Source organism: Amblyomma maculatum, chromosome 11, assembly GCF_055883805.1.
Source record: "Amblyomma maculatum isolate TAMU_Amacu chromosome 11, ASM5588380v1, whole genome shotgun sequence".
Taxonomy (NCBI): Eukaryota; Metazoa; Arthropoda; class Arachnida; order Ixodida; family Ixodidae; genus Amblyomma; species Amblyomma maculatum.
Genome location: NC_139354.1, coordinates 53,081,800 through 53,225,978, shown reverse-complemented (window position 1 = coordinate 53,225,978; position 144,179 = coordinate 53,081,800). Strand labels below are relative to the sequence as shown.

Here is a 144,179-nt window from a genome sequence, read left to right as displayed (position 1 = left end):
TGCAGCGCGAGCACGTCGGGGCCATCCGCCCTAACTAATGGCGAATTCCAATCGCAGAACTGGAGCAGCGCGCACGCTCCATCACAGAACGCCTCAATCCGGCGGAGAGCACGCTCCCAGACTCTGCGTTTCGAATACTCTTGCTCTGGCCGGAGCAAGTAGGTGGCGCTCGCGAGCAAACGGAGACGGAGAAAGTACCCATCATTCCTTGCACTTGCCCGCGCTTTTCGTGCGCTCGCGTCGTCTGCGTTGCAAGCCTGCAGCCTTTTTTCCCTTTGATATGGAGGTTACACCAGCCGTTTACGCAATTATATCCTCCTTGCTCGAAGAGCCGAGCGTGGACACACACGGTAAGACTCCTTCAGCACTTTAATATGGAAGAAAACTTCGGTTCACGTACCGAATGTTTGCAGTCTTCCAAAGCCGAGCTGTAACGTGCGCGGCTTTGAGTTTACACGGACGATGGACATATAAATAGTTGATTCTTGATTCTTCCACAGATGAGTCGGAACTGCTGCACTCCGACTCGCTGTCCTCAAGCAAAGCGAGCGCAAGAGCGCGACGCGAATCACCATCCATGGCGGCGGCAAATACTGATCGTCTGCTATGGAGCGGCGCGTTGTCTCTGAAACCAACGCGGCGAGCCACCGGAAATGGAGGCGCTAGCTAGCGCATGCGCAAGCGTCGCTCGGAAAGGCACGTCACGCAAACTTCCGGTCGGTTCCCCCGATTTCGGCGGAGCAGTTTTGACTGCTCCGCGGAGCGACCCTTGCTCGGCAATTGCTCCCGTTCTGCGTTTGGAAGACGCGATCCGTGTTCCGGATCTGCGTTTGGAAGACAATTGCTCCGAAAGGAGCAGAAAAAGTTGCTCTGGAAGCGCTCCTGCTCTGCGATTGGAATTCACCATAAGAACTGGTGAACTAGACCTCGTAATTGGAGCCAAGTCTCAAACAATTCCATTTCCAGATGGCGAGGCTGATGATGTACTCTCCATCGCTGGGGGTATCGTTTGCCGTGGAGGGGTCAAGGGGGTATGCAACTTGCCCTTTTTCTTTTGAAGCGAAAAGCTTCACTACGAGGGTCGTAGCCGAGGTTCGCGTATGCTGTGTACCGTGACATCACAGCTAAGGCCATCTGCGCAGCCCCCTCGTCAAGCTCGTCGGCGCTGCCTACCGTGAGGATGATAGCGGAGTTCCACGTGTGACAGCTACTGCGATTGGCGCGCAATTTGAAAGTACCAAAGACTAAAATAGATGGGAACCACTCCCAGAAAGCAATTGGATCCATTAATACGCGTAATGCTCTCATAGCTGAAGAGGCTGCGATAGCGAAAATATGTACAGGCACTAAAGCCAAAACTATCCCTTCAGATAATACGGCGGCTGTTAGGAACTTCGGCAAAGGCCTGATTTCCAAGCAGGCGGCCAGTCTACTGAGAAAGCACCCGCTAAACCGGGAGGTTTCAGTCATCTGGGTTCCAGTTCACGAGGGTCTACCAGGCAATGAGGCTGCCCATCGCCTCGCTCGAGATGTATACACTCGAGCGGCCATAGAGACTACCGCTACCCGGAGGCAAAGACCCCCTCATCACCTACAAGGAGCTCTCTGAGACTCCCAGACTAAATAGAAGGATCTATCCACCACCAGATAGGTCCCTAATACCCCCAGAATGCAGGGCCTGGCGAAAAATTCAGACCAATCGTTTCTTTCCTTATGTTACTCTGCATAGTGAGTTGACAGGGGACCCAGAGGCTTGCAATCGCTGCTACGTATCTCTGAGTCAAAATCATCTAATCTGGCAATGCCCCGATTCTCCGAGAGCTAAGGAAACTGATCAACTTGATCAAATTACCTGGGAGTCCTACATCCGCAGCCCAAATGCGGATGAACAAAAGATCGTCCTACACCTGGCGGAGGAGCCTTACTCCAAGACCTTCTCCACAGCCACGGCGCAGAAGAGCTGGAATGGAGACCCTCCCCCTGGCTAAGTCCCTGCTCCGAGGTCCAGGTCGGTGCAAATAGTCTTCTCACTCACTCACAAGTCACTCAATTAGGCTGACGTCAAGAATGTCATGTCACGCATCTGCCGCCAGCTATGAGGACCAAGCGGGAACGAGTACGCTTCAACGCCGCCGGGCGGCGCTTCTTGCCTTCCGCGAGTTACAGATGCTGCGTCCTTCCTTTCCTGTACACGGTTTATAGAGCGCCGTGGAAGCCAAGGAGAATTCAGCTGCTGGCGAACGGCGTAGAAGACTGGAGAAATTAACTTCTGATCCCGAGTTGGTCACTGCTTTTCGCTACGTATATCCAGACACAGAAGAGCTAAGCCATCTTTGATTTTTTGACCGCGCGGTAGCACCAGCTGTCACTTGGCGGGCCTCTTGCGCTTTAAATCGCTCATCAATATAGCGAGCGAATTCGTCGAAACGAATAGGGTTGATTTCTGGCCTCTACGAATTGTTCAAACCTTGGAAGTAGGGCTGGGGTTCCTTCGGGCGAGGTTGGTGAAGTCGGGGAGATAATGGGAGTTTGAGGCAGGTAGGGACCGATAATATTAACTAGTGGTAGTTAGATGATGAGAAAAATGACTGTGACAGGAGGTCATCAGCTGGTGACGTCATGACCGTTTGTGATGTCATCATGACTCGTTAAAACTAATGCCTGGGCAAATTGGCATGCCATTTTGAAGAACAGCGCGAATTAGACAAGGACGGAAGGAAGACACGCGGACAGGCGCTATGGCATCACGTCCTGCCATGTCTAATAATCGGAACTGTCGTCATGATGCCATCAAATCTGATATGACGTCACGGCTGTTCATGACATCACGAGACGATTTATTATACGATGCTGACCTTGCCGAACCTCCGATCCAAGCGTGCTTTTCATTTTCCGCTTCCTCGAACGCCGCACCACACAGCATTCAGAAGCAGAGACAGTACAGCAGGCATAAGCGGCCACTAAACTTAGTTTATAGGAAAGAAAAGGCGTGGCATCTGTCACAGTTTTCCGCGGACAACTTAACCGAGCCGTAAGGAAAACGGGGAAGGTGGGAGTGAAAAAAGAGGGAAAGAGGTGCCTCAGTTGAGAGCTTCGGACCACCGCGCAACCACGGACTACGGACCATCGCACATTGGTGGTGCAAAGATCCCGCTAGAATTTTTTGTGACCTGCATGGGCACTTTATTCCGCCGTCCCCTGTGTCACCCTTGCTATGCTTATACGCATTGGCAACAGGCTCCGCTTTGTCACCGGAAAAAGTTCTTTGCAAAGCATGGTCTTCACCGCGGAAGGGCAGGATATACCAACTGAAGAATATGTACCCACGGACTGCACCTACGTAGCTCACTGCTACCAATTGGGCTGCATCGCTTTTTTGTCTTCGAAACGCCATCCCAATCCGCCGCTAGTACTGTAGCTTGCCTTGTCCGAACAGCGTAAAGCGTCTCAACATCTGTCCCCTCCAAGTTACGAAAGCTTCCTTGCAGAATTCCGCCGCTGCCAGGTCTTGTAGACTTTAGTCATCATTAGCCTACATGCGCGCTGCCGAAAAAAAAACATTAGCACACCGCACTACCGCGCGAGTTGGCTTCTTTGTACAACCAGATCATAGGGGAAACGTACAGTCTTTGTCAAAAATATACAGCCCAATGGTTTGGCTTCTAAATCTCATAACGGGGCTTGTACACATCTGCACCGACCGAAATCACGTAGACGACAAATCTAGTCACCATTCTTCTCTATGTTCTCCTATATATTATAGCCTTGCTTCCAGGGGCTAATTAGAGTGCTTAGAAGCGCACCCCTTGGGACGTATATTTTTGACAGAGGCTCCACTCGGTATATCAGGTGTAGGGGTGTGCGAATAGTACTTTTTCCAAACCGAATCGAATACGAATAGTGCACTCTTACTATCGAATCGAATACGAATAATGTAGCTAAAAAGCGAATCGAATAAGAATCGAATAGTGAAAGCAGCAAATCGAATACGCAAGAGGCGTCGGAGCAGCGGCGTCAGTCGGCGCGCAGAAAGCAGCAGGGAGAAACAGACCAACAGTATAGTTCCGTTTTACTTGTGGCGTGCGCGCAGGAGCAGCGGAGCGGTAGTGGTGGTAGCGGCGGCGCTGCGGTAGAGCGCTATAACTCGTGGAGTAATAGATCTGACGGGAAAACGCTGATCTCCTCTAGGGGGCGACTATTAATCTCTACGCACATTGTCAGTTGCTGGCTGTTTTTATCTACAACAATTACGTTTCAACGAGTTTATTTAGTGAACTAGATTGCATGATACAATATATCAGAGATTACGAATGGCTGAGCGACGCTTTCGTCCGACTTGCGTCCGCGTAACCCGAGGCCATAGAGTTGCGCTTCCCCTGCTGTTGGCTCTTCGAACTAGTTATCGCCGAGCGCGCGATCTCCTCATCGTCCTCGTCTTTTCAATGACTTTCGTTGCTTTCGTTCTTTCTCAATTAGCTCGCGTGCTCCCCTCTAGCTGGCGCTAGGCGATTACAACTGGCGCTAGCCGACCTGAGATATATAGTGGAGAGATGTATGAGCATGAGCTGAAAACATTCATGCAACTCTCATGTCATGCGCCACTCGCATAATAAACTTAACCTCAACTATTGATGATGAAAGTGAATGAAATTTTCAGGGAATAAACATGTTACTTCTCGGCAGATTAGAGACGTGTGAACTATGACACGACTACGAGAAGTTGCCTCCGCGATTCGTGATATGTCCAATCTTTAAGAATGTTTCCGTGCGAATGGACCGGCCATGCTGAAGCATGTAGGCTCCCTAAAACGGTGATCTCTGCTTCTCGCGTAGGTTTATTGCGGCAGCAAGCTGTGCCTGCTCGGAGCTGACGCTGCCTTCGCGAGAATGATCGGAGGTAACAGAGACGTTAATTCGTGCCAGTTATTCGAAAAGTATTCGAAAATTATTCGAAAATTTGCGAAGATATTCGAACAGTTTCGAATAATTTTCAATTTCCACTATTTGATTCGTTTAACGAATCGAATATTACGATATTCGATTCGATATTCGAAAATTTCGAATATTCGCACACGTGTTCAGTCAGGATCGTATATGAAATCCCCCTGACAGGTGGAAAAGTACATATAGGTCAAACGAGACGTTATATAAATGGATGGCTTGGGGAGCATCAGCTTTCAATGAATAACAGGAAAGGGTTCATTTTGCCGTTACAATGTGGCGCATGCTCTTCTGTCTGCACCGCCTGATAAACCATACCGGCCTTTGGTGGTCAGAACCAAAATCTTGAAACGCATGCGTCGTCTTACACCCCGTGATTTGGTGCAAGCTTTTTTTATTAAAAGTTCTGGTCATAAATGCGTAAGTGATGCCTCTATCGCATAGTATAAAAATGAAAGTTGCTGCCACGTGCGCTGTAGATAATGACATGAAACTGTGTATGTGCGTTTCTATCTCAATAAAGTTAGTCGCGAGTATGCGCCGTCCTTGTGCTCTTCGCGTGCATATCTCTATTTGAGCATTCTTATTGTTTAAGCATGTACGATTGACTTGCACAACCACGCGCACTTTTAAACCTCATTCTTACACCTCTCCTAAGAGCATACACCCACTGTGTCATATCGCTCCCCGCAAGGAGAGGTCATAGTACCTGTCCAGAAAATATTTCACACACCAGGCAGCGCTCTATGTCGACGCAGCTGAATAATCTGACCACGATACATTTTCGCTCGGGGTAGTAAACCATTATGGACGGCCGTTGGTTTCATGCTCCATCTCCGTCAGATCATCTAAAGAGGCAAAGGAGGCAGCCATAGCCTTGGCAGTAGCCTTCCCCTCTGCAGAAACCATATTCAGTGATTGCAAATGTGCAATTCGTAACTTTACCAAAGGCCGGGTCTCCCCTGTCATGCTATCCCTCCTCCATTCCACTGATCGCCAACTCGCCAGATCGAGGAGATCTGCGTGCCAGCGCACTCATCCCATCTAGGGATCGAGGCGGCCCACAAATGCGCCGGAGGATTCATCGACCGGGCTGTGGCGTCACCGGACGGCGAGAGATCGTATGGTTACGTTTCTGGACATTATGCACTGTCATTTAGGTCGACTTCTCTACCCTCTGCCCAGATTTCCCTTATGAAACCCCAAGACGTGGTCTACAGGCAGCTCCAAATGAGCACGTTTCCGAACGCCGCGACATGTGCTGGCAGATCTACTCCTCATCCTGTATACAATGTGGCCGAAACGCCAATCTCTGACTCATACTCTGAGTTTACCTTCGGGAGCCCCCTTCAACAGGTTGGTAGCTTTCGAATCTATACCAGTGGGAGGCCACGTTGCTCACCTCCGACTCGGACATAAATCTGGGTTGTGACAAGGGCGTTAGAAGTCGCCGAACGCCATGAGCGCATGCCCCCTTGATGGGCCTATTCCCCTAAAATATTTTATTACTTTCTCTTGACGGAAGTAAACTTTCTCCTCCTCCTCCACAAATTATCCAACTGCTTGAAGGTACCCTTGGGACCACCCTGGTGTGGCGCCTAAACCAATTATGACATTGACCCTGGGTGACCAGACTTCTGAAACTCGGAAGACGAGACTTTTAGAAGGAAACTTGGGAGAAAGTGGAAGGGATGGAGCAAGTGAATAATCACATGGGTGCTGTCACTCGCGCCATCGTGCGATGAAAAATCATGTATGTTTAGTCAATGGGTATCAGAACGAGCCGAAACCGCTCATCGACTCAAAGCCAGCCGTGGACACCAGTGTCTATATGAGGCTGTGCTTAGCACGTCTTACCGACGCCAGTTAAATCGGGATACGAAAGAGTTCTACCAAGCGTAACCATAATGTGAAGCTTTCGCTGACTACCATGTTTAACTATAGTGAGCCTCTACTATTTTGTTTTAGCTGTTTTGTTTTCTATCGCATTACTCTTTTCAGAATTTTCTGACGCTGCGTTCGCAAAAATAGTGATGCAATGGAACTAGGTAACATGAGCTAGGAGAATGATTGTAAGATATATCGGTGCAGCGGTAAATTGTTTTCGCGACGGCAGGTTGATGTCATGGCGACTTTGAGATGGTCATGTGACTGAATGCGCTGTATATATTAGGCCCGAACTTGCTAATAAATCGTTGGGAATCTCGCCTCTCTTCTGTCTGCTCTTTCGTTTTCGTGTGTGGCTTTTTGGTCATTCTATCTTTTTGTTGAACTCCACCTATGAGCCCAACAACTGTTTTACTCAATAATCTTCGAAATACAACAGAAACTGGCCAAGCAGCTCCCTCCGCCAGCAGCCATGCCAACAAAGCCACTTCATGTCACCATGGTGACTTCAGGAGCTAGTTGTATAAAAAATGTTATCTACGTGTAGTCATGAGTGTTGGTTGGCCAGATTTTAGCGCTACAAATTTCTGCTCGGAGATTATCATTTTATCATGTCTGCGAGCTACGACTGATCACTTAACTCATAAACGCTGTTCTAGACAGATTTAAGCACAGTTAATCGCGCTAAGGTAATTATAGTCATGGGTAGTAATGACATGCCATGCTCGTCATCACCATGGACATGTATCTTGACTTCATATCCCATGGCACAATCGATATGAACACACCGCTGTACAGATCACCATGGCTTCCATGCAAATTAGTAACCACAAATTCATTATTACGCCTAACAGCAGCATGGCATTACACTATCGTGAATTACGTGTCATTAGCAATTAGACAGCTTACCATATTCGCACGTACCACACCTTCCACACAGCACACAAACCCTCAACCTATTGTGCCACATGCCTGCAGCGCCAGCAACCCTTCAACGGGTTACATTATATCTCGTATATCTTACGACGAAAAATCGGATATAGAGTTGAGTACTCACTAAAATGCTGAAATATCCAATCATGAGTACTAGACCGAGCATCCTTATTTTCGTACCCAAAACAAACATCTCCATCCAGGACTTGTTGTTCTGAAAGATAATTCAGAAAAAACGCAGCCACAATTTACCGTTGCTACTCATTCAATAGAAACGCGAACGAATATAACAGATAGCATTTTAGGTACCTAAAATGATGTTTATTCAAGTTTCCTGGAATCATGGTAACACGCAAATCTTTCGCTATGGCTGTTTTTTTTTTTTTCAGTGTGACTTTAGAAAGGTAATTGTGCTCGTTATCTGAGAGAGCGCTTTGGCCACAACATATGCTCAAAGACGCGACACTCTTCTCCGATGGAGCCACTGAGGCAGAGAGCTTGCATGCGTACAACACATTGCAAGATAGTCACTAAAATTTTAGAAGGCACCGCTTCTGTCGCTTTTTGGGAGCGGAGCGCCAGCGTTAAATGAACGTGCCTCGCCTAAAAAGGCAGTATTCATACAATGGCACCGCGGAATTTTTGCAGGTGCGATGAATATCTAGTCACCTATGGCTACGCTTCTGTTGATCTCGTAATATATGCTCACTTCCTTAACTAAGGCCGCTTTACCATAGCACAATCTTTGCTGTTTTCTTTACCCAACTTTGTTAAAAACATCCCAGAAAAGTAAAAAAAAAAAAAAAAGAAACAGCAAGCATGGTGCCAGCAAACAGTAAGCGATTCGGCGGCTGCGATAGCAATAGTGCTCGGCGGTCATCGAACAAACAATGCCTGTTTCACTCGTCACCGCTCAATTTAAAAGTGGCGTAGAAAAATCTAGGTAGAACCACGGGCAGTGACTAGCATAACCGGGAAAATTACAGAAATACAAGGGCAGGGATCCTCCGAGACACATATCGAATCGTCTGCCGCAACAAAGATATGATAAAGCCGCGTCTCGCGACAACTACCACGAAGAAACAAAAAATACAGAAGTGATTCGCATGCTAGATTCACAATGATCAGGCAGCATGGAAGCAATTTCATTTATTAAAAGCAGTTTTTCTGTTTGCATTTGGACAGCGCCTAATTCAGCGAATCAGAATGAGGTGCACACTAATAATTTCAAGAATAAATACGTTCATTGACAACGTGCTCACTTACAAAAATTTCGAGGGACGGAAAAAAGTTGCACTGACCTTCGAAACTGCAGCCAGCAAGAAGATAGCTAATACCATGGACACCCCATAAAAGGCAAAATTCGCCACAGACGCTCCGGTCAAAGCATCTGTAGGGAAATTAAGACACGGATGTATTTGGACTATCATAAATATCATAGGGCTAATCATGGAGGAAGGAAATAACTTAGGGGAGGCCCTGACGTCACCTTTTTGAAGCTGGCGCGGCCGCGCCGCGACCGGACGCTGCAATGTCTCTCCTCCTCCTCTCCTTTACCCTCCGCATTTTCTTTCTCCGCGATGCTCACGTACTTCGGGCCCTTAGCAACGCTGTTGCTAGTGGCCCGAGTTTTCATAGCAACAACGATCCGTTGCTAATGGCCCGACTTCGCTAACCCTAAATTTTGACGTCACTTCCGCCACACTTTCTCCAATGCATTGGGAATGAATGGCAAGGGCCTCTCCTACATTGTTTCCTTCCTCCATGGGGCTAATTCTTAGCGCTCAAAAGCAGCGTGTTCGCGGAAGGCGCATGACTATGGCGTTGTTCAGGTTCACATTTTCGAAAATACTTACTAGAAATGCTTTCTAAAGTTTGATCACTCCAAGACTATTTTGCGTAGGGATCTCATCTTTCAAAGCAGCTCTCGATTCGTTATTGAACGAGAAGCCTAACTTTGCTTTCGAATATCGCTGATAGATTTATGACACTTATACACTAGAAAATTATTACGTCACCCTCTATAAAGTACTTCAGGTACGCTATATGCGTATTGTATATTGGTATGCGTGTATGACATTATCCCTGCGATGAAAGTGTTCAACTAGGACTACATATAGTAGGGCAGCTGCTAATGTAAACAAATGAATGTGGCGCTAGTCTATAGCTATCTGAAGTATAAATTTCTGTCTAAAAAAAATGATGGATTTAGGTAACGTTTTCAATGTGTTGATATCGCAAATTTCTGCTAAATTTATTACCGCATTGACTGCTGCGGTCTAGCTGTTCTGCATGCATCAGATCGTATGTCTGAAAATCCCTTGATTGTGCACAGGTTGCTTCCGCGACGGCTCAGTGTTGCTGCTTTCCTTGGCAGCTGGGTTATTCTACAGGCACATCGACATCGGTGATGGCGATTACTATACGATCGGGGCTTGAACCCAACGGAACTGTATGAAACACCAAATACAATACTGCACCTTGTCTACAATAAACAGAAATAATTTACATATCTAACTACAAAAGCTGACTTAAATGTGAAAACCGCTCTACATGCTAACACGTTATGCAACTCGACTCACAGCTCTACTACACTGCTTCCCCGGGGCCTTCTTGGTTCCGCCTTACAACCCTGGATAGAGCGGCCGAATATAATGTGAATTGTCTGTTGCCCCGTCGCGCTTCTCTTCGTTGTGCACCAACAGAAGCTTCGGTAACGTCTGCCTTCCTAACGCACCAAGAGCGGGTTCGAGTGGAGAACAGAACTGTAGATACTAATGAAAAATTTCCGCCCTTTCCCGAAACACCCGATGCCGATGACGTCGCAAGAGGGGGAAAGCGGTTGCAACACATGTGAAGCTGCGGGGCTCCCCATTGGAGCTTTTCAAACGTTCGAGTTGTTTATATCTTCATCTTCTGACAGATGGTCTGACCCTGGGTTGACGGTTGTGCGGAGGCATTACACTGCCGGTGAAAGTGCGCATTCGGTCGCTCTGCCTACGTAAGGACTGTCAAAATTGATTCCTGTGCCATTCTTTCGAAGGGCTTGCTGAACCGATTCTAAAATGTCCACCGCGGTACGACAGCCTTCTACAAATAAGATTCGCATGCTCACTGCTGGACATTCTGGCAGCCCAGAGCAAGAAGTTCAGCCCATCAAACACCTGCAAAGGAAAACAAAAAAACGACAGTGAGCTTTTGCGAAGTTTCTTCGGAATAATTTCTCGCTCTTAGACAGAAATCAATAACTCTACAAAGTAGCCTAATTCTTAAAGTTCTTTTCCAAGTACAACAGATCCTCAATATCTACAGATGAAGTCCCAGTGTAATGAGTGCTCGGTAGGGCGCTGGTTTAAGCAGAAATTTTATGCAATGTCAGCCTTTTTCCGGCGATCGCAGAAACGGCTGTGCCTACGTGTAGGATATACCTAAGAATTACCTAGAATGACATTTAACGCAGACAGAGAACAATACCTGTCAGCAGATTTTTTTCTTGCTCGAAGTCACCTTCGCTTGCGAATATTTAGCGAATTCTGGCGGCCTAACGAAAAGAAGTTTCGTTATTTGAGCTTCACCAAACACAGTCGTCATCATATGGAGTATAATTCTACGTTGGTGTATTGTGGTAAATTTATTTGCTTTTTGTTGCTTGTTGACGTTTCGTCTTAATGTTGTTGACCCTGCCTGCTTCTTTCCTGAGATGACTCTCTCAATTTGGCCAAAACAAATTAGAAGACTTATTTAATTAAATACTCGATTAGAGCAAATAAGCAGTATAATGCTATCAAAATGAAGACAGCAGATGAGAAGCATTTCGTTGGGACTCGTTCACCATCTTAGGAGTCCCTCATCCAGCCAGCGTACGGGAAGATATCCGTGTCCTCCTTTCATCTGACCACACCTCCTTAGGCGCAATGTCTCTTCTTCGAAACCATTCCTGGAACAGCACTCCCACCGTTTGCACGATTTCGCGGAATGCATACTATAGCGGGCCGAGTTCAGCGAAGTGTCTCAACCTCGGCCGTTCCGCTACTTTGACAAGCAACTCTCGCGAATGGGCACGAGATTTACGACATCAGGCTCCACAGTCCGTTACACACAGATAAAACAAGCTGTGCGTGCTCTAGCGGATCCGCAGACGTCATATGCAGCTCCGCGCACTAAATACGCAAACACTGTCTGTAAAGCGGCCGAACCTCTTGCAATGCCTATATAAGACAAGCAATCACCAAAAGGTAACTAATCCAGATGACAAATACATGCAGCAACACTTTACACCAAAGCGGTATAACCCTCGAAACAACACTATAGTCAAGCAGCCGACGAGACAAAAAACCGCCACGTCTGCGGAAACTATCTTGAGTGATAAACCTGTAGCCAGACGTGTCGGCAATGAGGAATCGTTGATTCTCTCATGCATCTTACGAAGAAAACGCCAGAAAGCATTTAGTGATCACTATTTCGGTGGTTTACGAAGAAACTGTCGGGGGGTATACCAGCAGAACGTGAAACAAGAAACCAACAAGAAACCGACAATAAAAGAAGGGACCAGCGGTACTGTGCGTTTCATGCTGGAGTTCCGGGCACGTGCCAATAAACGTAGCTCAAATTCAACCAGTGTTTAGGCAGTTGCAGCTTGCCGGTATCGCTCAAGAGGAAAGTATACAACAGTTGCATCTTGCCTGTACTCACCTATGGGGCTGAAACGTGGAGGCTAACCAAGAGGGTTCTACTTAAGTTGAGGACAACACAGAGGGCTATGGAACTAAAAATGGTAGGGGTAACGTTAAGAGATAGGAAGCCTGCAGAGTGGGTCAGAGAAATAACTCAAGTTACCGACATTCTAGTGGAAATTAAGAAGAAGAAATGGGCATGGGCAGGACATGTAGTGCGAAGAGAGGATAACCGATGGTCGCTTAGGGTAACAAACTGGATTCCAAGAGAAGGAAAGCGTAGCAGGGGGCGGCAGAAAGTTAGGTGGGCGGATGAGGTTAAGAAGTTCGTGAGGGTCAAGTGGATGCAGCTAGCACAGAACCGGGTTAAATGGAGAAATATGGGAGACGCCTTCGCCCTGCAGTAGGTATAGTCAGGCTGATGATGATGATGGTGATGATGATGATGATGTTAAGGCAGTTTCAGTGACCACCCATCCAATAGCCTTAGTTATGCAGCAAGGTGAGAGCGAAAAGGCTTCTTTGCAGAATGCAGTGCAAATGAAAATTTCGACGAAAGGCAATAATTAAATGCTGCTTTGGTGGCGGCACATACCACAAACACCTCCGACATCCCATGGAAGCTGCTCACGGGGTGTCTCAACATGTTAGGTTTGAGTTGTCCCACAAGACAATTTTATCGTGCATATTAGCACTGGCGGAATATTTAGAAGGCCTGTGGACGAGTCCGCAAGGCTGTTATAAGTGTATAAGAGGGGTTTTAGGGAATCTCTTCGCAGAATCACGTGCATAAATGACGCATGGCGCAGATGCAGAAAGGTGTGGCGCATAGAGATAGAAAAAAGGACAAGATTTTGTTACTAAATGCAGCCCTGTAGATCTTACCAACACGGTGAGGTACAAGTAACACTATCGCAATAGCAAGGAAATGTACAGAATGCTGTAGGCGGCGCCGATGACAAGTTTGGATACCAAGAACAAATGATCCCTTTCCTGACCATGACCAGTGCTTAGACGAAGGCGCTGACCACATATTGCGAAGTGCCATCCGGAAACCGTGCCGATCGTGCCTGTGGGTGATGCGGTCAAAAATCATGATAACCATCCAACTGCGATAAGATGAAGGGAGGGTGCCTACGTGTCGGCAATCGCAGCAGAATGCCATAACAAGTAAATAACTTGACAGGCCTCAATACCTGGACTGTCTGTGCCGTTCTCGCTCTTCGTTCAAGCTCAGCCAAGTTCACACCCTTTGAAATGGCATCGTAGCTACACGACTGATAGTCCATATGCCTCCATATTACGACGTAAGTGGGTGCTCCAAAGACACTGTTCAGTTTCGATATATTGAGAGTCACATCATCCCTCTCTCACGCTCAGGATCAGCCTTAATTGTTTTGCATCCAGAGCATATAAAAATAGGTTTAATACATAAAGATGTGATAAAATCGAAAAGTATCTTTCTAAAATCAATGTTACCAGAAACATGTTGAATAGAAATTAAACAGAACATGGCAATGGTCGCGCGTCATAGAGACCTATTGAATAAGTGCACAATATTTGTAATATTACGCGAAGAAGGTTGTAAAAGGTTACTGCACCACACAGGATATGGTATGCCCAGCCGCATATGTATCAAACAACTGTGTGATAAATCGCTGTCATCTATGTAATACTAGGTTATGTGTGATAAATCATTCGTTACACACACCTACAAACATTCTAACCATATATTATCACTAAGGCATGAAAAATTTCAAGGTAAGCAATATATTGCATATCCATATGATAAATCTAGGTGATATGCGACTATCACGCACAGCTGGCTATACCTTACCAGACCGCTGCAAAAGATACCATCATCACTGCCTTCAGGAAGTATGCGATAGGTGTGTATTATATGCACTAATCTATGACTCATACTTCCTGTAAAATTTTGTCAAAAATATTTATTCTTACTTTCACAACGGGGCGCGAAGAACACATTTGATATGCTTGTTGTAGCTATTATAGATGGTAGTTCAGGTCAATGTGCTTTCTGAATGCAGCAGCAAAATGCAATAAATTAGCCAAATGACTAACCAACACACTTCCACAACCTATGCATTTTCTTATAGCCCTGGAAAACTGGCTGTGTTGGTTCTTGCGTGAAGATTAGTAACTTCCGTGAGCCGGTCATACAAAATCCTCTCCGAAAAGATAATTCAGAACACCAATTTTTTTAAACTGTTATTTTTGTAAGAAATCAAAACAGTGAGCATCATTTATACTACAATGGAAAACTGCTCAGCTACAACACTACAATGTGCATGCGGCAACAAGGAAGTCAGTTTATTTCTTCAGGCATATGCTGCTAAAGTTGAAAATAAGAGCTAATAATATAGGTTACCGTATGTAGGATATCACGTCCTCAAGAAGACTCAGGTTGACACTGTGGCCTAAATCGCTGATGGGTGCCTTTTTCGTTTCGCCTACACTGAAATGAAATGCGGCCGCCCCATGAGAGCTAATGAGTAGCTGAAAGCAGAGACCAAAATTTATACTTCCGGTTCCTCCTCAATACTGAGGCATTGGACATGACATATGTAATTACCACATGAAATTCACCAATGACCACTACTCAAATGGAGCTGATATGTATATATTGTCACGCTAATGACGACGATGAAGGATGGTGATGGTGGGACAGAAGAGGAAGACGAAGCGTTGGTGCCTGGGGCTAGTAGGCTTCACCTTATCCCAATGCCATATCACTGTAAATAAACACCCCTTTGCTATTTCATCGTAACAACTTGGTGGAAGGTGCTCCGTTCGATCCCCAAGTACGGCGCAGCAAGAACAACTGGAGTTTCGACGTAGTCGCCGCCTTGCTGGACTGCCACCGCTTCCAAACATCATGGACCACACCGATTCTAACCGTGCCGGCCGCGACGCTGCAAGCCAGGCTGGTGACAGGCCTGCCCCCTCCAGCTCTATTCCCTGCCAGCCTTACCGGGAACCACGACCGTTTGCAGGAGAGGAAGGTGAGGACGTTGAGAAGTGGCTACTTCATTATGAACGAGTTAGTCGGTACAACCGGTGGGACCCTATCACCATGCTCACAAATGCCGTCTTCTTTCTAACTCACACGGCGATGACATGGTTCGAGAATAACGAGGACAATTTGACAACTTGGGAACGGTTTGCCACCGAGATCAAACAGCGTTTTGGTGACTCTGTACCGAGCAAAAAGCGGGCTGAGCAGACCCTTGCCCAAAGAGCTCAATTGCCGGATGAAACTTGTACCGCTTATACAGAAGAGATCCTCAGATTGTGCAGATGTGTCAATTCCCACATGCCCGAAGAAGACAGAGTCGGCCAAATTTCGAAGGGTATCGCGGCTGACGTGTACAACTTTTTAATCGCCAAAGACAGCCTTGAAACCGTCTCCGATGTCATTAAACCCATCCGCGCTTTTCAAGCTCTGAAAACGCGTCGTATTGTGCCAAAATTTGGGCGGCTGGCCAACGTGCCTACCGTGGCCAGCCTTGATGACCACGCCCAACTAGATATTCCGTCGACGATCCGGCAAATCGTGCGGGAAGAACTCCTGCGGCTCAACCCACTTCCCCTGCACGAATCTGCTGAGGTCTCTGTCCAGAGGGTATCTAGACGGCCGGCTTCACCACCACAAGCGATTACCGTTCAGCCTTTCCCACAAGCTTCTGAAGTTGCAGCTTCCATTGACTATCCTCCTATGCATTTCGCCAACCGGAATGCGTCAGTGCCTGACGCCCCAAGGTATGACGTCGCCTCAAGTGCACATAGATCTTCCATTCGATCTACCAGGATTCCTGAGCAGTATGAGCATTCAGCCAGACCTACGACGCACCCAGCTGTTCCCTGCTCTTATTCGCAACAGCATTTTCTACCTTCCCCGCAAATATGCTACCGCTGCGGCGTCGAAGGTCACATCGCCAGATACTGCCGCAGTAGGTTCCCACCTCGCTATAACCGTCCGGCGCTTCCAACAGTACCCAACAATCGGCAATACAATCCCGTTTTTCAACAATCAAATACTCAGCGTGGGTATTACCGCAACATCCATAACCAGAATATCCGCGACCACTCCCCTGCATCTGATAGAAGTGTTACTCCACCACCCGCCTTCCGTGCGCGTCGTTCTCCATCACCACGACGGCGCCCCATGTCGCCTCAGCATCCTCAGCAGGAAAACTAACCAGCGCGACCAATGGGGGTGAGGCCGCTGGAAATGTGCTGTGTGCCAACATCTCTCCAACTATAATGCTCAAAAACAAAATTCGTGTGTTTATTGATGGTGTGTATACATTAGCTTTGGTGGATACGGGTGCGACTGTGTCTGTGATGAGTAATCAGTTTAGGCGCTTGTTAGGACGCAAAGTGATGTTTGAATATGACCGTGCTTCAACGTTTTGTGGTGTGAGTGGAGAGGCTTTGCGGCCACTGGGTGTGTGTAGTGCGCAAGTGTCTGTGGGTGGTGCAATTTTTCAAGCCGAATTCGTAGTCTTACCCCACTCTACGTATGACATCATTTTAGGAATGGACTTCTTGAAGTTTTGTGGCGCTACCGTGGACTGCCGAAGTCAAGAGGTTCATTTTGATGGCTCGCATCTGCCGACACTTTTTGAAAGTGGCCGTGATGAAGAAACAGTTTTTAGTATTACCGAAGACACAGTAGTTCCACCCTTGGCTGCCATGTTCGTCCCCGTGTCCGTTCCACTTCTTGAGAAGGTTTCATTCCAGGCCATGGTGCACCCAGTTCACTCAGCATGCCTGAAGAAAAATGTAATTATCCCTCACTGTATGATATCCGTGCATCATGGTAGTGCCTCGTTATGGACCATCAACCCATCGTCCGAGCCCGCAGTTTTACCAACGGGATTGAAGATTGCCTCCTGTGGACCCGATGCGCCCCACGTCGTTGCTTTGGTCACAGATGCTACGAGTGCCACCGTACCTTTGCCTGCTGATGAAACTTCGATCTTCCGCATGATCAGCGCCGATCTCAGCTCACCTCAACGCCGTACTCTTGTGGATATTCTTCTACCTTTTTCGCCTATGTTTGACTTTTCTGAAACAGATGGACCAACCTCTCGCCCTGCACATCGGACCCATCATAGCATCGACACTGGTTCGGCTCGTCCTATTCGTCAAAAGCCATATCGCGTGTCCCCATCTGAGCGCGAAGTCATTCATGAGCAAGTGGAGGACATGCTACAGAAAAAGGTGATACAGGAGTCATCTAGCCCCTGGGCTGCCCCTGTTATTCTTGTACGCAAGAAAGACGGTTCGTGGCGATTCTGCGTCGATTATCGGCGTTTAAATTCTGTTACGAAAAAGGACGTCTATCCTCTTCCTCCCATAGACGATGCCCTCGACTACCTCTCTGGTGCGTCCTATTTTTCTTGTCTTGATCTCAGATCTGGCTACTGGCAAATTCCAATGGACCCTGCGGATAAGAAAAAAACAGCCTTCGTAACGCCAGATGGCCTTTATGAGTTTAATGTTATGCCATTCGGGCTGTGTAATGCGCCAGCTACATTTGAACGCTTTATGGACACAGTTTTGCGCGGCTTAAAATGGGACATTTGTCTTTGCTATCTGGACGATGTCGTCATATTTGGGAAATCCTTCCAAGAACACAATGACCGTCTAGTACGTGTCTTGAATTGCCTGCACAACGCCGCCCTAATTCTGAACCCCAAAAAGTGCCGCTTTGGAGAGCGCCAAGCGCTGGTGCTAGGACACCTTGTCAATGGTGATGGTGTAATGCCGGATCCCCAGAAAACTGCCGCTGTTGAGTCTTTTAAACCGCCGCAGACAGTGAAGGAGTTGCGCAGTTTTCTAGGGTTGTGCTCGTATTTTATACGCTTTATACATCGCTTTGCTAACGTTGCTTACCCATTGACGTGCCTTCTCCACAAAAACTCTACTTTTAACTGGACACCAGACTGCGACGTGTCATTCCGTCAACTGAAGTTTCTTTTAATATCGAAACCCATCTTACGTCACTTCGATCCTACTGCAATGACAGAAGTACACACGGACGCTAGTGGAATCGGTCTTGGTGCAGTCCTTGTCCAACGGCACAATGAACGAGAGCATGTTATCGCGTACGCAAGTCGTACCCTGAGCAAGCCGGAGCGAAACTACGCAGTCACCGAACAGGAATTCCTAGCTGTAGTTTTCGCTGTGCAGCGTTTCCGTTCATAATTGTACGGATGTTCGTTCACTATCGTAACTGACCATCATTCACTCTGTTGGTTGCGGAACCTTCGATACCCATGTGGTCGCCTCGCACGCTGGGCCCTCCGGTTACAGGAATATGACTTTGCCGTCTTACAAAAGCGGGAGGCGTCATGCAGACGCAGATTGTCTTTCTAGGATGCCAATGGCCACGACTGGATCTGAAAGCGACGATTTCGACAATTATATATCGACCCTCGAGCCAGCGTTCCCCGACACGAATGTTTTCAAAACGGAACAGCAAAATGATACCAGTCTGCAGCCTCTCTTTGCCTAAGCCAACGTACCTACAAGCCGTTTTTGTGTGCATGATGGCCTCCTATGGAAAAAGAGTTATTCGCCTGTCGGCCAGCGATACCTACTCGTAGTTCCCAAGACGTTGTGCACGGACGTATTGCGTGTTATGCATGATGATCCAACTTCTGGGCATTTGGGATCGGTTCGAACACTCCACCGTGCTCAAGAAAGATTTTACTGGCCCAGAATGCGCTCGACAGTTGAACAATACGTTGCCAGTTGCAAGCAATGTCAACGCCACAAACGTCCAACTGCAACTCCGTCTGGCTTGCTGCACCCTGTGAAGACCCCGACAGCACCGTTTGATCAAGTAGGCATTGACCTCGTAGGTTCGTTTCCGAAGTCCGTGGGTGGAAATCGCTGGATTGTAATCTGCGTGGACTATCTCACACGTTACTGTGAAACCGCCGCTCTTCCATCTGCTATGGTGCATCAGGTGTCGCTTTTCTTGCTGCACTCAGTCATCTTACGACACGGGCCGCCACGAATTGTCATCACTGACCGGGGCCGACAATTCACTGCTGATGTTGTTGAAGAGCTCATGCGTTTATGCGCCGTAACTTTCCGACACTCGACGCCATACCATCCCCAGACAAATGGCTTGACTGAGCGCGTCAACAGAACGCTTATCAACATGCTAGCCATGTATGTGGACGCAGGGCATAAGAACTGGGACACCATACTGCCCTTCATCACGTATGCGTTTAATACCGCCACGCATTAGACGACTGGGTACAGTCCATTTTTTCTGCTTTATGCCAGACCGCCACGCTACTCTCTGGATACTATCCTGCCCTTCACAAGCCGTGAAGACCCCTGCCTGGCTGAGACCCTCTGTCTCGCCGAAGAAGCTCGGAGAATCGCCCGATTACGGTCTGGCGCTTCACAAGAACGTTCTAAAGTGCGATACGATGCCAGTCACCGGCGGGTCACGTACTCTGTAGGTGATTTAGTTTGGCTATGACGTCCAATTCGGCGCCGTGGCCTACATCAAAAACTCTTGGCCCATTATGACGGCCCATATGTGGTTATCAAACGCCTTAGTGATTCAACTTATGGAATAGCCCGCCTGGCAGCATCGGGTCGCCGGTCTGCCAAAACCGAACTGTGTCATGTTGCCCGCTTGAAGCCGTGTCAGCCTCGCACGACTAACGAACACGCCCAGAGGGCTTCGTCTGAGTAGGGGGGAAATGTCACGCTAATGACGACGATGAAGGATGGTGATGGTGGGACAGAAGAGGAAGAGGAAGCGTTGGTGCCTGGGGCTAGTAGGCTTCACCTTATCCCACTGTCCCACTGCCATATCACTGTAAATAAACACCCCTTTGCTATTTCATCGTAACAATATATATATATATATATATATATATATATATATATATATATATATATATATATATATATATATATATATATATTGTGTGTGTGTGTGTGTGTGTGTGTGTGTGTGTGTGTGTGTGTGTGTGTGTGTGTGTGTGTGTGTGTGTGTGTGTGTGTGTGTGTGTGTGTGTGTGTGTGTGTGTGTGTGTGTGTGTGTGTGTGTGTGTGTGTGTGTGTGTGTGTGTGTGTGTGTGTGTGTGTGTGTGTGTGTGTGTGTGTGTGTGTGTGTGTGTGTGTGTGTGTGTGTGTGAAGGAACGAAGCCAACAGTCGGCGAGGCCAAAGAAAGCATTGGGGATTATGTTTTATGTCTTTTTTTATTTTTGCTTGGATAATCACAGAAATGAATAATGTCATATGCTTAGGGGAAAGATAATTAAACACAAAGTAGAAGAAAAAACAGCGTGCCGATGGTGGGGACCGAACCCACGACCTCCGAATATCGCGTCCGGTGCTCTTCCAACTGAGCTACATCGGCCGCTGTCCCCCCTGCTACTTTCTCGGGTATTAATGTTGTCTGTATACGAACCTTGAGAGTGTTCACCAGCGCCAACCTCAACCATAGCGGCGGACGTGGAACGTCCTGTGATACCGCCAGCGTCACGTAAAACGTGATCAAGAGCGAGGGTGAAAGCTGTGCTAGAACCCTCTTACGCTACCGATGGCTTCAAGACTGCCAGAACCGAGACCCCCGTAAGCTACAAGCAGATAAATGAAGGGGAAATGAGGGTGCTCGTTATAATGCATGAAGGAACGAAGCCAACAGTCGGCGAGGCCAAAGAAAGCATTGGGGATTATGTTTTATGTCTTTCTTTATTTTTGCTTGGATAATCACAGAAATGAGTAATGTAATCTGCTTAGGGGAAAGATTATTAAACACAAAGTAGAAGAAAAAACAACGTGCCGATGGTGGGGACCGAATCTCCACGACCTCCGAATATCGCGTCCGGTGCTCTTCCAACTGAGCTACATCGGCCGCTGTCCCCCTGCTACTTTCTCGGGTATTAATGTTGTCTGTATACGAACCTTGAGAATATATATATATATATATATATATATATATATATATATATATATATATATATATATATATATATATATATATATATATTCATTTCGTATCTTCAAATAGGGTGTTTTAGGATATGCAATGTTTTTCTAAGACTCGTGTCGTACCTAAAGCCAAATATACTGTCAAAACAATTATCAATTATTTGTAGCCGAAACAACATCACTAAAAGAAATCAGTCGGAAACTGTAGTTATGAGATTGACAAAATTTTTCCCAGAATATCTTGCTGAAAAAAGCGCACTAACAAACCTCCCTTTTTTCAATGCACTGAACTGCAAAGTAATCGCCAGTACAAGTCTCAAACATGGTGAAAATTTATCCACGGCATTCTACAGAAATTTATTTCCCTCTCTTTCACCTATCACTGCCTTTATTCTGCTGGTACCATGATTCTAGAATTTAATGGCAGTGAAAAAGATATTGCGCAGTTTTGATTTCCTGTATACACTGGTAATAGAAAATTTCAATTGTCCGCTTAATTTCGCGAGGAGAGGTGCATTCCGACCATGAAACGCTTTCTTTTGTATTTTCTGTGCACTTCTTTTGAGAGAAAGCCTCGAGAACAGGCTCCTGAAAAGGGTTCGTGCTAGGTTTCGATGCACATGAGGCCACGACGGTCACTATACGGATTTGTAACAGTTTAACTGCACGCTCGCAAGGGCGCTACTGAGGCGCCTACTACCTCTTTCTCTTAACGCGACTAAGCATGTAGGTTGCCCTTGGCGTAAAGCGTGTTCGCTTTGGTGGCTAGAGTAGCTATGCCGCATCCTCGACCAGCAAGATAAATTTCGCTCGCACATGCACCTCGAACAAGGCTTCGCCCTGCACAAAATTCGGTGCCACGATTTACCGAACAAATATTTGCCTAGTCAACGCGAAGAAAGCAACCAAGAAATGATATCTGAGAGTGGTCAACGAAAGAGGCGAGGATAGGGACCATCTCTGCTGGCCAGAATCAAGTTCGCCAGCGCACTGCATGCCTTGGAACCGTAAGCTAAGCAGTGTGGCTATGACGTCAAGCAGGAAATAGAACACAGCTAAACTATATAATGAATCATTTTGTGTTATAAAGTTCCTTGCTGATAGAGATGGTTGATTGGTTTATGGTGTTTAATGTTTTAATGATTCAAATCGTCATGCCGTCGCAGCAGATCCATTAGCATGATCAGAAAGTAACCTAAATTGCACATTTCTAGAGCGAGCATGGTACTGATATTTTTTTCCTACCATCGAAAAGGCCTCTCTTATCTAAACGTTCGCTCATCTGAAACCTGCAGCCGTGACGAGTGAAATGTTGCATTTGGCCTAGCCAACCGTTCATCGTTTAAGGAAATGCCAAAATGCGCCGAAGTGTGGAGACGTGCTTCGCAAAGTATGGACCAACTACAAGCTAAGATGTACAAAAAAGGCACCTATCTGCGTTTCTGTATCGCTTACCGTGCAGAACAGGGCCAGCACTGTGACCTCTGTGGAAGAATCGCACATGAACATGCTTTCAGCTCCTGGTAGCGAACTCCCGGCGTTCTACAAGAGGGCGCTGTGACATGAAATGCAGAAATTCTCTGGTCATATTTTGAAGTTCGCTCACTTGAGATAAATTTTACAATATTCTTCATATCTCGACAATTAAAGTGTAAGGGCTTCTTGTGGAAAAGCATTCAAGCTCCACTGGCAAATTTACTACAGTAATGAATACTGGGTTTCTAGCCTCGTTCAGCTAGAGTCCTCTTTCTGATGACAAACTCCCAAATCAGAAGAGTCTACAGTGTCACAGAAGTTTAATTTTACAGGCTCCATCCGTTTTTTCATCACTGGAGGCGATCTAATCACTCTGCATTGACTAAAACGACATCTTGGAAACGTCTACACACAGAGCTGCCGGGCAAGCAGGATGAATTCGTCCTTGTTGGAAGAGCCGCCACCCCACAAGTAAGGTTTCTCTGCGCTGCACACCTTTATTTCGTTCCGATTAAGAGTGACAAGGGATCAGCATGTAAAAGTAAGAAAGCATTTGTTATATTTAGACCAAGATAGAGGAAGTACCTCCGCAAAAGAATAAAAATAAACCATACATAATAAACGTTCGAAGCGAGTTATCTCGAGCTTCACACTTCAAATTTGCACTCGCTGTATGTAAGAAAGTGGATCTAAAGAAACCCACCGGAATATATTGTGTTCATTAGGGAAGCACGAGGTGCATCTCAATAATGAATTTTCCTCTCTGCTCACTTTCAGTTTAGTCGTTCAGTCGTGTCCGACTCTTCGTGACCCTATGGACCATGTCACGCCACGCTTTCCGGTCTCTCACTATCTTCCTAACATCACATAACTTCATCTGCAGTGCCTCGAGGATGCCATCTAACCAACGCGTTCGCTGCCTACCCCTTCTCCGGCGACCCTCAACCTTTCCCAACATCAAATCTTTCTCCAGCGACTCCTCTCTTCTCATCAGATGACCAAAGTAGCTGAGCTTTAACTTTAAAATTTGACCCTCCAATGAGCAGTCAGGGTTTATGGTCGACAATATCGACTGATTTGATCTTCTGGCAGTCCAAGGAACTCTCAAGAGTCTTCGCCAGCACCACAATTCAAACGCGTCAATTCTTCGGCGGTCAGCCTTTTTCACAGTCCAACTCTCGCATCCATACATCACAACTGGAAAGACCATAGCACGAGTTATACGGATCTTGGTTGGCAGACTAATGTCTCTGCTCTTTACTAGGCGGTATTCAGCTGGAGTGAAGATTGCTGGAAAATGTATCAACAACCTTAGATATGCGGATGATACCACTTTAATGGCAGAAAGTGAAGTGGAACTCAAGAGACTTCTGATGCGCGTACAAGAAGAGAGTGAGAAGTTTGGGCTTAAACTGAACATTAAAAAGACAAAGATCATGGCGTCTTGCCCTATCAAGTCCTGGAGCATCAATGGACAAGAAGTGGAAGCTGCTCACTACTCGCCTGTAAATAAGCCGGATTAGTAAAGGTTCGCAACCGAGGATCTAACACATTCGGAGCAAAACTTTCGTGATCAAACACCTTTTGCAAGAGGTTTAACAATTGGATACGTCGATAATCGTAATTACCTGCATACGTGTCGCGAAATTCAGGGGAAAAGAAAAACTAATCAACTGATGTTTCATGAAAAGCATTTCGTTTTCTTACTTTTCATAAGTGATGATATTTGCGTTGCAAGACGCGAAGAACGTGTATTTTGAGCTATATGGGGCTAACTATCTACACAATGCATTCACTGTTTTCAGCCCAAAGCAACAACATTTCCTCTCTATGTTGTACCATTTGAGTATACATCCACATCCAAAGTACAAGCAATGCGAAGTGATGGCTAGATTAAATATTGACAGAAAGGCACGTATTCAATACAATGAGTCATGCAATAAAACGAATTCAAGCAGGGTTTTCATTCCTATATAATGGTCACGTTAGTTACTTTCTGTCATCAAATCACTCAGGTGACAGGAGATTATAGATCATGCTGTCTGAAATCCACGAATATGGTCAGTTTTCGATTCAGTAAAAGGTCACAGAAGGTCATGTCAAGTGGCAAATTTCTCCTCTTTCGCCGATTTCAAGCAGTGCGTCTATACACCGTATTCTCGCAAATCTAAGAATCCTTGATTTTGAAACCCTCATTCTGCCAAACATTTAGAAAAACGTTTCCACGTGGGTCCAACCACTCCTGATTTTGCTAGAAGCGCGTAGATAAGTTTTCCAGGGGACTTGCTTTCTCGGTCGTCACGTCGGTGCCGTGAGAGTCCCACGGTGACGCGTCTTCCCCGGTGCTATCTCTGGCTTCTTGCATCAGGATGTGTTCCAGCACTAGACGCCAGCTGCTGAACCAGAATGCCAAAATCTGGCCGAAAGCGACACTGATAAGCCTGTCAGCGTGCTGTCATTTGGACCTGAATTCGGCTGCCTTTCGAGGCAGCTTGGCAAATTTTGCAGGCGCATCGTGGGCCGACATCGCTTTCTTTGGTGTCAAGTGTTTGACATCTCTAAGGAATAGTGGCGTTGAAACTTTATTACGCAACAGACACAATATGAGCGTCAACTTATTCGCCTAGACGACAGCCTGGAATCCTTGGACCCGGGAGGCGTGAACAGCGATTCGGGCTACATCTACGTGAGTTTTCAACGGAGTCAAAATTTGTGTTACGACTGCCCCGGCTTGAAGTTCAAGGAACTGTAATTTTCTTTTCCAATCTGTTTGCCAAGTAAAATGTGTAGAAGTTCAAACGGGTCTTAGGATCTGCTCTCAGAACCGAAAGCCACCCCGCTAGCTCTAATATAGCAGTGGCCGTGATGAACGAACGCCGAAGTGCAGCCAGCGGGACAAGCTATTTATTGGAAGTTTGCTATGCTCTTTCTCGGTTCTAGCAGCAGCAGGCTCCGACGTCGCTTCGTCGTCTCTCTCAGCTGCCGAAGCACTCCGTCAAGATGAGAGGGGAGGGGCATTCCGGCATGTTAGCCAGTTCCTCACACCGCTGCTCTCTCCGAAAAAGCTCTGAGGGACGGAGGCCAGGAGGGGAGTGATGGGAGCTTCCTCGAAAGAGATGGATAGCTTGCTCGCTGCGCCGTCCGGGCGAGGGAAATGACTAACCTCCGCACCCTTTTTCCCACAATCATGGTGGTGTTTTCATTTTTGAGCAGCACTGCTGGGGCATAAGCATGTCCATGCCGCAAGAAAAGTCGGCACCCCGGTTGGTAGGATTTCCCTCTGTGGCTGTGGGAAAAGGGACCACGGCCACATCAATGTCGGGCCCCAGCCCCGCGTGCAGATCGCACATTCTTGTGCTGTTAAAATGCCCGCCTATGCTGGCACAGGGATTATGCGGGGCGAAGTCCGCTGGCCCGGCACTTGGTCACAGGCCGCCGAACGCCCGCAGTGCGTTGCTCTCCTATTGCTGCGCCGACTCCGGGCAGGCCGTATATTTCAGGGCAGCAGGCCCCGTCCCTTTATGCTTGAAGCATCTTGCAGAGCTCCGTATAGAGGAGCCACGCCTGCCGATGTATCAATACAAGCCTGGTTGTTTGGCACGATACCTTTCGCACCATTCGCATTGGCAGTTGGCAACTTGCGAGTCTGACACTTTCCGTTGACAGCTAGAACTCCAAGCTGTATAGACACACGACGCTGCCAGCAATTCTTTGTGCGTGATTTCATGCTTGGAGCAATCCCCCTTCAAGTCATGCAGTTGACTGAGGTTGTTATGATGTTCATGGAGCAGCCGTGCACGTATGTCACATGCGCGGCATTTGCGATTCTTCAGCGATGTAGCTGGCAGTGGGTGCCACAGAGCCGCTGTTTGCATGATTTTAAGTGCGTGGAATTTTCGCTTTGTCACAGCGAGTTCGTTGGCTGTGGATCTTGGAGAGGTGCCAGTAAAGGCCTTCCTGAATTTCGCTGGCTTCTGCGCTATTCAGCGTGTGTAGTTTTCGCAACAGCGTTCCCTTGAAAGTACGTACGGATCGAAAGGGTCCGGCTATCAGCCCGACCTTGAGTCTTTAGGCTGCAGCCGCCAAAATATTTCAGGAACCTCTAGTGGTCTAGTCCATCTTAGCGCGGGACCCGTCGCCATCTCACAGTGACATAGATGAGGGTGTAGCTGCGCTTTCAGAACGTGTCACGTCTCAATGACGACACTTTTGAGCGCGCAGTCATAGCTAGATATCAACTTTGCAGTTTTCTTATCGCGGCTGTGGCTCGCTTTCCCAAAGGCATTTGCCATGTTCTCGAGCAATCACTTCACCTAGTCTTCGATACTTTTGTCCTAGCGGAGAGGAAAGAAAATGGCATGTCAGTGCACATATCGGCAGTTATGCGATCTCGCATATGTATTTTGTAGCAATTTTATAATTCGATCTCAGTACTCGATCCTTTGCGCAGCATACCTGTTTTGCGGCACTAACCTGAGGCGTCATTGACAAGCACATATTGTAGAAAAGATTAATTATAGACAAGAAGACAGTCTCCAACTCACTCGAAGCGATACCAACTACACACTAGAGTTAACTAAAGCCAGTCACACAAGTGGCTTCACAGAGCAGACCTGACCTTTATTGTCGCAGGGTTCAGTCTCTTCAACTAATAACAACCGCTGGTCCTCCAAGACCGAGCTCAAAGGGGCTGCCTCCCGCGTTTCCCAGATTTTCTACTTTATAGTGATTAAGATACTGTAACACTGGCAGGTCCATATCATAATGACACGAACCATTCAAACCTTTGTTGATTTTAATTCTGTTTGCTCATACTCGTTGTCACGTGACGCGGCTTCATCATTTCCTTTGTTGCAGAAGCTGCTTCGTGGTGTATCTCGGAAGATTTCAGACATGTGCGTGTGAAGCTTCTACAATGTTCCACGGCATGCCAGTCACCGTTAGCGGTTTTATGTTAGTCTTCCTTCTCCGCCTTTAAATTGGGCGCTGCCGAGTGAAGCAGGCATTCTTACGTCGAGGACCGACGACAGCGCTACTTGATGCCGACGCCGAATTGCTTAGTTTTTCTTGCGGGTGGAAAGTAGTTCATTCAGTTTAACGCCACTCTTTTTTTTTTTTTTTTTGGTGGCTTTGGCATCGACATAAACACGTGACAGCTTGTGGAGGTGCTGCCTTTCATGTTCCGGGCGCCTCCGTCAAGCCGAGACAATTACCCGGTTCGTGTCGGCCGGAGATGCCTGTCCACAGTCGACCGAGACAGCCACCGACTCCAAGGAATACCGCCTGACCACAGGTTACTGCCCGATCCCACTCGGCCCCTCCTCAACACCTACAATTCTAGCAGCCCTGATAGCTGCCAATTTTCAGTAAAGCACAGCGAGAATACTCTAGGATGGCTGGTTCAATAAGACCGGGTTGCTGAATTTACCGAGACGACGCCTTGAAGCTTCGAAACCTGTTTTTCGCTCTAGATGGGGCCGCTCGAATATAGTGTGAAAACCACGAGTCTTTAACGACGTGGGAATAATTCAAGAAAGAGCGTTTCTAGGTATTTGCCAGCTTTGTGAGGAACAAGAGAAATGAACTACTCCTTTGGTCTAGAGACCAGCTCCCTAATGAGTCAGTGTTAGCCTACGCAGAAGAAATTAAATGTTTTATTCGCGCGGACCCTCATATGCTCGAAGATAGATGCAGCTTCTGATGCGAGGTGTCGAAGAGACATATTTGCAAGCATTGTACGGAACCCTTCAAAACCAACTGCCCAGTTCCTTCAGGAAGCATCCACTATGGAGAGAAACCTTGACTCCCAAGCCATGCTGCACAATCATAATTGTAGGCATTGTAAGGAATCCTCCAAAACCAACTGCCCAGTTCCTTCAGGAAGCATCCACTATGGAGAGAACCCTTGACTCCCAAGCCATGCTGCGCAATCTACCAGTTCACGACTAACCTATCCGCGCTGATGAAACGTCTCTGGGCGAAGCTGCCGGATATGAACCCAGAGGTCGTTCGAGAAGAACGTCGGTGTTTGCAGCCAAAACCTGAACTGTTCCAATAAGTAGTGACACATACGGACATCGTCCGCCTAGATGTGCAGCAGGCGCTTGATACAACTCCAACCCAGACGACTGCTTCCGAGCAGCCACCAGCCGCTATAGCTACACTGACGCGTTACGTAGCTCTTCTCCACGAAGTGAGACACCAGACCCTCGCCGCTAACATAATATTTCTGAAAGCCGCCCCTTGGCCACAGCCCACCAAGCGTACGAGTGACCTTGAAGCCTCAGGAAATGCGATGCCTGAAGGACTTCCAACAACCAATCACTCTGCTTCCATTGTGAACACATCCTCCGTCACTGTCCGTACAGGCGTATCGGCCTTCGTGGTTTCGCCATCTGACGCCCCATGACATCGTCCTGGCGAGAGGCAGTAGAAAATCGGTGCCTTTTTGCACACGCCTCCAAACCGTCTGTCGTGCTACCCATGGCCGCTTTGCGTCAACGGGCCGAAGCTAAGTGCAAGGAAGATCCCTTAGCCATCGTAGGTGAACTTGAAGACAGCACCCTTTGGAGGTGGGCTTGCTTAACGGCGAAAAAACAAAAGTCCCCTGGCGAACGACGACGCAGACATTGCATAGCCGCTCCACATGATGACGTCGACGCCAATGGAGCGGAGTTGAATCCGATGCCACCGCCCAAGGAAGTGACAGCGGTGTGCCCTAGCCGCTACCACAGTGCACGATGGAGTCCAGAGTGAACACCGAGGCAATAACGTAATGCAAGGACACGAACAAGTGACCTTGATGTGACTGTCGACGGTCGCACGGAGACGACACCGGAGCTGACTACTCTGTTGTCAGTGGACCATTCGCCGCATAAATGCTAAAGAAAGGGACGACATTGTCGTAAGAAATATTCTTCTCTCTTGTTCAAAAACATGGCCAGAAATATATATATGGAACAGCAACGATACGGTAACCACATTTGTGTACGCTGACAATTAACATTCTCACATTTTGTCCATTTCGGTGCATTAAACGACAGTTGTCAGAGACCATATGTAGTTACATGTGCAACCGCATGCACCCTGGAGTTCTCCGATCTCTATGTTTCGCCCACATAAGCTTAAGCATTCTGTTAGCAAAATTGCTATAAGCGCTCATATCAGATAGCCAGCAGCTACATTCGCCTGGCTATTTTATGGTCGCCGCGATGTAATAATTGTTAAACTAGCGTAACCACAGAGAAAACTCGGTAGCCTTTGAGAAACACTTAGAGGTGAACAAGTGCAAAGGAAGACGCACGAAGATAATTCTGTGAGTCAGTTCCAAAGAGCTGCTCGGACTGTAGCCGGTAGAGTAAGTGCGGGAAAATCTGCCACGCGAGGCAGCTTTGCGAGGGTTTCCGCTGCACAGGACACCGTCATTTGAAGTTTTAAAGCGTCTCAGATTTATTCTTGTCATGGCTAGCAAGCATCCACTCTCCAAAGGCTTTACTAACCACAGTACGCCTGCTTCGTTAAATCAAATTACCACCGATTTTCTCTCGTATTCGTGCAGGTGATCCAACATCCCAGTATTTCCTGCAACACATTGACTGTGTAGAGAAAGCTCTATTGGACGCTCAGCAAGACTTCCGCCATTCGCCATCCTTTTCGTTGTTGGAGCGGACAAATAAATGACTTCGATTCACATCACGAAGGTGCAGCACTGTTCTTCCTGTTTGCAATGTGTGTATCGGTGCTGACATAAGTAAACAGAGCACGCTACTTTCTTGTGAATTGTTTTACTGATTGCATTATTTAAACTGCCTGTCGTAGTATGCGCGAACGGGTAGTAGACGCCCGTTCCCTTTCACTTGAGCAAATATTGGTTTCTTATCTCCATTGCAGAAGGCGTGAGTTTAATTTGAACAGAGAAGTGCGCTCCGTTTACTCATGCCATTACTTGTACGTGTAAACCCGTCAACGTCCAAGAGACAAGACGAAGGTCTCGAGCTCGCAGACAAAAATTTTCCATCTATCACTGGTATCTCTCGAATCTCATTGTGCAGTCACTTTGTACAAACGGTTAATTTGTACGAAATTCACATCTTATGCGAGAGTAAACCACACAATTTATTTCCTGCTGCCGACGTCTGCCCCGAGGACGAACGAGATTATGATTTAGGCTGCAGAGCACAAATATACGCAACATGCTAACTCGATAGCAATGAGTTCCTGGAGCATGACTGCACCACTAAAGCTCCGCCAGTGGTGACCACGTTTCACTAGAACTATTTGCAAAATCGACAATGGCCCGCCATTGGAATCCAACGCAATTAAAACAGCGCATCCAAGTATACCTGCATTTTCGTCTCATAGAATGACAGCTGCTAAGCATAAATTGCGGGTGGCTCGCTCGAAAACAGTTCTCCTTGCCTTTAAATAGATGTTGCGTCGTGTATTAAGTTGCGAATTACGCTATTTTTATTTATTTGTCTATTTTATACTGCAGACCGTGCTCAGGTCCAAGCAGAGTGGTCAAATACAACAATATTACAAGTAAACAATGCATTAATCAATGGTAACAGGAAACAGCGAGTCATTCCAATCTGCTATAGTATGAAATTATGAAATACATGAAGTTAAAGCTGTGATCGGAGTCGTTATGACTGTAACAGTGATGTCCACCGAGTGCAAGAAAAGCAGGTTAATGAGAAATTCTGATCGTAAGAGCCATATTCGTGCGAGTGGTCATTTCCATCTTTCGTCACGTTCTGCATGACCGCATTTTGGCTTTGGCCTGGCTTCTTGTGCTCCGTACATTTTGACCTCTTAAAGGCTGCTTGGGTCATCGGCTCAGACATGTTGTTCTATGTACGTCGATCAGCGATAGACGTCGGTATATTCCAGCAAACCGGCTACGGCGATGCGAAAAATGCGAACTCACAGCTTGCGGTGCGCCCAGTGTCTTCGTCGTCTTTGGGCTGTTTTTGCAAGCTTCTGCTTCTCTTTCACTTCATCGGGTACTGAAGCCTGTATATTTGCGTATTAGAGGACTCGCCAATTGCAGAGTGACCGAAGACACCTTGAAAACAAGAACGAGGAAATGCTCTTCCTTGTGAAGGACCCCACCAAAGAGGGTGAGCCGATTATGCACACGACATAACGTTGATTAAGCTAATTGGAACCGCGGAATGTTTTTTATTTGAAGTGATCTCCACAACTAGAAAAAAAAAACAACTGATGATGTCTAATCCTAAGCAAGATCACAACTAAGATTTTTAGTGGTCGAGATGTTGGCTTTATGCAGAAAAAGGCTCAAGGCCTCCTGCACCTTTTGGTAACGAGGCATTCAAAAACTAAACACTCCAGGAGAAATTTAAGAGGACTTTAGACATCAGTCGCTGTTCTTCAAGAGCTGAAACCTGTAGGCATTTCATCCATCGTACACTCTTTTACTGCCTATTTTTTTTTGCAATCAGCTTGATTCATTCGGAAGTGTGCGTGAAGCTCTGATGGACACATGAAAAGAGAAAACACAGCACAATAATTGATCAAATGAATGCGGTCGACATCGCAGCTACCAACCACATTTATGTCAGTGAAAATGGACTTCAGATCTCTTCGATACAGCAGACAGCAAAATCCCTTAAGACAATTTAAGTATAACAGGAAACGAAGCCAAGCTATAGTTGTGTTGACTAACCCAGAGAAATTTAAATTGTTATATGTAAATCCCACTCATTGTCAGCTAAATGATAAATGACGACACAGAGAGGTAAGGACAGTACCTGGCACGAGGCCGCCTTGATGTTAGAAACAAGTGGCACTCTGAGGGGGCAAAGTAAAGTGTAAATAAATATAGTTGTAAGGGTCTAAGGGAAAGCGAAGCAAAGGCAGAAGTAAAGTTAATGCACAAGTGACCAATTTTTCAGATGAACCTTACAAACTCAATGTTGTCACAGGAGGAGATCAAAGAAGATTAAAAGCACATATCATTCAGACAAAGATGTCTGATGGCTCCTGCAAATAAAGGCTTAATAAAAACGATGGCGTTTAATATAAAGGGAAATGTAGCAAGGGTGGTTCATTGAGGTTCCTAAACTTCATTAACAATTACGCAAAAACCAACCTGTTACAGACAAGCAATAACTGATATAAAATATATCTAATTCACGAACGTGTTCATTATGCAGGATTCTGTTAATCGTATCAGAATATCCGACATGGAGCGCACGTAATCAGGGAGGTAATTCTTAGTCGGTATGGAGGTAACAATTAGTCCGTATCAATTTTAGAAGGCTTAGCTAACTGGATCCAGTTCGTATGGTGTATGCACCTAATCTCCACGCTGAGATAGAGGTGGCGAAAGCAGCTCGTCGGTTGCCTGCCGCAGGTTGGCATTTAGTCCATCCTACGAAGAAAGTCCTCACGACTCTGTATATGAGGAACGCGAGGATTGCACCTAACGTACTTCAATTCGATTTAAATTCAATTAGATTTTGCCGGCCTGCTTTTGAACCCTCGAGTCGACGATCGGGCGCGGCGCCGAAAAGTTGGAAAATCCTAACAAATTCTCGAACTGAATCTTGTTTCACCCCGCCGGGGTGGTGCAGTGGTATAGTGCCTAGAATATATTCTAGGCACTATAGCAGTGGTTAGACGCCCGACTACTGTGCCGGAGTACCCGGGTTCGAACCCGACCTCGGCGGCTGCGTTTCGATGGAGGCGAAACGAAGAGGCGTCGTGTGCTGTGCGATGTCAGCGCAGGTTAAAGATCCCCAGGTGGTCGAAATTACTTCGCAGCCCTCCACTACGGCTCCTTTTTCTCTCTATCCACTTTCACTCCCATCTTCCTCCCTTCCCTTACGGCGCGGTTGCGGTGTCCACAGAAAACAAGTGAGACAGTTACCTCACCTTTCCTTTCCTATAAATAAATCAGCTATCCAGCGGAGGTGGCTCAGCTACAGAGCCAGTAGCACGAAACGAAGTGGCGTCGTGTGCTGTGCGATGTCAGCGCACGTTAAAGATCCCCAGGTGGTCGAAATTACTCCGTAGCCCTCCACTACGGCTCCTCTTTCTCTCTTTCCACTTTCATTCCCACCCTCCTCCCTTCCCTTACGGCGCGGTTCGGGTGTCCACAGAGCAAGTGTGACAGTTACTGCGCCTTTCCCTTCCTGTGAACCAATTTAACTTAATTTAACCGCGCATTTTCTTTTCCTTCTTCCTACAGCCACAACAACAACACTCATATCGCACAGCACACGGACGCCACTTCGTTTCGCCTCCATCGAAACGCTGCCGCCGTGGTCATCTCTAACACATCTGAACATTGAAACGGATAGCACGATTTTGTATTTTTTCTAAGCTTAAAGAGAGGTTAGACTGGTGAGGATCCCATATTGCAGAAGCATATTCTAGTTTAGGACTGACAAAAGTTAAGTATGATAATTATTTGATAGATGGGGTGGCAAAACGTAGATTGCGCCGTATGAAACCAAGGCTACGATTAGCCTAGTTAGCGATGTTCATGATACGAGACGACCATGTTAGGCTTTGCGATGGTATAAAGACAAAACGTTCTGTCTGCAAAAAGTGTCCGCAGTAAGTGTTCGCATAAAGTGTGTACACAAAGTGCCTATCCCCACCCCCCAATGTTGGCCCTCTGGAACCCCGAAATTTTATTTGACCACATTTCTTGTCGCCCCGCCCCGGTGGTTGCAGTGGTTAAGTTGCTCGACTACTGTATACCCTGATTCGATCCGGAGTACCCCGATTCGATCCCGACCGCCGGCGGCTGCGTTTCGATGGAGACGAAACGAAGAAGCTCGCGTGTGGTGTGCGATGTCAGCACACGTTAAATGTCCTCAGGTGACCGACATTACCCCGAAGTCCTCCATTACGGCTCCTCTTTCCACTTGCACTCCCGCCTTCTTCTCTCCCCCTATGGCACGGTTCAAGGGAGACACCCCCTGAGCCCCGCCGGGGTGGTGCAGTGGTAGACGCCCGACTACTGTGCCGGAGTACCCGGGTTCGAACCCGACCTCGGCGGCTGCGTTTCGATGGAGGCGAAACGAAGAGGTGTCGTGTGCTGTGCGATGTCAGCGCACGTTAAAGATCCCCAGGTGGTCGAAATTACGCCGTAGCCCTCCACTACGGCTCCTTTTTCTCTCTTTCTACTTTCACTCCCACCTTCCTTCCTTCCCTTACGGCGCGGTTGAGGTGTCCACAGAAAAAGAAGTGAGACAGTTACCGCGCCTTTCCCTTCCTATAAATAAATCAGTTTTTTTTAAATCAGAGACACCCCCTGAAGGGGCTAGGACAGGTAGGTCACCGCCGCTTGCGGCGGGGGCTAGCCTGCCACCCAATTTTTCTGTTGTAGGCCGTCATTGCACCCGCCACCGCTTCGGTGTTGGACGACGGCTGTTGTTGCAGCGCGCGCCTTTCTCTCCCTCTTCCTTTTTTTCTTTTCTATTTCCTCTTCTGTCTACACGAGGCAGCGGAAGTGGCTCAGCTGTTGTTCTCTAATTTGGTGGCACATACCCACACAAGGGGATCGGCCAGTTTGGGTGCAGAGATATTAGATTTTGAGATGTATCGCAAAAAAATAAATATAAATAATTGCTAGGGAATAGAGAAGGAAATGTAAATATGAAAAACCAAAATAAAAAGGGTAATTACTAATGCACGCAGGAGGCGAATACTAAGATTTATATGTACAAATTAAAAATTCAAAGCACATTAGCAAGGCAGACGTTTTGTTTCTATTAAGAAGTTTTGAATGGCGTTAAAAACAGACCTGTGGCTGTACCCAAGCATGGTGGCACCGAACGATAATAAAATCTGGCTGCTCAAATTAAGACCCAGCTGTTGTAACGGCTTCTCCAAATACCGTTTTCTCATCATGGTGTAACGGCCGCAGCTACAGAGCCAGTAGCAGGCCCGTGCATTTTCTTTTCTTTCTTCCTACAGCCACAGCAACAAACGAAGAGGCTTGCGTGTGGTGTGAGATGTCATCGCACTTTAAAGATACCCAGGTAGTACAAATTACTCCGGAGCCCTTCCTTTGCAACGCCTCTTTCTGTCTTTTCACTTTCAATCCCACCTTCCTCTCTTCCATTAGGCGCGGTCAGATGTTCCACATTCACTCCCACTTTCCTACCTACCCTTACGGCGCGGTTGAGGTGTCCACAGAAAGCAAAGGAGACAGTTACTGCGCCTTTTCCTTGTTTATAAATCAAGCATTATCCACGGAACAAGCATTACAGCCTCGCCGGATGATGATGATAAACTCTTTATTTACTCCCAAAGAAAGGGAACCAGCCGAAAGACTGGTTGCACTGCTTAGAGAAGGTCAGCAGGGATCCCTTGGGACTCTGCGGCCTCCAATGCGCGCAAAATGAGCTGGCGCTGTTGGGCGAGCTCGGTGGTACGCAGGAGGGACTCCCACGCATCCCTTGTAGCTGTATTGTCTGCGTTGTGTCGTATACATGTCCACACCATGTGAATGAATGTGGCCGGTTGTGAGCAGTGTTTGCAGCTAGGTGCAATAAGATTTGGGAAAATTTTACTATATAGCCATGGGTTGGGAAAGGTTCCTATTTGTATTTTGCGCCAATGGACGGCCTCGCGCCGGGATAGTTCCCGGTGTGCAGGGGGTATAGATACCGTTCGAGCCGATAATGCTGGAGGATGTCCGTGTATGTAACAAGGCGTGAATAAGTGCCTTGGGGAGTGTCAGAGGAAGCGGCAGGCTGAGGAGGGTGCTCCGCCCGGTAGCTGAGTTCTCGGGCTAGAGCATGCGCCTGTGCGTTCCCGCTGAGCGTCTCATGAGCTGGGGTCCATATGAGAAGACGAGGTGTAGACGGTAAGGGGAGAGATCGGAGGATAGTGTGTGCCTGTCGGGATATGCGACCTGCATCGAAGTTACGAATTGCCTGTTGGGAATCGCTAACGACTACTTTGGTGGAGGGGTCGGTCAGAGCTAACGCTACGGCAGCCTCTTCTGCGGTGGTAACAGTTGCGGCGTTGAGGACGCTGCAGGCGTTGTGCCAATTTCGGTGCGGTGCCAATGCAACCGCAACCATAGCGGGGCGACGGGGGTGGTGGGAGGCATCTGTGTACGTAACGTCGGGGCGACCGGCAAAACGTTTGGGGAGCTGCCGGGCTCGGTCGGCTCAGCGCTCTGTATGATACTCTGGATGCATACGTTTGGGAAGCGGAGGTATACGAAGACTGAGTCTCTGCTCAGGCGTGAGGTCCATATACGTAGAAGTCGCCCTCAGAGGAGTGATTCATACCTGGCTCAGTACAGCACGGCCCGCATGTGTCAGCGAGAGGCGCTCATATTGAGAAGTTAGAGTCGCTTCAATCAGCTCGTCGACTGTGTTGGAGATCCCGAGGGTCATCAGTTTGGTGGTGGAAGTGGACATGGGTAGACCCAATGCTGTCTTGTATGCCTTGCGCAGTGATGCATCCAGTCGTTCCCGATCTGTTCGCGTGAGGCGAAGGTAAGGGGCAACATAGGCAATGCGCGTACAAACGAAGGCTTGTACGAGGCGCAAAAGGTTGGATTCGCGCATGCCCTTATGCTTGTTGGCGACTCTCTTGAGCAGGCGGCTGATCTGGATTACAGATTGATCTATTCGCTGAAGAGTAGTGGCGTTTCCTCCATTATCTTATAAATGAATGCCCAGGATACGGATTCGGTCGGTACAAGGTATGGGAGTGCCCTGTACTTGCAGATTGAAGGTTGCCGGAGGCGATCTGGGGCGTCTTCCCTGAGTTGGGACAATGATGTATTCAGACTTGGTGGCCGAGCAGGATAGGCCGACTGTGGCCAGGTAGGTACCAACGCAATCGATGGCTGTCTGCAGAGTCTCCTCGATCTGGCCGTCACTGCCGTGTGTATTCCACTGAGTGAGGTCGTCGGCGTATAGGCTGTGGTGCAAGTGGGGAATATCTGCCAAAAGATTGGGCAGGCCAAGCAGTGCAATATTGAACAGGCGTGGAGTGGTGCAGTGATATTGTAATGCTTGTTTCGTGTGTGTGTGTGTGATGTTCTATGTGTAAAATCTGATAATAAATTAGGCAATAAAAAAGGTGGTGGAGTGGTAAGACGCCCGATTACTGTGCCGGAGCACCCGGGTTCGAACCCGACCTCGGCGGCTGCATTTCGATGGAGGCGAAACGAAGAGGCGTCCGTGTGCTGTGCGATGTCAGTGCACGTTAAAGATCCCCAGGTGGTCGAAATTACTCCGTAGCCCTCCACTACGGCTTCTCCGTCTCTCTTTCCACTTTCACTCTCACCTTCCTCCCTTCCCTTACGGCGCGGTTGAGGTGTCCGCAAAAAACAAGGGAGACAGTTACCGCGCCTTTCTCTTCCTATAAATCAATCAGAACAAGCATTACATATGCTGCGCCTTTCTTTTTCTGCGAACCAATTATTAATAATTTGAGCATTGCTATCGAAATTATATGTTGCGCGATCATAAAACATTTAGCCTAATGCGCACAAAATCTGATTCTTAAAAATCTGAACAAAATTGTTGCCTAACCTAAATATAGTAAGGCCAACTCAGTGACCTCCAAATTTTTATTTCCCACCCCCATAATTTGGACTTCTTAGTGTTCCCGGAGACTGTGATGGGGTCAGATTGATTAGATTGGGCGAGACACTGATGAAGCGAGCCTGTTAGTTAAGCCGCCATGTTTTATTCCATAGTGGCCAACAGAGTGGTAACATTCAGCTAGATGCCGATTACAAACACTACACTGCCCTCCTTGGGGAAAGTTAAATGGATGTGCACACACTGTCACAGACCACTGTAGAAAGGTCTCTCACTGGCAAACAGTCAAAAAGTCAGGTCTCAAAGTCTGACAGATGGCGTGGAGGTTTTCTGTTTCTCTGTGGATAGCGCCGTGTTGGAGGACTCTGGTGCAATGCAGGTGGTGTAGGCGGGTGCAATATAGGAGGTGCAGGCTGGTTTACTACAGGCGGTGAATATATGATGTCATCGCGGTCGAGTGGTGTTGTGGCTGATGCTTGTTTGAGGCCAGAGACATCCTTGAAAAAACTTGAGTTGCGCGTTATTACTCTTTTTTCTCTTGAAGCATTGATTTGTGATCCATGAATGCTTACAATGATATAAGGGTCTGGATCATAGTATGGAGTGAACTTGCCGCGTGTCTTTTGCTTGCACAGGACTCGTTGACCGATAGAGAAGCGATGTGGTTGGTATGTCTTCGTGCGTCAGCATGATGTTTGTTGTATGCCTTTTTCTCGAGCGCGGTTGTTTTCAACCTTGTTAAGCCTTCATTGTGCGAAGGAGCTTCAGGGTAGCATGGCAGAAGATTCCTCATTGGTCTGCCAAACAGCAGTTCATATGGTGATCTTCCTGTTGTAAGGTGTTTGGAAGATCTGTATGACATCAGGAAAGTGTCAAGCTCTACTTTCCAATCTGTGCTCTCAAGCTGACTTGTGTGAACATGCTTTTTCAATGTTCTCATGAACCGTTCAGCTTCACCATTAGCTTGAGGCCACAAAGGTGTGATCCGATGGTGTCAAAATCCAAACTCTTTCGAGAGTGCAGCAAACTCTCTGCCTTGAAATGGTGGTCCATTGTCAGTTTTTACCTGTGCAGGCATTCCGAACTGGCAAAACACTCGTCGCAGCAAGTGAAGCACATTGTTCGCACTCGTGGAATGTGTGACTTGTACTACTGGGTATCGCCAGAAGTCATTTATCACCGCCATAGCGTACTTTCCATCTGGGAACGGACCACAAAAGTCAACCGAAACTTCCTTCCAGGGACCATTGGGTGATTCAGTGATGGCAAGTGGTTCTTGCTTTGCTTGGGGAACGACTGCTTGACATTTTAGGCAGCTTTTAATCAAAGTGTGTACTAGTTTGTCCATGCCTGGAAACCAAACTTTTTCTCTCAGCATTTGTTTTGTTTCGATAATTCCTTGATGACCGTTGCGGGCGAGCAGCACTGCTTGCTTCTGCAGGCTAGTGGGAAGAACTAGGCGCATTCCTCGAAGGACGATATGCCCTCAGGTGTTGTTAGTTCAGTCTCTATGAAGGCAAATGGTTTCAGTTCAACTGAGACCCAGCTGCTAGGTGTGGGGTGTTGTATAGCACTGACAAGTAATTGTAGCTGCTGGTCTGCTTCAGTTTGTTCACCAACTTCTTGAACTGAGAAGGCATTTGGGATGCTGTGGCACTAGATGAAGTTAACATACTCATTGGGTACTTTGTCGATGCGGGCATGTATTTTCATCTCAGGAACTGGATGCCTAGAAAGGTAATCGGAAGGGTTGCTACTTCCTGCGGTGTGCTGTACATCAAACTTGTACTGTTGATTGCGCAGAGCGAGGCGCTCAATGCGGGCAGATGGTGATGATCTTGGGTTTCCCAGTATGCTCCCTAAAGACTTGTGATCAGTCAGCAAAGGAAAGTGAATTCTACAAAGGTAAAGGCGACATTTCACGTTCTATTTGGGAATAGCGGCTTTCAACAGGTGTGAGCGCTCTACTTGCATAGGCTATCACTGCAATGTGTTCACTGACACGTGATGGGTCAAAGTAAGCAAGGGTGGATACATCAGACATGGCTTGCTTTAAGCTCTCAAAAGCATTCTGCTGTCGTTCTGTCCACTCCCATGCAACGTTCTTCAATGTCAGTTCACGTAATGGCTGCGTGAGGTCGGCTAGATTTCTCAGGAATCTGCCTGAACAGTTGATCATGCCTAGCAGGCTCTTTACTTCTTGCGGTGACTCTGGTGTTTTGATTTCTAGGGAGAGAGAGAGAAAACTTTATTTCAAAAAGAAAAAGAAAAAAGAGAAAAAGGGAAGGGCAGTGAGCGGAGTCTTCATTTCAAGACCCCAGTGGCCTGGGCTGCCGCTCTTACCTGAGTTACCAGCCTACGCTGGGTCTCTAGATCATAGCATAGCAGAGTGGCCTCCCACTGCGCCTCCGAATGATGCATGTTTATGTGTGGAGGTTTGTGGCCTGTGCACCTCCATGTGGCGTGGTAGGCGGTGGCCGCTTCTGTGATAGTACAGTGCGGGATGGACATGCTGGAGACTTCTGTGTACGAAGAGCCCACCACCACGGCTGCTGCTGCGTTCGATGTATGCTCGTATAGAGCGGCATCCACATAGGCAGTTTTCGGACTGCGTTCCACTGCATGCTTAAGATAATTCACTCGGGCGTGTCTTCCACCTTCGTTGTGCACTGGAGACATGTTCTTTGGGAGCGGGGCCACATATACTCTTGCCCGGTACGGAATAGGAATGTTAGTCGTTGACTGGATAGCTTGTACGTCCGAAGGATAGCCAACGCGCTCGAGAATGAGCCGGCCTGTCTCAGTTTACAGAAGGCGTTCCCTTTGGGACAGGAGGACAGCCTCTTGAATCTCTTCAAATGTGTTGTGCAGTCCAAGAGCTTCCAATTTGACGTTAGAGGTGTATGGTGGGATGCCTAACGCGTTCCTGTATCATTGCATTTACTTTGTTGAAATCTCTTCAGAGCAGGGTGATGTAAAGTAGTCCATAGGAGAGGCGACTGATGACCAGCGCCTGCACCAGACGGACCAGCCGTGTTCCTGCATGGCGGCGACGGTGTTCTCCGGGAGAGGTTATCTGCTGTACGTACGTGCCACATGGGTCTGCTCTGCGCATGCCTGGTCGTTGCCTAGCAACGGAGACGCCGGCATGATTGCTGGACTCGACGGCGGCGGCGATAGGCGCGGGGCGGCACCGCGCGGTGGAGGTGTAGTTCTAGAATGAAGGGAGACGAGAGCGGCTGCGTCTCCTCAAAGTAGCGCCTGCAGATGCTCGGGTACGGCTCCAATTCACCCAAGACGCGTTCTGCGTGAGCACGCAAAACAACTCGAGCAAAATAAAAAAAATTAAGACAGCACCAGCAGCCGCGCTGATCACTTTATCAACACTGGCAGACCTAAGGCAAATTGGCCTGTTTCATTACCAAATCAACTGGCCCTTCGGCTGTTTAGTGCTTTAGTTCTTTATAGTAGTATAACGAGTGTGCAATGGAATGAGGGCAGGTTACTGACCATTGAGTATAAGGATTCAGAGTATATGTAATTTTATGTCTTGCTAACATATTACTGCGCACAGAAGGTCTCATATTCGAGGACGTGGTGAATTCTGCGGGGCAGCGGCGAGAACGCGCTGCTTATTTGTATAGTCGCAGTTTTACGTTTACTGTTGTGTGCTTGATTTTACCGGGTGCGCGGCATTAAATAGTAATTACATAATCACGCAACTGCCACTAATAGGTAATTATTAATTCATTGGACATCAGTTAGTAAATAGTAATTAATTAGTCAATGATTATCAAACAGTAAATTGATTTATGAATGACTTATTAGTCATTATTTAGTAACTGATCATTGATTGGCATATGGCCATGTAAGGCATGTATTCGCGCATACTGTAGTGATGCTCTGTAATTGGTTGAGACCTCCATGACGTCATCCCGTCTCGACGAATCAGAGCCGCCGCAAAACCGTGACACTTTTGCTGACGACAACGATGAGGCAATAAAGGCTTTCGCCTTAATAAACCACGTGCGGGTTGCACGTCGGCAATGAACGAACATACCTTTTGGCTTGACGGAGTGCTCTGTCTGGAAGCACACATTGATTGCGGCGAGGTCCCTTAACAGCTCTTCACATCCCTCTCTGGAGTCTGCATAGCCGGTCCAGGTGTTTCGACACTTATTCTAGTCCTGCAGGTGCCTCTTTAAGGCTCCTTTTTCAGGGGCCGTCGGCACGAAAATCTCCATGGTGCTCAGTGCCACAGGGAAAGTGGCGCGAAACAACTCGCTGCGGCTCAGACAGCCACACGCCTGTTCCCGCACTCCGTTGCTAGGCAACGGCCAGGCATGCGCAAAGCAGACCCATGTGGCACGTACTGCAGAGAATCTCCCCCGTGTTCTCCGGCTGCCGAAGCGAGCGCTGGCCCGGCATCAGCGGATCACGGTGCGTGCATCCCAAGCCAAAACGCAGAACCACGTTTACGTGACTCCCTAGCGGCATCAGTAGCATTATTCAGTCGTTGCTATCTCTTCAAAAATGGTAGGGGTAACATTAAGAGATAGAAAGCGTGCAGAGTGGGTCAGAGAAATAACTCAAGTTACCGACATTCTAGTGGAAATTAAGAAGAAGAAATGAACATGGGCAGGACATGTAGTGCGAAGAGAGGATAACCGATGCTCGCTGAGGGTAACAAACTGGATTCCAAGGGAAGGAAAGCGTAGCAGGGGGCGGCAGAAAGTTAGGTGGGCGGATGAGATAAAGAAGTTCGCAGGGGTCAAGTGGATGCAGCTAGCACAGAACCGGGTTAAGTGGAGAAATATGGGAGAGGCCATCGCCCTGCAGTGGGTATAATCAGGCTGATGATGATGATGATCTCTTCACCGCGCAACTTTCCTATGGGCCCACGCGCTGCCTCCTGCGACCTCCCGATAATTTATTTGCTCTCTTTGCTCCTCCTCCAATGCCACCCATGTGCAGCGGCAATCAGAGCGCCGGATCGGTGGCGGCGGATCTCGATGTGTACTGTGTGTACCATCTGAGCCGAAACGCATATCCGCCGCCGAACAGCTGAAGAGCTGTATGGCTGCGCTGAAATTTCGCAGTAGGAAGTAACGTAATCGTCGGCAATTTTTTTTAAATTGCTTTGCTCGATATGCCATGTAGCTGCGCTTTTGGATGCAGCACACGTGAGCAAGTTGGCAAACGGTTGTTTAGAATACCGTCCGCGAATCGAGACGCGGCGCGGAGAAAGATTCGCTGCGCCGAATCGGTCGGGCAGACCAACTCAACACCATGGTCGTGACTGTGAGTTAGCAATTGCTCATCTCTAACCTAATATATGCCGCCACACACTGTGTACGGATTCGTTTATTTTATCGCCCTGCCAATTGTGGCATATGCGCGTGCACCATATTTTTAGTTTTCGCGTTAGATCTCGATTAGGTAAATAAAGTTCTTGCTTTTTAATGACTCAGCCATGCTTTCTGGCGTTCTTTGCCGTGAATACTGCATGTTCTGAGTGTGTCGCCGCATATAACGAAGTGGTTGGTCTATAGGTGGCCGGATAAAGCCACACCTTTCGTGCTTTGCTTTCGTGTGTGTGCTAGTTCCCGATTTTGCAAGCGTCCCGGCAGCCTCTGCTTGCAGCTTTCCTTTCGTTCTTCTTTTTTTCTTTGGCTTGGTATAAAAACCCAAGCCACACAATAAACCCGGTTCTTTCTGCCCCAGCCATCAGTCTCGTTGGGCTCTAACGCGTTCGCCGCCGCCGACCCGTTGGCAGGCGAACGCCGGCCGCTGGCGTTTGCAACAGAAACGGGGTGGTAGCAGTAGCTATCTTGCTCATTTTTCTCCCTATATCCTAATTATTTATTTAGAATGGTTAACTAAACCATCATTCTATTTATTAAATTTTTGTTCCTACATTACTAACATTATGTCACTTCTCTGCTTTTAAGCCACCAATCTTCCAGTCGTTTTTTGCTAGTTTCCACCGCCGGTTTATTTACCCGGCCACTGTTATCTCTAAACCCTAGAGCTTCAGGAACAGTGATTGCGCCTGCACCAACTTCCGGATGGATACCATTACATTCAAGTATAATATGGTCAATTGTTTCACTGGAGTTTCCACATACAGCACCATGCGTCATCTCCATTGTTAAATTTCTTTTTGTAGCTGCGTGTTCTAAGGCACCCTGATCTAGCTTCAAAAAGTAGGGCACTGCCTCTTGAGTTATTAAAGAAATCTTCCTTCCTGATCTGCATTTTCCACTTTTGGTATATTTCCACACTCTGTTTCTTTTCCATTGAACTTATCCAATTTTTACCTTCTGTGTTTTTCACCTGTTGCTTAATGCTCTTTATTTCTCCGTCCTTGTGACTAGCATACTTACTAGTTAGTTTCCTAGTTCATTTCCTCCATTGTGAGTCCACGCTGTTTAAGTACAGGTATTTAAATACTTTAGCTGCCCATCTGTTACTGTCCAATTTCGTCAGGCATTCCTCATATAATATTTTACTCTGAGCTTCCCGTACTTCGAAAGATGCCCAGCCCATATCTCCCTGTATCGCGTCATTTGTAGTTTTGCCGTGGGTACCTAGTGCTAATCGTCCAACGGATCTCTGATTTATTTCTAATGTCGACTGTACCTCTGATTTTAGGCACAAAACCGCATTTCCGAAAGTAAGTCCGGGCACCCTAAATTCCTTTCCAAATACCCCTCAAAACATACCTATTGTATCTCCACAATTACGACAAACAAGACCACTCGGCTTCGTCGCAAAGAAAAGCTGACATCTCGACCTCTGGTTGATGCACTTAAGCAGGTACCTGTATTGCATATACGGACGCATCAATTATAGAAAATGGCGGTAGAACAGCAGCTACTAGTCCAACACACAGCGAACTAAAGGTACATAAAGAATATGTTTCAGAATACCCGGACCCGCTTGTGATGGAACTCTATGCAATCCGCGATGCTATGGAGGCCATAAATAAAACAGATTCGATAACAGAAGCCCACATCTATACAGACTCTTTAGCCACCATAAAACAACTGAAGAAAGTGACGAAGACGCTATGTGTTACCCAGGAAATTCACGCACTCAATAAAAAAACAAGGATAAGCATCCAGATACATTGGACACAAGAAAATGTTGAGAACGCTGAGCAGAGAAAAGTTGACCACCTCACACACGAAGTTCTAAACATTAATGCGCCCCCCACCAGGCTCTCTTTTGATGCCCGCTCCGCTGTTCCCATCTTAGCATCCTCTTTAAGGAAAAGTACACGTGCCCTCATTCCCCCGTGTACATTCCCACTCCCTCGTAACTTAACGAGATTGGAGGAGGTTTCCCTTAGAAGGATAAGAGCTGGGGCGGCCCTTACCCCGTCGGTAAAATGCTGATGGGAATCGCAAGCAGACATCGGACCAACGACACGCCCGAAGTGTTCCACACCAGCTGCAGAGGTGGCTGTTCGCCACCTGCTATGGACTTGTGCAGGGACAAGGGCATCAAGGACACAGGTTCTGCGTGAAGTGGGACTAACCACAACAAGGGAAGAGGACTTTTCTAAATGGCTCACCGACAACGCTAAGAGCGAGAGCCTGCTCCGGTTCCTCACAGAAAACCATTTACATGAGTTTATATAATATGCCTTATGGCAAGCTTGCGTACAAAAAAAAAAATCCCCACAATGCCTTATGCTTTATTATCCCGGCATTCCTTCGCCCTTTGGCCTTAAGTGATTGCTCATGCTTTCCAATGTATGCCAATCCTTCGTTTACGTATACCCCCAGATATTTATATTCTGCTACTCTAGGTATTTCATGGCCTTGTATTTTAGGACCCTGATCAGTTGAGCCGTTGAAAATCATCAGACCCGACTTAACTGTGCTGAAACAGAAGCCTACAGCGTCCCCTTCCTCTCCGCAATACTTAACTAGAGTTTGCAATTCTTCCAGACTTTCAGCTAGCAGCACAATATCGTCTGCATACATCAAACCGGGGAGGCGCTGCTCTACCGCCTTTCCACCTAATCTATATGACAGGCTAAAACCTAGGTTACTGTCTTGTATCCTCCATTCCAGGTTTATCATATAAAGCATGAACAGCACCGGTGATAGAGGACAGCCTTGTCTTAGTCCTTTGCATACTTTGGCATTCCCCGTACTTCTTATCCCTTCCCACGTAATTTCTACTTTGTTATCCCGGTATATTTCCTGTAGGAACTCTATTATCTCATAACCGATACCTTCTTCTTTTAATATGTTCCACAGGAGTTCCCTGCTTACGTTGTCGTACACCCCGTTTATGTCCGGGAAGGCCAAATACAAAGGTCTATTTTCCACTCTAGATATTTCGATGCATTGGGTAAGCACGAACAGGCTATCATCTAAGTGCCTACCATTTCTAAAGCCGTTCTGAAGTTCTCAGAGTATCTTGTTACTTTCTACCCATGCTTACACCTTTAATTTCACCGCCTGCATGGCTAACCTGTACATAACAGATGTTATGGTAATCGGCCTGTAGGATTTTATGTGCATCCTGTCTCCTTTCCCTTTATAAATCAAATTCATTTTACTCTGCCGCCAGCTGTCCGGAATTTGCTTATTCGTTATGACTGTTTCCAGAGATTTTAGCAACGTTTCCTTACTTTTTGGACCGAGTTCATTAATCAGCTTGATCGGAATTCCATCTATTCCTGTAGATGTGTTTTTAGGAATATTTTTTCTGCCTTTTTACAGTTTAGATTGATCAGTTCTAAGCTTCTTTGTATTCTTCTACCTTGTGTTGCTTCCCGATTTGCGGAGATTACCCTATCGTCGCTCTTAAGTGACTCGGCTATAACTGATGTAATGTAGTTCACTGCGTTGTCTCCCTTTAAACAATTTCCCTCGTTATTATCAATCCGATCCTGCTTTCTTTGATTCTTCTTCCCTAGCCAGCTTATATGGTTCCAGAATTTTCTTGCTCCGCCTCTAGAGGCATCGTGTATGTCAGCCATCCAGCGATCGGTGGACTGCTTTATTTTACTTTGGACGAGGGCCTGCACCTGAAGTTTCTTTTGCCGATATGATTCCCATTTTTGGTCGATTTCCTCTTGAGATACCTGTGCTTTCTTTGCCACTCGGTATTCCCTTGAAGCAGCCCGTTGTTGTTCAATAGCTTCCCTGATTTCCTTATTCCACCATCTCGTGGCTTCCTCTTTCCATTCCAGCGGTTCGCTACTTTAACCTCCTGAATTTTCCTCCTTATGAGTAGTTCTACCTGTTCATAATCCCAGTCTTCCATCCTCTCCTAGCGAGCGCCCTCACGTGGCAGGCCAAGCTGGCTGTCACGTGGTAGCCGCCGCGCCGAGCGAAGGAACGACTGTGGCCGAAGAGACGAGTTGGGGCCCCTGCTCTCCTCTAGTCGTGATGTCACGCTGTTATGTGGTCGCGTCACGAAGCGAAGGGACGACCTCCACCGACGGCAGAAAAGTGCTAGCAGTATTGCTTTCGCAATAAAAACAGGACACTATATGAAGAAACAAATACGACAACACGGGCGCAGACTTCCAACTGTTTATTGGTGAACGAAAGCTGAGGCGCGCAACCACTGCTTTCACACAAGAGTGATAAACGGTAAGAATTAGGGTACACATTTATCGTTATTTTCTTTCACACCATGATAAACGTATTTCAGAATGCCAGATAAAAGGTCGAGCACTCAAACGTCATGTCCCAAAAAAGCATTACATGAAAAGACTGAGTACAAAAAGTGCTAAAGCAGATGAAGCGAAAAAGGGTTGGGTAAGGCTATAAAACAATGTGTAGGTGTATGAAAAAACAATGTTGGCGTAAAAGAATTGACAGAAATGAAAAGAAAAAGTGAAAATTAAAGGAGGAAAAGCCTTTTGCAATAAGAGAACAGGGTTAAATGGAAAGAAGGCGCAATTATGGAGGTGAACATTAGAACCAGCGAAAAGAATCAGGTGAAAATGATGTGATGGAAATAACAAGAAACCGTTGTAAAGGTGAACCTAAAACCATTAAAACCAGCTAAAAGAATCACACGAAAAAAAAATGACAGGAAGAAAATAACAAGGAATAGCTGTAAAGGTGAACCTAAAACCATTAAAAAAATTAATGGAAGCACTTTGTTTTTACTCAGACTTATGATTTTTCATGTGATGCTTTTTTGGGACATGACATTTGAGTGTTGGACCTTTTATCTGACATTCTGCAATATGTTTACTCATAGTGTGAAAGAAAATTACGATAAAATTTTACCTTCCTTACCGTTTATCACGTCTTGTGTGAAAGATAGCAGTGGTTGCACTCCTCAGTTCCTTCATGTATATAGCATGTGCTTTCGTTAACTAATCCACAGTTGGAAGTCTGCACCCGTGTTGTTTTTATTCATTCGTCTAGTGTCCTGGTTTTTGTTTTCTTTCGCACAGTTTATATTTTTATCTGTAGATGGAGCCACGGTCGAAATGCGAGAGGAGCCAATGTCAGCGCTGGGGGAGATGGCGCTACTTTTAATTAATTGAGGGGTATTAATCGATTCAGCGCACAAGCGTCACGTACGTAGAGCGTGACATAACGGGGAGGGCGACAGCTGTGATTTGTTGCCTTATGCTACCTACGATGTCAAAGTCACGAGATTCGAAGTCTCCGTTAAGCTAATCAGCAAACAAATGCATGGAAGATGAGAGGCTTGGATAGTTGTGAGATACATAGGAAAGGAGGTAACAATGTGGCACGTTTCCAGTGGCGTTACTGGAAGGGGTTATTATTCTTACCAGACCATGGCGAAGATGGCAAGGTGCATGCCAGGCAGGAGACGGTGGTGCGTCTGCCGCCCTTTCCCCTTACTTATCTGTAGTCAAGCTGTGGCAGGGAGCACTTGCAATATATATATATATATATATATATATATTTATGTGTGTGTGTGTGTGTTTGTGTGTGTGTGCAGCTGAACTGGATATGGCTTGGTGACTAGAGCACAGCACGTGCTGTAATTATCGGTCCGGGCATGGTTGCCTTTTCTATTACCTGCTCGCGCTGACCTGGCGAGGCAGAGTAAGACACAAAACATGAGCTGAAAGCGTCACATCAATGTAGATGTTTTTTACTTCAAACTTCAGTGAAAGAGGCCCGTGTTTTTAAAAGAACAGTAGACTGAAATTCGTAACTTCTTTTCTACGTAGTTGCATTCGTTTTCACTCTATTTTTCACTTCAGATTGTTAAATCGTACGTCAAGCAACTTGTGACAGCAAAATGGTTTCTACATGCTGCACACTCGTTTTCAGAAATGAATGTAAAAAAAGTCGGGCATCCTCACAAGTACTCGGTGAAGAGTGCCGGAGGAGGAATGGGGCGTGCCATGCGGAAAGAGCTCCACATGGTGTGGAGAAAAATTTGTTTTCTCATCCAAGCACAGTGGATGTCCTGCGGGCGTCGCCGATGACATACCGATAAACTTCGAATCAATAGGCCAAAGTGATGCAAGCGCCAGCAAGACGCAGGGATGCTGCATGAGATGCAGAGGCGACACACTGCAAACGTGATGACGATTAACTGACATGAGAAAGAGAATAAACTTCAATTGGTTGATGGAATTGCGGGGCGGTTTTCCTTACTCCAAGGTGCTAATAAATTAGGCTACTCCTGGGCCCTGGTGAGCAGCTTGCGAGAAGCAGCAGTAAAGCTTTCCCATTATCGCACCTAAGCAGTCTTATATGTCGCTACCAAACATTTTCAACTCTCACGCAGATGTAATACAGGTAGACTTACTCATGCGCTCATCTCAACCTGAGAGAGCTAGTAACCATTGATCTGGCATTGTCTTCACCTCTTAACCACCTAAACCTTAGCAGTGGCCATTGTGTATAGCCATTCATTCACAAGTAACAACTCGGCCCATTTTTCCACGTCTGAGCTCAGCCCAGGCATATAGTCTGAAGCTTGTGTCGATGCCCATCGCGGAAGCACTACACCCAGACCGACACCTTCTTTCTATGTAAAGGCCGTTTTTAATCTCCACTATCTTTGGTGCTACATATGCTAGATAGAAAACATTTTGCAACAGGCTGACATGCAATTCATTATCATTCGCTTTTCCAAGCAGTGCTTGGCAGAAGGTTGGCCCATCCTCTCTTGCCGACCAAAAAGTGACCGAAAAGAGTGGTCAACTGATATGTGGCCGGTGTCGCGGATTTACAATAGCCAAACGCCAGCCAAATTTTGGCAAAACACCTCACCTGGACCTTTTGGCATACCAACTCCTAGTGTGTGTGAATAGCTGGCCTGTCTGCCCAAGCTCTCTATCTGATGTATATAACGTACAGACAATACCTGGGTCGACTGCTTTCTGAAGGTGGTTGGTGGCTTGCACAAGAAAGTCACATTTCGTTCGGTATCAGCCGTGCCACCGATACATACCATTTAGTAAACGCATGCACATGTAACAGGCTAGCATGCCAAGGAAAGCAACCGCCCATCTAGTGCCAAGGATAAAAATAAATCAAAATTTGAAGAAAATTTTATTTCCTTGGTGCTGTACAGCACTCTCAACCTGGCTTCTTATCCTGTCGTTAATGCTGAAGCTGCACTACTGTCCGGTCGCTTTTTTTTTCATGCGCCTGTTTATGCAAAGCAGTTTTCTAAGAAAAGTTAGTGTTGTCCTGTTGACCATGCGGGCATCGAGAGGCCGTCTCCTTTGATTTCTTGCTCCTTCCGTTTGCTGCGAGCTATCAATTCATGACCGCGCTGAAAAATGTGATCAAAGAATCCACAAGCTTCCCTTTGAAGATGCTGTAATAAAAAAGAATCACACATTGTATCAGCTTTTGATTTTCATATACCAGTTAAAGCTGCAAAAGACAAGACCCGCTCAACAGATACATCCATTGTCAGTCTCTTGTTATGTGATATAGTAGGACCTATACGAAAAATGCCTCCTGTCAAGCCATACAGCCCCCCCCCTTCCCAGTCATTTCAACAGATTGGGATGGATTTGCTAGGAGCACTCCCTACCTCTAGCTTTGGACAGAGGTGGATAAAGTCGCCACTGAGCTGACAGATGATGCGGAGATAGCGGCTCTTCTGAGTGGAGCTGCTATTGAAGTCGCAAAATTCTTTACACCGTAAATCATCATAAGCCATGGCGCTCCTCAGGCGGTGATTATGGATAGAGGTGCGTCCTCTTCTGCTTAGTTATGCAGCCTATTCTTGACTTCAGTCACACAAGTCACAGCAGGACTACTTCCTATCATTCCTAAAAAATTTACTAGCCAGACGTTTCAACAGGACACTTGCAGACATGCTTTCAATGTACGTGGATATCCAGCACAAAAAGTGGGATGAAATCCTACTTTATGTGACGTTTGCATATAATACAGCCATCCAAAAACGACCAATATGACGCTGTTAAAGGGCAGCTCCGGTGGTTATTTGATCATTTTGTGTTTTTAGTTGAATTACAATCCTCGGCATGTCCTGACTCCAACACAAGAAACCGTTTTTCGAAATTCCAATTAGAAGTATTTTTAAAAAAAGAAAACACCAAATCGAAACCGAAACCACTCTCACGGCCAGACAAGATGTCCTGGTTGACGAAAAGGTGACGTCACACTCAGTATTAGAAAAACACTCGTACGTGCGTTGGATGGTGAAAATAAAGTAAATCATGACGCGCTGATGTGTGAGGCAGTTCAATATAAGCCTCACAATTTCATAATCACGCGAAAAGGGGACAGTAACGCCGGTATGCTGTTTGTGACGTCAAAAACTCAGTGTTGCCCGCAGAAATACTCTCAACTTAAGCCATGAAAACGGCATATTTTAAAGCCGTGTTGCGCGTGAACGGATTATCGTACGGCGCCCCAATTTTGTAGAATGCGTCAGGACAGAGAGGAAAACTTATGATGAAATTTTTACTAGAATATTCGAATGACAAAAAACCTCCGGAGTTGCCCTTTAAGCCTTGTTTATGGCTGCCAAATAACTGCAATACTTGACGCCATGCTGCCCCATGTCGACGACCACCCCAACGACGTTTCTACAGGTGCCGAAGAAGCCCGCCAAATGGCTAAGCTGCGCATCCGTGACCAGCAGGTAAAGAATGCGTGACACTACAACCTGGGCACACTGAGGTTGAATATCAGATGGGCGATCTTGCCTGGGTCTGGTCTCCAATCTAACGATGCGGACTTCATAAAAAGCTCGTGTTGCTTTTTCTGTCCTTACAAAGCTCTGTGCGACATTGTGGCTCTCAGCTATGAAATCATTCTTCACAAGGCCCCATGATCAAGCCTTTACACCTTTCCACATGACCAGTGACTGTCCACTTGGTTCATCTCAAATCGTATCACGCGAGGACGCCCTTCTGTGAGTTTATGAATTTCCTCGAACCCAAGAGTCAGTGCTTCTGCACAGGAGGAGCTTATGAAGCCAGTATGAAGAAGGCGATGAAGACAGGCCGAAGTGCCCCGTCATGCGCTCGCACTGGACGTCTTTGGACAATGCTGATACCAGCTCTCTGCGTTACTCCCTCTGCGGCTCTTTACATGTCGTTTCACAACGTAAAATTATCGCCTTCGATCGAAGAACTACAGGTTCACTTTTGCCGTTGTATTCCTATGAAAACTTTTCCTTCCAAATTTTTTTTCTGTCTATAAAATGTGCAACAAATTACAAAATGTGGATCACATAAACATGTCTTCGCTTGCATGTTGTAGATAATGCAATCCAATTTTTTTTGCTGCCCGATGGTTATGTAAAGCCATGAGCGACATTGCATAGAGCAATGCTAATGCAAAAAAAAAAAATTTGGTTCTCCGTTAAAGTTAGAAAATTAGAAACTCCTTGTGACACATAAATATACGAGCAATTGATGAAAGACCACTCAACTTTGTTCTCTTTCACATTGCCGTGGCTGTCCCAAGTCGAATTAAAATTGACGTGAAGAGGCGTACACTGGAGTGTAATATATGTGTTAATTCACAGTTACCATTATGTTTCTCGTGACAGGCTAGTATAAGCCTCGGAGGGATTTACAACAATGTAGCAGTGACTTTATTGAGGCAAGGCTATTTTCTGGGCTGGTCTGTTCATTATAAGTAAAAGCAAAATACTTCAGCAGTAAAGGATTTTTAAATAACCCCACATCTCTTTCTACAAATATGTTTCACATCGACTGAGCACATTCTAAATTAAAAGCCACATACGCAGTGCTGAATTCAAAACCGAAACTATGAAAATTTATTTTCTTACTGTGGGCAAGTTGTGCATGGGGTTTGTCTAGAGATGTGCAAGGTGAATGCAAAGATCATGCAACAAGAAGGTCTCACCGCCAGTTTAAATTCATAGGGTTAATAGTTCTTATCTCCCTTTCTATTGATACGTAACGCTACACAAGAGATCATGAAACAGAGCTGAAAAATTGTGCTTTGCAAGTTTCATCTTTGCAGTGAGTTTTCTCAAGCAGCTTTGTGTTTTGCAAGTTTCATCTTTGCAGTGAGTTTTCTCAAGCAGCTTTGGTCTAGAGCTCAGTATAACTATTTTGAACCGTAAAAGACAGCAGACAAGAGGCCAACGGGCAAGAGGAGAAGCACTCTATCCCACTGTGTTATCTTGTGCGCTGTTTTTTCTTATTTTGACATCTTCATATGCTTAAAATAGAATGCAACAAACTTGCCCAGACAAAAGTACTTTTAAGAGTTCAGTGGGTTGAAGCACTTAAGACTGAGAGCACAAAACAGCCACTAGAAATGTGCGCCCAATGAGCAGTAATTCATGAATTGTTAGATTATCTGCTGGAAATCAGTGAATTGCAACTCGTAGTTGCTTGCCCGTAACTTTTGTAGACCCAGTGATTCCTAGCAGACAATAATGCGGCAAATAAAGTACCCTTTCTCTGTATATTAAAGGGGCTATTATGAAACAGTGACAGCAGTGAGAGTAGACTAATATCAGAAAATTGTGCGGACAGCCCGTTCAGCTACTGCTGCAGTGATAATGGTGTTGGGCATGGAAAAAAAAAAAAGAAAAAAGGAATGAAATAACAATTACACATCAAATAAGTTACATTATTCTCAGAGCTCTAGTACACATCATGTGCTTGCAGAGTTACATTTGGCAGTCATGGAGCAGAGTTGGAACAGTTCTCACAGTCTTTAAATAATAAAAGACCGTATACAGTCAGAGTGAAACTCAATAATTTGAACTTTGCAGCTTAAAACCCTGCACAAATGAAAGACTTGCTGCAGTCCCAGAGTTGAAATGATCTTTGAGTGTGCTGCCTAAATTTAAACTCGAAGCTTGCACCAACCCCATTAATTCCAAAATTTGTATTCTTTGTCACCCCCCTCTCCGCCACCCCCCTTTTTTTTGCACCCTTCAACTAATTCAAACACCTATTTACTTAAAACATCATTTCTTTAGTTCCCTGCGACTATGAATTAGCAATGTTTACTGTAATATTTCTCTACGATCTCACACATTCTGTGGAACGAAGAAGCAAACACACATTGTCAGTGTGACTGAGCTGCTTCTAGCTATCCTCACTGAGCGTGCTTGGGGTATGCACTTTGCCTGTATTGAGTAACATATGCTGCAGAATATATTTGTAGACTACACTAATCTCATATCCTATTGAGCCTTACTTTGCTGCGTTAATGGTTGTGGAGTGATAAGATCAGTTGCGGACAGCTGGTTCTGGAGCCTGGTGAGAAATTAATATGTGGGCCGCTAGTTAGCACTTGTGTAGCATCAAAAAGCTATTCTTTTTTGCTGGTGACATGTTGTCACACGCCCGGTAATCACCGGAGGTCATCACCGAGACATGACAAAAGAGGGGGGTGGTCATTCTATGCCTGGCGTAGCCGATAAGCAAACGTGGAGAATGAGATAAGACTCGTTGACTTGAAACAGCAAAAAGAAGACGTTTATGGGCTCAGAACAAGAAATACACAAAACATTTAGAGGAAAGCAATTAATATTCTAGAAGGCAACGACATGACTGAACAAACAATCAAACTAAACACTCCGAATTACTGTACAGGGTCATGCTTTTCCGGGTTGGAAGTAACAATTCACGTAACAGCAAGGGAAAGAAAGTTCAGAGCAGTTGCGAACATACTGTTGACTGGGGAACGCAGCGGCAGTCCATCTTTAAGACGACGCAGACAGACGGCACTAGAAGGCGACAGTCCTTCCAGTGCAGCTTGCGGTCGGAGGATGCGGTGCCGGCAGCGGTACTCGGGAACCCCCCCGGGAGCACGCGGCAGCTCAGGTTACCTTCTTCGGGAGCGAACTGACTTTGGGGCCTCGGCGGCTCCTTTTTAAACCCTTGTCGACGATGCCTTGTGCACAGAGTTGGAGTCTGAAACAAAACACACACTTAGAGCGCACAATGTAGTTCACTCAAAGAGGAAGGCGCACGTAGACACACCACACTTAAAGGCCCACTGTCCACCCTCCGGTCGAAAATATTTTCTTCCCCGGTGACTGTGAGACTTCGCCCCTAGAACGCAAGGCTGCAAAATGTTTTTGAAAAGAGTAACTAATAATGCAGTTACAGCCACCGCAATCACCCGATTCTGTCATGCCTCTCTCCTTCCCTTCCCTCGCAAAGGTTTTTCACTCTCCTGCCCAAGGTCGTCTAGCCTCCGCAATACAAATTCCCCTTTCTCCTCCGCGTTTGGCAGGAGGTGGGGCGTGGCTCTCCGCGAGCGCGAAAAAAAAAAAAAAAAAAAAAACTGTCGAGGGAGCGCGCGTTGCTGGATTCAGTCTGGCCGTGGCGAGGGAAAAGCACGCTGCGAGCGGTAGACACCCATCCTTCTCCAGTCAGTCAGCGAGATGGACCAATGGACATCGTTCGCGGTACGTATGTCATTGCTGTGGCCCGTCGGGCCAGCGCAGGAAACGGGGAAGCTGGCTTCCCGGAGGAGAGCATGAGAGAGCTTTGAATTGTATTTTCGATGCTTTGCGGCGCGCGTGTCACTGTAGCATTTTGCACAGACTATCTCCGGTACCTGATCGAAACACTGGGCTCCTTTGCTTAAAAGGGCCTTCCCTGGACAGTGGCCCTTTAAGCTCTGCATGGCCGCCATCTTAGGTTTGAAAAACATAACGCATAACAAAAACAACAGACACGTACACCCCCAACTTCAGTTCTGGGGGTCACATTGCGAGAGAAAAAATATACGAATATACAAGGAAACTCTATACTTTGGACGTTGTAGGGATGACTGAGTGGGGAACGTACGACACAGGCAGCACATACTCTTCTGCTAGAGCATAGAGAGAGTTGCAGCTAATGCAGGGAAAGCTATAAGAGCTCGAAGCGAAGCTTTGCAAGCTTCCAGGTGTCCAGCTAACTGCAATCAGGAAATGCTTAGCTGCAGCAAGGCTGGCCAACTGAAGAAGTCGCCGTTACACTGAAGATTGGCTCTTGATGTGTCTCTTGTTACACATACGAAGTCCATCAGGGAACGCATTTATACGTGAAAACAATGTGCTTCCTCCGCCATGTGCAACTACAGTGCGAAAGTATCTGAACATCATCAGAGCGAAAAGCGGCTTTGACAGCACTTTTCGCTGCGTTTAAAAGGAAAATGGCCACCAAAAACGAATACCAGCGCCGCGGTATCTTGGTTTTTGATGAAATGCAAGTGAGGAAAGAAATGCGGGTGCACTCAATATCAATGGCCTATGTAGGAATAAGTGATTTTAGTGATTCTTCAGAGCCCAGTGATGGCCTGGCTGACCACAGACTTGTGTTCACATTCCGCACATTCGGAGACAATTACTCTTAGCCCATTGCAGTGTTTGCCAGCAAATGACCAACAAAAGGAACAATGCTAGCACAGCTTGTTTAAAAGGCAGTTTTTCTGCTTGAGGAGGCTGGCGCTTTAGTTGATGCAGTGGTGTGTGACGAAGCAGCCACCAACCGCTATATGTGTAAAAAGTTTTGCGTAAATGGAAGCCTAAACTGTACCAAGAGCTCCTTCACACATCCTGCTGACGACAAGCGCAGCATTTTTGTTTTTTCAGACGCTCCGCATCTTATAAAGTGCGTGCGGAATCGATTGCTAGCTCAGAAGTTTGTAATTTCCATAATGACCGTACTCAATGGGCACACTACGACAAGCTCTTTGTTAAGGATACAAAGCAGCCTGGGCACATGCGTGTTTGTTATAAGCTGACATACACCCATCTTAATCCTTCAAATACCGAGAAAATGCGCGTAAAGCTAGCTACCCAATTGTTCAGTGGAAGTGTAGCCAGTGGATTGGAGTTTTGCTCCCAAAGAAAAACAGTGGGTCTGGAGAACGTTAAAGGAAAAGTAGAGTTCACGTTAAAATTTAATTATTTGTTCGATGCACTGAACCGGAATCACCCTAAAGAAGGCATCACCGTGGGAAGCAAGGACTTGAGAGTTCTTGCTTCCTTCTTGCACTGGCTGAATAAATGTTAGGGGAAGTGGTGGCCGGAAGGATATCCCGTGCTAATTTTCTTACAGAACAAACGGCAGCAGGCCTGTGCGTCACAGTTTTGTCAGCTTTGGAGCTGACAAGGTATCTGCTCAAGCACTGTGGATTTAGGTACATCTTAACTGGAAAATTTAACCGAGATGTACCGGAGCGGTTTTTTGAGACCATCCGCCAAGCAGGAGGTCAGAATGACCATCCCTCCTTGCCCACTTTTCATCAGCTGTACAATATGCTTTTAGTGTACAGTCTGCTTAAACCACCAAAGTATGGAAACTGTGAGGTTGAGAAAACCGGAGAAGCACGTGTGCTTACATTCAGAGACCTAAAGATTGCATTTCAAGAGAGCCGGCTTCAGCAGTTCAAATGCAACCTAGATGGTTTGGTGGCTCCTGAGGTTAACATGGCCCCGCACTAACATGGAGTTAGTGTGGGGCCGTTATTTTCACACAAATATAAAATTAGCAAGCAAGGTGCCTATCAAGACCACTTGCCCACTTTTCATCAGCTGTACAATATGCTTTTAGTGTACAGTCTGCTTAAACCACCAAAGTATGGAAACTGTGAGGTTGAGAAAACCGGAGAAGCACGTGTGCTTACATTGAGAGACCTAAAGACTTCATTTCAGGAGAGCCGGCTTCAGCAGTTGAAATGCAAACTAGATGGTTTGGTGGCTGCTGAGGTTAACATGACCCCGCATTAACATGGAGTTAGTGTGGGGGCCATTATTTTCACACAAATATAGAATTAGCAAGCAAGACGCCTATCAAGACCACTACCTTGCGAGACAAAACCGTGTGCAAAGCAGGGATTGCCTTCTGGTAGCGAGAGGTGTGGTATTTCACATGCGCGGCTAGACACACTCTTGGTATCCTAATTGCGTGCAATGGAAAACCGCTTTTTAAGGAATTTGCACTTGGGAGCAATAGCCAGAATGGTTTACATCTGTACCGAAGGTGAGCACTAGCAAACCTGCTGTCGCAATACTGGACTTTCGTAAGTTTCGCAGGACATTCAGGTGTGGACAGCGCTACTAAGCTCGATTTTTAATATAATATGCCTAAGCTTTCTTCTCAAAGGCTCACCAGACGCTCTGACTGGTGCATGGGCATTTATGGCATAATATACTAGCAATTATTTCATGCGCGCACTTGTTTTAGGATCCGCGCACGGTGCGCCAGCTGCCGTGGCTGACCCCGAATGATTCGCGCTATCTGCCTAGGGAGACGCAAACCATGATCAGAAATGTCACCTTTTTTATTCTTCTACTGTAGTGGTGACTGCAGCATTTATAAAAAAATAAACTATAGTCCTGATTAATTTGATTACAGCATAGATTAGTGCACAACTCCTCGACTACGTTGACTATTGTGCCCATATGTGCGAAGAGATTGCTTGCCTTGTCTCTAAGCGCCCCCATCTATTTTCTGCCTGTGAAGAATAGCTCTTGACAGTGGACTCTAATCTAAGTTCAGGAAGCGCCTTCGGCTTGAAGCTCTAGACTACAGCAATTTTCTTTCGCTCCATTTAGCACTGTTTTATCTTACGTTTCAAAAAGAGTAGCGTTTATGGAACACAGACCATTCACGAGACTGAATCTCAAGCTCCAGCATAAGGGACGAGTATTCAGTTTGCATTGCCACTGCTGTACAAAACTCATCCTGAACTTGTCTCGCAGATTGATGCTGGGGACCAATTGCGCGCCAGCAAGACTCTTCCCGAAGGTCTGTCCATGCGCCAATCCATTATCAAGGGGGCCCAGTATAGTGTGTTCACTCTTAAACCCCTCCCCAAGAGGATCTACTTCGGGCCCTATGAGGACGTCAAGGTGCAGGACAATGGAGCGGGAAACGGCTACACCTGGCAGGTGCGTCTGAAACAACCTAGCAGAAAAAAATGAGGGAAAATGTTCCTTGCCACAGCAGTCTGCGTCGGTCTTTGGCCATGAATCTACAGTGATAACGATAATGCCATTTTGTGTAGGGAAATAAAATTTTGTGCCGTTATTTGGGACAAGTGCTGCAGACAAAGACTCCCGAGAACCAGGCAACGTATTACGGAACTTGAGAAATATCTTTCGTTACAAAAGCATTATTGATATTTTTGGCCCTTTTACAAGGCTTCACGCAGACATATATATATGTATATAAATAGTGGCAATTTTATGGCTGCGTTTCTAGTCACCTGCACGTCTGCCTGCAAACAGCCAGACACCGAACTTGTAGTTAGACATTTCTTTGCTGGTGGCCATTAGGGGAGACATGGAACGAAACTTTCCTTTTAGTGACGTCGCTCCCCTCTATACAGTTACAAGTTTTATTACCTTCGACACATTTTTCTACTTCAAATGATATGTGTATATTCAGACCCCGTTAATCATTGCCTTCAGATGCAATGCAAAGGAAACACAGCGCCCACTGCCCCCACTCCAGCGACAGGAAGTAAAACAAAATTCTCAGCTCCACCTCGTTTAAATATTTGTATGTAGTAGTACAGCTTGACTCTGCCGCAAATAAGTGTTGATGCATACAGTACAGTTCTCCGGATTATTATCTTGGCAATACGTTAGGGAGAGGGCAGGAACAAAAGGAAGGTGCGCAATGAATGCAGGACAAAAAAAAATATTCTTTTCTGCCCTCCTCCTATAAGAATAAGTGACATTGACAGCTGGATCTGCCGATGCACGCAGGAATAATTAAATTTTCCTATCCTCGCCGTCAATTCAAGCCAGCATGCTCACAGTGTACCCACTCTTCCTTTCATCCCACCGCCACACAGATACTATGTAACCAGACATGAGAGGACACACACAGGAGAGCGGCCCTTCGCGTGCCACGTGTGCGCGAAGCGCTTCACACAGCAAGCATGCTCACAGTGTACCCACTCTTCCTTTCATCCCACTGCCACACAGATACTATGTAACCAGACACCAGAGGACACACACAGGAGAGCGGCCCTTCGTGTGCCACGTCTACGCAAAGCGCTTCACACAGCAAGTGAATCCCTACCACCACCTGGTGGTCCACTTGGGGGAGAAGCCGCACGAGCGCCCAGATTTATGGCCACAGATGAACACCAACCCAGCAAAGAGAAAGGCTGCAGGCCGGCGGCTCGAGGACGGCGAAGTGGGAGGTAAACGTGCGCCCCGCTGTGCGCGCGGCCCTGTTAGGGGGGGGTGGCATCGCTGGCCGCGGTCCACGCCTCGGAGCGGCGGAGGGTCTTCGGGACGGCCGCGCGTCTTCCGAGAAGCGAGCGAGGCTTGGAGCGCATGGTAAGACAGTCGTCGCGGGCAGCTGCGAGAAGGACCCGGGGAGGAGGAAGAAGACACCAGCGACTTGGAAAGAATAATGCGACCGGGGAGATGCGAGTCGGGTGCCATGCTGAGAGGCCGCACCCTGAAGAAGTCGAGCCTTTCTTAGTTTGTAAAAAATGTAAAATAAATGTTGTTTGTACAAAAGAAGTTCTGATATGCGTGGTCCGGTTAAATGGGGAGGTGAAGAAGTATAAGAAAAGAAAAGAACCTCGCTTCGGTGAGTTAAGCGTAACTTGGTTTATGGCGAGTTCCTATTCGCATTCTTCACACAGAGGTTTGTTTTCGTTTCTCAACAAAACGTTGCGTGTCGTGTGTGTGGCCAATGCGGAGACGGCATAAAATCCCTTCTATAAAACGTTTTTGATGGCAACATGACTTCCATTTTCCTAAAGTTGGCTTCACCAACTGCAGTTTATTATTTACTTCCCTACTCCATTATGACTGCCATTCGTCCTTTAGTTGTGCACTAGCATCATGCAGCCTCTATACGGCATATTTATGTTCTTTATTCGTTTTTAATAGGCTTGGGCAGCACAAAAGTCTGCTCTCTCATTACCTCCAATGCCAACATGACTCGGGACCCAACAAAATAATATTTTATGTCCTCGAGCAGAGGCTTTTGATATATTGTGTACATTGTGTATGAGAGAAGTATGTGTGTTTCCCTGTATTCAACAAGCAGACCAACCATGTTGCACAGAATAAAATCTTCTAAAACCTGACCTCTGGCGTCAGTTTGTCTGCTTCCCCAACAAGAGGAGTGAGCATTAAAATACCCAACTAAAAGATATGGCTCTGGTAGTTGTATTAAAAGAGTTTCTAAGTCGTGAAGTGTGACAGATGAGGTTCAATGTATATGGAACATAATGCTATGGTTTTAAAATGAAGCACAGTGACTACAATTGCTTCGTATGCGCTATTAAGGTCGATTTTTCGAGTTGGAATACCACATTCGACCACAATAGCAGTGCCTCCAGAAAGTCTGCTTGGGTTCTGTCGGTCACAATGAGACTTGATGCTTTTTAGGGATGTCTTCATTCTGTGGTCCAAAGTTTATCTCCTGGAGACACAATGCGACTGGGGAAAATGAACCTAATATAAGTGGACGCGCGCTAAACGAAACCCGCATAAACGAAACCCACATAAACGAAAACTCCTTTTAAATGAAACAATTTCAAAAAAAGTAATTGGTTTCATACACAATCTGTGCAGAGTCGCACTCGACAATCGAAACCCCGTTTTGCTTGCAACTCGGATAAACGAAACCGAAACTGTGCATGAGTCGTCTTTGTTGATGTCGATATTCAGAATCCAATCTAATCCAGTATCTTGCCTTGTTTTTTTGTTGTGCGGGCGCTATTTTGCTCTGTTCCGTGACTTCTTTCCGGCGTGCAGTATGGAAGAAGCTGCTAGAAAGCGTCCCCATAATGCGTTGCCTTTAAAAGCCAAAATGAAAATTCTTGATGATGTGAAGTGTGCCAAGGAGTTGAAAACTGTTATCGCGAAAAGGCATGGCATCCCAAAGTGCACGCTTTCAAGGATTCTGAAGGATCGTGACAAGATTGAAAAAACATATAACAGCAGCGCTTTCGCCCTCGATAGGAAAAGGATGCATCTGGCCAAACATGAGGACCTCGAGAAGGCACTTTTCCTGTGGTTCAACCGTGCTCGAGACACAATGCGACTGGGGAAAATGAACCTAATATATCTGTTACATCAGTGTAGTTGTTTAAAACTCCACGACAGTTTCAGTGAACTAGAAATGCCATGGTAAAATATTAGTTGGGGATAGTATAAAAACCTAGGTAGTTGGGTCCTTTAGACCTGTTATAGGGACTTCGTCCCTTCTTTTGCGCTCGGAAGAGCTTTCGTGCCGCTAATGCGGCAGCGAGGAGGGAGATGCGTCCATCGCATCCTCAGAAGTGCTGGACGTTCGTGCCGAAAGCACGGGTGCACTTGTTTTAGACCTCGCCCCTTCGGACAAGGCCTTCAGGCCCGCTGACCTGGGGGCCAGCGCAGCCTGTTTTGGGGGTAGTGGAGCAGCCCCAGCTACTTCCACCAGGGGCGCAGATGGCACCACCCCAGACTCATTTTGTGTGGCCTGGGTAGGTGCTGAAGACTCCTGTGGTGCTGCGCCCTGCTGCGCCACAGCGGAATAGGAAGGGTGTTGGATTGAAAATCGTTTGAGTGCTTCGGTGAATGTGAAGTTTTCATTTCCCTTTAGAGTTATTATGTCTTTTTCGGTCTTCCACACCGGACAGGTACGCGAATAGGCAGGATGGTTGCCTTGACAGTTTGCACAAAGATGGGGTTGAGTTGGCAATCATCGGTTTGGTGCTCGTGTGCAACACACTTTGCACAAGTGAGTCGGCCTCGGCAGCTCTGCGCACCGTGATCGTACTTCTGACAGTTAAAGCAACGTCATGGATTCGGAATGTAGAGTCTCAAGTTGAGTAATGTGTACCCCACCCTCACAGACTCATGGAGTACGCTCAGTGCAAAGGTAACGACAAAGTGTTTAGTATCGATTTTGTTGTTGTCACGCCTTTTTATTCGGTATACGTTTGTCACGTGTTGCTCTTTCAGCCCTTCCAGCAGTTCCTCCTCTGTCATTTACTTCAAGTCACGGTCAGAAAGAACACCGCAAACAATACTCAAAGAATGATGTGGGTAAGTCATAACAGGAATGTCACCAAAAGCATTGACTCGTGAGAGTTTCTCATACTGATGATGATATAAAATTTCCAAAAGCAGGTCTCCATTTGCAAGCTTCATGATCGTGTAACCCTTGCCTATAGCTTCAGTCAGTGTCTTTGGAACAATGAACGGTGAGACTTGTCTTGCTGTCTTTTCCGAGTGCTCACTATGAGCTGCATCGAAGTGCGGGAAGGTGCTCTTTGTTTTCAAAAAAAAACTAGGCAGTTTGGTCGGTGCGCCCACGTTTCGAAGGAGGGCGATCAGTTGAAAAACAAGAGGAAGCCATAAAATATGTATATTGTTGGGCTGCGGTGCCAGCCACTCACCATGAAGCCCAACGAGGGGACAGGTCAGGAAATGGCAATCAAGTCCTACACCCACCAGCTGTACACCGTAACTATAACCCAATATGGTACTCAGGGTGGTTACCGTATTTACTCGCATAATGACCGCACTTTTTTTTTTTAAATACTGACGCAAATTTCGGGGTGCGATCATTACGCGGGGTAAATTTTCTACAAAAAATGTTTGAGCACCGAAAACGCAAACAAGTTGCAGGTCAGACGTCTTAGAACATATATCTCGATTACAACGAAAAATAAAAGCTGAGTAAGGCTTACTTTCGCAATAAACACGCACATTAAGCATCACATGGAGTGCACAATGCCCATTTATTTTTTTTCATCAGTACTCTAATCAAAGTCTGAATCCTCGCCATCCTCGCTTTCACTGCTGCACGACTCATCGGAAACGGCAGTGTCGTCGCTGGGAGCATCTTCACAATCCCACAGGAAGTCATCTTCCGTTCCATCCAAAGTGTTAGATATGCCTGTCTTCTTAAAACTCTTAGCCACTACCTCGTCAGGGATACTGCTCCACGCTTCTGTGATCCACGAGCACAGCATCTCCACGGATGGCCTTCTAATCTTTCCGCTCGGCGTCAAATCGTGCTGGCCCATCGCCATCCACTCAGCATGAAGTCGTCGAACGTTGTCCTTGAACGGTTTGTTCAAAGACACGTCGAGAGGCTGCAGCAGCGAAGTCAGGCCGCCAGGAATGACTGCAATGTCCGTGCGCAGCTCTTTCAGCTTGGCACGCACGCTGTCCACAAGGTGACCCCTAAAACTGTCCAAAACCAGAAGCGAGGGAAGCAGAAATGCTCCTGGTCTTCTTCCCCAAACAGTCTTGATCCAGTCGACCATCAGGTCTGCAGTCATCCACCCTTTCATCTGTGCACGTATATGGATGCCACGGGGAAAGTTTCCCTTCGGAATAGTCTTCCGTTTGAAGATCACGTATGGTGGCAGCTTCCGCCCGTCGGCCGTCACAGCAAGCATGACTGTGCATCGCTGTTTTTCTGCGTCAGACGTCTTCACGAGGACGCTCCGAGCACCCTTCTGGTTCACAGTTGTATTCCGGGGCACGTCGAACGTCAGTGGAGTTTGACCGGCGTTTCCAATTTGCGACATGAGGTAACCACATTTTTCGCGAAGCCTAGTGACGAAGTGATGGAAGTCTATCACTTTGCTTTCATACGCGGCTGGGAGCCGCTGGCACAACGACGTCCGCCGCCTCAGGGAAAGTCCATTCCGTCGCATAAAGCGAGTCGTCCAACCGGAGCTAGCGCGGAAATCCTTTGCAGCGATTCCCAGCTTCCTGGCAGTTGTGCGCGCCTGCGTCTGTATCATTTCTAATGACACTGCACAACCATCCTTGCGCAGGTCCCTCACGTATTCTAGGACCGCCTCCTCAACACGAGGGAACTTGCCCGTTTTGGGTCCACGGAAAGCCCGCCGTGTCTTGTTTGTAGCCATCAGCTTCTCGCACTGCTTCTTCCAACAGCGTATCCTCATTTTGTCCACGCTGAAATGCCTACCAGCAGCGCGGTTGCCATGCTCCAGTGCATAGTCGACAGCCTTGAGCTTGAACGCGGCGGTGTAACTGGCATACCGCCCCATGGTGAAATGGCGTAAACTCGCACAAAAACACAAAGCACGCTACGACGCTGCCGAATTGCAAAATGGCATAGCCATTTTGCAGCCCAACTTTCTGTTCTCTTGAGGATAGTATATTCACGCACAACGTCATCTAAACCTTGGGATTTCCAATTTCCACACAAACCAACGACAAACAGTATGCTCCAATGCGCTGGCAATGCGCCAGCCGGGACCGGCGCATTCCGGCGTTTGACCGATGAGCCGAGAGGCGGCGCCACCCGTACAGCTGCCCGGTCCCTATAAAGTCACACTTCAACCAAGCCGTATGGAAGTACCTCCGTGTCATAGAAGTAACGAGAATGCAAACGGTTCTGGCAGGCTGATTCTGATATCACCCTCCCATATGAAAAGAGCAACCCGAGTTGGCAGCTCCTGTCCGTGACATAGGGGTAACGTGAATTCAAATGTCATGGCAGGCAGATTTTTTTATGAGGAGACCGTAGCTGCGTCTCTTCACGGCGTAGCTGTGGCCACCCGATGTCTCGCCTTGGCTGTCTAGTATTGCTTTTGCAATTAAACCATTACTAGGGGACGAACGGAGTCGGTCATTGAAAAAACAGTGTTGTGGTCACGTCTGTCACCACACACCAATTATGCCTCATAGGCTTGAGCATTTTCTTTTTGCTCTTCGTAGACGAAAGTGGGGACCTTGAGGTAGACCATCTGCCTCGCATTCGGAAGGCACCTGGTTCGATCCCAGGTGCCATCAAGTACAAACTTCTACCGGGCTCATTCAGGGTGAAATGCTTAGGAACGGGGTCATAGACCAAAAAACAAAAAAATAAAAAACGACCACATGTGGCTTCTGTCACATGCGGACTTCTGATTGTCAGATGGCGGAAAGAAGCACCTAGATGCATGTGTAATGAGGTGTGTTATCTCCACAAGTTTGCCAGCAAGTATAAGCAGTTGTCACGATATGTCTTCTGCTGATTCTAATCGTACTGAACGCTGCCTTAGGGTGCGGCTATTTCTCCAATGTTGATAAAATAGCGCTCTGCAATTCCTGCAGACAAAGTTTTTTGGGATCGGTGAGGCAACCTAGCTCTCGAGAGCAGAAGTGCTTCAGCAGACACAAATATGGCATGGGTTTTCTACAATAGCCAATCTTGCGTGGTTTGGCAAAATAACACGTGGCACAGATCACTAATGTGAGCGAGCATAACGAAGGGACCCGCGCATTGAATACGGCACTCCCTGGGACAAAGCAGCTTTCGAATCAGTGTCCACAGCAATAAAAGGTCTTCGGGTGTGTGATATCCTAACAATTTGCCTGGTCGAACCGATAGGTTTCTTCAGCAAGACAGACGGTGTTTGTGACAGAATTCGTGGAATAGAAAGACAAAAGTATGATGGTGTTGAAAGAGGTTCCAGGTAAAGGGGCATAAAAAGGAAAATCATGCCTGTTCCTAGTCTGAGCGACGTTGCCATCAAGATAACTGACAGGCGGCTATAAGGTGGCCACCCACAGGTTGCACTTTCCAACGTGACAAGCAAGATTGTCTGGACTCCCAAAACCTGTCATGGTCATCTGGAAGACAGATGTCACATGAGTGGCAATGTTGGGATACTGAAGGACCCCTTGATGCTACCGCGTCCTATACTTACACGTAAAACTCAAATGTACCGGAAATAGGGTGCCCCAAGTGTCCAATCAACTGCAAGCGAGTGCTGTGAACAGTACTGGCACCTGGAGAAAGAGGTGAGTAGCAGCGGGAAATGTGCAAGTGTTAGGTGGAAAGCGGAGGAACAGAGCAGGTACCACCGTTGGTGGTCCTTTGGGAATTGTGAGAGAAAAATCACGAGCATGCATCTGGCATGTGGGAACTGGCAGGCCACTAGGACTGTACGCATGGAGGTACTCGAGTTTGGTTTAGTTAATTAATGTCCCAAAATGAGACAGATTATGTGGACGTCGTAGAGGAGGGCTCCGGAAATTTCGACCCCTTGGGGTTCTTTAACGTACAGTGACATCGCACAGCCCAGGGGCGCCTTGCTGTTCGCCTCCATTGAAAAGTGGCTACCGCAGCTGGGATTGGATACTGCATCCTCAGGCACTGCAGTTGAGTGTCCTAACCACTGTACCAGAATGGTGAGGCCTCCTCAAGTGGCCAACTGGCAAGCCAGCAGTTGCCAGATGGGAAGGCGACATAAAAACTGAAGCCGGGAGATTCGGATACCAGTTTGAATTAACCACTTATAGTTAAATCATGCATGGCCAGGAATGAAAACGAGGAACATCAAACTCAGGAATACCAATTAAAGCTAAGAATGAACTATACAGTGCTGGGGAAGCTATATGTATAAATTGCCAGCTTCTCGAATTGCTTAGCGAATGTTTAAAGGTTGGTTGCAATTTCAACCAGGACACCTACATTTAGAGCAATGAATACGGGCTTCATACAGTTTTCCCTTGAACAGCTTTCTGTGCCACTTAACTCTTTCGCTACAGCGCCTACTCAAATCGATCAATCTGATCAACGGGTAAAATTCTCGCACGCGAGTGGTTTCCGGGCCCGTAGTGCCGACTAGATTAGAAAGTGGGAAACAAACGATGTGATCCAACATGTTTTGTTGGACATAAAGGAAAGGTTAATAGCGCAACAAAAAGCTATTAACCTTTCCTTTATGTGACTATGCACCAGCTAGCCCCGCAATCAGTCTTAATGTCATGTTGGTCTTTCGCTTTTCGGCGCTTCTCCCGGCGCCATTTCGGATTGCCGAGCGAGCGCTTCGAGCATGGCGTCGTCATCGCGTGCGGAAGCTTCTAGAAGAGATCGCGTTTCTCATCAATCGAGCCCTTCAGGAGCTGATTTTAAGGATGCAGACAGCAGTGGCGAGCCAGAAGAAGATGTGGACACATCAGATTTAAGCACCCATGAGGAGGACGCGTCAATGTCGAGCCAGAACATCCAGCGGATGTGTCGGCTTTATGTGCGGCGCATATTTCGATTACTAATAAATAGTTATGAGCGGCGGAGCATGTGCTCACAGCTATATTATTTGTTTTCAACGTCAAGTCATAAGGACATCATTCCTTGCCAGCAGCTGTGAATCGCGTGCAGTTTTTTCCTAAATGAAACCAGGGAGTCAAAGTTGGTGGCACTAATCTCTTTTTTTTTTTTTTGCTGAAAGAACAATTTTCAGCAATACCCTCTGAAAATTGTCATCTTTTTATGACCAAATTAGCTACAGGATGTATATCTTCAAATTTTTCCACGCTTGGTCTGTTTAAAGTTTTGCTCTCTTTCAATAAGAATGATGTCCTCACTGTAAAAGCTTTTTAAATTATAAATATTTTTTTTACTAATTCGTCTAATAAATATTGTAAGGACGGGCTTGGCGATCAGGTTTATTGCCGACCTGAAGCCCTGGATGCACACTGTAGCGAACCACACTCACTGATGACGATGGGTATCCACAAGAGAACAGGATGAAGATGAAGAAGCATGTTCACCCATGTGAAAGATGAAGTGCCACACTGTGCTCACACTATTTCGCCCGCGCAGTTGAAGCGGCCAGCCTGGCCGCAATTAGTCAGCAGAATGCTTTATGCGTGAAACATTGGACAACTTCAGTGCCATGCTAACGACTGTCCGGAGGATGGTAAACAGGGGAGACGCGATAGTTGGCCGGAGAGGTTTTTGCAACAACTGAGTAAGGACCAATGTAACGATGCTGAAACTTGGCACAAAGGCCAGGAGTGCGTAAGATGTCCAAAGTGACACCTCATCGCCGGGACGGAACGAAATTTGTCAGTGGGTTGCATCATAGCGGCACTTGCGGTCTTCCTGGCTAGCTTCAGTGATGATGCGAGCAAACCGGCGAGATCTGGCCACACGGGAAATGAACTGGGCAGGAAGAGAGGATGAGGAAATGGCATGTGTAGAAAAAAAAGAGGCATCAAGAAGGATAGCGGGAGAATGGCCGTAAACGAGAAAAAACGGGTTGTAACCTGTGGTCCGCTGTACAGCCGTATTGTAAGCGAACCTAACAAAAGGAAGTATTATGTCCCAGTTTCGGTGGTCCTGGTCGACGTACATAGACAGCATGTCAGAAAGCATGTCAGTAGAAGTAAGCGCGACAAGTTGTTCGCATCCAGGGGGCAACACTGAGTCAGTAGCGTCAAGCAGGCGATGACGAGGCTCAGGAGGTTCAGAATACGGATCGCTCTCGTTCATGTAAATGACTCTGCCACGACACGAAATGCTGGCTGATGCGGCAGACAGAAAATCCCAGCCTAAAATAATTGGGTGAGCGCACGGTGACATTACCGCAAATCGAACATGGTGGCGGACACCGTCAACAAAAACTCGCACAGTACACTTAGCAGAAGGCCGAATGATTGCACCATTAGCTCCATAGAGTTCAGGTCCATCGTAAGGCGTTTTCACTTTTCGTAAGCGCGAGCACAGCTCGGTGTGTATCACAGAAACAGCGGCGCCCGTGCCAACCAAAGCCATGTCAACCACGTTTTGGCCACATCCGTCAAGTAAAAGGACACATTACTTAGTTTAAGAGAATTGTCCCACCGGTTGAAAGCACTGATCCAGTCATAGCTGTCGAGCCAGTCATCAGTGTCGTTGCCGCGGAGACCGGCGAACATCTGCAAGTCGCGCTGACGGCTGCTCACAGTCCAAGTGGCAAGGGAAGCTGGGATGGAGTTGCAAGAACCCAGAACAGCGGTGTTGCCCTCTTGGGTCATGACTACGATGGTCGGGGTCAAACGGCGGCCAGAACGAAGCTCCAGGTAGGTGCAGGTGACGAGCGGTGGGGAAATCAAGGCACACCTCCCCCACGTGCAAGGTCGGGCATGGTGGACCAGGTTTATTGGAGACCTGAAGCCCTGGTTGCACACTGTAGCGAACCACACTCAGCGATGACGGTGGGTATCTACAAGAGAGAGCAGGATGAAGATAAAGCAGCATGTTCACCCGTGTGAAAGATGAAGCGCCACACAGTGCTCACAATATATATCTTATATATCTGACGAAATATACATGAGCTCTGAAAACAACAAACTAATAAGTTTGAACACAGGAAGCAAGGCATATTTAAAAAGCAAGAATGAATTACACACAACACAGGCTTGCAAAACAAAACTATCGCTGGATAGAAAATTACAGAACTCATTTTCAGCACACGGTGCATGAGAGCATAGTATTCCGGAGTTGTATTAATTCTAGTGAGATTGTTTATTAAGAGGGACCACAGTATAGTCAACATTTTTTCTCATCTTTCTGGTCAACATACCTCGAAAGGGAGCTGTCAGTCTGAAACACTAATGTTGCCTTCACCACTTTTCCAGAGCCTATGAGCTAATCCTCTTCAATTACCTCCAAAGGAAATGCTAACGTCTGCATGCCACATTCAAGTAGAACAAGTCTTGTATAAAACCATCCATATTTGAAGGACCCCTGAAACTTACCAGTCAAAAAGTTTTTTTTTTTTTTTTTTTTTTTTTTTTTTTTTTTTTTTCAGGAATTTACTTTGTGGATAGCATGGCTGTTTGAAAACATGATCAACTCCTTTAACCTGCTGACTGCAGCCTAATAATAAGTTGTTCTCTACACAGCGATGGTTTTATTAGCTGGAATCATTGCTGTATAGTTTTACTGAGGAGATGATTTTCAATTGGGATGATTTTATAGGTTTTCAATGCTTACTGACTTCAGTAATGTCCTTCTTGCCATGCACAGCTGGTTTGTTGCTAAGACAAACTATGTATATTTAAATGGAAGGAACCTTTGATCCATACCTTAGTTAATCTGTGCCCTTGCGAGACTTTATATGCTTTTAGTGGCAGATAATTTACACGTATGTTCTGTTATATTTATACACAATCGTTAATCTAATAAGGGAGTAATTACTCAGTGACATTCACCCAAGCGTAGCCATATGGCTACAAAGGAAAACTAAACAGTTTTCTGAGAAACTTTGTAGTTAAAGAAAAATTCGTTCTAATCTAGGGATCGAACCTGGCACCACCGCCTTATGGATATCCCCAATGGGGAGAGAAGTGCTGATGCTTCACATGACTGACTTTACATGATGCTTCACATGACAGCAGCACTTACTGCTATGGTTATCATGACTTCGTGACTGTGAGGCCTTTGCTGCCTTACCTGTCTGGCTCAGGTTCAGAACGGCCAGGATGAGTGTCTGTTTTCCGTTAATTAAACATTGCAACATTTCATTCGTTATTAAACAGAGGTGCGCCCTTAATGTGTCTACCACATGAATACCAAGTGCAGACAAAAGCCACAGACACTGAACACATCCCGCCCGCTTTGATCATGGCGGCTCAGTGGCTACGATGTTTAAATACTTGGCTAAAGCTCACAAGCTTGACCCTGGCCACAGCAGCTGTTTCTTCAACCCATGCAGAATGCAAAAATACTGACCAGTTAGCCTGTTCCAAGCAACTTAGGCCAATAAAATTAATTCAGAACCCCCAACATAGGCATATCGCCTTTGTGCGACCTGCTGTGCGAAAAAGCAATGATACATGCAGTTTTGAATGTTTCAAAACACACGCCCTGAGCTACTTTACGGACAAAAAGGCAATAGAGGCAATAAAAGCGTCATTCTGGATGTTTCAAAACAAGCCAAACTTGACAAGCTGACAAGCTCTATTTCCTTATGTCAAGAACAAGAAAGTGGCCGATGAAAGTAATTTCTCACTTTCTGCCTTTTGGGCCGTGCAAGAGCTGGATACAGAACATGTGAGACGCAAGTGCCGAGAAGCTTGTACAGAAAAGTATTTTGGACACAACAACCTTCCAAACTTACGGTGCGAACAACCTAGTCGCGTGCAGCAGAACACCTCCAACACACTGTCAACCCAACAAACTCACAGCACTGCCGCCGCCAAGGATTCGCTGCCACAAATGCCAATCTTCTTGTGTCTGCCTGCTCAGAGCAATTGCTTTTACCTTTTTTTCACCATAAGTACACTCTGAAGTGATTAATTTAATTAAGAAATCAAGCAATAATGTGTTAACTATATTTTGTGCCGATATCTTGCTAAGGACACTATCGCACTTTCTGCTAGTAGCATTCATTACTTCTGCACTGAGGCGTCCTGTCCCCGAATGGGGACGTTGCAAAAGGCAATGAAAAAAATAAAAACTTTTGGCATCTTCAAGACACGGCATTTGAAACGTGGTGAACTGAAAATGGCACTCAGATATTTTTTGTATTGCAGAGTTTTCTCGTGACTCAAGTGGATATCTTGTAGCCCCAGTGTTGATATGGAGTGTGAAAATGTGTAAAGTTCAAGCTGTTCATCTCTTTTGTAGCAAGGTAAAGAACAAGGACGCCGTTTGTGAACAAGTATGCTTGTGAGATTGACCACTGGTATCAATACCTGTGCTTCTTTCTTGCACCTTTTGCCTGATAAAAGTTCTGGTTTGGCCCTGTTTAGAGCATTTAACATCCAAAAGTAATTGAGGCTATGAGTGATGCCGCAGTGGAGGGCTCCGGAAATTTCGACCGCCTGGGCTTCTTCAACCTGCACTGACATTGCACAGCACATGGACGCCCTGCTCTTCGCCTCCATAGAAAAGCGGCCGCCAGTGCCCTGATTTCATCCTGTGTCCTTGGGTTCAGCAGGCGAACACTGCAACCACTGGGGTACAGTGGCAAGGGCCATAAAAGCTCTCTTTAGAGGGAAAGTGACCCTGAACCACGGCATCCCTTCGAACACATTTCTGAAAGGTTCATAACAAAATGCAGGCGAAACTGAAGCAATTAAAAATCAAATATTAAGTCAACCAAACTGAATATAATATGAGTGCTTTTACAGTTATTTGCGCAAGTTTGTGGTATTTGTAAACAAAAAATGCTGGAAAATAACAAAGCGCACGATGGTACCGCACTGAAAAGTGGTGTCATAGGAACAGCAGTCATAACAAACACAACTGATCTCTCATACATAAGATGACATCTTTGAGTTAACCTAATGACAGTCACATTACACTTGCCTGAAAAAATTACCGATCTCTAAGGATGAACTAGTTGCTCATCTAAATCGATGAGCTTCCACGAGTGCTCCCGTGTCAGACAATATTAGATGACATACAGGACCATCAGAAATCTGCCACTTGGAAGGGACTCTGTTGAAGAGCTGGACCATCCACACCACCTCGACTGATTATGGGTGAATGTGGTGTGGAGTCTGAGCGGCCACTTTCACTTTTGGAACTGTAACTGGTAATTCTTTTCAGAACCTCAATCCAATTATTTAAGATCTATTTGGAGACTTAGTGAAATTTTCCATTCAGTTTGAATAATTAGCACGTGTATTAGCTGAATCATAGGGCAAAGTGAATAGGGGGAATATCTGATTTGCTATTCAAAATTTTCAAATACTTGCATAACAATAGACTTTCACATTTGCCCTTCTCCTCTGACCTGCTACACAAGTAGTCTCAGAGTGCTAACTTCCATCTTCTCCTGACTTGATAAAAAAATGGAATGTATAAAATCAACAGAAAGATGCCACCCCGCGGCAGCTAGGTAGTTTGGTAGCTGTATTTCGACAGAGGAGAAACACAAAGGCATCCTACGTGCTGTGCGATGCCAGCGTATGTTAAAGATTCCCAGGTGTTCGAATTGTTCTGTAGAACTCAACTACGGCACCTCTCTCCACCTTCCTCCCCTCCCTAACAGTGCAGTTCAGGCGTCCGCAGAAAAAGTGTGACGGATACTACGTCTTTTCTGTCCTATAATGAAAATTACAACCTTTAAAAACAAAATACACATGCTTTAACCTTGTATCGCTTGCTATAAATGCTGAACAGCACACAAGAAAAACAACCTAAAAGCTGTGCACAAGTCAGCATGCATAGTCATTCCTGCCATCATGCATTCAAATGCATGGCGCAAGGAGGACTAGCAACGAAAACACCTATGTCACTGTACTGGGGAGTCATCTAATCAAGAAATATGTAAACAGCTCTTTTCCTTTCCCGGTAAGAGACAATTTCACCTGGTTCTTAACTAGCACAGTGGGCCAGTCTTGTGTTTCTTTACACCTGCTGCTCTCAGTAATGTACCCATGCTTTGAAACCTTTTAACAACTAAATTATTAGGAAATAAACATAAAAAATAAATGATACAGTATAGAATCTAATGTATCTATATTAAAAAAAAAAAATTGACTCCCTAAATTTGTTACCACTTTTACCGAAGGTTAAACTTTGGGAATTAGTATGTTGTGGATTCGCAACACTGCGCAGTTGCATAAATTCCTCATTTTGATATTTGCATTTTGTTTATTTTTTCAATAAGTTGCATACAATAAGCTCAAGAAAAATTAATGGCAACTAAGTGGCTGCAGCAGATTTGATGTGGTTTGTTTTAGATGATGAAGCAATAACCTTTGTGTGGGACAGTGTAAAAATATCGAATGAATATAGCTCAATGACAGAGTTACCATCATCAACTTCATTAAAATAAAAAATGTAGCTCGCAAATATGTCTCGACATGTTCAGCTATCCACAGAAATATACAAAAAGATGACTAAAATATTTAACAACAACCAATCGCACAAGTGTAGACTTAAAAGCCAAGACATATTTGAGGCATATGGCCACAGCCAGATAAAAATCAAGTCACGACGATGCCAACCAAATCACAGGAATCGTTTATGCCAGAACGTAGCAGATGCACTTCATAAGAGCCAATTTTAAAACACAAAGGCTGTGCTAGGAACAGGACACGAAAGAGATGAAGACCGGATGCACACAGGCTTTCAACTGTAGACCATTGCCTCTTCTTTGTACCATACCCCCCGTCATGAGTAGAATAAAATCATACCGTATGTTCCCCGAGTTCCTCAAACTGGAGAAAAAGCTCCTTGAACCTGGATTAAACAGTAACACCTTAAGGCCCGACCACATGGCAACATTTCTTCGGTGTCGCATCAGCGTCTCGTCTACGACATCGTCGCTCGGCGCGTGCCGGAGGGGGTGGCCAAACACATGACGGCGTATGAACAGGCGTCTGCAAGCCAAGGCATCCAGGAATCCTGGAAGTTCGAACAATTGTCCCCTGCCCATAGGTAAAATCATTCTATTCAGCAACGATGGGAACTTACTGGGGAGGCAACTGGAACAAAGGCACAGGCGTGCGAGCGGACAAAAGAGGAGCTCTCGCTTCTGCAGAAACAAGTTGCGCTTGTGGGGGTGGGTGCTGTAACTGCCTATTCGTGGCTTGTCATTGGTCCCCGCCTGCAAATCATTTCCGGCGTCAATGCTGAGACCTGGCACTGCCAGATATCTGCATCTTTCAGCGTCGCCTGGCTTCAAGGGCCAAATTGCGCTTCCGGCGACACCAATAGCCGAGACATTGACGAGGCGCTGAAGAAACGCTGCCATGTGGTTCGGCCTTTACGCTTAGCTCTTGCAAGTGATATACCAAGTTTTAAAAACAATGAAATTCCAATAACAATTCAGACTGCAAGAAAATCCAGCGTAAAAAGCAAGCTGAATGTGCTCTCAAATGCTCATTTTTGATGCTCAATAATCCGAACCATACTGCTGTAAAAAAATTTAAAGAGGGCCACTCCCTTGATGCTAACGACCCTCGATTTTGCAATTTAATAGTTGTAGCTGGTTTACTAAAAGAGTGCAGCGTATGCACGTTTACCAGTGTTATTTTTTGCTGTTTACAAACCTGAGTTTTAAAAATTACGAGAGATGTGTACGTTTTGTCTGTGCGACAGGTGCCACAAGAGGTGGGCATCATGTAAAACATGGAATTACTAAAATTACCGACCAACTTCCTTATTCTTTTGTTTCAGGCACAATTATTATATAGTGGAATCAAAGGCTGACAATATGCAAGCTGAGCCCACATTTCAAATTTTCTTAATCGGCAGTGTGGCTTGAAATATTGAATGCCAAAAATGCACTGTATAATTATGACATCATCATTATGTATGTTAATGTCACCAAAACAATGTTACTATCTTCAACATTATCGAACAGACAAACAGCATCTGTATTTGATGTGTAAGGATTATGATGGAGGCCACTTTTATAAATGTGCAATGTCAGAAAGCCAGCTCAATGAGCTCTTTCAAATGTTAATTCTTGATGCTAAATAATTTGATCCAGACTGCTGGTTAAGAAAATATTGAAAAGGACTCGCCTTTGATGCCAACTGCCTTTGATTATGCAATATAAGATTGCCCCTCGAAATCAAAAATCAAAATCTTGATTAGCTAAGTTTGACTATTTAATAGAGTAATTAACATGCTTAATCACATCCATGATGTCCAAATTGTTGTCAAATTCACCCGAAGAGACATGTCTTTCGTATTAGTTCAAAAAGGTCTTAAATGACTAAAAAGAACCACCCCATATAATAAATACTGTCTCCTCCACTCTGTTATTTAATTCCAGCACGTGACCATGCTTTTAATGGTTAGACAACACCATGAATATCTATGTTCACATGGCCGCTAAGTAAAGGAAGTTATTCAGATTTTTTTTTCTCCAGAGACAAGGTGCTTGCTCACCTTTCAAAAGTCTACCTTTTCCGAGTCAGCCTCAGTAGAATGATCACGTGCTGCACATCCGTATTAACACATTTTTTTGAGTCCTTCTTTGCAGTGTTTACTTCTTCTGAGGGACAAGAGCACACACCTGTGTCAAACAAATTTTCGCTCAATCCTAGGTTAGGGACGGTTAGGCTAGGTCATCATAATAATAATAGTTGGAAGTCAACAAAACAGCAGCATACAAGGTCACAATACCTCACACACAGATTGGGCCAAGTCAGGTGCCTAGAATATCTGCACTAAGCTAAGTCAGCAGAACAATTTAATTCAAAAAGAGGAGTAGAAAAATGTCAAAGGAAAAGCAGCCGTGAACGTGCACAACACAAAAGGGATTGGCCAGCCAAATGCGACACAGCACCTTCTTTAGTGATATTTGACGAGTAATGCACACCCTGAAGGAACCAAATATCAAAGGCATAGTGTTAGCTGAAATAAAGTATGAAAGAAGTGGTGGAAGTATTAAGGGCAAAAAGATACCCCCATCTCCAACAAGCAGTAGTTCTATGTCTAGACCACGAACGGGATGTAACATGGCAAACAATAGTAAGGTGGAGGTTAGCAGAGTTGGATCTGATTCATGAAGGTAGGAGAAAGGCACAACATGAGTGCTATTTCGCAACGCAACAAAAAGTTCAATGGAAAAACACATCATATATACTCATCTTATGAAAGTAAAACAAAATAAACATACTTGATAAAATCAAGAAAAGCATACAATATGATACATCTGATGGGGTGCTGAGTAGCATAATACTATATGGTGCAAAAGCAGGAGACATCATAACCAAAATCATGGAAAATGAAAACCAAGGGTACATCTGGTAAGCGCCCTCAACTTATGAATGGGAGCTTACTAGAGCGCCTGAGGAAGGAGGTAGCTACAGTATTTACACGAATCTAAGTTGACCACTGAAAACTGGATAGCCGAGAAAAAAAAACAGACATTGGCAAGGCTTCGGTTTCAAGGTGACCGTCCCCAACTACGGATTTTCGAAGCTGAAAAAGAAAGCAGGTCGACTCACAATTACGTAAATATGGTAATCGCCTAAGTTTTCAAGCACTGACATGTGAGGCAGCATATTGGAAGATGAAAAAAAACAAACAAAAACTGTGAAACAAACTGAGGGCAGCAGCTCAAACTATTGAAACGAAGAATGACGGAGGACTATTGAAAAATATCAATCGGAAGAAAAATGGCAAATTTAAGAAAAATAAGCATTAAAGTATCATTAGGTCAGTTCAAGAAAGCAACTTGAGTTCGCTCCAAGAAGGTGCTTCATCTGCAGGAAGAGAGACTGTCGTAATGAAAGTAAGTCAGCAGCGGCAAGGAGTATCAGATTCCAAGTGAACAGTGGAGCTTCAAATAATGCAGTCCTGAAAAGTGCTACACACAAGAACGCAAACTATTTGAAGTATTCTCACATTTGTAATTGTACAAAGAAACAGCCTTTGTTGCAAGAGAAAAATGCAGGCTAGACCTCGGACAGCCGGCAGCCTGGAGAGAAAGCATCATGGACATCTTAAAAAAATACAGAAGAAAATGCACGTTCCCACAATCCCTACAGTGCTTACATGACCAATCCTGGTACTTTGGAATTTACAGCCATCACCCCACTTCGCAGACAGTTTTGTAGATGCCTTCAGAAACTAACAATTTTCGACTCAAGTTGCAAAGTTAATTACTTTGATGAAGCATGCACAGCCAATTAGTGTGGATGCTTTTTTTTTAAACAAAATAGCAAGATGAATCTGACAAAAATAAAGGCCCAGCAGTAGCAACTACACGAACAAGACAAAGTAATGTCAATGCAGAGGAAAAGCTGGCATTCTTAGAACCTGTTTTTACCATCAGAATATCAACAAAACATTTTCTGTGAAGGTTGCACTCACTATCAATTCCAGATGCTTGAGGGCCTGCTGAACTGGCCTGAGGACTGGATATAATGGTACTGCGTCGTGAATCAACAATAAAGTATATTAGGTACATTCCAAACACATTCAGATCGCAGAGATCACTACATCAGCCACTTGCTTTGTCAGTAAGCAGGGAAACAGTTTAAAAATCACCTAAACACCATGTCACCTTAAATCCAGTTAGCGCTCGGCCAAGCCAGCTGCCAGCTTCCGCCTGACAGCGTCATGTTCGTGATCTTTTGCTCACAACACCAACCCCTGCCGTGCTGTTTCTTCAATGCGTGCACCTCTCGAAATTAAAAAGTACATAATACAACTGCATGACACCTTACAGCAAGATGCATATGATATATATATAGCACAAATAGCAAACCACACCTGTGCTATTTTTCGGTGCTGCCCTAAGAGCTAAATAAGGGCAGAAAGACTATTTATTTATTCATTTACTTATTTATTTGTTTCACTTTTTGACAGCAGACAAATACAATTCCTGATGCAGAAACAGAAGCTAAAGACAAGTGGTGCCTGATGAGGCCTCTATCCCTATGCACTTCAGACTGGTGCTGCAGCATTAACAAGACCAGATATATGAGGCGACACTGTTCTACAAGTACAAAAACTTTTTGCACATACATAGCAAAAACAACACACCACATAGTACATGATATTAGCTTAATTTCGATCAACATACTGTATAATAGCACAAAGACTCACTGCATTTTTACATTGTCAAAAAATTTACATAACGTAAAATGAACATAAAAAAAAGATCACACAACAAGATGTGTAGTGAACTTTCTGTTTCACATAAGGATTATTTTACAGAAGGAAAGAAGTTCATTAATGTGTATATTTTATACCAGAGGTCAGCAATATATCAATAATATGGCGTTTAAACACACATGCTGTACATTTAAAGTTTAACATTTCTTGATATTCATTTAGGATGGCAATTATTTGATAGACCATTGATTGCTTTCCATAATTCGTCCTTACTATTAGTGTGCGGAGTTTTCAGTCCCTAAAATATACTGAACATTTGCAGAATCTTTATTTTCGTGAAATCTCTTCTGGTGTATTATTTGCAATCGCTTTAAATAACATAACTGATGCACGCTTAGCATGCTATGTTTTTTAAACGGAGGAGCGGTTCTTAAATCCTGAAGCCCTCCATAGAAAGATTCAAAGCATCGCAATACTTTCTTTTGTAAAGTAGTGAGTTTAGTTTAATTATATTGGGTAGTGGTCCCCCAAACTGTCAAACCATATGTTAATCTGGAGTAGAAAAGGGCGAAATATTGTTTTTTAACCAGAGAGGTATCAAATGAGATATCTGGTACAGACATCCAACTGTACAGGCGGATTCCGTGCTTGAGTTTTCTTTGCGAGGAGACCAGCTCAGGTCTTCATGAAACCAAACCCCCAGAAACTTTTGCTCCTGTACTTATTTTATTAAAGTGTCCTCAAATTTTACGCCGCGTTTGTTGGGTAAAAGTTTGCTGATAGGACGAAATATAATATATGTTGTTTTGGGGTATTCAGTCATAGTCTATTGCTCCTTAACCAGTTTGACAGGTGTGCAAGGTAGGTGTTTACAGACGACTCTAATGCCAGTAAAATATGTGAAGAGAAAAAAATATCAGTGTCATCTCATACATTATAACTTGAATGGAACTATCTGTCTCAACAATGTCATTAACATAAATTAGAAACAATAATGGACTTAATAAGGATCCTTGCGTTATTCCTTGTTTTAGCTTTGAAGCCTTGAAACTGCATCGCTAGTCTTGACTACCTGATATCGATCTCCAGATAACTAATTAGATCTAAGCCAGTACATTGCACCTGGTATCTCGATAATTTTCTCAATAATAAATCAAACTGTATAGAATGAAACACTTTTTCAATGTTGAGAAACAAACCTAGAGTATATTTTCTATTTTCCATGTTTTCAGTTATTTTGTCCTTGATGCAAACTAGACCCTGTACATTTGACCGGCGCTTGCGAAAGCCATATGACACTGTGTTATGACTTGATGTTTTGATGTTTTTGAAGTGATAGCCTGAGTACAGTGGGTAAAGCCAGGTTTCGTCGCGTGTTTCCCTTATCGCCGTGTGTATCCCAGGCCCTGAACCACAGTCAAGTTAAAGGTCAGAGGTCAATGTCAAAGTGAGTGTGTGGGAGGGGTGAACATTGTGGGGAAGCTGTGTCTCAGACGTGACGTGGTTTCATGTGGCTACTGATGTCAAGCCTCAAGTATACAAGGTGGCGCGGAGCGCCTCTGGCCGGAGCCAAGCCATGGAGCCAGAGGAAAAGAATACGAGTTTCTGTACCAAATACAGTAGATGGGTGGCAACTTCGGACGATCCAGCGGATATTTCGGTCCGAGCAGAATGTGTAAGAAAGAGGCGAGAATACGACAATCAAGTCTACGGCAGAGTGGGGATCGTGTATAGACATGGTTACAAAGAGAACCAATCCAGTAATCACTGCTTGTGATCGAAGCTGAAACCAAGACCAACTTCTTTAGCGACCACAGAAGCCTCTTCATAGCGGTTTCTAAGCAAATGGTAGGATAATAAAGTCGTTCTTGGTGTTAGTAACACACTTATTTCTGACAACGTCTCAAAAAAGCTGTACGAAGTATAACCGCTAGCAGTTTCTAAGCAAATGGTAGAATAATAAAGTCGTTCCTGGTGTTTGTAACACACTTATTTCTGACAACATCTCAAAAAAGCTGTACGAAGTATAACCGCATGGCAGAACTCGATGTTTTACCTGGCGTAGCCACGTGAAGCTATCGCGACATACAGCTATTTCTATATTTTTTTTTTCATGGCAATCCAAGTCAAAAGAAATGTCTGCACATGTATAAAAGTGCTCCTACCGCTGGCATAATCGCAAAACGAATTACCACTAGAAGCCCTTATTTGTACCAGCCATCGGTGTGTTGTAGCCCCGAGGAACTCACCCCGAGACGCAGCCTAGCGATGTCAAAAAATGTTGTACCTATAAATTATCGCATGTACATATCTGACTGCTCTATAGTGGTCATCGCAGAATAATATGCGCCGTTTTTGAAGGCCTGGCTCACCATTTGAAAATGAGCGCGTGCAACTCACTTGAGCGCACTGTTCGAACGAGCAAACGGTTGTGGTCACCCATCATGTATGTATTTCATCCACTCGCGCTATGTCGCATGCTGGAAAATCAGAAAGCACGATCGAAAACTCTCAAGGCTTACCACTGTCTTTGTAAGATTCTAAGGACACTATAGCACCGCTTGCAAATCATCTGTAAAATTGGAAAAATCACCGTCGTCTTGATTGTGTCATAGTGGCCAGATGAGTATTTGAATCTGGCCGATGGCAGCCTCGTTGCTTGCTTGAGCTGCACGTCAGACTTTTTAGTACAGAGTACGAGTGAAAAATATTAATCGCACAAAATTTGGCTAAACTATTTATTAGCCTGATAGCCAACTGAACCGCTTATTCTTACCTAAACTGTATTGTGATTGTATGACTCGCCAAGAGCGCGAGCAGACGACAACTTTTTCGAGCGCAGTTAACGCACGGAGCTTAGGGATCTGCGCTGAAACTTCCCTGTGTTACAATGGCAAAAGAAGACTGTTTTGCAGCAATTCGTCGCTATTTCACGGAAGAAGAATGGAAGGAGCTTTCGGAATACATGAAGACGCGGTATGCCAACATCAAAGAGAATTACGACCTGATGGTGAACTTGGGTAAGCGAATGCGCTTCACTACCGTTGCTCCCATTTGCTTATCTGAAAACGCAGTACAGTTCTCGCATTTTCCGACGGATTATTACATAAAGGCTACTAGATTGATTCTGTTTTCAAAAGCAACAAATGTGCAGATTAAAAAATATATATGACATGTGTAATGTGGTTCTTTAATTTAAAATTTTAACCAAAGGAATAGGTCTCTTATTTGTGGCTAGAAACAGTGACTCGATCATGGTCGTAACGAAGGCACTCATCTTTGACTGTTAGAGAAAAAAAAACAACGGATAAATGATGTGTCAACGACAGATGCGATCGACTGTTAATCGTTATATATATTTGTTATGTTTGCAGAACTGAAGCCACCCCTTCCTGAATTCATGAAACCGAGACCAGTCCCAACTAAACCTCCGAAAAAGTGTGACTCCCGTAAGTATTCAAGCTGTCTCTAGCATCAAGTGCTGTGATAGGTATTTTCGTTCATTTGTTCTGTAGCGGACGACAATATATATGCGCGTCGACATGATCATGCAGGCCCACCTCAAGAGGGCTTGAACATCCACGTCGGTTGATTATTGAGCACATGAGAAGAACAATTCAATTGAGAAGAGCGATTGTAGGTTCTAAAACGTTGAGAAACAACTGTTTGTAGAAGTTTGCATAACATATGAAAATCATAAAACAATTGCATTAAGGCCACCTTCCCGTTCCACGACTCGCTCTTGTGCTCATGGACAGGATATTTTTGACCCAGCAATAGCATCAGCAACGTCACCAATAAAGCCGTTACACGTGACGGGAAAAAAAAAAAAAAAAAAAAAAAACTTGGGCAGCGCGTCGCCATGCCGTGGTCTTGTTTCAGGTTTACCCCTGAGTTCCTCGTAAATCGTAAATGTGGCGTTTAGACGTACGGCCTGGAAAAACTATTCAAAAAGGGAAACAGAATTAAACCAGCTCGTAGTGAATGGCGCGCTTAATCTAGAGTTAACATGCATTTAGCATGTAAATCTCAATTAATTAATAATTATAATAATTACACCCTATTTATTTAAATGCTTTAGCATGCGTCAAATGGGGACACCTGAAGCGGCGCCCGAAATTGACTCTTACGTTTTCCAACGCCCGAAGGCGCTTCTTTGAATATGCAAATAGCATGATAAATTTATTATGTAGGACGTAACGTCTCACAGTTTCAGATGACAGTTGAAATGGCTATGTGAGAGACGCTGCATATAATTAAGCGAAGTGATCCAAATAATTTAGAACGCGACATGCGATTATCCCAATATTGTACAGTGCACGGATAATCGATCAAAATTCACCTAAGTATTCAACTCGCGTTCTTAACTGCATGGGAAGAGCACCCGAGCGAGACAGCTTTTCAGCTCCTGCAGTGGATTAAATATAAAAGTAAAGATAACCGCACATCAGTAGAGTACGTCCGAATTAATTCACGGTCGGTCCAATGCATACGCGTATGGTGATCTATCAGTTCAGCCACAGCAATGATAATGCAATAAATAAATAATATATAAATGACAATACGAGTGCCTTAGCTCATTCACTGGACTGAATGCACTCTTTTATATGAGTGGCGAAGTTTCAAAAAAAAAAAAAAAGAATAAAATCTGTTCCAGCGATGAACGAATACACTAAAAAAAAAAAAAATTATGGGGACTAATTTGCGCACGGTTTCTTTTGCGTCAGTATAAGTCGCTGTGCTGGAAGCCTAATCCGGATAATGTCGGTGCACACGCTTATGCAATATAGACCTGTCTTACGCCACGCCTACATTAATGACAAAAGGGATAATAGATACTGCTGGAAACACTCGTGCGAATTCCGCGCTAGTGGTATTGAGCGCAACAATACGCGCCCATGAGAAGCTTTGTGCTCTTCTTTTAAAGACTCGTTCTCGAATATATCGAATTACTGCTTCCATCGAACTCCTAAAATGTCCCATCGAAGTTTCCATGCAAAAGTGTTGCAGCGTTGTTCCCGTTTATCGAATTCCCGTTCAGCGGGCATTCGATATATAATAAGAAAAAGGCTGTGACGCTAGAACCGCGTGAAGATGCTAATGTTGTGTCCGCTTGAAATTGCCATTATCGTGACAGCTGTTCTGCGGTGAAGCCAATGTTATGTGCACCGGTGTTCTTGTGGTGAATGAAGCCTTAGCTGAGCTATTGCGCCTGCAGATACCAGTGCATTTCTTATGACCTCCGATATTTTTTTCCTAAAACTCTGTCACTGCAGCTTTGATGGGAGCCCCAACTCCGAAACGGCGACGCACGAGCAGCGCAAACTCCGACGCTCCGTACGTTCGCTCCAGTCAAGGTGCTAGAACCGCGACACCGGTTTATCCCTGCCACATGTATTTGTGCGCTCACACGCAGTCGCTGAGCTTTAGCTTAGTGGGATGTGAAGGTACGTTCAGCGTGCTCTGTTTAAAAGCAAAAGTTTTTCCTACTCCCCTCGTAGCCAATTCACCGTGTGCGCGTGTTTAACCCTGAACCGAGGAGAAGCCGCGTGGCAGTTAAAAATAAAGACGAAGAGCCGCCTTGGCCCGTGCTAGCGCGCTCGCGCATGGGCTCGGGCAAATGCTTCCCTAAGTGGCAAAGGCCAGGCAGCTGATTGCATTCTTCTTTGATAACGCCACAGCAGTTATGACGTCACTCAACCGCCGAAACCACTGCCTATTAAGAAAGTTGAACAAGCTCCAGCAGTTTCGCTTCTTCTCCGAGGAGAGTCCCAAAGGAGTGCATATATAATTGGTTCGCAGGAAGGGAAAGGCGCAGTATCTGTGACACTCTGTGGACACCTGAACCGCGTCGTAAGGGAAGGGAGGAGGAAGGTGGCAGTGAAAGTGGAAAGAGAGAAAGAGGGGAACCGTAGTGGAGGGCTACTGAGTAATTTCGACCACCTGGGGATCTTTAACGTGCGCTGACATCGCACAGCACACGGACGCCACTTCGTTTCGCCTCCATCGAAATGCAGCCGAAGTGGTTGGGTTCGAACCCGGGTACTCCGGCGCAGTAGTCGGGCATCTTGCCACTGCACCACCCCGGAGGGGCCAACAAACCGTTTTCTCCAAGGGAAGATAAAAGAGAGCCGTAGGAAAGGGGGGGGGGGGGGAGTTGTTGACGCAATGAGGGTTTTAGGCCGCCCGGATAAACTTAACCAAATCAAGGGGTTAAATATTAGCATCTATGCGGACGATATCAACCTCTGGATTAACCAGGGAACGATGCGAGTACGGAGGAAGCCTGCAGGCAGCGACCGATATCATTGTCGATTACGCGGCTGAAAGCGGACTTTCGCGCTCTCCGCGAAAATCGGAGCTGTTCGTATATAACAAAGTACCTCCACTGCAAGAATAGCGGGGAGCTTCATATTCAGGTAGAGGGCAAACTGGTGCCAAAAGTAGATCAAATTAGGATTCTGGGGATGGTCATCCAATATCACGGCCATAGCGGGGAGGTCCGAGGCATTGCGAGTCTCCCAGTTAAGAGAGACTAAGCACTACCGAGACGGGCAGGGCGATCCTTGCAAAAGTAGAACTCAACCCAGACAGAGGAATTACGAAAAAAAGTCACAATTAGAAAGCAGGGACGCCTTGGTAGTTCCCCTTTCCCTAGAAACATGTATCCAGAATTTATTGTAGAAAGAAGGGCCAAACGAGCCGTAGCTCCAGAGCAACTGTTCAAGAAAATGGGAGCGAAGGAAGTAGTCTATTTTCATGCGGCAAGTGGCAGAACAGGTGCGTCGGTGCCTCGGTAGTCGAAGGCCGAGGGGAGCCGCGATCCGCGGCAGTCATCAGAGGCCGCGACGTAGAGACTGCGGAGGAAGTTGCGATAGCGCTATAGCTTGCGTAGGAACGGAAACCAAGTTCATAATTAGCGACAGCAATACTACCATCCAAAATTTTGGAAAGGGAGGCTATCGCCGGTGGCAGCCAAAATCCTCACCCAAAGAACGCTAAATAGGAAAATTCTTAATTTGGACACCCGCTCACGCTGCTGTCGCTGGTAACTATAGGCGGCTCACGAGCTAGCCCTAGCTCTTTACTTCCGTGTGACCGCCGTGCCCCGCGAACACTGGGCATACGACGAGCGTCTGCAAAATTACGGGGAAATCATCGACCATTATAATATGGGACGTACACTGGTACCACCCGCCAGATGGTAACCTAAATAATAGAGAAGCTGTCACGTGGAGGCGGCTACAAACTAATACCTTCACGAACCCCGTCTGGGCGTTTCACGAGCCAGACCTTAGGGACAATGATCAGTGCAGGCACTGTGTGGCAAGAGGGACCCTCGACCACATAATTTTGGATTGCCCACAATTTCCAGGGATAAGACAAAATAGAACAAGTAGAGAAGCCTGTGATACCCTGGTGCGAAGCGCGGACACTGCGATCCAGCACCGCACCGTCCATCTGGCGGAAGAGGCCGCAATAATGCAACGGCTACCCACCATGCAGCCTCTAATCCGCGGGCGCACGACTACCCATCTTCACCGGCACGCGTGGGGGGGGGGGGGGGGGGGGGGCGGAGAAGAGGACGCCCATTTCCGAAGGAAATAAAAGTTGTGTAACCAAGAAACTAACGCTATTGTTGGAATCAGTCATGTAATCGAGCTGAATCTCATTAAATGTTGTATTTGTTCGATAGTCAGTCGTGTCAACATGAGCAACAATAGCAAACACAACGGATCACAACAGCTCTCGACAGTTTAACGGCAGTAGAGCCTATTGGTAGTCTCGTGAACTGTCTGTGTCTCAGAGGTTGCGAAGACAACATGCCAAATCCGATCATCCAGTGGATATGTAGCTCGCCGAGAGGATGCCACACAAAAACGGAGAGAGGCGGGTCGAGTGAAACCTGCCGCCGCTTCCTCTGCTTAGATTTAGTAAACCTTTGCTTAATATTTCAGAACGCAACGCTTTGGCGTCCGTTCCTGGGTTTCGTGTTGTCGTCGCCGTTGTCCCTCGTAACCAACTCCACTTTCATATCCCACCTTCCTTCCTTCGCTTACAGCACGATTAAGGTGTCCACAGAAACAAGTGTGATAGATACTCCGCCTTTCAATTCCTGTGAAACAATTACGAAAGGCACGCTTCAGAGCTCAAGTGGAATAATTCACGAATTATGCGAGCGCCCACACCGAACTGCAGAGTAACATTTGCAGTAACCGAGAATTCACACACTCACAGAGAAAAGCCTCATATTTTGATGTAGTTTGCGTAATTACAGCTAGTTCACCAATGATAAAAAAAGAAAAAAAATAGAGCACTGCACTACATGGGAGTAACGCGAAAACACGGATGCTGCTGTTGGTTGCTTCTAGTAGCTTAATTCACTTCTTGTTTGCCCATTTAAATGGACCTTATACGCCTTATACGCATAATCCGACATACCGTATGGCTGCGCACCGACTACTGCAAGGGGCCGAGCCACAGCCCCATTTATTCTCCTAGCGTGACGTCACAAACAGCGAGCACCCTCTCTCGGCTGAGACACAGCGCCGTGTTAGACACCCTAGCCGTGTATCGACTCGCCGCCACCATCCGATGGCGTCTCTCGGTCTTTCGTGACGTCACATGGCCACGTGAAAATCGTGTGACGTCACCGCTGTGGCTCCTGTAAGGATTCACCGCCACCATCCGATGGCGCGAGCTGGGGCCCCATGGAGGAAGGAAACAACTTAGGAGAGGCCCTTGCCATTCCCAATGCATTGAAGAGAGTGTGGCTGAAGTGACGTCAAAATTTAGGGTTAGCCAAGTCGGGCCATTAGCAACGGCGACGCGTTGCTGTGAAAACTCGGGCCGCTAGCAACAGCGTTGCTAAGGGCCCTAGGTACGTGAGCGTCGCGGAGAAAGGGTAAAGGAGGAGGAGAGACGCGCCGGCTTCAGAAAAATGACGTCAGGGCCTCTCCTAAGCTTTCCTTCCTCCATGTGGGGCCCCGTCTCTCGGTCCGGCGTGACGTCACACGGTCACGTGAAATGTCATGTATGGAGGCGCCACTGCACGCCAAAGGCTCGAAGTGCTAGCAGTAAAAGAACAAAATTTTCGCTTAAAAAAACGTCTCGAATGGCATCATTTCAGCATTAAGCTCTTTGGCGCCCGTTTCTGAGTTCCGCGTCGTCCAGAGGTCTGCAAAGTTAATATCGTCAGTATAGGCGGCCAAGGCTGCGCTGCCGACCCGGCACCTCGCGCAATCTGACAGTGCGCCCATTTAGGTGAAGCACCCCTTGCAAGGGCACGGCACGCAGTTCGATATATCGAATGTACCGCTGAAACGGAGTTCTGTAAAGACAAGTACCACGTGGGGTTTTCATGGGAATATTCTGAGAGTTCGATATGGAGCAGTAGCTCTATATATCCAGGATGTACTGCTATTGTCTTTTTGATTATGTAGTTTCGATTTGAAATTACCGAAGGCTCTGCCGATCACAAGCGATTGTGACGTCAAAAAAAGCTGCAATCTATTTGTTGCTTTGTAGTTTCAGTTCTCGCGCAACCCGGAATGACAGCGACTGGGTAATATCTATTATGCAACAGTTTTTGTGTGACTCATCGCATACTGGCGACATTGGAACCATCGTTGGGAAACTACAAACTACAGTTGCTTAGCAGAAATTTATTTATGAACAATTTACTGAACATAGGCAAATATAACGCGGTGATCTGTGTTACTAATGCCTCACGCGTACTTCCAAAGCAAAACATATTAACAAAAATCTGGTCTCTATCCATTTTAAACGCATTCCTTCCATTTTCTCTGCCCTCGATTCTTTTTGTTAGCTAATAAGAAGGAAATCGTGCATTCGTATTTTAATTTGGCTCATCTGTTCTGCCGATTTGTTTCAGAAACGGAGACCAGAAGCCAAGGAAAGCGAATCAAGGACACGCAGGTACAATTGTTTTCTGCAGACAGGCTCTATTATTTGTTGCTCTGTTTTTAATTTATGGTGGGTCAACTCCTGCAATTAGAGCGGTGGCACGTTTCCGCCAGCCGCCTGTTTTTCTTGCCGTATGCAAACTGAAAATAATTTGGCCTGAAATACTGCTGTGGCCTGAAATGACCCTAAACAATAGGCCCATGGTCATGTTCTAATTCAACAAACGTGGAGATGTGACCTGTGTGGTTGTTCAAGTGAGAATTAAAACCTTTGCGCTGACATCCCAATTCACGCATAATTTCAACCGATTGTAATTGTGACTACTCACAACTGATTAGGGCAACACTGCGCTGTTCTTGGCCGCCTCTGTCCGCTGAGTGATTCGCCTTTTGGACGTCGCTTGCTTCCGGTCACGTAACAGTAATGATAACGTTGAACTACGTCATAGGTGCTTTTCCTCAGTGTAGCTTTTATTCCTTTTCTTTTTCTTCTCGTTAGCAGGGTTGTTAGGGGCGGGTTGTGGTGGTGAAAACATTTTACTGTAAGAAAATGGTAGGAGACAAACCTCCCTTCCTTACATGGCAGGTAGATTCGGTGTTCGAGACGGCGTTCAAGTGTTCGAGACTGGTGGCGGAGAATGCAGTCTGCGGCGTCATTGGATTCTCGCGGTTAACTTCCTTCCCTATCCTCTCCCATTGCTTCGGCGAAGGAGCTCAGTGCGAGCTTATCCTCAGCAATTAATGCGCGAGTTAATGCGCTTGTAAAATGTCTGGCGCCCCCTTCCCGTTTGTGGAGGCATAAAGGGCACACAAAGGTGAAGAGAAAGGAACACTCCAAACCGCAAGTCTCCCTCGCGTCCATTCGGGCCTTGTAATTGGAGTACGGCTCCCGACTTTCAGAGAAGGATAACTCGAAGGGAACCATGGGAACGACTCCACCCTCCCTTTCTTTCATCGAAAGAAAGGAAAACAACTTGAATAATGTACGCAGCGAATATGAGAAAACTACGTATTCTTTACGTAGCCACTCGTCACGACTGCTGTCACGTGAAAAGAAGTGAACGGCGTCCAAAAGGCGAGAACCGTCTGCTGACGTCATCTGCAGGCACCTTCTATTTTGGTGTGCCCAAGTACATAGTTGTCTAGCCATAGTGACACGGGCAAGTCGGGACTTTGTTAGGCGCTGGTGCAGCATCTTTTTTTTTTTTTTTGGAAGTCAGTATGCAATAATTGAAGGGGAAAGAAGTAGCATGATCAGGACTAGAAGCGAAACCCGGCTATGGCGGCTGGGTTCGAGCCCGGGTACTCCGGTTAAACACCGAGCGGGATTTTTGTCTTCCGCTTCTTGTATTCCTTGGCGTTGTTTACTGCGATGTATATCTATTATCGTTATTATTATTATTATTAGGCAGGTTTGGCTAAGAGCTCTAGCTCAGGCCAGAAAAAGAAGGCCGCTGCTCGACAGTGTCAGTCATGGGCGCCGCCTCCTATCAATGGGCGCCACGCAAAGGCAGAGAAAAGAGGACCCTCCGAGGGTGACTGCGACGTTGAGCCAGGTGAGTTGGTTTTCCAGTCCTTGCAAGTTTGAATGACTATAGGGTTCATATTTCCACTGAGTCCACTTATTTGAACTCCGAGTGTTCCTGAAAATTTCCAAGAACAATGTGCGTCTCTTAACCGGCAGCCATCTTTTAACCAAGGTTCATGGACTGACATTTGATTAAATAACTGGTGGTTAATGGGTTCTTCATCGTAGCTTTGTCTTTCTTTTCCCTTACATTTATTGCGTTAACGTCTTGTGGCTCTTCTTGCCTTTCCATTTTTCGGACTGAACACTTTTGGTTGTGGGTAAAGCAAGACAATTCCTACTTTGTAGTGAACACGAAAGGGACTGAAGCCTTACTTGTGCAGCTTTTCCTCATGCGTACATTAATGTTATAGCAGGAAACGCTCATGAATTTACACTGTTTAAAAAATCGTGATCATTACGCCCCCCTGGCATGCCGTAACACCTGAAGTTCCGGCTTCTTCGCTCTTAGGAAATGGTACAATCAAGGATTACGACAAGCGCTACCCGAAGCGTGCCGTGAATAAAGTCAACTACGCGGAGGACGGAGAAGACTGCGGCCAGGGTTCGTCCGGCCAGCCCTCTTGTAAGTGGGCGGCCAGAAAGCAATGACCCAGAAAAACAAATAGCTGGCTCTAAACCAACCGGGAGCAATCCCAACAATTTAATGCGGGCTGCTTTGGAAATTAAGGGAACAGTGATGAAAAAGATTGGCAGCGATTTAATTGTGGTTGAACTAAGAAGAGTTTTAGCTCGGTTATCAATGGTTTTTGCGATGTTCAGCGTTCATTTTGGATTCTACTCCTCGAGACCTGTCAAGGATGTGTGACATGACTTTGAAGCATGGAGTTTTCAATTTGAATGGCAATTATATGACAGTAATTATTTTGATCCGCATTTGCTTTTGCCCGATCCTATTCTATATAGTCTGCCAACGATATATGATTTTCATCTAGCGATGACCAGAAGAGATGATGAGAGAATGATGACCAGTGATTAGTAGAGTGGTAAGATAGCCATGTGGTCATGTGCCACCATAGCATATCACACCAGTAAATTAACTTATTGCTGACCTTGAAAGTCATTGTGACGGACGGAATAAGTTTTCACCTTTTGCACTGAATAGAGCTATCATTCTAGAGGTGTAAAACTCTGTGGACTTGGCACTAATGAAATTACTGCAGTTTAATTACATTTCAGCAATTTGTAAAGTTATGAATTACGTTTTCGGTGAGGTAATTTATTATTCTCATAAATCACTTTTTGGCAATAAATTCGCAGAAAAAGTCATAGTTTCCTTTTGAAATAACTTTTACAGGACACTGCTTGTACTAAAGTTCGGCACTGCTATTACAATATACAACACTATAGAGTGCCGCGAAAGCGGGAACTACGTGCAGCTAGTCTAGGCTAGCGTAACGAATCGGCAAAAAAAAAGAGACAAAATTGAGCAGAACTGTGCGTTTGAGACCTCCTGCACCCTCCGTAGCCGGGCAAAATAGTGCAGCTATCCGACGGGTAGTTGCAACCATTCTCCAAGCAGCAGGATGTAAGACGCCAAGGGGCTACCGAAGAGACGGATAGTGCAAAGCGTGCCGGAGTTCGAAACTACTTGGGAGAGCGCAGAGGCACTCCCTGTGGCGCCTGTTAGGGCACACATGCCTGGCTACACTCGTCACCACTGGGTGAGAGAAGTGGCGGTTAAGGGAGACAAACAGATGAGTCTATGGCGTGAGCATTACTGAGCGCAAGATGGCGAGGTCCATTCTTGGGACCACGGATGCAATTTAAATAACCTATAGCTTCTTCGGGGCTTTCAAACGGCGGAGACATCTCCGGGCCAGAGACACGCAGGGTTCGCCGCTTATTTCACGGGGTCTCGACCATGCATGTTTTTTGTTGTTTTGTTGTCATTGTCTTAATTTTTATTGGCGTGCTGTAGGAAAAAAGGGGGAAATAGTTGTCTGGCACAGGATCATGGCAAAGAGACGAAAGTGTGCGTTGCATCTGGAAAGCTGTTTTGTTTACTAGATTTAATTAGTTTATGCATAAGTGAAACGAAGAAAGTGATTTAATTACTCAGTAAATGTCACTGTAATGTAATTTCATTACATTTAGGAGCAGTAATTAGTGTTGTAATATAATTACAATTCTTCGATTTGCAGCAAGGTAATTAGTAAAATAATTTAATTCTATTTCAAAAGTAATTTTGCCATGCATGAACTTTGGGATGTATGGCTTTGCAGACCAACACTGAAATTTAATAGGCAGTATAGTGATAAAGATATATGTTGCAACAGCCTTACTTTGGTACAGCTTTATTGGCGATACAAGCGCACAGTTCTATAAGCGCAGTTTCCGCCTAAATACTGGTGAAATGGTTTTTTGTTTTTGTTGGGAGGGGAAATATAAGATATTGAAGCAAAAAAAAAAAAAAAAGGCACTACGAATCGCTTCAACGGCCAGATACTAACTGCATTAGGCAGAAAACCAATCACTCCGTTATTGATGCTCGATGCTCTTCTGTGCCGCAAACTATGCTTACCCCAATTTCTTGCGATCAAATGCAGCTTCGTCTGGGACGTCTTCCAGCGGGTCCCGCTACCCCAGGCGCCAAAGAAAAGAGGTGAACTACATGGAACGCGAAGAGGACACCGACGATGAATACCTGTGTGAGCTGTCTACAAGTACCGGATTATAATTTCCAACACAATACAGGAAATGTGCACTTGATGTAAATGCCTCAACATGATCCCCGCACAGTATTGCTCCGTTAGAAAAGATGTCCGTTTTAAAGATTTTTCAACCTACCAAGAAGAAGCCAAAAAAATCAAAAACTGATTTTGTTTGTTGCGGGCAGTCCTTCAGCGCAGTAAGACATAGGCCATTGTTACAAATTTTTGTTGTTTTTTGATATCATAATTGCAGGACGGCTAGTCCACTGTGTCGTTGTAAACAGTCTGGAGTGGTGGACTTTATTATTTGTATCGCTTTCCCTACAAAGCGGCCACCAGGAGTCCAAAGCACTTTTAATGCCTGATGCACAGAAGGAGCTCTGTGAAGATTGGATGTCTGCAGTGTGATTACCTGACTGAGCTTGGATACTGACCTCTTGCAGATCGTCTTTGCTTCATTGAGTCAGCTCGAATTTTATGCAAAGTGTCTGCACGCTCAGGGACTTTTCAAAAGCTCGACGCGAATACTCCGTTTGCAGTTTGTGACGACTGCGAGATCGACTACCCCGGAGACTGTCCCGTGCATGGCCCGTTAACCTATGTCAAGGATACGGAGGTAAGTGCAAACATGCCTGATTGGAAGCGCTGCGCATCTGCGGTTACTAGCTGTCCTAAGCAGCCATATGCCCATACCGCCTCCAGTACCTGCTGTTCCTTCTATGGGTGATGAACATTAATTTTTTGGACATTGTCGTTTAGATCTACTGTTAGACAATACCTCTCTTGGTCATTATTCCTCGCTCTTTTGAAATTCGCCTCCTTATTTACCTAGCAAGGCATGCTTTAAAGAATCTCGATTACTCGGGTATTCATGTACTCACGTATATCGCTGACTGTATGTTCCCTGTCCAGGTCTCTGAATACTGCCTGGAAGATAGCGATAAATAGCTGTGAAGAGATCGTGTCTCCTTGCCAAACACCATCCATAAGAGGATTTTGTTAGTTTGCATATGGAAAAGTATGTTTGCTGTGCAGCCTCTGCAGATATCTTCCGCTGTCATCTATGGCTCATCGATATAGTCGTTCTGCAATGCCTGCATGGCTGATGAGGTTTGGTTTTTCTCTGGATTCATTCTGCGCATTTGTCGATGAAGCGATCGACGCAAAGGATAACACGAAACAGATTTTTCATAAGACGACGCATCTTATGTGTGTATTTTGTTCCTTCTAAGTGTCTTGACACTAGAGAATGTGAAAGGTTACTGTAAAGGTAAGTTTTACAGTCCCATTGAATAAGATAAAAGGTGATTTCACAGTGTTTATACATTCGCCGAGTGCGCTGACAACCTACCTCTCGTTGTATTTTGCTTGATCAAACAGGTAATTGAAAGAGCCGTCTTCTCGTTCCAAACGTGTGTAGTGCATTTGTGAAGGTTCTCGACGTTCTCATTTTATAATATCATGGCTTTAGTGAGCTGCACAAGTATATATACAGATATTATCCTCGAACCTTTAGTAGAACTGCGTTCACTATAATAAGCTAGTTACTTGAACTCTTAAATTTAAAGTTATATTCAAGTGCGTGCGCCGTATTCTGTTTGATCGTATTCTACTAATTTTTTATCTTCCATAGAATATGTCGCTTTAGGACGTTAAACCTGAGATTCATGCTCATACTGCTTAGGGCAGAGTAACTTCTAGTGCGGTACTTAATTGTTTTATGAAAACATTGTGAGTACCAGGGAAATAACGCGGCGTCACGGCACTCAAGGATAAAACTACGATAGTCGCGGAAATGACATTAGCGTCCTTGCGACGTTTATTCACTTTCCATAATCGACGCTGAAAGATTCATTTGTTTAAGTTTTCTCAGGTGAAAATAGAGAAGGAAAGTTCGGTCTACTTCCCAAGTCAGCTACGGCATCTTCGGCAATATCGCCCGCAGTGGTTCTGTGGAACCACACTGGGGGTAACTGGTAGCAGATAAGTTTTTATTTTCTGCATGAAGAGGTGTTCGGACTTAAATGCGGGTTAATTGGATCTGACCGCGGACTCCCTCCATGCGACTTATGAATACACTCATGTACGAAATATAGCACGTGCTGAAGGGCCACTGAAAAACCTATAAGTACAAAAATATGTCGTAATCTGGTCGCTTTCAAGCATCGATTGCTCAACGAGCGGTTGGTTGGTTGGTTGGTTGGTTGGTTGGGAAAGGCGCAGTATCTATCACACTTGCTCTGTGGACACCTGAACCGCGCCTAAACATTCTTTCCGAAGACTTATTAATACAGGAGTTACAGCCATCAGAAGAATACTGTGTCATGATCCGTTTATCTTCAGTCTCCGAAGAGTTTTTTCCTGTCTGGTTATGTGGCCTCCGCAAGCGAAATTCGCCCTCCTCTTAGCTGGAATAAGCGTGCATTCATGGCATCACCTTGGTGGATATTTTTCTAGCATTTTGTTTGTCGAGCATTTACAAGATGGAGGATGGGGGCAAAGGACAAGCAAGCGACGTCTTGTTCAAAAGCGGTGAAAAGAACGGTTACACGATTGCACGAATTCCGCACAGCACGCAGAACAGTCACTGTACATGGACTAGGACAAGAAAATAAAAGCATTTTTTTTTTGTGGTTGTATGAGTGCACAAAAACGAAAGATAGAAAGCGCGCAGCGAGCCAGTGACACAATTACACCTTCGCCCGTAAGTCACAGAGACAGGCCAATGGATGTCATTTCCTTTATATGGCTTCGCGGCTTAGTAGACCGCGTCACAGCTTGTTCGAATATCACGACTGCCGTTTGAAACATAGGGTGGCGAAAATATTTTTTAGGCTGCACAAGGGACATATAACCCATATACTATGGTGAAGCAGACCAAAAGTAAAAAGAAAATAAACTGACTATGCCCATGCCCCTAAGTATACCGGGCTTTGTACAAGGGACAGGAGCTATGCTTGAATCATGCTGTAAGGCATTAGTCCTTACAAGCACTAGGTGGGGGTCCCAAGTTCGGAACCCCAATGGCAATGGCTGCCGCCAGGGCACGCCCGAATAAGGCTTGTTGGGCCTGTAAATCGTGCCAGCTTACCAGGGTCGCTTCCCAGCTCCTCCAGGGTTGGGTTGGGGATGGAGGAAAGAGCCAAACCCTCGTGAGCAGGGGCCCATATCAGGTAACGGATTGCGGGGTCTATATCCCGTATGCAATTCAGGTAGATTCGATAAGCTAGAAAGGGAGTCCATTCTTGTTTGACGTTCCGATATGCCTCTCGAGAGTCGGTGATTATGTATTTTGAATCGGAATGTGAGATCACGAGTGCATTCGCGACCTCTTCTGCTTGTGTTGCACAGTGGGCTCTAAAGGTGAGGCCGTTAACTGTATTGCTGTTGTGAACTACCGCGGCCGTATACCATCCCCCGTGGGGAGGGCTGGAAGTGTTCACGTAGTATACACCTGTTCTGTTGCCATAATGTCGAGCTAGGGCTTCCGCTCGTGCTAGGCGCCGACCATTATGATCTTTGTGTGACTCGTTGGCTGGAAGAGGTCGAACAAAGAAGGCGCGTCTCCATAGTTCCGGGATGCGAGACCTACCTTCTTTTAGAAGGGTGGCTAGTCGAGCAAGAAGGTGCGACAAGCGTCTGTATTGGTTTGTAAGGTGGGCCTCCCGGAGTTCCCGGAAAGTATATCCACAATCCAAAGGGCCATAAGACAGCTGTTTAAAGTAGTGATGGGGAGATGTAGGGCACACTTAACAACTTTGCGAAGGATGACCTCAAGGGCATCCTCCTCTTGTTTCCGTAGGTGGAGATAAGGAGTCGAATAGAGAATTCGACTGGTCACGAAGGCATTTGCCAGCCTCAGGTCGTGTTTACTTCCTAATCCTCCACATTGTTTTTTTGGAAACCCGGCGGGCCATCTCCCAGCTTACAGAGTTCGGCCAATATGGTGTCTGGCCGCCTGTGTTCGTGGATGTAGAAATCGAGTACCCGTATCTCATCAGCTTCACGTATAGGACCACTTTCAAGAGAGAGAGAGAGAGAGAGAGAGAGAGAGAGATTTGAGTTCTGCACTTGTGATAGGGGTAGATGCGCGGTACACCCAAAGCGGATGACCCCAACATTGCTCATGCAACTAAAGGCGATGCTGTCACCAGCGCTACCACTTTTCCGTGACGTCATGGGCTCACGCTGCTTCATACAGGGCGGCTTTTTTTTTATCACTATCTCCCCATTTTATTTAGCAGATCTCCAGTTACATGACTCTCGCCATCTGATTCTTCCTGACTGCTCTACTGTATTACTTCAGTCCAGTTTAGTCGTTCAGTCGTGTCCGACTCTTCATGACCCTATGGACCATGTCACGCCACGCTTTCCGGTCGACTGGCCATAGGGTTTTCTTGGCAGGAAATACTGGAGTGGGTTGCCATTACCTTCTCCAGTGAATCACATTTTGTCAGAACTCTCTGCCGTGACCTGTCTATCTTGGGTGGCCCTACACAGCAGAGCTCACGACTTCATCGAGTTTCGCAAGCCCCTCCGCCACGACAAGGCAGTGATCCATGAAGGGGATCACTGCCCCCTTACTTACCCTCTCATTATTGTCCTGATTACTTCGACTACTGAATACATCAGTAGAACTTCTAGCTATACTCTCGAATGTGCGGTGAGATTGCTTGCCTTGTCTCTTAGCGCCTACATCTAATTTCCACCTGTCCAAAGTTACCTCTTAACAGTGGTGTGTAACTTCAGTAAGCGCCTTCGAGTTGGAGCTGTGAACTACAGCAATTCTTCTTCAGTCCATTTAGCGCCTGTTTCATTTTCAGCGTGAAGACTTGGTTCATAGTTGCCATCGCTACTGATAAGGTGTGCTTTTCATCCCGCTTGTTGACTGACATTCTTACACGCTGCAGCATTCGAGCGTGAATCTCCAGTTCCAGTACATGAGACGAGTATTCAGTATACATTGCCACTGCTGTACGAAACTCATCCTGAACCTGCCACACCGCTCGCAGGTTGACGCTGGGGACCCGCTGCGCGCCAACAAGACGATCCCGCATGGTCTGTCCATCCGCCGATCTGGCATCAAAGGGGCCCAGTACGGGGTGTACACTCTTAAGCCACTCCCCAAGAGAATCTACTTCGGCCCCTATGAGGGCGTCAAGGTGCAGGACACCGGAGGTGGAAACGGCTACACCTGGCAGGTGCGTCTGACACAACCTAGCAGAAAAAACGACGGAAAATACTTGTTGACATAGCAGACTTTGTCGGTCTTTGCCCTTAAATCTGCAGTGATAATGATAGTGAAATTTTGTATACGAAAATAGAATTTTGTGCAGTTGCTTGAAGACAGTATCGCAGACAAAGACTACAGAATTCCAGGAACGTGCTACAGAACTGGAAAAAAAATCTCTCGTGGCAGAAGCATTTTTCGCCCGTTTGGCACGTTTCTAACGCTTTATTATGTGCATCTGTTCTTTATTATAGCAGTTAGATGCGTACCAGCCGTCTGGAATTGAAGACAATTTTCGAACCACCAATGCAGCTGTTAGAATATATTCGTTCTCTGCTCTTTACAACAACAGTTAGATGCGTACCAGCAAAAAAGAAAAAAAAATCACAGAGTAATGTCCTGGCGTTAGAAGCCGTTTTGGGCCATTTCGCACTGTGTTTGTGGACACACGTCCGCCTGCATACAGCCGGACTTCGGGTCACCTGGGGGGTTTAGATGTTTCTCTGCTGGTAGTCAGAAGCGGTGACATGGAATTTCCATTTTAGTGACGTCACTTTTCTCCAGCCAATTGAAAGCTTTATTGCCTAAGACACATTTTTTGACTTCTAATGACATATATTCAGAGTACGTTAATTATTGTCTTCAGACACTAGCCGCAATGATGCCGTTCACTCTACAATTAGCGCCCACAGTGTGGAGAAACAGATACGGCCTTTGACATGGTGCGGACATGCCGATTCAACCCCTCTATCGAGAAACTTGTCAATCCCAATCTGGAGCAATGGGAGATAATTCTGCACAGCGATGACTCCGATCAGCTACGAGGGCTGGTTTGCAGGGCCCACACTCTGGCGCAGGCCACAGGTCTGCCGAACAAGGCGGGCCATCCCAAGGCTATAGACTGTTCCTGAATAAAATTTCAAACAATCAATCAATCAACCAGTCAATTGCACGCAACTATTCCTCGTACTCCTGCATTTCTGTAATCACGCGCGAGTTAGGCCTTGAGCTTAGAGCAACTAGGAGAAAAATTCATCGTCTTGTTTTTTTCCACAAGCTTTACTATAACCCTTCAAATTACAGTATCGAGAAAATAGAACCGGCCACTCAAATCTTTCCTCGCCGCGACCACGATCATAAAGTGAATCCTACTTTTGAGCCAGCGAACTTAATACAGTTTTCATTCCTTCATCTGGCAATTAGTGAATTGAACGACCTCAATAAAAAAAAAATCGTTTGCATCACAAACCACTAAACCTTTGGAAAAGCTTGGGTAGCGCTACTGATTGCACTGGTGAAAAGTTCAGACCAAAATGAGAGCTTCCGCTGGTTTACTATTCTCCTTTTCTTCACTGACTTGTGCTCTTGTCGCCACCGGCTTGCATGTAGAATATTATTTATGTTTATTTCTTACATCATGTTTGTTCTTATTTTGCTTGTATTGTTAACATGAGATGATGCTATATAGTATTTTGACGATGTTTTAATGATGTCCACCATGTAATGGCCGCTTGGGCCTTTAGGGTAATAAAACGAAATGAAATTGCTTTCAGATGTAAAAAAAAAGGGTCATTTTAGTGTCTCTACTCAATAATCTAGTATTCTGTACTTAGCCGTACAGACAAGCATCGCATGATGCAAGGCCGTTGCTATATCCAAGTTGCGCATTTAGCGCATTGACTGATTATGCCTCAGATCAAGGGGTGAAAAGGCATTTTCATAACGAAATATTTGACTGCCAAACGTTGTGTTGCCATGATTCCACACAATGTCTTTGCATAAAACACGTTTTAGTTTAGCTTCACTGTCCACAGCTAATAGCACCGCAGGTGAGTTCTGCGCTGTGTAGCGTTACGATTATAAAATTTATGAAGCGCATTTGTTACACTGTCTGTCTGACATATTTCTTCCTTTTGCTAACTCTTTCACCAACCTTCATTGCTTTTCTTAGTGCGCAAAATACCTCGTAATTGTTTCGTTTTTACAAGTGAGAAACGCACATACCAAGCCAGTTTTAAGGCGCTTAAGAACCTCGACGACAAATCCATAGAAAGCCTCACGAGCTATTACAACAAATGCTCGAAAACGGGGAACGCTGTCGACGCAGTGAAAGAAGGCCAAGATCACCCTGATCGCCAAGCCGGGCAAGCCATCCGACACGGATAACCTCCGACCCATATCGCTCACATCTTGCGTGGGCAAGGTGTTGGAGCACGTCCTGCTCAACAGGTGGCAAGAATACCTCGACAAAGAAGATCTCTACCCGGAAACGATCATTGGCTTCAGGCAGCATCTAAGTACCCAAGACGCCATAATACAACTCAAGCACCAGATCATCGACGGCAACACTGGCGACAACAAAGCAGTACTGGGACTCGACCTGCAGAGCGCCTTCGACAATGTGAAGCACTCAGCGATCCTATCCCAAGTCTTGAAGCTCAACATGGGAGAGATCATACAATTACATCAAAGACTTCCTCACGGACAGAACGGCCGAGCTCAGAGCGGGGGACATCCAAGCACAGGAGAAGAAGCTGGGAAGCACAGGTACACCTCAGGGATCGGTCATCTCGCCGGTGCTTTTCAATCTCGTGATGATAGGAGTGGCCGAAAGGCTCAGGAACATCAAGGAAGTCCGACATACGATATACGCGGACGACATAACACTGTGGGTGGAAGGGGGCAGCGATTCCCACATCAAATCCACCCTACAGGCAGCCGTTGATGCGATCGAAGACCAACTCGACGGAACGGGGCTCAGATGCTCGCCGAGCAAGTCGGAGCTCCTCGTCTACCCGTCCGTCAAGCACCGCAAACCCAAGAGCAGCCCGAGAGAGTACGAGGCAATCAAAGTCAAGACCAGAGAGGGAAACGCGATTCCAAGAGTCAACAAGATCAGAGTGTTGGGGATGACGATCGAGACGCACGGCAGAAACGGCGAGACCGTCACCTGGCTCATTGCGAAAGCGGTGAACGCCACGAGACTACTCAAACGAGTCACGAATAAGAAAAGTGGAATGAGGGAATTCCCTCATTCCACTTCCAAGAGAGCCTGATCAGACTGATCCACTCGTTCGTCACATGTCACGTAGCGTACGTGGCGGCCTACCACAAGTGGAAGGAGAGCGAGAGAAACAAGATAGAAATACTCATCCGCAGAGCCTACAAGACGGCACTGGGACTGTTCGAAACAACGAGCACCAAACGCCTTCTGCAGCTAGGGGTGCACAACACGCTGGAGGAGATAGCGGAGGCCCCAACGTGCCGCACAGCTCGAAAGACTGTCTACGCGCCAAGGCCGGCCGGAAAATCCTGGACAACCTGGGAATTGGATATCAAGGCAGGGAGCAGACGCAGCTCCCCGTCCCCGATGAGATCAGGCGCAACATCAGAGTGGACTCGGTACCGAAGAACATGCACCCGGAGTATAACAAAGGGAGGAGAGCAGCGAGAGCCAAGGCGCTGATAGACCAGCACGCGGCCGACACACACGCACGCTACGTTGACGCGGCTGAGTACGCCAATATACACGGGTTCACGACGGTCGTCGTCTACGCGACCGGCACCGTTCGCACGACCGCCAGCACGAGATGCACCAAGGCAGAGCAAGCGGAGGAGGTGGCCATCGCCTTGGCCATCGCCGACCGCGGCTGCCACACAGTGCTATGCGACTCGAGGCAGGCGGTGAGAAATTACGCCAAGGGCAGGATAGCGAAAGAAGCTGTGCACATACTGCAGGCAACCAAGAACGACGATGGCAGCAAAGTGAGAATCAAGTGGTTCCCGGCGGACGCGGGTGAGGCGTCAGACCGCAACGCCAACCACAACGAGACGGCACACGCCGAGGCGCGCGCGCTAACGGACCGCGCCTTGGTCGACTAGCCGCTGTGGTTCAGCACCAAAGACCGCATGACGGACTACAACGAAATAACCAAGGTGTTCCGCCTAGCTCGCAGAATTCTTCCACCCCCTTGCTCAGGGCTCAGTCGAGAGCAAGCCATTTTATTCAGACAGCTAGAGACGGGCTCACTCCCCAGCCCGTCGCTGATGCATAGAATGTATCCCGAGACGCACCCGACAGACAAATGCAGAGTCTGCCGAACGGAGACGGCTGGCTTCACACACATGATGTGGAATTGTAGTAAGTACCAGGAAGAAGCTAAGTCTGGGAGGATCCCGCCGCGACTGGAAGCAGCCGCAGGGAGCGACAACCAAGAGGAACAGCTCTGGGCCGTCCAGCAGGTCATCAAGGCGCTGGCCCGGCAGGGAACCAGCGAGCCGGCCACAGCGAGCGGGGACCCAGGCCGCGCGGCCGGTGCCCAGAGGACGTCGTAGGCCCCGTCCGGAGCGCGTGCGCGCGAGCGCGCGTTCTACTGCAGGCCCCGAATAAACGTACGTTTTACCAACAATGTCACGGCTGTGCGGAGCGCACCCCTCAATATAGTTGGTTGGTTCACAGGAAGGGAAAGGCGCAGTATCTGTCACACTTGTTTCTGCGGACACCTGAACCGCGCCGTAGGGGAAGGCAGGAAGGTGAGAGTAAGGTGGAAAGGGAGAAAGAGGAGCCGTAGTGGAGGGCTACGGGGTAATTTCGACCACCTGGGGATCTTTAACGTGCGCTGACATCGCACAGCACACGGACACCACTTCGTTTCGCCTCCATCGAAACGCAGCCGCCGAGGTCGGGTTCGAACCCGGGCACTCCGGGCAGTAGTCGGGCGTCTTACCACTGCACCACCCCGGCGGGGCAAGAAATACACGTTTGCCACTTTAGCTTTCAAACAAAGAACAAAGAAACGCCCCGCTGAGGCGAAACGAATAGGCGTCCGTGTGCTGTGCGATGTCAGCGCACGGTAAAAATCCCCAGGGGGTCGAAAATACTCCGTAGCCCTCCACTACGGCTGCTCTTTCTTTCCACTTTCACTCCCCGTTCCCCCCCCCACTTCACGGTTCAGGTGTCCACAGAAAACAAGTGAGATAGTTACCGCGCCTTTCCCTTCCTATAAATCAATCAATCAATCAATCAATCAATCAATCAATCAATCAATCAATCAATCAATCAATCAAACAAACAATGAACCGCCGCTACGGTATAGTTTTCTTCTCTTCAGGGAAACCCAGTGCAGTAAATTTTGCAGTTATGGGTGAAATACGCCCACGTTTCAACTGCATTAAGGAATAAATTATCGCTGAAAAAAAAAAAAAAATTACAGGGTCTCTCAGATGTCTTTTAAGAGGACGATGGCGAAAGCGTACCCTTTCTCTCGTACCATTTGCTTTTCATCGTTTGGCTCTAATCATTGCAGTGCTACATATAACTGTAATTGGTTTATCTCTTAAGAGGAGAATGGCGAAAGCCTACACTTCCTCCTATCATTTGGCTCTCATCGCTTCCCTCTCACCGGCGTTCGTTGCAGTGCTACATATAATTATAATTCGTTTGCAGCAAAGAAAAGGCGCAGTATCTGACACGCACTCCGGCAAGTGCGATATACCATCGCCCCTGTCGCGTGGCGTTCCTTGGCGCGCGTTCAAGTGTGGGATTGGAGATGGCAGGAACGCTAGACAAGGAGAACGCATCTCGCAGGATAGGACAAATCTCTGACAGCTCTTGCGCACGACGTTCCGTTCCATCAGCCTAGAAAGGCGTTCGCCGTCAGTTGTACGCAATGTCTCCTTCACTCTCTGGCTGTGAGCTGACAAACGTCACAAAAAAAAAAAAAAAAAGAAAGGCTCAACCATCAACTGACACGAGGTACTCGAGGTTGCATTTTGGAATCTTAATTTCGTTCTGTTCCTTTTTTTTTGTCTGCGTGTAAGACACACCAAGTCATAAAATACTACAAAATACTTGGAGGTCATTGCAGAGGCTGCACTGAAAAAATGCGAAATCATTAGCGCTGCAGCGACGTTGTTGACTCGTAACTGACAACTTTCTGCATCTTTGCACCCACACCCTTAAGCTGCGATCGCCAATCTTCGACCTTCGATGCTGCCCCTCGGCGGTGTGTAATATTTCTGGGTCAGACTTCGGTGCCTTGCGGCGTTCAGGGTAAAGCTTAACGCAGATTTTTGATTGGCTGGCAGTGTGACGTCACCAAAAGACTGACGTCATAGGTGTAGTTTGGTTTGTGGGTTTTAGCGTTTCGATGGAGGCGAAAAGAAGAGGCGTCCGTGTGCTGTGCGATGTCAGCGCACGTTAAAGATCCCCAGGTAGTCGAAATTACTCCGTAGCCCTCCACTACGGCTCCTCTTTCTCTCTTTCCACGTCCCACCTTCCTCCCTTCCCTTACGGCGCGGTTGAGGTGTCCACAGGGAACAAGTGAGACAGTTACCGCGCCTTTCCCTTCCTATAAATCAATCAATCAACGTCCCAAAGCGACGAAGGCTATGAGAGACGCCGTAGTGGAGGTCTCCGGAAATTTCGACCACCTGGGGTTCTTTAACGTGCACTGACATCGCACAGCACACGGACGCCACTGCGTTTCACCTCCATCGAAACGCAGCCACCGAGGTCGGTTCGAACCCGGGTGCTCCGGCACAGTAGTCAGGAGTCTTACCACTGCACCACCCCGGCGGGGATAGGTATAGTGACGGCACATACCTTATGATGCCATCGACTTATGACTTCACATATGGCTCATGACAGTGTCTCAGTGATGTCATCAAACTGACGTCAACCTATCTCGGGAGCAGGACTTTGAAATTTCTGTTCATTTTATGCTTTTTTTCTTGCTTACTGTCGCTGTTGTTTCCCTCAGTGCCCTACGGCGTCCGAGAGGCCCATTTACAAGCACAATACCTCAGATTAGCTGCTACAACTACCGGGCGACATATACTCACTAAGCTAGGCATCACTATTCCTGCAAACAATTCATCCCTATTAACACTTCCTAGCCAAATTTACACTTCAATCTATGTCAAACCATTACCGCGGAACATGCACCCCCACTATGACCAAGGTCGCAGGAAGGCGCGCGCGGCAGCGCTCCACAAATGGTACGGGAATGAGCCCGATGCCGTTTGGGTAGATGCCGCCTGCGATGAGAGCGGAGCCACTGCAGTTGTCCACAGCCCCCACATTTCCCCCTTAACTATTGAGCTTCCTTCAGGCACGACCCCTGAAGAAGCCGAGGAGACCGCTATAGCTATTGCTCTGGCATACACCGATGCCAGTTACATACTCAGTGATTCAAAAACTGCCATTCTAAATTATGCCAGGGGCCGGGTTCATCCTCCGGCGCACCGCTTGCTGCACATGCCCACCTCCCACCTCCCCCGACGGATTGAGCTCATCTGGGTGCCTGCGCACTCGGGAAATCCCGGCAACGAGGCTGCCGACTCCTTAGCCCGAGGGTCTAGAAACCGGGCACAGGCGGACCTCATGGGGGATTTCTCGAAGGATCGTATGCACTCGTTTGCTGAGTTCTCCGCAAACTCCCGCGCTGAGCGCCTCATCTATCCGTCACCCCACCCATCCCTCACTATCAGAGAGCAGTCAATCTGGCGTCGTCTGCAGACACGAACTCTACCGACACCAGCTCTACTTTCGAAATTTCAGCCGGTATCCCCCATATGCACTTTGTGCTCCCACCCCAAGGCCACTCTTACCCACATTCTTTTATCCTGCCCTGCGTCTCCTCCCCCCGCCGGGCCGGTGCCTCTCCGAACCTGGGAGGACTGGGAGACCTCACTGCGATCAGCGGACCCGGCCAGGCAGAAGATCGTCGTCAGCCGGGCCGCATACGTCATGGATAAACATAATATGAACGTTTAGATCGTGAGTGGGGTCGTGCGGAGACCCAGGAGGCCTGCGTGCCTCGAATTCTTCTGCAAATAAAGTTTTTTCCTCCTCCTCCTCCTTGCAGCAGTGAAGGATAATTACAAAACCATGCTCACGAGCCCGGCGTTAAGTTGGCCCGCTCAGCTGTAAATGGGAGGGATGGTGGTACGACCCTTGGAAGAGTCAATGCGAAGGACGTTTTCTGGTCAGTCACATGAAGCATGAGGCAAGATGACGTCCCTTCGTGATTACGTCACTAGGGAACCAACCCGCAACACATTTTTGGGACACTTCCGGCAGCAAAATATATGCTAATAGTGCTTTTGCCTCAATAAAATCGAAACTCGATATTTTAATATGCGGTTCCTCTAGTTATCAGCATTCAGATCGGGCGATCGCTGTCCACGGGAGAGCTGTTTTACCATCCAAATGCGGTGTTTCAGGGTGGCCCTCAGCTGAGGCGGAGGAGACATCATCCAGGTGAATTTCTTTCCGGCCTGTCTGCAGGTTCGCAAGGACGGCGAGGTGTTCCTGGTGGATGGTCGCCCGCTGGACAAGTCTAACTGGATGCGCTACGTTAACTGCGCGGCCAGTCCGCAGGAACAGAACCTGGTGGCCTACAGGCGCCACGGCAATATCTACTACCGGACCCCCAAGGCCGTGGAAGCCGGCGAGGAGCTCCTCGTGTGGTACGGCACTGCGTTCGCCCGAGAGCTGGGGTTGCTTGGAAAGCCACGAGGTTCGGAGCCGTCTGTGGAAGGTAAGGTTCTCGATGAACAGCCGAAAATGAGTAGGGTGATCCGATTTAATGCGGTGGTGACAATTTGGTTTTTAATGAAGATCAGTGTTAAACTTTACCACTGAGCGCTATGGAACTGGGTATTCTGCTATGTCTAAAGTGAGGCAAGGGACTTGTTTTCCAGGAACATCTCCTCTAATACGTAGTACACCAGGTGGTGGGAAAGGTTGTGTTCGACGGAAACTGGTGTGTAAGCAGCCACACTGCACGGGAATCGAACCCCACATCTACAGCACACGAGGCGGGTGCTCAAACTAGCTCGTGTTGCAAAAAAGGCTGATGTTTGACCACGGGGGCAGCACCTTGCATTCCGAATGCTGCTGAGGTATGCTTCTATGTACGTGAACATTGGGCCAAGTGCTGACAACTGCCGAATTGGAGTTTACATGCGTTGCAGCGTACGTGTCCCTTCGTTCCGACTAGTGAATACGTTGGGCTCTCATATTTCAGTTTTGTTTCTTAGAAACTCTGGAACTCCAATTCTAACTCAATCCAAAAACATAATGAAACCAGGAGTTTAAATATATATATATATATATATATATATATATATATATATATATATATATATCCTTGCCCGCGAAAAAAAATGGCGCTCATTTTTCCTTGAAATCAATATTGTACTTTCAGGCCATATTTGTAAAGAACACCGCAATAGCTAGTTTTACGAGAAACTAAGAAACATGACGTTTTTATTTATTACCAGTGTTGTACTGCGCAATTGCTATAAAGGTTCTTACACTCTGTGCTCATGCACTCCTTTTTCAAAATTTAGCTGAAATATGCGGACAATAAGTAGACGACAAATAGGACTTTCTTTCAAACGCCATTTTTACACTATACGTACAAGTGGCAAGCGGCCATCGCCTAAAAAAGGTACAAAAGAGTCGAGATCTTTTGTTCGTTAATACATTTTGTATCAAATTCAATGCATATAGTGAATACACAGTATGGAGTGATGTCATACACAGTGGACCTGAGAATTTTATTTTTCTCAGGGTTATGAAAACAGCGGAAAGAAAATACAATTTCACATAATCGTTCATCGTTCGAAATAAAAAGGATTACTAGATGGTTTAAAGTTACCACGCCTTTTTTTTTTTTTTTTTGCCCGCAACAATGTTTCTGAAAATGTCTTTAGATACACTACGTGAAAAAAAAAAAAATCCTAGAGCACAGCAGAATCAGCCGCGGAGAAATGCGAAAGTCTGAGCGTTGCTGCTGCAGACGGTATACATCGCGCGCCCCTTGCCGAAAAAAAAAATCAGTTTTTTTTTTAAACCAGCGTTCCCCTGAACGCATCAAAGTTCACCGGCATTCTATAATTGGTCTACAGGAAAGGCAAGACGCCGAATTTCTCACTCGCGGTGTATTTCCGACACATCTCGCATACGAATCTCCCCGACGGGAGATATTCGCCATGAGCCTAAAAAGGATTTCACCTTAATAACTGGCTGTATAAAATTGATATTGGCGATTGTGGTCGTGCGGGTTAGTCAGCAGCGGTCTGAAGTAGCGGAGGTGTACTTTCAAATATTTACTTCTGAAACCTGTTTGACCAGAAGGCAGCATAATCTATCTAGTATGTTCTGGAGGCCTCACTTCAGTTCTTGAATATTTGCAAAAGCACACCATGCAAAAGGTCACGTCGTATAAAATTATGTTTAATATTTGCAATAAAAAAAAAGTGACAAGCCTTTTTCTTGAGCAGTGCTTCTTACTTGTCGAACAAGTACATAAATCAAGCAAGCGAAATTAACAAGTAATAGGCGGCAAGAAAAATATGTATGCATTAGCAGCTAAGGGAATTGCTATTCAACGAAACTATCCACCACAAGCAAAGCAACAGGTAGCAAAGGGAAAAAAGGTGGGAGGTCGAGACAGTTATATTAAGTAGGCGCATGACGGCTGGTGGGGCAGCCTTTATAACACCCATCTACTGTTACCCCTTTCATCACCGATCCCTTCACATACGCGTATTATCAACAATTAGTAAGCTACCACATTACCTTGAACTCTCTGGATCCAAGAGTCCCGGCAGGTTGCGTTCAAATCACATCTTTCCATCTTAATTACATGACCGAATTGGCAGCTCCTTTCAAATAAGTCGCGTCACGTGGTCTCGGGGGCGTCAAACGTCTCGAAAGCCAGTGAGTGGGCGGCCATGTCACCTCTTAGCTACCACCTGCTAGAGTCACGACCGTGAGTTTTCGCCTCTTAAAGGGACACGTGGTCCTCCACATGGCGACAGTAGCGCGGTACCAGTCATGCCGAACATAAGCCGCAACATATACTGCATCCACACCACCGCAGTCGGTATCTGCTGGTAGCTGCACGAATACAGTGACCTTCGTGGAACGATTCACCTTTCACTCCTGGCAGCGCTGACCGGCTTCGTCGCCTACACACTTTTATACATTCTTGCACATATATCGCAGCGATTAAAAAAAAGCGATATAGTAACTCTGCTGAAATCGCGTATCGATGTGACGAATGGTGATTATAAAATTGCAACCTTTGCCGAATTTTCCCCAGCATCTTGATATCTGCCCTTTCTTTTCACAGATGGTCAAAACAGGGAGTCAAGCCAGCAGCCGGCTATCTTCCCCTGCGACACTTGCGGCGACGTCTTCTCCATGCGAGATGTCTTGGAGAAGCACAGGCGGCGCAAGCATCCGCAGAGGACGCACGGAAGGCACCACTGTGCCTACTGTCCCTACACCAGCGACAAGAAGTAAGAGAAATTCTACTCCTCCCCCCTCCGGATCATTCTATGCGAAACGTCCCAGGCCTCAAAAGCAGCCATCACAGATTCCCTCGAAAACAATTTGGTCGATTGTCTGAATGCTGTTTTGGCCAAGTAATTCAGAATTTTTTTTTTGTTTTGTTTTTACGTAGGCGACTTTCGATGTTTTCGCAAATGCACCAAGCTGGATATCTTATTTATGAGCAAAAGTAGATACAATAACAAAGTCATACGTGTTGTTTATTAATGTAACTTGATAATAGACTTTTCTGCGTTTTCTTGTTACACCAAGGACGCAAATAATTGTGCGTTTTCAGTATTTTTTTTAGTCAAACTCTTTCATATTTCAGACATAATAAATGTTTTAATTCGTTCATCGAGGGGTAGAGTTGAAACAAAAAATAATTTAGACTTTCCTTGAGAATTACTTTCTTGTGAAGAACAGTTCCAATGTGGGCAAAAAGTGATAAATTTGTTAAATTGAGAGTTAAATTGAGCTTAAAAGCCGTCGAGATAAAAATACGTGTCAGAGCTCAATAAATACATAACCTTCTCAGCTTACAATCCAAAACTTTGCGCTTAAGTAAATTTTGCCGACGCGAGAAAACAAATTTTGAAGTTCACAATCTATGTCACTGCTCGGCATTTCCAAGCTCTGCTTGCGCTGCATAAGGCCTACGCGCCACAGCTGAATCTCGAAGTGCCTATAAACTCTCGATCAAATATAGGTGGCTGAATGATATTTTTTGAGCGAAACAATGTCAGTAAAACCACCATCTACGCTATTGCTGAATTTTGCACACTATAAGGGAGTTTTAATAATACACATTTGTGCGACGAAAACCAACCGTGAATAATTTCAGGTCTTCGTCTAGGTGGGAGAATTATCAGACACGAGATATATTCTACATGGCTGATTTATTGTTTCGTGCATAATACAGCTGATCTTGTTAGGGGTCATGCAATAGCCTGATTCTCGCCACTAAGCGCCAACCATGGCACATTTTTTTTTTTTAGAAGCGAATTGTACTCACGTTATATTCCATCAATGCGCAGCGTCAGCATCACTCTGTCCCTCATGTTCTCGGTCTAACCCTGCTTGCCACCTTGAAGCAGTTTTCACATAATGAAGGAAAAAATTAGATGCTTAACAGATGATGGGATGAGCAAACAAAATTTGGAAAAGACGAATGTAGAGAAATTTTCTAATTGCAGGTTTATATTCTATACGTGTCCCTGGATCCATTCACGCCATCTCTTTGCTCTGCTGTGAGATATTAGACAAGAAATTACCACGTAATTGTTTCGCCTCTGCAAAGTTCACTAATTTCACACAATAAGCATCACGCTCATGCTTTCTTCGCATTCCTGACCACTCCGAGGCCAAAAATGAGTGTTAAACTCTGGAAAGTGCATCTTCAAGATGGATTTTTGTTGGGATTGACTAATTAAGAAAGTGTTGGCCTGGGAAGGAGCTAGAATAAACATGCGTCCCAAGAAAAGGTCGGTGTCGCACAGCTGTTATGTAGTGAAAGCACAATTTGAAAGTGCCGACCAGTGACGTCACTGGTTGTGAAGTTTTCTTCAAAAAAATATTTCTCTCGTAAGACAAAAATCTACTCAAGCAAAAATTTGTGGATTGCAGGCTAAGAAGTGGGTGTTTAATAAACAATCTCATGTATTTTTTTTTTTTTTTTTGCCGAAGGCCCTAATGTTTAATTTAGGTTTAAATATACAAAAAGCATCGCTTTTTGCAAGTTTTGGGATAGCTTTTCTTAAAAAGTACTTTTTTAAAGAAAGATTTAAATATTTTTGGCGGAAACTATACCGAATGATTGAAATTTTTGTGTTGTGGTTAAACGATGAAAAACGACTAATGATAAAAATTACTGGAAACGCACAATTTCTGCTTCTTCATTGAACCAAGAAAACGCAGAAAATCTTTATAGTATGGGTCACTAAGAAAGTTAAATTAAAGTAGAACCCATCTACGATCATATAAAATAGTATATGGTATCTTATCTGCTTTCGCACTTGGTTTAAAAATCTGTAAAAGCAAGCATCTTTTCCGTCTTCGCGAAAACTTCGAAAGGCGCTTACATGAAAAAACAATTTTCTTTGGCAAAAATAATTCGGCAAAACACTGTTCACAAAATTGACAATTACCCCAATTTATTTCGGAAGAGTCGGTGATGGTCGCTTTTGGGGCCTGTCGTGACGCTGGGGCTACGTCGACCCGGCCTTCACTTGGTAGCGTGCAGAGACTCGGGGTTGATGAAGGATTGAATCTTCGAAGTTGGTAAAATATGTACAAGCAGGTTTAATGGCACTTTGAGAAAACTTATTTACATGATTATTTACACGAAAAAGAAGGGTACATCAGCAAAATGGCAAGCGTTAAGATTTCATAGCGAGAAGCGACTGGATGAGCCGTTTACCCAGGGCCCAGAGCGACATTTCGTGCTCTGCAGCGTCCTTAAAACCCCCTATGTCCAGCCCCTCTCTGAAGATGCTGACCAACCAAATCCAGGGCACGCCCCTCAGATATCGGCATCCAATCGAACACATCACTGCACTGATGGTCTGAAGCACTGACTGGCCCGGCATTGTTTCGTTGAGCCTGGTCACTTGTTGGCGGGAAAAGCTTGGGAACGGCGAGGAGGTACATTTCTATTCTTCAGCCAAGAATCGATAGGCTGGTTCCGGCATGTGGGTTTCCTTCTCAGAAACCCAAGCGCACGTGCGCGCCACATAATGATCCCAGCATTGTCCCTTTCCGACAATTGCAAATCTTTCCTGCATTCCTGGGAAATCACTTAATGGCCGTATGCGTCATGCTCCTTTCTTGTCCTGCAAGTCAGCGGACATGTCACTCTGTCGTCTTCTTTTGGACAGTAGGCATTCCTCACTGGACGATAGGGCTTCTCGATGGGAAGGGTGAACAAAAGAAAGAAAGCACTTCCGGCTTTTTCCTGCAGGACGACATTCCTTTGTATTTTTCTAGACGTTCTCTTGACAGGGTCAATTTGGCATTTGCAGGGTTTTCACAAGGCAAAACAGGCTTACACAAAGGATTTATGGAAACAGGCTCACTTAGAGCCTTTGTACCGACAGCACATATCCACAGCACTTATCCATGCCCACAGGCGAACAATAGAGCGCGCAAATGCGGATGCACGGTCGTAACAGCCTCCTCCCCCGCCAGAAGAGTCTCGGAGGGCAGCAGTCGCAGCTGCTGCATGAAGAGACGACTTAATGGCCTGCACGTGAACGCTTGAAGCTCACTGTTGCTTGTCGCGTTGTCTCGATTGTCGTAGGCCAAATTGCTTGAGCTATCTGAAACTCAACCACATGTCCAAGCAAGCACTCGGCTCCCGTCTGAAGAGACCAGGTTAAAAGAAAACTGCCATCGTTGTTCGAGAAAAGCCCACACTCAAGACGTTAAGGACCCACGTATGCCTAGAAAACCAAACGTGCTGCTTTACATAGTCACACATGTACAAGTGCACGAGAAAAAAAAAAGAACCTGATTATCAATTTGGATACATGGTGAGGAACACCTCGGACCGCTTAGAAACAGCGGCTAAGCGCGTCCGCATTCCCATTTAACTTCCCCTTTTTGTATCTTATTTCAAAATTGTACTGCTGTAAAATCAAGCTCCACCTAAGAAGGCGACTGTTCTTCGATGTCGCAGTTTGCAGCCAAGCCAGGGGACAATGGTCCGTATCTACGGTGAATTTGGCCCCTCCAAGATAGCACTGCAATTTTTGAATGGCCCATACAATGCAAGCGCACTCTTTCTCTGACGCGCAATAAGCCCTCTCTCTAGAACTCAGTTTTCTGCTCAGGTAGAGCACCGGGTGCTCATTACCGTCGTCATCTCTCTGGCAGAGAACAGCACCTAGCCCTCGATCACTGGCATCACACTGGACCGTGAATTCTCGTTCATAGTCTGGAGCTCGCAATACCAGACGGCTAATCAGCACAGCCTTCAGGTTTACGAAGGAGGCTTCCTTTTGTTCGTCCCAGACTACATTTGTCGGTTCTGTCTTGCGGAGAGCGTCGGTCAGAGGGCTAGCCAAAGATGAATAGTGAGGGATGTAGTGGTTGTAGTATCCCGTCAGCCCTAAGAATGCCCGAATTTCCGTCTTCGTGCTCGGCCGCGGGTAGTCTGCTACCGCAGAAATCTTAATCTCGCTGGGTTTCCTGAAACCTTGACCTACATTGTGACCCAAGTAGTCCACGGTCGCCCTTGCCAGGCAACATTTCTCGGCCTTTACGGTTAGTCCAGCTTGACGCAAAAAGGCTCAGTACAGCTCTTAGATGTACCATATGGTCCGCCCATGAGTCGGAAAAAACCGCAATGTCATCTAAATAAGGCACCGCGAATGTTTCACACCCCTTTAAAACCCTATCCATGAGTCGGGAAAAACAAAATGGAGCATTTTTGAGCCCGAAACTCATCATTGTTGGCTGGTAGCTGCCCGTCGGAGTGACGAAAGCCGCGTATCTGCTGGCGCGTTCAGTGAGCGGTACTTGCCAGTATCCTCGAGTAAGGTCCAGCGTAGTCACATATGCCGCTCTACTGACCTGTTCTACTCTCTCCTCAATATTCGGAATAGGATACACCTGATCCCTGGTGAGAGAATTTAGCTTTCGGTAGTCTACCACAGGCCTAGGGTCTTTACCTGGAGCTTCTACTAAGATCATAGGCGAAGCATAATCGCTTTCCGAGGGTTTTATTACTCCCAATTCCAGCATGCGAGTTACTTCCCTATCCAGAATTTCTCTTTGCCTTGGAGAAAATCGGTAGCACCTTGATCGCACTGGCACGTCTGAAGTCAGCTCAATATCGTGCTCAGTCAAATCAGTCGTGCCTGGCCTGTCCACGAAGCAGGCCTCAAACTTTGTTGTTATTTCGCCCAGATCGGACAGCTGGGATTTCTTTAGTTCTCCTCTCTGCTCCGTCTTTTTGAGAAGCTCCTGAGCGTTGCTTCCTTTTCCGCTGAGGCAAATCAAGTTATCCCCCATCTCCTGTATCTTGGGACCATTGTCTTGCTCCATAGCTAAGTCCTCTCGGGTTCCACTTAAAAGTATCGTGAGATTACTAGACACTGGCGGCAAGAGGTTACACTCAAGAACGTCCTCATTCTGCGTCTCATCAAGCTCACTTTCAAGTTGACTTATCTGAGATGCCTCGCTCTCAAAGTTTCCTGACCCGCTATCTTCCACATCGACCACTGTTTTAACTGCCGTTTCCTCCGCTGTGGAATTTTCTGGTATGAGCAGTGTAGCTAGTTCTCGAGCCTTTGAACGTGTTAAGGCTTGCACAACTCTGTCTCCGAACAGGATGCCCCTCTTTCGCAGTAGCATGTCCGATTTGTTGGAAAACAAATACGGATAGCTTTTAGGAAGCTTTCCTGAAACGGCAGCCTCGGTTGTTAACTCGCCGAAAGGGCCCTCGATGACCACGTTCGCGATTGGCAAGCACACACTCTGTTCCTCCGCTACCTGGCGGATCCATGCACACTGTCCTGTATAGTCGGAAGGCGACACATACGCCGGATGGACAACATCCATCGTTGCGGCCGAATCGCGCAGTACCTTGCAAGGCTTCCCGTTGACTACTAGGTCATGCATGTAAGGTTCCAAAAGCTGCATATTTTCATCGCAGCCACTGACATACGAGAAAGCAATCTTTTCTTTCCGGCAGTTGACGGCAATGTGACCCTGCTCATTACACCTAAAGCATGTGAGCGGCTTCCTAGCCCCAAGCTTGTTCTTTGTGTTCTGCGCGTTGGTCACTTCCCCACTTTTCTCACTGCCGTCCTTTCTAGGGCGTTTGCCTGAAGAAGCCTTCCTTTCTTCGTTTGCAAATCTAGCAAAGTGCCTTTTCTGACGGTTAATCACACTCAACTTGGGGTTGCGGGGCCTATCCACTGCTGGGTTGCTGAATTGTCGGCGCGAAGCATACTCCTCAATAAGTTCGGCAGCTTCAGTTGCCGACTTAATTTCGCCTCGGTCCTGTAACCAATTTCTTTCTTTTTCTGGGAGGCAGTTATAAAACTGCTCCAAAAGAATACGCTCGACTACAGCGTCCCTATCACTGTAGGAATCAGTGCTCTTTAGCCACTCGCCCAAATTAACTCTTAAATTGTACAGGAATTCAGGGTAACTCTCGTCCCTGGACTTAGTAGCGTTTCGAAAACGTTGTCTGAAGGCCTCGGCGCTAAGCCTATACTTTCTCAGAAGGCAAGCTTTGACCTTCTCGTAGTTGTCCGCGTCCTCCTTGCTTAGCCGCGCGACAACCTCCGCTGCCTCGCAGGGCAGAACCGTCAATAATCTCTGAGACCAAGTGTCTCGCTGGAAGGACAGTTTTTCGCAGGTTCGCTCAAAGTTAGCCAGATACAGACCGATATCCCCTGATATCACATATGGCTGCATGTACTTTGACATCTTGAAATCTGCCTCCTTGTTGAGAAGAGGTACCGCTAGCTGGGGACAATTGCCCGACCTCTTGCTCAACTCTAAGTCTAATTTCCGGAGCTCAATTTCTTGGTCCAGCTTTTTTGCTTCTCTTTCACGCTTCTCACGTTCGTGCTCCCTTTCCTCTTTTTCCCTCTCACGTTCGCGCTCCCTTTCCTCTTTTTCCCTCTCAAGTTCACGCTCACGCCTCTTTTCCTCTTTTTCCCGCTCTTTCTGCTGTCTGAGCTGTTCCTTTTTTTGACCGATGAGGTTCCATGCTTCACTGAGCTCCTCATCATCGGTTCCCAGATCAGTGATTGCCTTTATAATCAAGGGTTTTCGTGCCAAACCACTTGTATCAATTCCCAATTCATCACACAATAGCAACAGGTCCGGTTTCTGCAGCTTTTGTAGGTCCATGATCGCTCCGAGTGTCGGCTACTTCCAAAACAACTGTGCCAACTACCAAACCTAAAGGCGTTTCCACACTCTCTTTACCAGTTCTAAAATCTAACCCTGTTCTAGAACCTGGTCCACATCAGAAGAAAAGCCAAGCACTCACCCACACATGCGATCGATGTTCCGAGCTGCCCTCTTGTTGGCCGATTGTTGCTCCTGCTTGTTGCTTGAGATGCCACCTCCGATCACCAGATGTTGTGGCTTGTAGATTCTGATCCACCTCGAATCACCAGATGTTGTAGCTTGTAGATCCAGATCCCAACGCTGGTCACCAGTTGTCGTGACGCTGGGGCTACGTCGACCCGGCCTTCACTTGGTAGCGTGCAGAGACTCGGGGTTGATGAAGGATTGAATCTTCGAAGTTGGTAAAATATGTACAAGCAGGTTTAATGGCACTTTGAGAAAACTTATTTACATGATTATTTACACGAAAAAGAAGGGTACATCAGCAAAATGGCAAGCGTTAAGATTTCATAGCGAGAAGCGACTGGATGAGCCGTTTACCCAGGGCCCAGAGCGACATTTCGTGCTCTGCAGCGTCCTTAAAACCCCCTATGTCCAGCCCCTCTCTGAAGATGCTGACCAACCAAATCCAGGGCACGCCCCTCAGATATCGGCATCCAATCGAACACATCGCTGCACTGATGGTCTGAAGCACTGACTGGCCCGGCATTGTTTCGTTGAGCCTGGTCACTTGTTGGCGGGAAAAGCTTGGGAACGGCGAGGAGGTACATTTCTATTCTTCAGCCAAGAATCGATAGGCTGGTTCCGGCATGTGGGTTTCCTTCTCAGAAACCCAAGCGCACGTGCGCGCCACATAATGATCCCAGCATTGTCCCTTTCCGACAATTGCAAATCTTTCCTGCATTCCTGGGAAATCACTTAATGGCCGTATGCGTCATGCTCCTTTCTTGTCCTGCAAGTCAGCGGACATGTCACTCTGTCGTCTTCTTTTGGACAGTAGGCATTCCTCACTGGACGATAGGGCTTCTCGATGGGAAGGGTGAACAAAAGAAAGAAAGCACTTCCGGCTTTTTCCCGCAGGACGACATTCCTTTGTATTTTTCTAGACGTTCTCTTGACAGGGTCAATTTGGCATTTGCAGGGTTTTCACAAGGCAAAACAGGCTTACACAAAGGATTTATGGAAACAGGCTCACTTAGAGCCTTTGTACCAACAGCACATATCCACAGCACTTATCCATGCCCACAGGCGAACAATAGAGCGCGCAAATGCGGATGCACGGTCGTAACAGGCCTGGGACGTTTCGCGTGGAATCACCCTCCTTGTTTAAATATTCGCGTGTAGACAGTACAACATGACCGGTAAAGCATATGGTGCAGGCCTCCAGATAATTATCTATAGATTCAATGCGAGAGCGAGGTGGTAAGAACGAGAGGAAATTGCGCAGTTAAAGCAGAAGAAATGGCAGCACAAAACAAATTACGATGTTCTTTTCCGCCCTCCTCCCATATGAATAAGTGACAGCTGGATCCGGCGATGCACGCAAGAACATTTAAAATTTCTTATCTCCGTCGTCAGTGCAAGCCAGCATGCTCACAGTGTACCCACTCTTCCTTTCTTCCCACTGCGACACAGAAACAATGTCACCGCACACGAGCGGACCCACACTGGAGAGCGGCCCTTCGTGTGCCACGTCTGCGGGAAGGGCTTTACACAGCGGCGTCATCTCTCCGACCACTTGGTGGTCCACTCGGGGGAGAAACCGCACGAGTGCCCAGAGTGCGGACAGCGCTTCACAAAAGCATCTAATCTGGCATGTCACCGCAGAGAGCAGCACACTGTTGGCGGCAAGGTTTCTGCGCACGTGTGTCCCCGCTGCGGAAAGGGGTTCTGCCAGAGGGGCAACCTCAAGATGCACATGGTGACGCACACGGGGGAGAGGCCCCATGCCTGCTCGAAGTGCGGAAAGAGCTTCACGCAAAGCAGCCATGTCCTGAGGCACGAGAGGGAGGTGCACGGTGGCCAGTACCCGCTGCACTGCCCACGCTGCGGGAAGGGCTTGCCGAGCGTGAGGGATCTGAGGAAGCACGCGCGATCATGCTATGGTTCTGCTATGGAAGATGAACCGCGGTGCACGAAGGAGTGAAGTAAGCGCAGCTGCAGTTTAGGCACCCACGCACGAGAGAGAGATGCAGTCAGCTGGCGTGAATAAAAAAGAAATTACCAAAGAAAAAAGAACTAAAGTGGAAGTGAAGGCAAGCGACCCATAGCAATAAAAGCGCAATAAGAAACCAAACTGTTTGAGAGATTGCTCATGATGCAAGAGCACACCCAACGACGTTGAAATGCTTCGGCTGAGCCGGCATACCGTTGAGGGCCAAGGAATGTTCCTTTTCAATGATCCGGTTAATCTGAATATTTTTTTTTTCAAGGCAGAAAGAAAGAGCACACGAAGAGATTATATATAGAAAGGCTAATCATAAAAGTAATCCGCAGAACTGATGGGAGAAACGATAAGCCAGAAAAACACTGCTTGAGGTGCACTACCCTTCCTAAAGCCAACGTGTTTTTTTAGGGGAGAAGAATACGAGAAAAAGGCGCCGTTTCTTATTGTTTACAAGCTCTCAGGCAGCAGTGAACGCTTAAATCCTTACACCTGATGCGCTTGAATTCAGTGCACTTAAATGTGTGCTCATATAGCACTGAGCACAGTGAAGGCGTCTAGGTGTCTGGCGATTTTTGACGGCTTACTAGTGATGTCCTTAATTGTTTGAAAGCTTATGCTTGCCTGTTTTTGTGTCGTAGATGTACAGCTTGGCAAAGTGGTCTTGACATGTCATAGTATGGCAGAGCCGCATTGCGCAAAGCTCTCCCCGCAATGCATCAAAAAGTAAGGGAAGAACATAATGCACATAGCACCAATTTCAAGCTTCACTGGTTCGTTATTCCACGTTAGATTAAAAAGTGCCTCTCTTAATCTGCCATTATTGCACTACTTTTGTTGGGCTCCCGCTCGTGTTCCTTGCGACATGAATATATAGCGTGTCTTTGTTTGCATTAGCTGTTCGACTGGTTCGTTCTGTAATAAGAGTTCTTGTTAGTTGTATATGAGAACTGAAGTGATTTTTCACAAGTTTGGCATTTGAATAATTTATTCTAGTTTTGAATATCGTTTCTGGTTGTATACTCATTAACAATTTTTATGCCATGTGTTGGTTTCTGCATTAAAGCCCGTCTATATCATCCTACAATAAAAGCTATCAATCAAAGGTAATAAATGAAAGAGAAATCTGCTCTTTGATGAGCAAAGCATCGATCTGCTGATCTCACTGGATGTGTCAACTGCATGTCTATTCCCATAGATGGCCTTTGTTTTGCGGTAATATAGTCCACTGCGACAATGAGTAGCCGAAAAAGATGTCGTCAGATATTTCATTCACTTTTTTTGTTGTTTTTTATGCAGTACAGGTAAATGCCAAAACCGCTTATGTGTCGTTCGGAGTGCCACAGGGCTCCGTTTTAGGTCTGCTTTTTTCTAATTTATATCAACAATATAGGCTCTGGAACAATATAAAGAATCGGAATGCATGCTGATGACTGCGTTTGATACGTGCAAATAACAACTATTCACACCGATTAGCTTTAAAGACAGACTTATATAGACTTCTAGCGTTGGTGTGAGAATTGGCCTAATGTCTCTAATTGTTACCAAGTGCTGAGATATCCGCATCACCAGAAAGCGTTATCGCATTCAGTTAAATAACCACATTAACGGTCAGCCCCTCGCCACAGTTAACGAAGCGAAATAGCTAGGCGTCACCTTTTCTTCTTATTTAACATGGAATCGTCGCGTTCATTGCAGAGCCCAGAAGGAAGGTCGCGGGCTTGATTAAATTGCAATTTTCAAGCAAGCCCCGCCGAACGCTAATGAAACACTTTATATCAGCAACGCCCGACCCATCCTTGAATATGATTGCATTGTGTGTGTGTTGCCTGTGTCTGTTACTTTGGTCCAATGATTGATTGCCAGCATTTGTGTCTTGTATTTATTTAATACTTCAGTGCACTGCAGTGTTTGACTATTGTTTCACTCCCCTTACTGTAATGCCCATCAGGAGGCTGTATTCGATACCTGTTTTATTCAATTAAAAACAATTCGGTGCTGCCAAGATTTCAATTTTTTGTTTGCCTCGTCTCCCCTACTGTAATGCCCGCCTAAGCGATATGTATAGGTATTGGATCAAAAAATAAATAAATAAATAAATAAATAAATAAATAAATAAATAAATAAATAAATAAATAAATAAATAAATAAATAAATAAATACTGCCTGCTTACGCTATCACTTACAGATGATCCTCCGCTCATGCACGGGCTTCCGAAGACGCAATCTTTCTTCCTATACTCAAGATCAAGCAGAGTGATGTTGTCGGGCAGTGTGTGTTTCGTTCGCTGCATTGTGGCAGGCATCACGAGAAACGATGCTTCACTGTAAATCTGCGCCAAAGCCGGCGACCGAACACTGGCTTGCACAATCTTTTCTCTGTATCGTTATTGGCCGTGCTTTTCAATTACTTCGGCACCATATACACTGCTTATCTTGCGTTATGTCATTAAAGAAACATTCAGGTTGGCAGGTGAATCATACAAGAAGGCTCCCTGGAAGCCACGCAGAATGCCCACCGCGCCGCGGGCAGAAGCGAATGGTTGTTAAAACTCATGTACTACATTCCCGTGAAAAATTCGCAGAACCTGTACAACAGAAGATATAGCAATTTCATCACCATTTTTGCACGCTGCCTTTACCGATATATCATATTTGATACTGAGCGCGCGATATACACAGTGTCACTATAAATAAAGTTCCTTGGATACAGGAGCGTTGCATAAATTGTTAACAGCTGTTTTTAACGTCTATTACAAGGCTGCGTTATTGGGACTGTAACTCTTCTTTTCATCTACCACCTTAAGTATCTATGCCTGCTCGAACGTGGTTACCGTTTCATTCAAGTATTTAGTTCCATGTCTAAATGTCAGCATGTATGTTGTGTCGCGTCCCACCAAAACGTACAGGTCGTAAGCTTGACCAGTTTCACTGGTAAGCCTGACACAAATCGGTGGCCTTCCTGAAGGGGCATCCCAAGGTGTGATGGGACTATTTCGAAAAAGAGGGGAAGATAGTGTCGCAATGTACCTTTCAACATTGTGTGCGACTGCAGCAATTCCCGCCTATATGCATGTCGCGTGATCGATTAGAGATTATAATTGGCGCACCCTTCTTTTTACCGTTCTTCTAACGTGAGTTCCCACAAAATCTCACGCACTATATCGAAACTATATGCATTTAATTCTAATTTCTAGGGTTAAATGATAACTTTGATAATCTACCCTACCACTAAGCGAGCCACCGTGTATAGTGTATATGCGGCCATTTACACCCGTAAATATTTAGTCCCACACACAAAGTTGAACGTCAGGTTTCCGTCCCTAGAATGCATCTCTGCGCAGAAAAAGAGATTCACCGACCATAAATGCGATTGATACGGGAACTAATACATCAGCGAAACTGTTCTCCTCGGGAGAAGCCGTCTACTCCTGACACGTTCAGACTGTGCGAGCGGATGACCTCATCCAGTCCGCCAATCAGAGTGCAGTTCGCCGTACCATCCTTCCATAATATCCAATCTATCCAGCAATGGCTGCGACAAGTAATACATGGTAGAGTGGTAGTTTGAGTGTTAATGCGGCGTGGAAGGAAATAGCATGGGACCCGGTTCGCGCTGCGCTGCCTCACTGGTATGCTAGGGCGGAAGAGTTCAGACCTTGAGAGAGAGGGACATGATTGCGGTCCGCGAAATCACTTGCGTGACACTCCAACCCTGGTACCCTTCTCCCGGTAAGGCCCAGAAATCACAGCTTAACACGCCCTCCCCCTCCCCCACCCACCATTTGCCGCCTCCCATTTTACTTCTTTGAGGGTTCAGAGATTTGCTAGATTCCCCATTGTATTTCTTCACCAGCCACTCGCTGCCTCCCAGTCTTTCAAAGTATGCGTCCTCCCCCTCTTCGCTGAAAGCGGACAGGACTATTTTCAGTTCCCGTTCCACTTTGCCACTTGCAGACCGAGGCTTCAGACCTAATAACTGGTGCAAGATGAAGGTTTTAATGCCAGTGCATTAAAGGTTGAGGGTGTGGATGAGTGAAAATATATCGCCACTGGATGCCTTATATCAGCCAGGCGACTGGCTGCGTTTAACGCATAAATAAGGCTCTCTCCTGATGCCAGTTCTTGTCACAACTAGGACTATAATTTCCACCTACAATACAGCGTGGCATGAGACAAATGATTATTAGGGCCCGTATTCCGGGTCTGCGTCATTATCGAAGTGTCGCTAACTAACGTGACCTCGAGTCATCTGATTGGTCGAAACGCCGGAACAGGGTGTTGCCACTAAGGAAACGGAATATGTGGCAACATCATGTTCTGCCATTTCCACGAATCCGATGACTCGAGGTCACGTGAGATAGCGACACTTCGATAACGATGCAAACTCGGAATAAGGGCCCAGCTCATTGTTCCTTCTTCATGCTCTTGTCGCTTAGAAGCTCTCTCGCCCGCAATATATCTTTCTGGCCCCCTGAGGGAGCCTGCAGGATAGCTCCATTGGCTGCACATTGGCCTCGCGAGACCGTTCTAAGCTGCGCTACGAAGGTGACCGGAGACTCCGTATGGTTGTGAACGCTTATCTAAACACGTGCTCTGAACTATCCGTTATTCAAATCGATATCGGCCTTGAGGTGGCGCCACCATCGCTCCAATAGTGTGGATCGGCAAGAGGCGGCGCACGCTAAAATGCAAGCGGCCTAGGTCTGCTTCCAAGTTTACGGTGGGTTTGTCGGCGAAGAAAACCAGCCTTCTGCATTGCATTAGCGATTTACTGTTTAGAGTGTACCAATATTGCAGAAAAACATGAATTTGGCCAATGATGCTTAAATAAGGGCGGATTTTAGGAAAAAAAGACACGCAACCACCTGTCTTTTAGATTTACTGGTGTCATTTTGCACGCTTTTTGCGTTGTATTTTGCTCATGGGCCTAATATTTTTTTGAGTAGCATTTGCCTATGAGAGAATTGTTTTTCTTACCGCCTTTTCAACAGCTTCCACGTGTCTTAAAGGTCCACTGAAAGGGGTCACCAAGGAGGATAAACAACGCCATAACACTGTTAGTTATTGAATCACTCATCATTCTCCCGCAAAAATTTTCGATCTAGCTTCTGCAACACCAGAGATATCGGCGATTAAAAATGACCCTTCTAATTTTCCCTCTCAACTCGTACGCCGAAGGGAGCCATAAAAAAATAAATACAAGCAAGTTCAAAGCTCCGCCCAGACATACGTCACTTCGACGAACTTCCGGTTGCCGTGCGCTCGCTCGCTGGCGTACTCGCGTTGCTCGCGTCAACCCGTCCCAGCTCGCACACGCCTGAGTTCGCCAGTTCGCGCAGCGACGGTTAGTGTAACCGCGAACCCGTGGTTACCTTATGTTACACGGCGGACCAAACCATGGTTACACCACTAACCGCGGTTATCGCAAACCGAGCTTGACGACCTAGGTTTGCGTCGTTAACCGAGGTTATGACGGCGTCTGTTGACGGAAGCTACTCGCCGGCACCCGAGTGCGCGAAACGTACGAGCGGGTCTGCTTCACAAAGTTATTCATTTGCCCACTGTATCACGTTTAAAGATCGATGTATAGAATATGGTGCCGCCCGACGTCTTCGATTACGGCCGACAGCACAGCGACTGCGTACTGAAGCCTTGTCTTGCCTGCAGTATCGTTTGAACGGCTTGTTGCTGAGCAGAACGTCACAAAACGCGCGGCCTTAGCTATGAAAGTACAAGAGTTTGCAACGCTTGCAGCACGGGATGCCGCGAGCAGGCTGAGGTACGTTACACAATTACCGCGGGGGTGGGCGCGCGAGCGCGGCGAACGACGGCGCCATGCGTGACCGTCCCTAGTCGTCTAAATTGTTTCGCTTCGAAGCCGCGGCGGTCGACGCTTTGGAACATGATCAACGCTGTCGTAAATCGTCTACTTTGGAAATTGCCTTATAGAGAATCATTTCCTGCCATAGTAAAATAATTATAGGATTAACTCTGCCGACGCATAGCTAGTACGAGCAGATCGGATCAGCCGAAATGCACCAGCGGCAGCTGGCTTGAGCAGAAACTAGCTTGTATCACGGCTATCGCTCTCACCAGCAATTTGCTGCAGGTCAGCGATCCTCACGATTCATACTTGATATTCGGCTTAGTATTCCATACGCCAACAGATTTTAGCACGCTTTATTTCGGACATCGGTGCTAACGATCCGCCGTGTCGTTCGCGAACGGTATGGGGGATGAGGAGCCACACCGGCGGTGTTTACGGCGGTCGAGGAGGTGCTGCCATCGTGCGGTTCTTGACCGTGCTGTTGACGCCTCGTCGGACGACACTCCGGTACTCCTGAAACTACGTTATATAAATAAGATATTTGTAAATGCAGCTTCGTTCTGCCGATCCCTGCGTCGCTTCGGTTGTTTGACTTAATGGGCAATGGCTACCTAACCGATAAGGGCGGCGAGCTGTGTAACAGCCCGCACAGAGTTCGAGCAGCGCACGAGCAGACGACTTTCGCAGCTACCGGAAGTGTGTCCGTGACGTCATGGCTGCAGTGGCCGCAGCGAATGGCAGCTTCTAGCAAGCCTTGCCAGTCAACTTACCCGTGACGTCACGGGTCAAGGAAATAGTTCCATGCGACACCGCCAAGCGACATTCTCTCTGCCCGCGAATTTCAAAAAACGCTGTTTTTAAAAATTAATAATAAATTGCTGGCTTTGTTCCAAGGAGTTATACTTTGCGTTAATGCTCAAAAGGATGTATTCTACACACTCAACACGTTTGCCAGTGCCTTCTTGGGGGCCGTTTTCGTGGACCTTTAAGAGTCTCAGACAGGTAAATTTAGTGTCAAGCCCACACAGGTCCACAAGGTTCTTGCTGTTACCTGCATTACTTTAGAACGAATCGAGACACACCCGGTTCGTTATATCGCACTTGATTCCATGATAAAGCATGTTAAATGGGCACTGACAGCGTACTGTCCGGCGGGTTGCCGTAGGCTGTGTGCACATAAGCAATGGCTAGACAACCAGGCACAAGTATTCTCCGAAAATGACATTACACCGACACTGTACAGGAAATCTCATCGCACAGCAGAGCTGAGTGTTCACGTGTAGAGCGCTAAGCGGATTCAGTTTGCTAGGATCACAACGAGGCGAATGGTTCTTGCGGCCAATATAAGGAAATATTGTAGCACTGCGCCAGTGACTCTCTGAAAGATTTCCTGAAACCGAGGAAAGTATATAAGGGATTGCTGATGTATGTGATGTTGATAAATGGTAAATTATAAGCGTAACGGCTTTTTTTAGAATGCCAATAAATTTCACTATATGAGAGAAGTTTTACACACTTGCTAAAATTTAGGACTAGCAGCGATCAATTTTCAAAACATTAAATGCAAGCTATCAATCAATTAGAAGACATTGTATAAATCTGCGCATGGGCGCTGTCATATTCTGGGAAGGAACTTGAAGATGTCTTTATCACTGTAATACTGAGCAGTGCATAGTCTTATGAGAAGAAAATATTAGGGTAACTAGCAAAACAGGTGTCGGACTTAAAACTCCCCGAAGGAAATGGAGTTCATCTTATCATGCGACTGTAAAGATATATTTATTTAAGAACTAAACACTGGTAGTTAGACCTGTATGAAGCTATTTTACTCCTATTCAATCGAGCGCCCTACCACTGTTCAAGTATTGAACTATTCAATTACTATTCAACTGAGCAATCGCGTGCTTTACCACTGAGATGCGCAGCGGAGGTTTCACAGTTGAAAAGAAGAGAAGGTTCTAAACTCAATCCTGCATACAGAAGACACGGAGTGGCATGTTAAAACTGCATTCTGCTATGCAACAGACTGCGGTCGCAAGCTTCAGTAGCTGCGGTATTCCAAACAGAAACGGGAATATAGGAATATACAATTTAATGAGCACTTGCATGAAGCTGTATTAACGGCAGAGACGTTTTGCTTTGACACAGCACCTAACGCACCTAACCATTGCTTCATTTGAGACGCCGCGCGTCAAAGAATCTTAAGCGCCGAAGACCGCGACCGATGTCCTTATCCAGCATGACATACTCGATATGGACAAGTATTATTTCTTTTGAATGAGGTGCGGGATGACATCCTGTTCATATATCACTTAGAAGAAGCAGATAAGTAAGCAAAAGCGCACTGGAACCGCGAAACAATAAAAAAAAAACACGCTTGTACGCTCCGCACTCACGCACGTAAATCACTGCTGACTGGCACACAACGCGGACGCCCATCCACACTGAGTAGGGTTCGCCGCTGCGCCCCAAGGAGGCGACGCTGCTCGATTTCGAGGCCAATCCCAATACACAAGCCCGTTGTGCCTATTCGAATCAGGAACCATAGTGCGCGCAATCTTGCCTACTCACAGAAATAGTTGCGCCAATTGGTCAGTGATTCTTTCTACCATCGGACAGCCATAAATCCTTAAGTGCGGCAGATGATGGTAGCCCTTACGTTTTAAATCCATGGCCCCTTTCTCAAGCATTTCACCCCACAATTGAGCCGAACACCGGGCCGGAGGAAATGTTATGCCCATTGAAAACCGGTGGGTGTCCGGCGGCACAAAGTAACGAGCCTGCGTACAACCTTTGTCAAAAGTCTAGAGCCTAGGGGCCCTGCTTCTGAGCTGTGTAGTGGCGTTGATTCAGCATAAGGGGAGGTCCTTCCCATTGGATCCAGAGATTCGGAACACTCGAAATACATTAAAAGCCGCACGAAGTTTATAAGAAGAGACCCCCTGAGCTGTATACTTTTAACAAAGACTGCTTCGCGATGCTTCATGTATGTATATATATATATGAAGGAAAGAAGCCAACAGTCGGCGAGGCCAAGGAAAGCGTTAGGGATGGTACTTTATGTATTTTTTTAATGTTTCTTAGATAATCACAGAAATTATTAGTGTAATCTGTTTAGGGGAAAGATAATTAAATACAAAGTAGAAGAAAAAACAACGTGCCGATGGTGGGAAGCGAACCCACTATCTCCGAATATCGCGTCCGGTGCTCTTCAAACTGAGCTACATCGGCCGCTGTCCCCCCTGCTACTGGCTTGGGCATTTATGTTGTCTGTATACGAACCTTGAGAGTGTTCACCAGCGCCACCCTCAACCATAGCGGCGGACGTGGAACGTCCTTTGTTACCACCAGCGTCACGTAGAACGTGATCAAGAGCGAGGGCGAAAGCTGTGCTAGAACCCTCTTACGCTACCTATGGCTTCAAGACTGCAATGCACACACACACACACACACACACACACACACACACACACACACACACACACACACACACACACACACACACACACACACACACACACACACACACACACACACACACACACACACACACACACACACACACACACACACACACACACACACACACACACACACATATATATATATATTATGGCGATAAGAGGAAGCGCGGGTCAAGCGCGTGGATAAGGGATGAGGGGGAAGAGAAGGGCGATAAAGGCTGTAGTGTGCCAAAATTGCGTATCTCTCCTGAGTGACCTAAGTGTCGTCCTACCCCGTAACATTTTGGTGGCAGCGGTGGGATGACGCCACCCACACGCTCCCAAAACCACGCTACCGACGTGGCTGGCGACCGGCTTTCACAGCTAACCGATTGTGACGAAGACGTGGTGGTCAGCGCCGCTAGACCTATGCACTCGGGGTGGCTCGGTCCTTTCCAGCAGCTGGACGCTAGGGCTGAGCATTTGCTGGAGCTTTTCTTCCAGCGGCTGAGCGCTTGGAGGCCCGAATGACTGCCCACCATGCGGCGGCAGCGGCTCTCCGGCGCGAAGTACGTTCGATTCCTGGTGCCGGCCGACCTGACCATTGAGGGTCATGTGTCTTTGAGCACCTGTGTCGCTATCCCTGATCAAGAGGCCCACTTATAGAGGCAGCTGGCTGAGCGGGACCGCGACCTGGAGGCTAAGCGCCAGCGCACCCTCTCGTTTTAAGCCAAGGTGAAGGAGTTTAGGGGGGAGCTGGATGAGCAGCTGAGCAAGTTGCAGCAGAATATAGCTTCAAGGACCAGCAGAAGCTTGGCGAGGACCTGTCAACACAGCTGCAGCGGCGGGTGCACTAGTTGGAGGTTGAGGCATGGGACGTGGTGTATGTGCGGATGCGTTCACTGGAGGAGCCGAGGCAGTCCGACAAAGAGACCCTGGAGAACGAGTGACAGGAGGCGGTGGCTCGCCTGGCTCAGGCCAAAAGCAGACCGAGACCCTGAATGCTGTGTGTACGCAATTGAGACAGCAGCTAGACCAGGAGGCCCAGAAACTGGCTGCTCAACGCTATGCATCTGAGCACAAAATGAAAGAAATAAACATGTTGCAGCAAATGGATCTGGAAGGGGAGCTAGCGGAGTACTGGCGCCGCCTGGACGTTCCGGAGCAGCGCTGTGAGGCGAAGGCCCACCTGGCAGTGGAGTTGCGTGCCCGCCTCTCCGAGGGCATTGAGACTCACAGCCAGAAGGTGAGCGAGCTATCATGCAACAAGGAGGAGGTCGACGGGGCCAAGCAGCTGCTTGCCTATGCACGAAGCAGCGAACAGCAGCTACATCGCGAGTTGTACAATGAATGGACCAAGAATGACGAACTGAACACCAAGAACAGTGAGTAGTGGGTTTTGACAGGGAGCTGTGGGAAAAGCTCAGAAAGTAACAGCTGCAGCATGGTATGGGCAACCACTTCGCAAAAGAGAGTAACGGTTGCTCCGCTGCAGATTTGGAGTGCTCGCAACAGCTCATAGAGACCAACACTCGGCTGGACAGAGATGTCTCTGCACAGGGAAGCGTCAAAAAAGCGAGATGCTCAAGTTGAAACCTGGGATAGAGGTTCTGGTTTTCGCCCTCGCTGTTGCAGGGAAGGCCTCATGCGAAGGCACAGACGAGGCGCCAGCTGGAGATGCCAGACAGGAGGTAGCAACTCTGAACGTACACAATTCCAAGCTTTCGCCTGACCAAGAGCCCTCGAAAACGGGAGTCAATGGGGAACCAAGGACGAGATCATGACAGATGAGGGAAGCAGCGGCGAGGGTGAGCAGGGAGATGAGTTCGCGAATGTGGATTCCTCATCGAGCAAGGAGGACGAAAAGGAGGATGAGGGCCAGCTGAAGCAGCCAAGGCTCAAGCCAGACACGGCGCCCACGCTGACTGAAGTGGAAATTGCGGATATGGGTGTCATCGCACAGCTGAACTTCTTCAAGGTCAAACCGTACGTCTAACTTCGACCAGGTGGTCAACCAGGTCATCAACTTCGCGAATTGATGAGAGCACTGCGTGAGGCTCGAATTTGAGCACGCCCGCGGCTGGAGTGAGCGGCCATAGCCGTGGGACGGCATTTTGATATTTCCGTTCCCACCGGGCGGACTCCACAGACTTCAACTGAGCATTGTACTTTCCCTTTCCCTCCCCTCTCCCTCGATAGAAAGCTCTCGATTATAAGCCATCATCGGAGCGGCAGCTTTTCACACCGGTTGCACAGTCCAAGAGTTAAAAAAATGCGCAAATTCTGAAACGGTAGGTTCCGAGAAAGCCTGGATTGAGAACAATTATACCACTTGGAAAACGCAGGAAGACCCGTGGAGGGGGCGATCAAGGGTGAGCAAGGACCTCGAAGTCGCCGCGACGAAGTAGACAAAGGGCCACTCGCGAGCAACTGATCTGCTACAGCTGTCCGCACAGTCGTGCATCACAGAGTTGAGTTGAGGTAACATCGATAGGCTTAGCCAGCTGGGGTTGGGATTCCGCCTTAAGTTACTGAATGCGCAGAACAAGCGCGACCACCAAGCGCGATACCAGCTGGAATGCAATGTTAGCACTTTGAAAGCTCTGCTAAGAGCAGCAATCATCAAAGTTTTCGGAACACGAAAGCCGGCAGGCTGGTATCGAAGATCGCAATCGCCGGATAGCTCTACTGTTGGAAAGCTTTGGTGAGGTACTACGAGAATTGAAGTTAGAGGACTAGGAAAAGCATCGAAAAAAGGAGCTGGAAGATATTCGTTCATCGGGAAAGGAATTATATCGGCAAGTCATGGCCGCCCACAAGCGCATTACGAATGTGAAGTCGAAATACGATACAGTCAAAGAAGAATTGGCTCCGGCTGAAAGTGTGCAGCACACCATCCAAGACGAAAGCGACGGGTTTCAAGAGGACGTAGCTAACGAAGAAAGAAAAAAAGAACGGTTATTCGGCGGCTTGCTGGCGATTGTGCATCTGTTTGTCCTTAGGTGCCGTCCGGCATCATAACATTCTGATAGCAGCTGTGGGATGATGGCACACATCCGCTCCCAGAGCCGAGCCCCCGACTTGGCAGACGACCGGAGTCTACCACCGGTGGTTGCAGGGAATGCTTCGTGCAGCGACATAGACCAGACACTCAATGGAAATTCCGGGCAGAAAAGACCAAATTTTAACGTAAATAAGTCCCAGCTTAAGCTTTAGCTACAGGAACTTACGAAAGCAGAAGGCGTCGACGGCGATACCAAGAACGAGACCAAGACTGCAGAGGGCAGCAGCGGCGAAGGTCAGCAGGGAGACTAATCCGTGAAGGTACGAGACCGACGATGAGGAATCCTTGTGGAACAAGAAGAGGGAAAAGAAGGATGAGTAAAACCATATAGGAAGCCAAGGTTCGAGCCTGATACGACGTCCACGCCGACTGAGGTGGAAATTGTGGACATGGTGATCATCATCCGGCTGAACATCTTCAAGCTGAACCCATCCAACTTCAACAAGATGCTCAAGAACATGCGCTACCTGATCATCATCTTCGAGCGCTAGTGTGAGCATATTGCGTGAAGGTGGAACCTGAGTACGCTTTCACGGCCACTGCGTTGCAGCGCCGGCACCTGCAGATGCTGTTGAACAAGCTGCACGCCGGAGATCAGAAATGGCGCCCTGCGCGCATTGACTACGCCCCGTTGCACTTCAGTGCGCGGACGTTGCTGTGGAATGGCATTTCGTGATACTGCCATGCCCACCGGCTGCCTTACACTGACTTTTGACACTTTGAACTCTGAACTGTATTCCCCCCCCCCCCCCCCTTTATAAAGATGTTACGGTGTGGAACGCTTGTTCCTCTGTCTGTCCTTAGGTCCTTAGGTACCATATATATATATATATATATATATATATATATATATATATATATATATATATATATATTTGGTATGACGGGCCTGTGAAAGGGTGAAAGGGCAAAAGCCGAGGGGGAGCTAACGAATGCAGCCGGTGGCCGAGGAAACCGGTCAACCCGTGAAAAGAATTAACGCACAGCAATGAAGCAAGCGAAATAGCTTAAAAAGAGGAGGCGAACAGGAGAGCGGGGACAGGACCACCGGCAGTGGACGAGACGGTCGGACAGAAGACGAACAGGGCAGAAGATGGGCTGCGCCACGATCTGCGAGCCCTGGATCTTAGCCGCCATTCAAGTTCGGCCTCTGCCATCCTGCCTCCATGCCTGGCAGCTCCTCCCCCCGCCAGTTGGAAACACGTAAGCAGCGGTAGTCCTCGGAATTCCACCACCTCGCCGTGACGAACGTTCCAGCCCTTCGGCACCCGTGCAGCATCACGCCAACGCAGCGACGCAGCCCAGTGACGGTGAGCGGTAAGCGAAATCGAGCCGGTTGTTTTAAATAAATAAGTTTAAAATTATATCTCGAGTCTGTGCCACCATCTCCTCATGCCGAGTGTGGACCTAGTACCACTTTAAATAACTCGAGTCCTAACATGACGTCAAAAGTGGGGTCAACAGGGATATTTAGGAGGACTGCATTCAAAGGCAGAGGCCTCAAAGAGAGAAGTCTCTTGAGACTGAAGCAGGCGTACATAATAAGCCGAGTATGCTATGACACACCGTTCCTCAACACCAGGACCAATGAAAAAGATAAGATAGACGCACTCATCAGGCGTTGCGTCAAGAGGGCGCTGGGTCTACCCATCTCCTTTTCTACGGAACGCCTGATAAAAATGGGAGTGCATAATAGCTGGACGGAACTTGCTGAAGCGGTGAGAAGCGCCCAACATGAGAGATTAATTAGGTTGAGCACGGGTCGAACCATCTTAGAATGGGTGGGTCGAAAAACAGATAGGGGCACAGCCGACAAGGTTGCGCTACCGCCACAATGTCGCGAGAACATCATTGTCCGTCCTCTCCACCGCAACATGCACCCAGAGTACCACAAGGAGAGACGGGATAAGAGACTAGAAGCACTGGTTAAAAGAGCAAAAGAATTCAGAGTAAAAGAAGTTGCCTAAGTAAACGACGCTGCAAGCGGTCGACCAGGGGCGGCAGTCGCCGCGGTAGTCGATGATAGCGGCGCACCAGTCGTCTCCGCTACCATCCGAAGCAAAACATAGACACGGCTGAAGAGGTCGCAATAGCACTCGCTTGCGTCGGAACGAAGGCTAGATTGATCTTTAGCGACAGTAAAACTGCTCTCTGGAATATCGGAAAAGGCAGGGTCTCGGAAGAAGCTGCCCAAATTCTAACAGCTGTAGCTAAAATCGATCTCAAAATAATCCTAATTTAGGTCCCAGCACACACGTCCGTCCCTGGCAACGAGGCGGCCCGTGATTTAGCCCGAGATCTCTACTTCCGGGCAAACGCAGAGCCGCCCGACTGCCAGGCGATGGACGAACGTTTGCAAATCTATAGAGAAATAAACGAAAATTAGAGATTAGGAAGACGTCTGATGCCGCCACCGGATCCTAGCTTAAATAATAGAGAGGCCATATATCTTGGCGGTGATTACAATCCGGAAATTTCCCAAACCCTGTTTGGTTGTTTCACACCCAGATAGATATGAGAGAAAAAAATGATAAATGTAAATCCTGCGAAGCGAGGGGGACCCTCGACCTTATACTTTGGGAATGCCCTAAGTCTCCGGGCGCTAGGGCAACATTAAAAGTAGAGAAGCCTGGGTAATACTGCTACGAAGTGACATCCCGCTGACCAGCAAAAAGCGTTCCTCCTGGCGGTTGAGGCCGCGAATAACCAATGTATATTCACCAGTCCTTAGTCGCGGAGGTTCCAGCCCTCGTTCCTCAGGCCTGCGTGCCAGGAGCGGGGAGTAGAGGGCCTCCTAAATCGGTGGAAATTAAAGTTTTGATCCATCATCATCATAACACTTAAATCATTGAGAAAAAGCTGGACTGCACCACCAGCGAGAGGAGCTTGAGGCTTGACAATTTGTTAAAAAGGTAAGGAACCCGGTCGAGTGCAGCGCCCTTTGGGGGAAGCGTATTTGTTTTAGCTAGCATGATAGAGAAATTCACTCGTGATGATAAAGGGCCGTCTATCGCAGAATTTTTTATATGTTATAACACAGCAGATTGTGGCAATCTCTCCAAGTGATGGGAGTTCCAATTCACCTCGTCTGTCTCCTCAGGAACCTGTATGAAGGGCAAGAGGCCACAGTCAGAACTGGGCATGGTCAATTCCGATTTAGAAAAGAGTGAGACAAGGCTGCATAATGTCGCCCTGCCTATTAAACCTATATGCTGAGTGCGTCATGAGGAAGGCCGGTCTGGATGAGTCTTCAGCTGGAGTGAAGATTGCTGGGAAACGTATCAACAACCTTATATATGCGGATGATACCACTTTAATGGCAGAAAGTGAAGTGGAACTCAAGAGACTTCGATGCGCGTGCAAGAAGAGAGTGAGAAATTTGGGCTTAAACTTAACATTAAAAAGACAAATATGATGGCGTATTGCCCTAACAAGTCCATGAGCATCAAGGGACAAACTGTGACAGATTTTCTCTTCTTGGGCTCCAAGATTACCCCGGAAGGAGACTGCAGCCATGAAATTAGGAGACGCCTGCTTCTGGGAAAGAGCCATGGCTAGCCTTGACCGCCTAGTAAAGAGCAGAGACATCACACTGCCAACCAAGATCCGTATAACTCGTGCTATGGTCTTTCCAATTGTGATGTATGGATGCGAGAGTTGGACTGTGAAGAAGGCTGACCGCCGAGGAATTGACGCGTTTGAATTGTGGTGCTGGCGAGACTCTTGAGAGTTCCTTAATTGGACGTCCAGAAGATCAGATCAGTCGATATTGTGGGCCATAAACCCTGACTTCTCATTGGAGGGTCACATTCTGAAGTTAAAGCTTAGCTACTTTGGTCATCTGATGAGAAAAGAGGAGTCGCTGGAGAAAGATTTGATGTTGGGAAAAGTTGAGGGTCACCGGAGAAGGGGTAGGAGCGAACGCGATGGTTAGATGGCATCCTCGAGGCGCTGCAGATGAAGTTATGTGATGTTAGGAAGATAGTAAGAGACCGGAAAGCGTGGCGTGATATGGTCCATAAAGTCACGAAGAGTCGGACACGACTGAACTGAACAAGTAGGAAAGATGGGGTTCAACTGAAAAACAACAATTGGGGATGGCGAAATGTCGATATTCCGGAGCAGCACATGATTTTGCCTGGAGAGATAAGGAACGCGAGATCATTTGCTGAATTTTAAACACTAGCATTGAAATATTTTTACAGGGATCCTCCCAGTCTAAAGCTCCGGCAGTTTCTCGACGCTAGACAGAAGCGGGGAGAAGACGCACGTGCGTTTGCTTCCCGTCTTGACTTCTTTGATAATGACACTCTAGCGCAAGAGCCAGGGCCTGATATAGTGCTAACAAATAGCACGCCAAAAAGCTGCTTCCATCTGAAGTACCAGTTTATCACCGGGCTAAGGGATCCACTGCGCAGGTTTGTCCTATTGAAGGCTCCAGCTACTTTTGAAGGGGCTGTTGAGGCAGCCGTAGACGAAAAGCGCAACGAGTTGTTAGTCTCCAGTCAGGAAAAAATGAGGTTCGTAACAGAGCCAAAAGGCATAAGCACAGACGCAAGTAAACCTGCTAGCCGATAGTCTAGACCTACTGGAGGCGCTCCTTGCGGAAGGATTAAGATCAAACAAGAGAGGCGATTTCTGGAATCGTGAACGGCAGAGTCGCTGTTATGGTCGTTACGGTTACGCGCGACGCGCGTTGTTGCTAAACATATCCCAGGATAAACCGCGATCGAGTTGGGACAAATGAGAAGCAGGGGGCGGAACAGAAAACTAATGTCCCAAAAATGCGTAGAGTCCCCCGCAGCCGAGCGGTTGCGGGGAAGAGGCCGAATAGCTGTGCCATGGCCGCTCAATGGAGGCACACTTGGTGCCATAGAGTTTCTTACTCTTACCTAGAGGGAAAGCTGTGCTGCCGTCTATGGGAGTTTACATGGAGTTTCCAGACGGCCAGTTCAGCCACCATGGGCGCTCAAAGCATCATGGGCCGGAGAGCTACCGAGTGCAGAACTACAACTTTTGGCCAAAACTAATGCAAAGATAAGCGTTGTTCTACCGTAAATAATGTCCTAAGATTGAATATTGTGACTATAAATTACAAAAAGAGAGAGAAACAGCATGATGTGTGAGATTTATCAAATATAAGCGATGGCTCTTTCTCCCATTGGCTTAGTTTTGAGCAGCACAAATACCAATATTTCGTACTTAATATGCAAACTTTGAAATAAAAAAATGTTATGAAAATATTTATCGTTGTGCAATCACTTAAGGAAGTTTTTAGTGGCATTTCGGGAAACAAAAACCATTTATTGGCGACGTCTGCTTTTGCGCCTTCGCTACTATGGCTTTCGCGGTCTATGTACGCACCTTCAGATGATGATGATGACGAAATAGAAGCATTGCAGTAACGCCACTCCACGTACCCGAGAAAAACCGACTGTCCCGCAACAAGTAGCACACCGGCCCATGATTCTTAGCGCGCCCATGGTGGCTGAAGTGCAGCGCCCTCAGCTTTCCCTCTAGTTAGTGTAAGGAACTCTATGCTTGGTGCGCCTCCTGCACGCTGAGAGCGTCTCATTCTGTCACGTCGAACACGTCCCGCGCTATACACGCTCTTACTATACGAGATACTATATGCGTACGTGCGTTATGAGTGGATTGTGAAAACGCTGTACATTCCCCCATACTGCGTGAACATGATATGCTGCAATCACTGTCACTACTTTCCACCCCGAGGCCGAAAAAGGGTGGAAGCTTTCGCTTTCTACCTGCGTTGGCGTGGCCTTTTCGTATGATGCGCTTTCGCGTCGTCTGCTACACTGCCGTCCAATGTGTTTCTCGCCCGCTCCCGCATGATGGCGCCGCATCCTCCCGCAAAAGGAGGATTAAGGCAATGAAAAGCGGTTTAGTTGGCTGTGAAGCTAGTAATTATTATGACTAAAAGTTCTGCAATAAATATCTTTTACAAGAATTGTGTACTACAATATCTCAAATACAGCTCAAGCAGGCTAACCGGCTAACCTTGGGCTAACCCGATGTAGCCGTCGGCGAGATTCAAATACCCATCTGGCCACCATGCTCCCGCTCATTTTCGCATTGTCACATTTGTCAGTGCAATGTTAGACCGACTTGCCCAATTTTGTTTCCTTGCAATGCGTTTCGTGGGCCCTCGGAATCGTACAACGACAATGGTGAGATTTGATGGTTGTCGATCGCACTTTTGCAGCGTGCGACATAGCGCGAGCGAATGAAGTCCTTCGTGCGTGACAACAATCGTTCGCATGTTCGAACCGCGCTCTCATGGTTCAATGAATCGTACGCGCTCATTAAAACGTTCAAGCAGGCCTTCAAAACCGGCGTATATAATTCTATGTTGACTGATATAACGCAGTCGACCTGATGCAAGCGATCTTTTATTAGTGCAACATTTTGTTCGAGCGAAAAGTACAAATTCCTTTGACAAAGATAATGCCTTATACGATATGCAGAAGTTTCGACTCTGATTGCGGTGAAATATGAAGCGTTTTTTTTTTTTTCCCATTGTTTAGCCCTTGAGGCAGCACTGAGCACCAGCAAGCCTGTAATTTGCTGTTGGCTTTATATCATTTATTTTTCCTTTAACATGCACTTTATAGTAAGGTGTCGCGCCGTTATATTCTCTATTTTTCAATCTTGAGAGGCGTGCTCATTGAAGAAACATCACGTGCAGGCCAGCGAATTGCAAAAAATTAGTTTTCGCACGTGTTAAAAGTGAACAGTCTATGCTTGCTCGATACAGTTCCCTTTGTTCAAATGATAATAAGTCTGAGCTACCAACTTCTAGTTTGAATTGCGCTGTGACATATTTTTGCGCTTTAAATGGAACAGTATCGACTGCAGTAGATATTTGGGAACAAAGTCTGCATGAGCAAAGCTGTGATTGCAGAGGTGCCATACAATGATGGGGAATGCGCAGCACAGCTTTAAATTCACTCTGCATTCAGAACTCGGAACACAGGCAGAAGGCAAGAAGGGTGCAGGAGAGTGCATCGTTTGAGACGCGGGCATCGATGAGGAACTACGTGCCGTCCAAATTGTAGCATCATGTGTAATATTCATTGCAGAAGGGAGCCGCCTGCCACCAGTGGCCCTGTACCTGCTGCTGTCCCCCGCCGATTCTTAATCTCGTCGGCTTACTCAACTCTCAGCTGCTCCCTAGGTCTCTCTCAAACTACTCTGGCCATCTAAGGGGGTATCATTGCATGACAGGCTGCCTTTGCAGCTCAGTGTCTGGGGATTTTAGATGTTGCTATTAATATTTTGCCTCATTCCATGCTGTAAGTCAGTTGCTACGGTGTTGTGAGTATTCCTTGGAAAAAATGGTGTAAAAAAAATGTATAGACAATGAAATATGCATGGATGCATTGAGCAAGTGAGAAGTCATGGACGCTTGCTTTCGCCTTTTTGTCTTGGACCTCCTCATTTTGGCTTAGGCTTTGTATCACTGATCTAACTTATCTCATTAATTATGCCTTAAGAAAGGGATGGGTAGGCATTAGTTGGTAGTTTAAGGTGTTCCTTTTTATTTTTGTTTCCATGGAGGGGGGGGGGGCTCTTTGTATGGGGCATCAGCATTTTAATGGCTGTCCTTCTCTTTTTCTTCAGTTTCTCTCTATTCCTGATGTCATTTATGCTTTGTGCTCATTAAGTCAGAATGATTGTACTATTTTGTTTGCTGGCAAAGAAGGCTAACTAGTGAGCTCTGCTGTTTAGATTACGGCCAAGTCAGTTGCTTCATTGTCATTCTGCTAGTTGATTTGAACCCTTTGTCCCTTGCGCATCTTGACAAGTCTCTAACTTTTGTTGTTCTCTGCCCTATCATACTATTATTGCATATGTGTCATGGTGTTGCCTTTTGGCACATCAAATGGTGTCTGGATTGAATGATGAAATATTTCTCCCCTTACTGCCGAATCAAGTGGCAAATGTAACCATCTGTATCATCCAAATGGTCATTAAAGCATACTAGCTTCTATAATTGATTGTGGGTGCTGGGTGCAGTACCAGTAAATTAATCACTCAATTGAAGTCATCTGGCAAGCAACTATGTAGTACTCACTATTCATGAGAATGCTTTGAATGCATAAGAATGTTTCATTGACATTCTGATCATCAAAGCTGATTCTGAACCTCTCAGCTTCTCTTTTGTATTAAGGGTAGTCCTTTCAATTTTCTGAACACGTTTTGTGGCTGGCCGTTTATCTTTGTCAAATGCATTTGGTAATTAAAAAAAAACACCCTAATTGGCTGTACATAACACGCTTCATGCAAGAAATCGGTACTTTTATCTGTAAGCACTTGGCTGATCACGAACATGTATTTTTTGTTCTTGTTTTGAAGATGCATGTTGTATTCGTAACAAGAACTGAAATTACATCATTGCATTTGACAAAACCTTTCAACCCTAATGATGTTTCAGCTCAACCCGCAAATTGAGCTGTGGTAAGTAACTGGCACCATCTTCTAGCTGACCCTTAAGTGAGTCCCTTCATTTCATCCATGCCCCTTCGAAATAGCGGGGTGCAGTGGTTTCCTACATCCAAAAGCTCATTGGAGCGCCTTTCCTCTTTCAAAGGGTTCCCTGATATTTAGCCCGCATTTTTGTTTGGTAGCGATGGCTGCTTCTTTGTATGTTTCCTTGTAGTGTGAGAATGCTCCAGATTATTTGCTGCTTGCATGTGGAACTTTTCATACCCATTTGGAATCTGTTCGCTGATTTTTCTATGTGACAAAAGTTTTTCTTTACGCATTCTTTATGCAAATAGGGACCTACTTGGAAGTTGCGTTACTTTCTTGAGCTAGGGATCTCATGCTGCCATTCATTTGTAGAGTGCTCTGCATGGTAGTTCTTCCTTTTAAATTTCCATTCTAATTCCTGTCTTTAGTGTGCGCTCGTTTTTAAAACATGCATCTATATGCAGTTTTCACCATCAGCACCAGCCCAGCTTCATCCAATGCAGGAAAAGGGCCTCTCGCTCTCATCATAAGTTTAACTCTTTTTTTCTCTAGCTTTGGTCACTTGACCACATAGGTTCCCTCATCCCAACCCCCACAGAGTACTTTCTGTTGCTTCCTGTTATGCTCTCCTTTTCTCCAGTCCGATCTTGTACATCTGAAAAACCATCGGTTGTCTCGTCTTCAAAGTTGCATTTGCTGATTGACCTCTTCTTTCTCTTCTCTTCTATCTTCGTATTCGTTAATGGGCCCCGGTCATTCTTCCTTTCCATATCTTGAGCTGCTGCCCCCAGTTCAGGTTCCATCCTTTTTTCATCCTCCAAGTTTACGTTCTAGTTACGTTAAGTTTATGTCAGCGCTTGCAAAGTGAGATGAGGCAGTTGGATCCTTCCTTCTTCAAGGACACTATTATAAGGTGCCATTCCTGATATGAGGGCACCTGTCAAGGGTACAATACTGCATTCTCATTCTTCATGTTAGATCCCTTTTGAGATGTTGATCTGAAATCACTGCTTGCTTTAAACAGGTGTACTTTTTTGCCACTAATACTTCCACCAGCTCTTTTATTCTTTATGGCAGCTATGTCTTTGCTATTTGCTTTCTTCACGGTGCGCATTACTTGTCACGCATTACTAAAGAAGGTGCTCTGTCGCACTTGGCTGATCAAACTCTCTTTTATGTCATCCACACTGACGGCTGCTTTTTTCTTTGGCGGTCAGCAATCCATCTTTGTGAATTCAGTTGTTTTGCTGTCTTTTCTTTTTTTGTCAAAAGCTATAGATCAGCGTATTCCTCTAATCCCTTTCTCTAAGATGTAAATCATCCAAGAAGCATATGTTCTGGGGTAGCAGAGTTGTGATCCTGCTTGTCATTATTACCACGTAATGTTTTAAGTAAATGACGATAATTGGACCATCTTCCTTGGGTCCGACGAGGATCTTGAAGAGTTAGAAAAAAAACTTGTCTGCTTGCGTCCAGTTTTGCTTGGAATTGACAGAGGCAACAGGTTGGGAGTTTGGCTCACATGTATGAATCTTGTGACTTCATTGAGGAAAGTTTCAGATGAAGATGTTTATTCCTCCATATATTTCCTCCACCAACTTCCTCCATATATTTAAGGTGTCCAGTTTTGTGAAAGGAGGTGGACCGATGGGTCCATTATGCTCGCATGCCTCGATAATTTTTCCTCCATTATAGCGACCATGTGAAAAAAGGCATACTCGTTTATGTGCATTACCACATTGTAGACAGTTGGGATATTCATTTGTAATCGTCAGTGCAGAGCCCTTGGTCCATGTCGTGAAGCATCTTCGAAACATGAGGCATTTGTGGAGAGGCGCCGTGGCTAATTTTTCGCTCTGGGAAAGGGGCACAATGGCACTTCCGATTTTGGAGAAATCTTTCCACATTCCCAGTAGTGTGCACAAAACAAAGCGCTTGACTGGAAAGCAAACGTTGTGGCTTAGCTTTCATTTCGAATGCATTGACAACCGTATTTCAGGTGCTCACTGGGCAAAATTGCTGTAATGCAAAGTTTTTGGCAGTTTTGAGGGACATTGGATTAGTTTAACTTTCAGATAATTAGAACATTTTTTCCTGGTCCCTCGAAAGGCGGATTAACAACACGTTGCTGCATTTACTTTTGTGAGCAATTGTTGTTCCCTTTTAATCATTCTGCATTTTAGGTTCACGTCTCTGATGACACAGGGATTGAAAAGAAAGCCAGAATAAGTGCTGATAAGACAGCAAAAGAGGAAATACAGTTAAGATTTTATATCGGGACTAACCAAATGTTAATGGCACAATGTCACCCAGGTGTCAGCCAAGCTGCAAGTACAAATAGTGTCTACCAAGATACATGATCTTGTGCTCAAAGGCTTACACTTAACCAGTTTTGGGCTTTTATGTCAGGGTAGTATTTTTTTGGAACTAAACTAAAACTGGACGCAAGCTGCCTAGGATTCTTCCCTACTGACACCATCATATCCAGGCTGCACTTCATAAAAATGGAATTAGCTCTCTGGATCAATGAAATGCCAAAGTATTGATAAGCCCATACCAAAGAGAGGTAAAAGAGAGCAGTTTTTTTTTGCAAGCAATACAAAAGGTTAATGTGTAACGGTCTGAGATGTGACAATGAGTAGCTACAAGAAGAGTTGTGGACCATACCACCTTGCGGCTTCGAGATGATGTGCTCTATTTTTTGTGGCGAAATTGAGAACGGCATTTTTGGATAGCTTCCCAGATCTTCTAATTGATAGTACCCTTAAAGATAGAGCTTAAGTGTCCCCCAATTTTTCATTTTTTATTAGACTTCCCTATCTTGCTCTTTCATTACTATTTGTTACCATGCCCATTTGTTTTGCACCTGTGCATTTCTCTTTACTATTTAGCTTAATGATTGTCTATAGATATAACAGTACATACATTAAATTAGCTCTCACTCAAAGCATGTAAAGTTTTGTAAGGGCATAGATCAACTAAGGCATGGATCAAAGGTTTCTTCCAGTTAAATATGCATAGTTTGTCATAGCAACAATCCAGGTGTACCTGCAAAGAAAGATGTCAGTGAAGTCAGTGAGCATTGAAAAACCTCTAAAATCAGCTCCTCAGTCAAACTATACTATAAAGTTTGCACCTAATGGAATCATGGTCGTGTAAAGCACAAATTATTATCAGGCTGAGATCAGCAGGTTAAAGGAGTCACTTGTGTTTTTAAACAGCTATGCCAACCATAAAATAAATGCCTGAAAAAAAAAATTGGCAGGTAAGTATCGGGTTCCTTAAATATGGATCTTTTTGTAGAAGACCTGTTCTAGATGAATATGGCATGCAGACGCGAGTTTTACATTTGGAGGTAGGTAATTGAAATGGATCAGCTTATAAGCTGTGGAAGACTGGTGAAGGCAACATTAGTGTTTCAG

The 144,179-nt window shown here is 46.4% G+C and overlaps 1 protein-coding gene and 1 long non-coding RNA gene across 3 annotated transcripts; one reads left to right on the top strand and one right to left on the bottom strand.

Annotated features, from left to right (window-relative positions):
- Nucleotides 1-68,767: 68,767 nt before the first annotated feature.
- LOC146173816 (uncharacterized) lies at nt 68,768-82,763 on the bottom strand. 2 transcript variants are annotated; one of them, XR_014701664.1, is made up of 3 exons: nt 82,671-82,763; nt 79,402-79,460; nt 68,768-70,834 (listed from the first exon to the last, which is right to left on the bottom strand). It is a non-coding gene; the product is annotated as an uncharacterized LOC146173816 (long non-coding RNA). The 2 variants fall into 2 exon arrangements; XR_014701663.1 differs by lacking the exon at nt 68,768-70,834 and adding an exon at nt 76,050-76,177.
- A 308-nt stretch (nt 82,764-83,071) lies between these two features.
- LOC146173815 (histone-lysine N-methyltransferase PRDM9-like) lies at nt 83,072-119,909 on the top strand. Its single transcript, XM_084585278.1, has 10 exons — nt 83,072-83,168; nt 83,523-83,597; nt 92,114-92,227; nt 94,212-94,313; nt 94,856-94,932; nt 99,329-99,517; nt 107,837-108,060; nt 110,380-110,408; nt 110,694-110,862; nt 119,399-119,909. The coding sequence occupies exons 1-10, from the start codon at nt 83,114-83,116 to the stop codon at nt 119,907-119,909; spliced, it is 1,545 nt and encodes a 514-aa protein (XP_084441404.1). The 5' UTR covers nt 83,072-83,113.
- The last annotated feature ends 24,270 nt before the right edge of the window (nt 119,910-144,179 follow it).

What these genes read in the sequence shown, in the direction of transcription:
- LOC146173815 (XM_084585278.1), top strand. Translation starts at nt 83,114, where the DNA reads ATGAAGACGCGGTATGCCAACATCAAAGAGAATTACGACCTGATGGTG. An exon ending in TCCGAAAAAGTGTGACTCCC is followed by an intron (nt 83,598 to 92,113) that starts GTAAGTATTCAA and finishes CTTCGCTCTTAG; the next exon opens with GAAATGGTACAATCAAGGAT. An exon ending in CACCGACGATGAATACCTGT is followed by an intron (nt 94,314 to 94,855) that starts GTGAGCTGTCTA and finishes CTCCGTTTGCAG; the next exon opens with TTTGTGACGACTGCGAGATC.